Source organism: Phoenix dactylifera, chromosome 17 (assembly GCF_009389715.1).
Source record: "Phoenix dactylifera cultivar Barhee BC4 chromosome 17, palm_55x_up_171113_PBpolish2nd_filt_p, whole genome shotgun sequence".
Taxonomy (NCBI): domain Eukaryota; kingdom Viridiplantae; phylum Streptophyta; class Magnoliopsida; order Arecales; family Arecaceae; genus Phoenix; species Phoenix dactylifera.
The window spans coordinates 3838936-3983114 of record NC_052408.1 but is presented as its reverse complement, the minus strand read 5'-3'; the positions used below and the strand labels follow the sequence as shown (position 1 = coordinate 3983114).

At 38.0% G+C, this 144179-nt stretch overlaps 7 protein-coding genes across 16 annotated transcripts; 2 read left to right on the top strand and 5 right to left on the bottom strand.

Moving 5' to 3' along the window:
- Window positions 1-1853: 1853 nt before the first annotated feature.
- On the bottom strand, window positions 1854-17816 carry LOC103707360 (casein kinase II subunit beta-1-like). Of its 3 annotated transcripts, none has more exons than XM_026804768.2 (6): window positions 17540-17816; window positions 17145-17434; window positions 16013-16228; window positions 5753-5862; window positions 5481-5646; window positions 1854-2277 (listed from the first exon to the last, which is right to left on the bottom strand). In XM_026804768.2, the coding sequence occupies exons 2-6, from the start codon at window positions 17362-17364 to the stop codon at window positions 2147-2149; spliced, it is 843 nt and encodes a 280-aa protein (XP_026660569.2). In that variant the 5' UTR covers window positions 17365-17434; window positions 17540-17816; the 3' UTR covers window positions 1854-2146. The 3 variants fall into 3 exon arrangements, with proteins under 3 accessions (XP_026660569.2, XP_008790035.2, XP_008790034.2); XM_008791813.4 differs by having other exon boundaries at window positions 16013-16231; window positions 17545-17804; XM_008791812.4 differs by having other exon boundaries at window positions 16013-16231; window positions 17540-17802.
- Window positions 17817-38851: 21035 nt separating this feature from the next.
- On the bottom strand, window positions 38852-53059 carry LOC103723542 (casein kinase II subunit beta-1-like). Of its 6 annotated transcripts, none has more exons than XM_008814488.4 (6): window positions 52943-53059; window positions 52421-52722; window positions 51093-51311; window positions 41825-41934; window positions 41553-41718; window positions 38852-39250 (listed from the first exon to the last, which is right to left on the bottom strand). In XM_008814488.4, the coding sequence occupies exons 2-6, from the start codon at window positions 52653-52655 to the stop codon at window positions 39120-39122; spliced, it is 861 nt and encodes a 286-aa protein (XP_008812710.1). In that variant the 5' UTR covers window positions 52656-52722; window positions 52943-53059; the 3' UTR covers window positions 38852-39119. The 6 variants fall into 6 exon arrangements, with proteins under 6 accessions (XP_008812710.1, XP_008812709.1, XP_008812713.1 ...); XM_008814487.4 differs by having other exon boundaries at window positions 52859-52984; XM_008814491.4 differs by having other exon boundaries at window positions 52841-52960.
- A 16654-nt stretch (window positions 53060-69713) lies between these two features.
- LOC103723540 (cytochrome c oxidase-assembly factor COX23, mitochondrial) lies at window positions 69714-81290 on the top strand. Its single transcript, XM_008814484.4, has 3 exons — window positions 69714-69959; window positions 77477-77550; window positions 80783-81290. The coding sequence occupies exons 1-3, from the start codon at window positions 69848-69850 to the stop codon at window positions 80828-80830; spliced, it is 234 nt and encodes a 77-aa protein (XP_008812706.1). The 5' UTR covers window positions 69714-69847; the 3' UTR covers window positions 80831-81290.
- A 10463-nt stretch (window positions 81291-91753) lies between these two features.
- LOC103723539 (polyadenylate-binding protein 1-like) lies at window positions 91754-114789 on the top strand. 3 transcript variants are annotated; one of them, XM_039114765.1, is made up of 6 exons: window positions 91754-91900; window positions 91992-92094; window positions 105524-105597; window positions 106984-107175; window positions 107310-107371; window positions 111272-114789. In XM_039114765.1, the coding sequence occupies exons 1-6, from the start codon at window positions 91769-91771 to the stop codon at window positions 111318-111320; spliced, it is 612 nt and encodes a 203-aa protein (XP_038970693.1). In that variant the 5' UTR covers window positions 91754-91768; the 3' UTR covers window positions 111321-114789. The 3 variants fall into 3 exon arrangements, with proteins under 3 accessions (XP_038970693.1, XP_026655940.1, XP_026655939.1); XM_026800139.2 differs by lacking the exons at window positions 91754-91900; window positions 91992-92094 and adding exons at window positions 95607-95952; window positions 96910-96965 and having other exon boundaries at window positions 105527-105597; XM_026800138.2 differs by lacking the exons at window positions 91754-91900; window positions 91992-92094 and adding exons at window positions 95607-95952; window positions 96910-96965.
- Window positions 114790-116268: 1479 nt separating this feature from the next.
- LOC103722783 (pentatricopeptide repeat-containing protein At4g14190, chloroplastic) lies at window positions 116269-119886 on the bottom strand. The gene is made up of 2 exons (XM_008813463.4): window positions 119419-119886; window positions 116269-118609 (listed from the first exon to the last, which is right to left on the bottom strand). Exons 1-2 carry the CDS (start codon window positions 119839-119841, stop codon window positions 117449-117451), a joined length of 1584 nt encoding a protein of 527 aa, XP_008811685.2. The 5' UTR covers window positions 119842-119886; the 3' UTR covers window positions 116269-117448.
- A 5266-nt stretch (window positions 119887-125152) lies between these two features.
- On the bottom strand, window positions 125153-130297 carry LOC103698204 (light-harvesting complex-like protein 3 isotype 1, chloroplastic). The gene is made up of 3 exons (XM_026801529.2): window positions 129748-130297; window positions 125704-125841; window positions 125153-125616 (listed from the first exon to the last, which is right to left on the bottom strand). Exons 1-3 carry the CDS (start codon window positions 130130-130132, stop codon window positions 125369-125371), a joined length of 771 nt encoding a protein of 256 aa, XP_026657330.2. The 5' UTR covers window positions 130133-130297; the 3' UTR covers window positions 125153-125368.
- Window positions 130298-132736: 2439 nt separating this feature from the next.
- On the bottom strand, window positions 132737-136931 carry LOC103698203 (bax inhibitor 1-like). The gene is made up of 6 exons (XM_008780191.4): window positions 136732-136931; window positions 135729-135872; window positions 135538-135629; window positions 133317-133503; window positions 133063-133218; window positions 132737-132941 (listed from the first exon to the last, which is right to left on the bottom strand). The coding sequence occupies exons 1-6, from the start codon at window positions 136837-136839 to the stop codon at window positions 132888-132890; spliced, it is 741 nt and encodes a 246-aa protein (XP_008778413.2). The 5' UTR covers window positions 136840-136931; the 3' UTR covers window positions 132737-132887.
- Window positions 136932-144179: the final 7248 nt, after the last annotated feature.

Sequence of the window (144179 nt, the reverse complement as noted above, 5' to 3'; positions counted from 1 at the left end):
AGACTTAAGTCTCCTTTTCTTTTATTAATGATTAAAAAAATAAGGTACACAACCTCTATTTATAATATGAGGTCCGTCCTAATACAATTTGAGTCGAATTTCTTTTTCTAACCCTAATAAGACTCCTTTTTCCAAAATAGATATTTCTAGTAGAATTTTTTTACAAAAAGTTAAAAATCTCAAGGAGGTAGATCTCGACTTTTACATCAACTTTTTCTTCTGTTTCTCCACCTGATTCTTCTTATATAGAGAGCTATGCACGGTTAAAGTCTTATCAAAAAGAAAACTTTCAGTTTGCCAGCTTATTTCAAAGCCTAAACGATGAAATTTTGGTATGATTCAATTAGCTCAAAGTTGCAGATCTCGAAAAGATACTCAATTTCAAAAAAGATCTCAATCGAGCATCATATGACCAAATTATGGCCTCTTAAAGTTTAGTTTGCGACTCGGCTTCTTGATATGGCGGACGGCGCTTCTGAATCCTATCTAACCCGCTCATAGTGGTTAAAGCGGTGCACATCGAGTCTAAGGATCCTTCGGGATCACCTAGGCATCAAACGGTCCTATGTAAGATTGTATCATTCTACATGGTACAGGTGAAGAATTAGATTGGTGTGGCAAGATGGTGTGCAAGCTTCTACTGAATTTGTTCGAAGCACAATATTTCAGAGAAAAGCTCTGTAGTTCAGCATGGTTCTAGAGCTTCCAATATCTCACTGTGTCAATGTGTAAATATATAGACTCTATTTGTGTTTAAGTATGTAAGAGGAATGCACTTTTATTATGTCGCAATATGTCAAGCTACGATTGAAGATAAAAGCTATCTCCTATTTCAGTATCATCTCTAAACTCACTACATTCACCTGAAGGAAAAAGAGGGATTGGGCCAGTTCATGAGCAGACTGTGAATGCTATTCAGATCGTTGAATCTACCAATCATTTGTCATTCAAATTAACATTCCGCCTCTTATTCCAAGATAAAGGAGTTGAAAAGATTCACAGTAGGAAGTGTTGAGACGGCCAAGAATAAACATTTTGCTGGAGATACGATAGCCATTTGTCTCTAATATCTTCTGCCTCATTAGCAGCCCCCAGCTAATTTGAAACATGCACATAAATAAGGGCATTTATGTTAGCGAATGCTCTTGTTGAACCCGTTAGCGGCCATGGCCGTGGAAGCAGAAGCTTCACCAACAATCAACTCCCGGGTTTATACTGTATAGATATGATTATACTGCAAGTCTCTTGGCACCCCAAGAAGCCATCATGCATTCAGCTTTCTGGTGCAACTCCCAGGAAATCTGAACTAGGATATAGAATTAGTGCTCGATGGACTAAGGTTCAATTAACACTGAAATGGGCCGACGACCAGGTATGCAATATATCAGCCTCTGGGGATCTTTCATCCGAGGGATGGAGCACTAGGAGGGGCCAAAAAAATAAAAAAACAGTAGGGGAAAGAGGAGACAGACAAATGCAGCTTTAGTCAAGCAAAAAATTAGATAAGAATAGCATTGGAAAAGATATACTATCAAATCTCGTTGCAGCTCTTCCTGAATAGCATAGCTTTCAATAGCAAACTGAAACGGGGAAAAAAGTCCCTCACTTCACAGGCATTAATTTAAAAACTAAAAAAGCTTGCCTCTCCGCATTCACCAAAAAAAAAAAAAAAGACCTACAAAATGCATGTGAATGGCTGTGACTTGATGGAGAGCATAAACTAATTAAACCAATAAGATCAATATCCATAGCCTTTATCGACGGCCAGCATATAAAAAACACTAATTGACATATCATCTTTTATTTTCTTTGGGGGGGGGGGGGGGATAGAGATAGATAGCGAGAGAGAGAGATTACGTATGCAAACATGCATCCAATCAATTAAGGGCAATACGGGCAGTTACAAAAATGAGGCATGAAAATAATTCTCAAACCGTGAAAATTTAAGAAGGCACTTTAGTTACAGCTAATATCAAATAAAGCAATAGCTTCATTAGTTTCAGATGTTTCTTCAATATATAAAACTGGTAATTAGTTTGATCTTGCACTCTAATCACCTTGCAGGGTTGCGCAGAGTATCTCCTCTAATAAAAGTAGAATGATGAAGCTTATGAGCTGTTTCATTATAAATATTCCACCTCCAACATCATGGTTTGTGAATTTTAAAGCCAAATACTCTTGGAACATAACGCTGTGATGGCTTTTGCGGCTTCAGGTGTGCATATGTCATCAGGAACAGGTGAGGGAAGGTGGTGCCAAAGTAAGCTCCATCAACATCTATACAATGTCAAGAAAAAGAATCCCATAAAAGAAAGATGAGACTAAAAAAGCAGCCTGATTATAACTGTTTAGAAAAAAAATAAGACCGTCCAAGATGCAGTTATCTGTTGCAGAAAGTTCCCACATGAATGACATGGTTTAAAATGTCAAAACAAGGACAAATGTTGTATCCATGGCTTCCTTAAGCAGATAGGGCTCGCATCCATGCATTTAGGCAGCCCCTTGATGCCAACCACTACATCTAACTTGGATCCTTGAGAATATCCAATATGTGTCTGTCAGTGTGTGTGTGGAGGGCAGGGGGTGGGGAAGGGGCGCAGGGGAAGAGGGAAGGGGGAGAGACCTATTGAAATGATAAAAGTCTTGATTCCACCGGTGCAAAACCAACAATTTACAATCAAACGAGAGAATTTATACCACTAGTCAGAATCTAAAACATTTAAATAGAAGCACATACTTTGTGTAAGAATCAGGCCAAAAAGGCTTGGACTGGACCAAAGTCGGCAGGCCCAACCGGCTTTGATTCAAATTCAAAAAAAAAGAGAACAGAAGAAGGGATCGAAACAAACAATGCCCGCGATCCTCTGCTTCCCCTCTTTCGTTGAGATAAGCCACGGCAAACCGTGGCTGTTGAGGCTCCGCGGGGCTATTGAACTGCCGCCGGCTCCTCCCCCCCCCCCCCCGGTTGCCGGCCTCATCCTCTCGTCAAGATCCACTGGAAATCGCCACCGCCGGCCGAAGTACACCACCTTCATCTCTCGCCGGTAAGTTCCCCATCCCCTGTCAAAGCCTCCTTGGGCCGAGAAGGTTGCCCCAAGGTAGCTAGGGGCACTGCCCGTCTACCTTGTTTTTTCTATGTTTTTCCTAAGCATGGCCATCCCCATCAGCCGTTGCCAGTCACTCCCCACCACTCGTCACCGCCTCCAGCTGCCACCGCCGGACCTTAACCACGACAACCATTGATCCACCCACTTCCTTCTCCTGATTACCAAGAAAAGAAGAAGGATGAGAGAGAAGAAGAGGAGAGAGAAAAACTCATCCCTCTCTTCCTCTCTATATCTCGTTCCTTCTCTCTTCTCTCTCTAATCTCCCTATTTCTCTCTCTAAAAGATCGGAACCAGTAAGAGAGGTCCGATCCTAGGTTCAACCTTTCTCTCTCTACTTGATCTGTAGATCCTAAACCGATTTATCTAGTCGGGACTTGAAACCTGCTCAAGTCTATTTTGGGTTGCTTAGAGCTTTTTAATTTATACTTAGATCTTTAAATAATGAATAGCAAATAATTTATTCTTCTTAAACGGTTTTGATAGGTCCAGCAGATTTACCCAGCTGAACCTAGTGATCTTTGGGCGAACAGAAATAAGTGACCTTGACACAAACCTTATTAATTTCAAATTATAGATCAGTTTTTAGTATGAAATTATAAAATTATATTTAACATGATTGATCGTGCATTTTCTTAAAAAAATTTAGTATAATTGAAAATGATCCATATTCTTGGCAAAATAGCATTCTTATTGAATACTTCATTATAAATGATTTACATATGAATTATGATTATGAAAAATTGCATGTTATTATGAAAATGATATATATGGCATGATTATGCATTTTAACTTTTGCGATGCCATTTAGCATTTCCAATCTATTTATAAAGGTATGATTTATGAAAAATATAAAATATTTTACAAGTTTTCAGATAGCTATAACCGCCATTAGAAATGAAAGCCAATCGACACCCTGGAGCTAGCATCCAACGAAAACGGCCCTGTCACAGATTATAGTGACCGTAGCGCGAAAATCTGTGAGCACTATTTTGATTAAAAGTATAAATAAATGGTAAACATTTAATGATTGTGGATATTTTAAATTGCACCTTCAGCTTTACGAACTTGCATAATTTGTGCATACGTAATTGATTTGTTATAAGAGTTTGTTATTATGTTTATGAAGTATTTTATTTTACAGTATAACTTCACTTTCCAAATAATGCATTAAATCATGTAAAAATTTATGCTTGATCTGGTAAGGTGGTGCATCGTTACTCACTGAGCCACAGCTCATTTATCTCTTCATGTTTTTCTTTCAGATACTTAAGGTTGCTGGAAGCAGAAAAGAATAAATGAATGGAGAATGAAAGTATAAAGCTTGAAGTATAGTTGCAAGCTATCAATAAATATAGTTATGACCATAAAGTTTGGGTTATGTAGTCCTGAATGTTCAAATGTTCGATTTAGACGCTCTGTACCTACTTCTCTTTGTTTAGCGAATGGAATTGGACTGAATTTATTATTCTATAAATTTTTATGAAGAACTTTTTATTATGGGCTTCGTGTAATTGTGGGCAATACCCTACGGTAGCACGACCATGTCATGCTCCGAATTTGGGACACAACATTTTGTGTCTCCTACTTGTGCCTCAATAGAAACAAAATGTAGTTAGAATGGCCTGTAAAAATGTTTTGATTTGACTTACAGCTTACAAGCATCAATATAAAAATTACAACCATGTGATTTAACATAGTGATCCATGGTCAACAGAAAGGAATGCTAATTAAAATGGGAAAACAAGCACACACTTTACTGGTACCATCCGAGTGGTATCCAAAGTCACAAATTCAGAATTTGAAAACAATTAGGCTAGGGTCAAAGATTCAGATTTTTTTTCAAAAAAAAAAGAGGCAAACTTGTCAAATGAAATGAGTTCAGATAGACATTCAAAAAGAATTAAAGGGAGAAAACAAACAGAAATTTTTACAATATAGCAAGAGTGAGGCAAGAACAATAAGGATAGCAAAAATACCAGCACCAACAACAATACATAGTAACTTAGGAATAATTGAATAATGCTTGAATAGTTCGATTAAGAAAAATAATTTAGAGACTCATTCAGTTAAGAGAAAATCAAGAATAATTTGATAATTTTCCAACAAATTAGAGAATATGGTTACTCTTTTTATCCATATGATGCATAGGTACGAGACAACAAGGGAGATATTTTTTTTTCTAAAAGCATTTTAAGCAATTTCAATCATAAGAGATGATGTGGGTCCTCCATTTACATGGCTTATCTTTGATTTTACGCTGATAGGTTCCAACAAATTTGGATTCTAAGTGCATGTGTGTGTGAAGACTGGTTTATTTATTTCCTAATGCAGAAGTTAAAGGTTTGAAAAAATAGTGATAAATTGAAAGGATACTGCCTTGGTACTTAGATCTAGGGTAGTATATGTCTTCACACTTTGGACAGTAGATCTTAACAGTACTAGATCGAGGAATGTCTGATTGCCCAACTGGAAGGCAGGGCTGACCACAGCAATAAACTCTTGGGCATCTTCCAAAACCATAATTCTTGTACTTCTCTAACTGTAAAAATATCCAGTTGAAGTAGTCATTTTCAAGCCAAATAGGACTATCGAATGCAACGAGTAGACAAAGCCAAACAGCACATCAAAGCCAAGAGAGAGCCTACCATTGCAGCCATTCCTTTGCTGGTCAGTATGTATCTTACATGAATCAGACCATATAACATCTCCGCTGCTGATTCGACCAACTCATTTTGTTCCTCAGTAAACATATCCCCTGCCCATTTGCACGGCCAAAACCAATTGTAATTATTAGAATGCCGAGCTACATAGAAACACACACACATAGAGAGAGAAAGAGAGATAGAGTCCTGCCATTTGCTTATCATTTTAATCAAAGTGTGACATGTACTACATTTTGACAACAAAAAAGGTACAACCAGGTCTGCCCTGTTAGTGGACGTGGCAGGTGTTTTTTTTTATTAGTTAAAAATGTCATAGCTACATACTTGCAAATCTTCAAAGATTGTCTCAATGAGTTCGACAGTTATGATACAGGAAACTGTTCATATAACTGACCCTAAAAAATGTTAAACAGCCATGAATGTAAAAATTTGAACACAGCCCTGTGTTGGGAAATCAAATAAAAGACCTAGAACTAATTATTGATGTACGAACAGCAATTCTAGAAATACATGCAAGACCAGTTAATTGATAGATATCATTTAATAACAAATAGCAACAACAATGATGATCATGATGATGATGACAATGATGATTGAACTCTAGTATTTGTAAGTTCCAAGAGACACTGCATTAAACAAAATTTATTTGGTCACTGGTATGTGTAAGAATTTCAAGAGAGAGACTAAAATGAAGAAATATGATTATTTGCCTGAGGTACTTGTAAAAGAGAAAAGAATTGCCGAAACAGGGTATAATTCTACAAGATACCAACTTAAAAATTGCTTTGTTAGGAAAAGCCACAAGAAATGGAATCAAAACCTGAAATATAGTGTCTGCAATGCAAGTGTATGGTAAGATATAGATCAAGTTGCAATGCTTTAAATAGCAAAATTATCTAATGGCACGTGGATGTTATGAAAGATACATGCAGTCCATGCGATCACACAAAACAACTATAGCTTAAGGAGTGGATAAAAAGTCAAGTATGAATGCTTTGACATAAGTGGGGTAGACCACTACAACAAATGCCACAAAGAAAAGAATATGTACAACATAATTACAATCATCAAACCTTGTCCCAGATATTTGCATTAGATTTACGGATCCTCATTCGCCAAGCATTCTTGTTTGCCACTACCCAAAATGCAATTTCATGCTTTCCATATGTTTTTCACAACTTCCATTTCTATTACCTTAGTTCTTTCCCTCATTTTCATACATCCTTCAACACATCGTTAAGTACCCTTGCTTGCTAGAACCCCCTCATATCTTTGTTGTACATGCCCATTATCAGCTCAATAGACCGGTTCTCCCTTACGTTATCCTTAATTTCTGCATCTCCTGTGGCTACTTCAATTCTTACTTTTCACTCCATACATCATAAATTCACCACACATCCATCTCAATATTACAATACTACTACATTTAACTTGCTTTCCTATACCATATTAGCCAACATACTAAGCGATGTACCATCACCGAACTTACTGCCGTTGCATAATTATTTTCTACACACCTAAGGCAAACTAGGAAATAATCAACTAACACTAACTAGGAACTAATCTAGGAAGTAATTAGCTCACATTTTCCTAGCTAGGAAAATGCTGCTTGGAATTCTCAAGATCAATGCCTATATCCAGGCCTCATAGGCTTCAAGATCAAACTTTCACCAACGATGGCAGCACCACTCAACAATAGGTTAGTTAAGCCAGGCTGTTATCCTTCTTTGCCGATGGTCCGAGGATCATCTTAAGATGGTCATAGCAATACAAGCAACAAGATCTCAAAATCCTATCATTTTGTCCAATTTTAGTTCGAATTCGCTAGTTGTAATATGAAATCCTAGTGAGTCAACATGTCCTCGATCTTGTTGATGTTGATAGAAGAATTTACCACTTGGTCCTATCCTAAGAAGTATATAAGCACAGGATTTTGGTCTCAAATTTTCTGAACGTCCTGAATCATGGATGTGCCACATATGCTCCAAGGCATGGTATGCCAAATCGGGCCGAATTGCTCGGTTCACCCATACCGAACCGAACCAACGCGGAATTGAAATTGTTTCGCACGTCTTTCCAAGAAAGGCAATAAACAGCTTCGCACCAAGAGGTTTAGAGTGGAACTGATGCGAACCACTCTATGTAATGTAATCTACAAGATGAAGCCTGATCCAGAAGTCGTGGCCCTATGTCTACAAGAGATAAGTTAACTTAAGTGGCATGTGTAAGTTAACTCGTGTCTTCAATCATTAACATATTATAATATGTATCTTTTTCACGGATAAAAATATTTAGGAAGGGCATTAACAACTTTAGAGTCTCGGTAGCTGTCATAAAAAAAAAATATAACGTTTTATAGTTATTAATATGATACTATTTTATATGTAATTTCTTCAATACTTTTGCAGCTGAATGATAGATTCATTTTGGTTTATCGGCAAGAAATCTTAAGCGGTTAGCTATTCAAATCCTCTCTTAGATGGTCTCCTCAGGTGGCTATGAGCGCAACTAATCCACCTTCATTGTCATCCACAGCAAGCAAAGAAATCGTGTGATATAGAGACGCCTCAGCGATCTCATAAATGTCCACTACAATCTGAGGTTGAGGCTAAAGTGCATTCAAAAGATAGTAGAGCCGAAGTACACATATCCGACCCACAATGCTTCTGTTCAGAATGAGAATGATCCTATGATCGGATGGCTTGTAGGCCAGCAGTAGGAGTCAGAGCTTGATGAACCAGGATCGCCTCCACGATTGTCTAGTTTTGTATCCAACGAGGATAGGATGGATGAAAAGCAATGGGCAGATCACAATATTCTATGCATGCTTCCAGCTGAAGATCCACAACCATAGGGATCACTGGAGAGCCGATCATCATATGACTCCATGTTTGAGACATCCTTCTTGAAATATGAGCAAAAGTTTCTTAGACGATGCCACCATACCCGGTTGACTTAGTCAGAAGGGCGACATTCATTCTCCCAGCATAGTCAGGCAGAGGAGCATGAAGGAAAAGCAAGCAGCTTCTCGACGCAGCCTGATAGAAAAAGAAAAGGAGTTGCAGCCCAATGGAGAGTGCGGAGGAGTCAATTCACTCAGATTCAAAGACCAAAGGGAGAAGCGATGATAGTTCTGGTGATCATAGATCTAGTGGCCAGGGAGACTGAAGAATATGAGACCATTTATGAGATAGCCGTAGGATGATCTTTGATTCCCCAATGAGTTCCAGTTTATGCTTAAGCACAAGTTGAAGGAGATCTTGAAGGTCAATAGGGTTGTGTGTTACATATGTGGCTTAATCTACTCTCAAATGGGCACTTCACCCTCTCTTTGTAGCATGTGCAACTGATTTACCGCCACCTCCAAAACAAGAAGATGCCTCTAGCTCATTTGTATAGGGCCCTTATTAATACAACAAAGGACAAAGATTTTTTAGTAGTCCACAACTTCTAGCAACTCGAGTACTACATCTCCATAGCTCATCTTTTTGTGACTCTAGATGCCTTTAATCAATTTTCTTGTGACCAAATCGTATGGCAAAAATTCTTTGACCACATAAGTGAGTACATGGTTGAAGGGGCTCCACCGTTGAGGGATACGTACATCCCCATTTTAGACAACTCTAAGTGCACTGACTAGTGCAAAATACTTGTTGATGTGACTCCAGTGTTGAGGGATATCTACATCCCCATTTTAGACAACTCTGAGTGCATACTGATTGGTGAAAAATCCTTTCTAACATACATGACATACTACTGTTTCAAGACATTCAGAATTTTTGAGATCAAACACCCTAAGCTCAGATGCTTACCTAGAACCCCAATATGGTAGATTCTTCTTTCGATGTTTGCAGGTTCCAGGACATGTTCACTGACTTGGAATTTCACATGGTAGATCCGCAGATCCCAACTAATATTGAACTCAATTACAAGCTATCAAGATCTTATTACTTACAGCTGCATAGTCGTGACCATCTAAAGGTCATCCTCGAGCCATTAGCATAGGAGAAACACAACAACCTAGACTTCATGTATCTAACTTCCACAAGTGTCATCACTATGAAGATTCAATATTGAGGACTAGGTGTCGACACAAGTCTCGACCTTAAAACTTCCAAGCAATGTGTTTTCTTGTCTAGAAAATGTCAGTCAACAAATTCCTAGATCACTTCCTAGAAAGTCTAGTTGATCAGCGTTAGTTGATTGTTTCCTAGTTTGCCTTAGTTAAGCATTAAAAAAATGGATTTTGATACAAGTTACTAGACAATATGTGGTTATGCAGGGTTTAAAAGTTCTCCTCAACAATTCAGTTGGCTTCCTAACTTCCATTCAAATCTGATGGCTAATGTGCCCCCATGATGATGTCACCTAGGTTCCTAGAGGTTTTGAATTTAGACAGCAATAGCCCTATTGTCCAAAGATTTTGGCACTGGGCTTCTCCCCATCTAAATTGGGATGGTTTAAACCACTGTGCCCCTCCTCTTCTTCCTCATTTTCTTCCTCCATTTTCCCCTCTCTTCTTCCTTTTTTTTTCTTCTTCCATTTTCCTCGTTCTCTCCTTTTTCTTCTTCCTTTCTTCTCTTCTCACCAAAGACCTCTTCCCCTTTCTTCTTTCTTTCCATCTAATGCTAGATGGCAACAGCTCCCTTACAATTCCTGCATTTGAAGAGGCTATGCCATTCTTTGCATATGGAGGAGCCATTGAAAAGTGATCGTTAAGCCAAGTAGAGGATGTGAAGGCTCAAAGAAGGCCCCACATGCTAGGATCAATTGAAAAATCAATTGCATAGGTTGTCAAGAATGCATGAAGTGCCCATTCAGCAAAAGAAATAGCTAGCATACAGGGAACATGTAACCCTACTTACCTTCAAATTCCCCTTCCACTCATTCCTGAACATCTTTGATGTTAGTGGTCAACATAGATGCTTGAGATTTAGCAATCAGCCACAAATCAATTCTCCATTCTTTCACAATAGGGGAAAATTTTGATAATATGATCTCAAATCAAAAAGATGTCATAAAATAAGCTGTTTGATACTCATCAGATTCAAGTCATTCCTAGATTCAGCGCAGATGTCTAACATTGTTGAAGCATCTTTTATAAGCAAGGTCATCTCCCTGATGCCAAACAAGATGTTTGTCCATGGGTTCCACCTCGTTATTGTAATTGTTATTAATAGCCAGTTCACAACAGCAGTAACACTCTTCCTTGGCTCTACCATGAGTCCCACCATCCGAATAAATTGACTTTTATGCATGTTTCGACCAAAACCAGTCACCTAATCCAAAAGTCTTAAGTGGTTGTCACCATGCATCATAAGAAGAGTCCCAGAAAAAAAAATCTTTAGGAAAAAAGTAATAGCACCTCATCATTGACCATTCAATATCTGGAAATCAATAATATTCTCCTGATCCTGCAGGGTTACAGGGGCTCTTGTCATGGGAACCACCATGCACGAGAGAGAGAGAGAGAGAGCAACTCATCCCTCATCTACCAGGATCTCTCAAAAGGAAGACCTAGGAAAGAAGGATCAAAAGCACTAGAAACAATCGTCGTAGAATCACCCATTGCAATTCCAAGACCGATTTGTGAGGAGAGCCCATAGACCTTAGGCCTATTTTTATAGGCCTTTCAGCCAATTTTACATATGAATAAACTTCATTTACCGGATGAACTAACCTACAAAATAAATTTGCAAAAATAAATTATACGGCAGGTGCTTGGCCATCCAAAATTTCAGGCTGGCTAGGAATAAGAGTTCGACTCTGATGCTGATTATAGGTCCAAGTTTTCAAAAAAGTGCGGCTCTATAGTCTATAGAATGTATCAAGCATACAACAACGCTTTAAGCTTCGGATGATGGCTCAAACAAATCAAGTTTTATAAGGATTTCCAAAAAACACAAAACAAAGAAGAAAAAAGAAATAGGAATAAAGAGAAAACAGTGAAAAAACAGAGAATAAAGAAGACTTTTATTTACAAATTAAACCTATCAAGCCTATAAGTGATAGAAGCAAGGTTCGCTGTACCGGTCGGTACCGGTCGGTACCGAGCGTACCGTACCCGTACCGATGGGTACCGGTATCGGTACACCAATGTCGGTACGGTCGGTACCGAGCGTACGGTACCGTACCGACACTCGGTACGCCTATACTAATGCGGCACCGGTACGGGGTTCGGTACCGGTACGGCGAACCTTGGATAGAAGTTTCCCTTACAAAAGGATCATCTCCTAAAGAATGTCACTTAAAGAGTCTCTAGAGTTGAACGGCCATTTCCAAAACATATGTAATTCTTTGATTTCCATGTTCTTTTTTGATTTTCAAGTTCTTAGTTTAACCCTATATGACATGCATTTTTATTTCCCAATTTTCAACATTCAGCACCAAAGGCATGCCTTCATGACATGGTACCTGAGAACACATCATCCAATTGGATTTAATCCTAGACATATATCTTCATCCATCTCTCCATTAATTTTGGATAGTAGACCCTATATAGCAAAACCAATAGCATTGTAATACTGCATGCTCATTTACTCTACTAGGTCACCTCTTCAATTCTATTTTTCCCAAGGATTTAAGCATCAATGTCATTGTCTGGCATAGCATGCAACTCCATGCCAATCAACAAGTCACAATGCGCCAAAATGAAAAATGGACTTGATGCCCTTTTTAATTAAAATTCTTCAAAAAATAATTTGGAGGTTCCATGCCAAACTATGATGAGATTCAACAGTGATCCGACAAGGTAAATACTAACTGACACAGACCAACACCAGCCAGTACTTGAAATCTTGATCTTCGCTAAAGCTGCAATTCATATATTTCTGCTAGTTTTTTTATCTCTTGCGGTCCAAAGCTTTTTTTCCATAAATCCAATTCAAAATTTAATCTTGTTAAAGAAAAACGTCATTCTTTTCGCATCACATGCAACACAATACATCAAACCACATATTTACAGAAAATTTATCTCTGGTTAATGTAGAAAGACAACAGATTAAATGCTAATCTTTGGTGCAAGTCCACCATGATTGTAAATACACTCAGTGTACCAGGATATCTCCCTATGGTTGTCATTGCTCCAGCAGACATATCTTTAATGCTTTATATGCACCATTTATGCACACTTCTTCAAACCCGTTAATTTACCTTTCTTGATACCCTATATTAAGCTTTCTCAAAGTTAATAAAGACCTTATATAGATCTTTTTCCATTTTATATATTTTTATATCTATTGGCTATGTAGGAAAGTAACCTCCATTATTGACCTCTTTGACATAAAACTGTATTGGTTCTTAGACTATCATGATGTTTTTTAAACTTATTACTCTTTTCAATAACGTCATTTTTTTAATGAATATAATGCCTATAATTGGAATATTGAGGTAGGGACATGATCGTAAAGTCTTTAGAGGCTTGTATCTTGGATAGCATTGCTGCCAAAGCCCTGCCCAGAAGACAGAAACACTTACTTCAAATTAACACTTCTTCTAAATACTGTTTCTAAAACACAATCATAGTAACATGCTTTATGCATAGTAGCTCCTGGATTTGATTTTATAAATTAAAGAAAATAATATGCCAACAAATACCAAATGCCTAAGTCTGCTCATCACTAATATAGAAAGCTCCTATTCTACTTATGTAACCAAATAATCCTATCAAGAAAAAATAATTTCTGATACTTAAGATATTAAAAGACAATTTGAAGGACATTAAAATTGTGTCTCTAAACAAGGCAACATGAGGGAAGAGAGCAGCCCACCAAGAAATCAAGAAGCCTAGATATAGACTTGTAGTATAAGCTCGTGAAACTATGGAGTAGCCCTGTAGAGTACCTCTTGGACTTAGAAATAATCGGAAGGAAAGGTGAACAATGCCTATGTCATGAACTATGTTTGTCTCTAAGGCATAACACTAACACAAACAAAATAGAGATGCCGTTCTTTCTTTTGCAGTTCATAATAGCCTGGATGAGAAAGTGGAGTCAATTTCATTTAAGAGATTTAAATATAGTTATATTTCAAAGCATGTGGATAGCTTGACTTAGTCTAGATTCTACAAAAAATAAGGATATAATATAATGCATCAAGAGAAGTTTAATATCACTTAATAAGCCAAATGCATTGTCAGTAAACTCTTTAACCACATGAAACTAGTAAGAGCCTCTGCTTAGTGAAGTTATTGTCACCAAATACACTAGGATGACCAAACCGCTCTCCAAAGTTTTTTTCCCATTTGTCATGCACTAGTTTTAATGAAATTATCAAACTATTTATGATTTTAATTGGTTGTATAATTTGCTGATTCAATAAACCAGGAAAATACAATAACACTCATAATTAGTTTCAACTAGTTATAGCCCAAATTGGATGAAACTACCAAAAATGCACCAAAATTGTTTCAATGAACTGGCCAAACTTATTTAAATATAGTTTCAGATTTTCAGGGCTACAATATGGAAATGGATTTGTTTTGGCCAAAGCTTCAAACCTCATCCATGAGATTTAGTAGGGAGCTTAGAGAATTGAATCGCTTATACTGGAAGTTGCTACCAAATCTAAGCCATTAATTGCCTATTAATAGCAAAAACAAATTACATGTTTAGATGAAGTGTATATCTGCCTTATTATCCAATGAGAAATTAGTCGCCATTGTTCATGAGCATCTTTTGAAGTTTCAGCTAGAACTCCAAATATGAAACTAGAAAATCTTGGTTTCAACCAAAATTGCTAAAAGATTAAAATGCTATTTTGATATAGTTTAGCATAATACAATTTATTTGTATTGAATTTTATTTCTGTTAAATTTTCTTCTACCTAATTGCCGTTGACACTTTCTGGAGTGTTATAATATCCAATAGAAGATATCAAAACTACAGAACCACTACAACCGTCTAAACTTCCAAAAGCAAAACTCTCATAGTTTTATTACCTGGAAATTTGCATCCAGGTCCTAGAATCCAGGTTGGAGAGTTGTCCAAATTGAATATACAGTGGACCATTGGATGAATATGCATTGGACCATTGAATGCTCATCATTTTTCTTTGGCTGCAACCTCTAGAAATAAGCAAAGAGGTGGAGTCTTCAAAACATGAGTTGAATTGGCTATGATAACGTTAAACATGAGTTATTGTTCTTTTCAGAGATTGGAAAATTAGTTATTACAATAACCTTGCAAAATTTCAATTTTCTAAAATCCTTGAGCTAAATGGGAAGTTCAGATGAGAAACATATATTGGAAGACCTTAACAAATAAATCTTTAAATATCATTTTTTTTACAAAATATTTACTATACATATTAGTTAAATTTATTTTTTCTACACATTCATGCATCTCCTTTATTTCCTCTTGCTGAGTTAGACTCTTGGACACGTCCAAATCCACTTGTCATGTTTGTGTCCATCCAACACTGTTACCTAGACTTCGAAAGGAAAACCCAAAAAAGTTTTCAAACCTTGTATCAAAGTACTCGAGCCATAAGTGCATGATTTGTCTCCAACCTACAAGAAAAAAGGTATTATGGGCTGTAACATATGAATTTATTCTATTTTCCACTCATATAGTTATAAGCAAGGTTGAGAGTTGCTTTTATTTTCTTAAGGTTTCCTCTAGTGGAGGGCTGCCTTGATATATGTATTCATGCACATGCATATTGTTATGAACAAGGTTTGAGACTTTACCCATTTAATTTTTAGGATTCTTTTGGTGGCAGGCTGTGTTGATACACAACGATCCATTTAGTATTTCTGTTGTTTTATGACTTAGGCATAGATTCTCATTTAATGTATTATACTGCTGTTACTTTCTGATAACCTTTTGATGGTTCTAAACAAAATAAAACTCAAAGCAAGCTAGGAAACCAACAACTATATATCCCAAGTTAGTGTCAATAATAGAAGAAATTAGTGTCAATGCCTGAAGAATGCAGTCGAGAAAATGTAGGTAGGATCTACCAGTAACGAAAGACAAGGCAAGAAACAGTTTATCTATTAAAACAATAATAATGATGAAAATGATAACTATGAGCAATTAAAAGTCAACATACATGAAAACAAAAAACGCTTAAAGAAGTTAAAATGCTCTCAAGGAACCAGAGTCTATGAAGTTGCAAGCACTCAAGAATCATTAATTCATGCTGTAAGAGCAATATAACGTGCCATTATCTTGAAATTACATATAGAATCCTTCATAAATTAAAATCCTATGCAAAGACTAAAGACGCATTAATGCATACCGTGAGAGGATTCGACATCCAAAATCAGATCGAGGGCATAGTCATAGTAAGGAACCTGGCCGCTTAGCCCGCAAAGATTGAAGTCATCTTGTATGTACTCGTCATCAACTTCGCAAAAGAATTCATTCCCTCTTAGGTTACAGAACCATGAAATCCAAGATGTGTCCTCACCATCAGAACCACTAACGTCTGATTCTTCACTTTCTGTTTCAGATTCTTCTGATGAAAATGAAACAGAAAATAATAAGCATACATAAATGGATTATAATAAAGCTCAAAAAGACAGCGTAGCCTCATTCTAGGGACCAGAGCTTGAACACATCATGCACATTATCGAGTTGTGACTTGATTTTCTGAACTCTTATTTTGAATTGTCAAAACTCTCAGTAGTCATCAAAGCAGACATCAATTTGTAACATGGTCAAAACAACATTGTCACAGCTTCAAGAGAAATATTTATGTGCTATAAATTTCGCATGTGACTGAAAAATAAGAATACTTGAATTATCACAGACAACAGAAAGAAATGTCTTGGTAAATCATGGGCAACCAAAACTTATAAATTATTTTCAGCTGCACAAATCTTCTATAACAAATAAACCAAACAAGTGTTTTTTTTGTTTATATCATTATTTACATTTTTCCCATAATTAAACTAAAAGCAATTTAAATTTATGCAACAAGTGAAGTTCTGATCCTTGTCTTCAATGAACCTAAATTATGTCCAGAACCTGAAAGAGATTCTTAAAAAACAGAAGGCATTAAAGTTTGTATTCATGAATAAAATATAAACTTTGATGAAGTCCCCGTTTGTGAACTAAAATAAAACTTAGTTTAATTTATGACCTAGACTTCTTCATTGCACTACACAATACAATGTACGTGATGACCAACGGCAGCCAAAGAAATCAGAAATTAGCATGAGAACATATGTTACTCTCACTTGTTTGGAGAAACCATCCAATCAAAGTGAACTGTAAATCGGGAAGAACTACATCTAGAGGCCCCTTTTGGCTGCTACACAAATTATTTTCTTTCAAAGTTCCAATTTTTCGGTCCGAAAAGCCTGGCATGGATAAATATATATTAAAATCACAAGAACTCCACAAGAACAGAAGGAAAAGAAGGCAACCATTGGAAAGAGGGGCAGAGCGTTGGTTCCTGTGGTGGTCCAGCTGCTTTCCGACAGAGGTGGACGGCACGGAGAGTCTCTCCTTCTCCCTCCCATTCAGCCCCCTGGAAGTCGACGGCGACGATTTCTCCAGGTGCTTATCTAGGGCGTCATTGATCCGCTTCCGATCGAGGGTCCCAATCTCCGGCTTCGACCCGCTCGCTCCTCGATCCCTGTACATATCTTCCGCCCCTTTCAGTCCTCTCTACCCTTCAGCGAACCTCAATCTGCTCGCTCCGCCATGCTATAATCTAAACAAAATCAAAAAATTTGGAACCCTAGGCCATTTAAGCAGCCGATTCAAAAGAAAAAAAGCAAAATACGCTCAGTAAGGAGATGAAAACAAAGAAAATCACCGAACCGATGGCAGAAATCCCCTAGATTTGGGGAAAAGGGGAACAATCGAGGTAGAAACCCTAGTTTCTGGTACAGACGGAGGAGGAGGAGGGAAGAAGGATTAGGGTTTTAGAATCGTTAGGCAACGGGACGAGAAGGGGAGGAGAGGGGAAGAGAGAGCCAAGCCTCGGGGTGGAATGGCCGGAATGGCCGCGTGGAGGAGAGAAGAAGAAGAAAGAGGGGAAGACGGGTCAAGGTTTAATATGGAAACTTTGAGGGTTGTTATTGTTTAATATTCTGCCTCGCTGAATAGCTTTGATAGTTGGGCAGTGCATGCACAAAGTTTGATTAGTTTGTAAAGCACAAGATTTTCTTGGAGGAAGACTGGATTGCTTCTCTAAGGAGTAGATAACAACAAAAAGTGACAGGTGATGCTTTCAAAACTCTTTCATGTATAATTTTAGTAGCATTTTACAGTATATTGATTTTGGGGATGTAAAAATCTATGATTGTTTTTGTGAATTAGTATTTTAAACATTTTAGATCAAACTTAAATTTGCATTTTTAACCTCCAATAATCAAATTCAACGAGTAAATATGGACTCACTCTCTCTCTATATATTTTAACATGCACATATGCGTGTGTCTGTGTGTGTGTGTATATATATATATATGTATATATATGTATATACATATATGTGTATATGTATTACATATACATATACATATATACATATATATATATATATATATATATATATGTATGTATGTATGTATGTATGTATGTATGTATGTATGTGTTGGTGGAAAAATGGACCACCCCACAAATGTAATTATAGCACCCAAATCCATCAGCAAGCTCGAGCTCATCCTAAGTGATCGAGCTCTTCCGCTCTCGAGCTCATAGACCAGAGAGCCGAGCACAGAAGGCCGAGGCCAGAAGGCCGAGGCCAGAGAGCCGAGCACAGAAGGCCGAGCACAGAGAGCCGAGGCCAGAGAGCCGAGGCCAGAGGGCCGAGACCAGAAGGCCGAGCACAGCAGGCCGAGCCCATGCCTTAGCCAAATATCCAATTTCCACCTAACCCCCTAAGGGACCTGACAACTCCACTATAACCTGCCACTATCTCCAAGCCATCAAGGCATAAGATCTTCGCAGGTATTTGGCACGACCTGCCATTAATGCACGAGACTCTCTCAAGTCTCCGATGCACTCAGTCATTTAATGAACAAGGCCCAAGACGATCTCCGGATCACTGAACCATCAGAACGTATGGCTCTCCCTGACCGCCGGTTCATTCGGCAATAAATGCACTTACCATCCACGGACCCCAGGCCCACCACAGCCGGCGGTTCAACCACTCCAACAGGTCCGATCGACCGTGACAACTCCCTGATTCCGGTCTGATCCGGTCCCGTTCTCCACTACGCCATTAATGGGCCAAATCGTGCCCAATTATTACAAAACAGGACAAACCTCCTGTCACCTCCCAGGTAACAAAAATCCTCCTATAAAAGGAAACCTGGAGGGAAAAGGGAGGGAGGACCAAAAACGGGAGGAAAAACCCGAAGCTCTCTCTGTCTTCTCCACATACTCTCCTCCCTGCTCTCTCCACATACTTGCCCCCTCTGACTTAGGCATCGGAGGGCCGGCGCCGGGGAGCCCGGCCACCGGCTTTTTTGCAGGACAGGACAGGACTGGACGCACCACCCCTCTTCGGACGCTCCCACGCCCCACGGTGGAGGACGCAGCCGGCCGGCGCACCGCCGTCCGCCCCCTGCAGCAGCGGAGCTCCTCCTTCCCCGGCTTCGCGGCGGCCCCCGGGTCCAATTTCCAGCAACAGTATGTATGTATGTATGTATGTATGTATGTATGTATGTATGTATGTATATACATATATATATATACGTATATACATATATATATACGTATATACGTATATACATATATATATACGTATATACGTATATATATCTATATATATGTATACATATATACATATATGTATATCTATATGTATATGTATACATATATACATATATGTATATATATATATGTATATGTATATATGTATACATATACATATATACATATACATATATATATGTATATGTATATATATATACATATATATATATATATATATATATATATATATATATATATATATATATATATACATATATATATATATATGTATACATATATATATATATAGATATATGTATCTATGTATATATGTATGTACATGTATGTATGCACGTATGTATGTATGCATGCATGCATGTATGTATATATGTATGTATGTATATATGTATATGTATGTATGTGTATGTATATATGTATATGTATGTATGTATATATGTATATGTATGTAAGTATATGTGTATATGTATGTATGTGTATGTGTGTATGTATGTATGTGTATGTGTATGGATGGATGTATGTGTGTGTTTATGTATGCATGTATGTATGTGTGTATGTATGTATGTGTGTATGTATGTGTATATGTGTGTATGTATATGTGTATGTGTGTATGTATGTATGTGTGTCTGTGTGTATATGTGTATGTGTGTATGTGTGTATGTATATTGCTACATTCAAGGATAAACACATGGTGCAAAATAGAATATGTGCAAAGTACTTAAGAATCAAATTTAATCTAGAATATAAAAATTTAGGATTGAAGTTATTATTTACTCAATATAGCTAGTGCTAAACTATATATTGTTTATGGTATTTTGTGAAAATGAAAATATGTTGCCGCTAGAATTCGAGATCTGCTAAAGTCAGTTGACATTCAAGTGGAGGTGAGGTCGGCTATGATCCAAAGTGGAATGCTTCGTGCTGACGGATAATGAAGATGTTAGTGAAGTGGCCAACCGGATTCATAGGATGCTAATTCAACATAAAATCAAAGTCATCTTGCTAGAAATTTTTCGATGGAGGACCCTCCAACACTCAAGTCGGTCGAATTCTAGAGAAATAGTGGAAAGAGAGAGTTCTTAGAGAAAGTGAGGTTGAGAGAATGACTTGCCTAAAGATCCTCCAATTCTCCCTATATAAAGAATGGGTCGGCATCTGTTATCAAGAACAAGGCATGCATTAACTGCACAATAATGGTTCTCCACAATGTGCAATAACTATACAATAGTGGTTTTCTACGTCACCCACACAGAAATAACTGCTTTAATCATACAATTATGGTTGAACTGGCAATTAAGTTGAAGTTGAAATTAATAAAGCTTTTAATTTTTTATTTGGTTCAGATATAGATTATATTTGAGTTGTGCAACTCCTAATCCATCTTGCAGTTGTATTATAGCCTTGGCTATTTCCTTCTTGTCTCTATAAACAGTTTAGATTGCAAGGAATTGTAGGTAGCAACATCTAAATCAATGGAAGGGCTAGAAAGAGTGAACGTGATTTTGCAACCAAGTGTCATTTGAGAAATTGGCGCAATACATAAGGCACCCCAATATTGCTTCAAAATATTGGTACAATTGTAGTAGATTTTACCCATTACTTGGGTATAAACTAGTTTTCTTATTTACATTAACATCAGGGGTTCCACAAGCCTAAGACATGATAAAGATTTTGTTTATTCAAAATTAAAATCATCTTAGGGTAACAATACAATTGGGATACTATCAATAGCAATGCTTTATCACCTAATAGATTACGGCCTAAGATACAAGTGCTTTTATATATTGAAGTCACTGAGAATTCCTAGGGATGGATTAGTTTTCTTTCTTGACTAAATATGATGCTGATCTGTGTTAGTTATGTTGAGTCCTAGGCTCAACAGAAGAAAAGTTGAGTTGGAATAGGTTTCATCTTCTAGCGGAGAGAGAATAATTACAGTAAAGTTAAGGTGATTGAGTTGGTTTGAAATAAAGACAAAATTTTTTGTCTTATAGTCAAGAAGAGAGAGAGTTGTTGGAGAATTTTGGCTGTATGGCTTCTTTGAAATAGGGAGGATATGAGTTGTTTTTATGGACAGAAGGAAGCCTTTAGGGGGGACGCCACATAGAGAGAGAGAGAGAAGTTCTTTTTTTTTCGAAAGCAAGATCTGAATACGACTGTTGGCTTGTATATATTTTTTGAATAAGTTTTTTACTCGCTTCTAAATTTTTCTTCTAGTACCTCTTCTTTGTTATTATTTTTAATATTTGTTCTGAATCTTATGCTAATATATTTGATCTACTCTGAATAGCATGTCATTCTATATTATATTCCATAAATAGTGACTATATTATATAGCACTTTTGTTTTTTAGAAAAAAAATGGATAGAAATGCTCATTCATTTTACTACCATCATATGAAACTATTAAACTTGCTCATGTTATAACATAGTTGCTAAGTAATGACGACTATATATTTTTGAAACCATTAAATAATAGTCCATTTTAATATGATGGTTTTAAAAGTAGGCCATCCTATAATTCTAGTCACATCATTAGAGCTCTGATTAGAATTGACCTTAATTAGTATACAATATGGTTTTCGAGGAAAAATATGCGGCACGATTTTCTCTATGTAAACCTATTCAATTTTTAGTTGATGGAAAGACAAGGTTGAAAAACAAACCCTATATATCCTAATCAATTGAGACTATTGTTAGATATATAAAAAAATTATAGGAATGCAGATAAGTATGATTAGTAGAAAATGTAATTTTAAATTCTTTAGTAAAATATCACATATCAAGATTATGAACATAGACAGTAATTTCTATGTGAATGAAATATGAATATTTGTTCTATAAGGGTATGTTTTTTCCTTTTTTTCTCGGGGTAGGGAATAACATAATATGAACATTCTTTCTTATACCTAGTCCGGAATTAACAAAAAAATTATCTAACATAAGGATCAAAAAAAAAAAAAAGCATTTTGAAAATTTCCTCAACCAAAGAGATTATGAAATTTCTCTACCTTGAAGGACAAGAAGGGCTGAATGATTCCCTCACTGGGTAGTGGTGATGGAAGTAGCAAAGGTGGATGTATAATTGCGGAGGGTCTGGACAGATGTGAAGTGGTTTAGGATTGAAGAAGGTGGCAAAGGCAAATGCAAGCAGGGTTTGGGGACCTGTCATGGGTCAAGACTAGCCAGGGTTCAATATCGATATAATATTTATTACCACATCACTTGCCCCTACTTTCGAGTTCGAGCCATCTTCCTTGGTTCAGGATTAGACTTTGTGCTGCTTTGAAGAGGGCATTAAAATCTAAGTGGGAGTTCTTCGAAGGACAAGTTGCCTCATTCTGCCTTCTTGAAACAATGTTGATCATCTGAAGGAGGGCGGACACGATATGTGTCTACTGATCTAGACAAAGAGATGATCGACCGAGATGATTCAGGTTGTTCGAGGCACCCTAAGCCTTAGCAATTCCACCATAATTGAAGAGCTTTTGAATATCCTTGATGTTCACCTTGCCACACTAAGAACTTCTGAAAGGTCGGCCCGCTAAGTTCTTCTGGTAGGTTCTTTGACAACCATCTAAGTTGTTGTTTGGGCAGTGATTCTATAATTCCTTTCTTCTTCTTTTGTTTTACTGAGGAGTCAGTATTAAACATATATTATAATTAGCATCCATATTTATTCTAAATAGATAAGAATACGAATTGAATATTAAGCATATCTATATTTACTTTAAATAGATACAAATACGAGTATGATATTAGTTTATCCATATTTTTTTATTCAAATATAGATATAAGTCAGATATTATTTGGATATAAGTTAGATTTTTGAGTAAAATTCAATTATGAAAACTAATATAAATGATATAACTATAAATTATAGGAAAGAAAACTGCTATCAAGATTGCACGCAATGCATAATACTTGGGTAAGGACCTAAGGTGTGGTTATTAAACTTGCACAAAGATCGACTTGGCCAAGAGCCTTGATCATTGATCCAATTTTGAGTAAAATTTAATTATGAAAACTAATATAAATGATATAACTATAAACGATAGGAAAGAAATCTACTATCAAGATTGCACGCAATACATAATAATTGGGTAAGGACCTAAGGTGTAGTTATTAAACTTGCACGGAGATTGACTTGGCCAAGAGTCTCGATCATTGATCCAACCATATTTCATATTAACAATTATAATTATTTAATCACATCATAAATAAGAAGAATGATGACTTGTATATTTTAAAGAACTTGTATGAAAGAAAAATATATTCAAATACAAGATAAGTTAAAATTACTATTATTTTTAAAATTACTTGTACGAAAGAGCTTGTCCTTAGCCAACTGAGGGGTCTTTGGAAAAACTGAAAAATAGGATCCAAATTGAATATGGTCGAACAATATCCAATCTATTTTCAGCGGTGTAAAGAAGATAAAGAAGGCATAGAAGCTCACTTGATGCAGAAAACTAAATCATTTTTGGAGTTTGTAATCGTGTTTCAAGATCTCGTCAATCTGGGTGGTTTCTCCTTCACAAAAAGCCCCTTTGAATGGTTATTTTCAGCAAAAATTATCTTTTAGCAGTTGTTTTTTGCGATAGTACGTAGTTTCTTTGCAAGATAAATTGCTTCCAGATATCTTTTTTCTGCATGACGCCACCTGCCTGCCCCTAGAAAAATTCACGTGTGATTTCCAGTTAGTCCAAATAAATGATCAGAACATTAGATAAAAGTTCGTCAGACAATTAACTAACAACTTAAGAAACTTTGAGACAGAAAAATTGATTAACTTTGGCTGGTTAACTTTGGGTTCGGGTTGTATTTTTCGCGCAAAGAATGATTTATCTTTTATGATATCAAACATTGGGTCACACAATGGCCACGTAGTACAGAAAGATGAAAGAAAAACTTAGATTGCTTGGAGATTTGTGCAAGATACGATCCAATGGTTGATGTTATGAAAGAAGATCACTCATTCTTTCTACAACCTGAATCTATTAACTTTAACTAGTTAATCAATTAACAGAACCACGCAGATAGGTGGTCGGCACTTACACAACGATGTAACTTATGCCGGGTAAAAGGAGGTAGGAGTGAATTAACTTGTTTAGTCCAGATTAATTTATCCACAACAAGTATGTAGAGATGATAATTTATAACCTGACCCATCAGCACTACCTGCAACATATCCAACTTAAATAGGTTTGAGTTTGGCATAAACGAGTTTTAGTTGTAAACACGTCTGGCTGACTTAACCAGTTTGTTAAATGGCCCCTTTTCAAGTTTAGATTCCTAATGTGTCTATTCTAATTTGATCCGTTTAAACATTGGGTCAAGATGGCGAGGCTACAACATAACCTGCTTAAGAAATTTTTAACCTATTAAATCTGTTTAAGATTCAATTAACCCATTTAAGTTGATTGAACTGAACCGATTTGTCCATCAATTGGATTATGCAGGTCAGCTTTGGTTATCAATTTAATAAAGAGGGTGTGTTCAGTTTTAGATTTTCTGACTAGGTTAGGTTCAGGTTGATAGATTTTTTATAATACCTATCTCAACCCAAGCTACCCGAACCCAATCAATTGCCACATACAAGCATGACCAACATTTTTTATTAATTGGTTGGATCAGGCCTTATTGATTGCTGAGTCTCGGATGTGTAATGTCCGGGCCCAATACAGACCGGGCCCAATACTGTAAGGGCCAGTCAAAGGGTATTGGGCCAGGGAGGGGTTAGCAGGCCTTGCAGGCCCAGGAAGAGTAGGCTGCCATCTCCTCGAGGGCTGAAGGACAGTACCACCAGGTGGCCAACGGAGAGACCCCCACAGAGCATGCACAACAGAAAACTGCCACATCCTCTTCCCCTCGGCAGCCGAGCTGTGAGCTGGCCTGAAGGGGAGGGGCAGCTGGTGGCTCCCAGGGCTCTGAGGAAGGAGAGGATGCCACCTCTCCTTGGGGTCAAATCCTAAGCCAAGTTTTTATAGCCCTGAAACCTGCTAATCCTGATTTTTGATATACCCTCCTAAACCTCTAACCCCCTGGAATTACTGTGCCAGAGAGCTTGGCCCTGGAGCTGGAGGCAGAAGGTACCCCGCAGCCCTAGGAGAAGAAGAAGGGAGCTTGCCGAGAAGGAGGCACTGCCCGACCCCAGTCCACTGAATCAAGGTAAGGGCCTTGTAAGTAGGGTTTAGGGTAGGAAATGGGGGAGGGGGGGGGGGGAGAAACCCCCTGTGGAGGTGTTCTCTCTGTTTCATCCATGAAACAGAGGGGAGGAGATCAGCACAGGGAGTGAAACCGACGCAAGAAGGAAAGGACCGGCCTTGGGCGAGACAGGAGAAGAGGACCCACGGGCTGCGGGCTGGACCCACAGGCCGCGGGCCGGCCCGAGGGCGGCCAAGCCCAGGCCCAACGTCCACCCGCGCCGAGCTCAACCGGACTCGGCCTGCGAGTGACAGATCTCGGCCGGGGCTGCCCTTGGGCAGAGGGGCAGCCAAGGGGCCGCCGGGTCTGGCCGTGCTGGCGACAGACGCGGCCCCAAGGCTGCCAGCCTCAGCCGATCCCCATCTCTCCGCCGGCCGAGAGGTGGTGGCGCGATTTCCACAAAGGAAAGGGGGAAAAAGGGGGAAGAGGGAAACAGAAGAAGAAGAAAGACAATATATATATATATATATATATATATATATATATATATATAATACTTACCTCGGGCCACGGTCTTACCTAGCCGTAGTCGGATCCGGTGAAGACCCCCGAAGGAGGTCCGGCCTCGATCTCACCTCCCGGCCCTCCCCCTCTTCTCCGGCATCACTTCGGAGAAGAGAAGAAGGGGCCGGCCTCCCGCCGTCGTTGCCTGAGGGAGGAGCACCCTTTCGGCCGGTGGATCGGGGGGCGCTGCATCTCCCCGGTCGTCTGCGAAGGAGAGAAGGCGGCCGGAAAGGGGCTTCGGCCGGAGCGGGAGGGGACCGGAGGCGGAGGAGGCCGGGAAGGGTTTCGGTGGAAAGCGGGGGAGACGAAGAGACCGGAGGGGAGAGAGAGCCACGAGCGGGAAAAGAGGCCGAAGCCTCTGGAACCTCCGAGAAGAGCTCCTAACAGGCTACCTAACGGGTCGGATCCGAAACCCGTTAGGCCCAATAAACCGAAACTGATTTGATTAAGCCCAATTGAAGGACATGAGTCCAATTAAACCCAAATAGCATCAGGCCTAAACTTACCTGAACCTGAGCGAACCCAATTAAGCCAAATGGGTTGAACCCGAACCCAATTAAGCTCAATTCAGCTGGGCCCGAACCTTGTTCATAACATGTTGACTCCAGCAGGCCCAATTAGCCCTAATCAGGCCCCGACCAAGCCCAATTATGTTGGCAGAAGGCCAAATTGGCTAGAAAAAGGGTGAACCTAACCACAAATCCGACCCAACCCTTTCACTAAAGACCCAAATTCACTTTAATTAAACCCAAAGGCTTCAAGTTGGGTGAATGGGACTGGGCTAAAATCCTTGATTGGGATACAAACAAATCCATGGTAAGATGAACGAAATTTGTGATAATTAGAGGATAATGAGGGTCTTGCAATGTGATTTTAGGAATCAAGGATCCGTCGTCCGGACCCAAGAAATTGGAATACTACTTATAGTAAGTAACCTGTTCTAATCCTACTTTGGATCATGTCATGTTATTAATATCTTCCTAAGTGTTATTCAAGTACATACTTCATGATTGTTATGTTTTCATAAGTAAGTAACTTGCCTGATTTACAATTTATGGCCACATATGCATTATGATTATGCTGATATTTTAAATCATGCATGCAAGTTAGTACAGCAAAATTCCTATTTAGCCGAAGGGCACTATAGATGGACTCAAAGATGCTACTGATCGAATGCAACTGAGCTGGCCTTGCTCGTGGCCGAGAATGACTGAGCCTGCCCCGCCAGTGGCTGAATAATAACTGAGCTAGCCCCGCCAGTGGCCGAGACTGACTTCGCAGTAGCATCCGAGAGAATGGACCACGGCATGCCGGGGGCATGGTTTCATATGCATACTTTATGAAAATATTTGTTTGATTCAAAATACTGTTTGTTTACCCAGCATACATATTTTACCATGATAAATTGTTAGATAATATACATGTCAGCTTCTCAAACCCTGATAAACATGTTTAGTCTTTTAGTTGATCCGATAAGATTATGCAGGATTACTTACTGAGCCGTGTAGCTCATACCTATTGTTTTCATTTCTTTTCAGATCCTCACCAGTGATCGCCTTCGGACATATTTTTCTTTTGTAATAGAGCTTCGTATTTTTGGAGAAGCATATACACTTTTGTATACCCGCATAGTATAGAAGTTCTATATTTTGTATCAGCCTTAAAGGTTGAACTGCAAATATTTTTAATATATGAAAGTTTGAAATTTCATTGGCTACCTGTTACCCCTGTATGAGGCTGCATGCTATTGTGGGCGGTAGTCAGAAATTGCACGGCCGTGTCACAGACCCGGGTCCGGGGCATGACATTTCTTGTGGTATCAGAGCCTTAGGTTGAACAAGAGGATAATCATGAAATATTTAGGCCAATGGGTAGTTAAAATTATTGCAGACCACAAGGATCATCATAACATACTAAGTTTATCATGATCTTACTTTAAATTTTGACTGCTAGGCAATCGTTCAGAAGACATGGATGACGACAGGAGACCACCCTCCCCGGAGCCTAGTGAGTAGTCAGTCCCCCCGGATACTCCACGATCTGCAGCAGGCCAGGCAGGCCTTGCCAGAGTATATCAGCTCATGGCACAAGTGCTGCAACAGCAACAGATGATGCAGCTGGCCGCTATGCCTCCGGCAGACTCCTGCTACGAGAGGTTCCACCAACTGAACCCCCCAACCTTTGAGGGTGGGCCTGACCCCATGGCAGCGGAAGCATGGATCCGGGAGATAGAGAAGATGTTTCGAGCTCTCCTTTTTCCTGATGAGGTGAAGGTCCGGCTAGCAACTTCTATGCTGAAAGGGAACGCCGAGTACTGGTGGACGGCCATGGAGACGGCCTATGTCGTCGACGGACTCACATGGAGGGACTTCAAGAGGTTGTTTTACAACCAATATTTTTCGGACTCAGTCAACCAGGCAAAGCAGAATGAATTCTTGGCACTGATCCAGACCGACAAGATGTCCGTTCTGGAGTACGCCAATAAATTCAACGAGCTGGGATGATTTTGCCCCCAGTTCATGGAGGAGGAGAGAAGTAAGGTAAACAGGTTTGAGCAGGGATTGAGGTACGGGATTCGGTCCCGAATATCCTTCCATCTGTTCTCGAGCTACCGGGATGTACTGGACCGAGCCTTGAAGGTTGAGGCTGACCTGATACGGTCCGGGAGAGAGAGGGAGGACTTGAAGAGGACCCGATCGTCGGGAGCACAGAGTAGTGGGTTCGGAGGCAGCAAGGGGTCTGTGCCCAAGAAGAGACAGAGCAGAGGCTGCCCCACCTGTGGCAAAAACCACAGTGGTACCTGCTTGAAGAAGACCGGGGGTTGTTTTTCTTGTGGGCAGACAGGGCACATCGCCCGCAACTGCCCTAGCCGAAAAAGGGATGAGCCCAGGCGTACTGCACCGGAGGACCAGAGATCGAGGGGTAACCCTCGGGTTTTTGCACTGACCCATTAGGATGCCAGTGCTAGCGATCAGGTGGTGACAGGTACACTTCCAATCAACTCGGCCCCTGCCCTCATTCTATTTGATTCTGGTTCTATGCATTCTTTCGTGTCAGTTAACTTTTTCAGACAATTACATAGCATATCTGAGAAATTAGTAGAACCATGGCATGTTGCTACACCCCTTCAGAAAACCGTAATTGTTGACACTAAACACAAAGGCTGCACAATTCAGATAGGGGAAAAAGAATTAGAGACAAATCTTCTACAGCTTGACATGCAAGACTTTGATATTATTTTGGGCATGGACTGGATGTCACAGTACCACGCCCACATTGATTGTTACCATAAAAGAGTGGTATTTCGGATACCTGGAGAGCAAGAATTTTTCTTTCAAGGTGACACACCCCTTCGAAGTACTCCTACACTACACTTCATTTCCGCTTTAAAAGCTGGAAAGGCTCTGAGAAAAGGGTGTACGGCCTATCTGGCCTATGTAACGGATACCCAGAAAGAGATCAAACTGGAAGACTTTTCAGTGGTCAGGGAATACCCGGATGTCTTTCCGGATGAACTACCGGGATTACCCCCAGACCGAGAGATCGAATTCACCATCGACCTCGCACTAGGAGAGGGGCCAGTCTCCAAGGCTCCTTATTGGATGGCCCCTGCTGAGTTAAGAAAATTGAAGACACAACTACAAGAACTCCTGGACAAAAAGTTTATCCAGCCCAGCACGTCGCTGTGGGGAGCTCCTGTCCTGTTTGTGAAAAAGAAAGATGGGAGTATGAGGCTATGCATCGATTACCGGGAATGAACAAGATAACAATAAAGAACAAATATCCTCTACCCCGGATCGATGACCTGTTTGATCAGCTGCAGGGTGCCCAAATCTTCTCCAAGATAGATTTGCGGTCCGGTTACCATCAGTTGAGAATCAAAGCTGATGATGTGCCAAAGACTGCATTTCGAACCAGGTATGGGCACTATGAATTTCTGGTTATGCCTTTTGGACTGACCAATGCTCCGGCTGCATTTATGGACTTGATGAATAAAGTCTTTAGGCAGTATTTGGATCAGTTTGTGATAGTTTTTATCGACGACATTCTAATCTACTCAAGGAGCAGAAAGGAGCATGAAGACCATTTGAGGGTGGTGCTACAAATCCTTCGAGAGAAAAGGCTGTACGCCAAGCTGAACAAATGTGAGTTCTGGCTGGACAGTGTGACGTTTCTCGGTCATGTGGTCTCCAAGAAAGGAGTGTCAGTGGACCCCAAGAAGATAGAAGCGATGGTGGATTGGCCTCGTCCTACCAACGTCAAAGAAATTAGAAGCTTCTTGGGATTAGCCGGGTATTACTGGCGATTTGTAGAAGGATTCTCCAAAATAGCTACACTCTTGACCCATTTGACTAAGAAACGTGCCAAGTTTATCTAGGACGACAAGTGTGAGAAAAGCTTTCAGGAGCTTAAACAAAGGTTAGTTTCTGCCCCAATTTTAACATTGTCGTCCTTCATTGGAGAATTTACTATCTATAGTGATGCTTCCAAGAACGGGCTAGGCTGTGTGCTGATGCAAGACGGCAAGGTAGTAGCCTATGCCTCGAGGCAGCTGAAACCCTATGAACAGAATTACCCGACCCATGACTTAGAGCTAGCCGCAATGGTGTTCGCCTTGAAACTTTGTAGACATTATCTGTACGGCGAACACTGTGAGGTGTACACCGACCACAAGAGCCTAAAGTATATATTCACCCAGAAGGAACTGAATATGAGGCAAAGAAGGTGGTTGGAACTTCTGAAGGATTATGACCTGAGTATTAAGTACCATCCAGGGAAAGCCAACGTGGTGGCTGATGCCCTAAGCAGAAAGTCAGCAGCAGGCTCCGCTGCATTACTCACCACTCAGCCTCGATTCAAAAGGATCTCAACAAACTGCAAGTTGAGGTACTTACCTGAACTACAAGAAGTCTGCTGGCCACTCTGAGTATACAACCAACATTGATCGACAGAATAAAAGTTGCCCAGCAGTCTGATAAGCACACCTGCCAGCTCAAGGATGAAGTGGAGAAAGGGTTGCGACCCAAACTCCAAATCCACCCAGATGGCACCCTGAGGTTTGGCCACCGATTGTGTGTTCCGGCAGATGTTGACCTAAAGAGGAAAATTAATGGAAGAGGCCCACCAATCCCATTTCTCTATTCACCCGGGCAGTACTAAAATGTACCGGGACCTTTGGGAACATTACTGGTGGAAGGGGATGAAGAGAGAGATAGCTAAGTTTGTGGCCCGATGTTTGACCTGCCAGCTAGTAAAAGTAGAGCACCAGAGGCCAGCAGGGTTACTGGAACCGATAGAAATTCCAGAATAGAAGTGGGAGCACATCACGATGGATTTTGTTACAGGACTCCCCAAAACGGTAAGAAAGAATGATGTAATGTGGGTGATTATTGATCACCTCACAAAATTGGCTCACTTCCTACCCTTCAGAATTGGTACCCCTTTGGACAAGCTGGCCCAATTATACATCGACGAGATTGTACGCCTGCACGGAGTACCAGTGAGCATCATTTCTGATTGCGACCTCCAATTCGTATCCAGATTCTGGGAAAGCTTTCAGAAGGCTATGGGTACCAGTCTGAGGCTCAGTACAACATACCACCTCCAGACTGACGGCCAGTCAGAGCGGACAATCCAAACTCTGGAAGACATGTTGAGGGCGTGTACTGTGGATCTAGGCGGAAATTGGGATAGTCATATACCTCTGGTGGAGTTTGCATATAACAATAGTTACCACTCCAGTATTCAAATGGCTCCATATGAAGCTCTCTATGGGAGAAAATGTCGATCCCCCCTACATTGGGATGATGTCGGGGAGCGGAGAATGTTAGGCCCCGAACTGGTCCAGCACACCAGAGACAAAGTACTTCTGATTAAACAAAGGCTTCAGACTGCCCAGGACAAACAGAAAAGATGGGCTGACAGAGAAAGGAGGGCTTTGGAATTTTTGGAGGGGAACTTTATCTTCCTAAAAATTTCTCCATCAAAGGGTATTACCCGATTCGGAAGACACGGCAAGTTAAGTCCTCGCTACATCGGCCCGTTCGAGGTTCTTGCCAGGGTAGGCAAGGTTGCCTACAAGCTGGCCCTACCTCCAAAACTATCAGGTGTGCACAACGTCTTCCATGTCTCTCTGCTACGGAGGTACATCCTGGATCCCAGCCATGTAGTGCCACATGAGCCTCTACAATTAAATAGAAATTTAACATATGAGGAGGCACCCCTGCGCATCATAGACAGAAAAGAGCAAATCCTTCGAAGACGCACCATTCCCTATGTTAAAGTCCAGTGGACCTATCACACCGAAAGGGAAGCTACCTAAAACTGGAGGAGGAGATGCGTCAATGTCACCCTCAGCTCTTCGAGAACCAAGGTATGTTTAATTTCGAGGATGAAATTTATTTAAAAGGGGAAGGATGTAATGTCCGGGCCCAATACTGTAAGGCCCAGTCGAAGGGTATTGGGCCAGGGAGGGGTTAGCAGGCTTTGCAAGCCCAGGAAGAGTAGGCTGCCATCTCCCCGAGGGCTGAAAGGACAGTATCACCAGGTGGCCAATGGAGAGACCCCCACAGAGCATGCACAACAGAAAACCGCCACCTCCTCTTCCCCTCGACAGCCGAGCTGTGAGCTGGCCTGAAGGGAAGGGGCAGCTGGTGTCTCCCAGGGCTCTAAGGAAGGAGAGGATGCCACCTCTCCTTGGGGTCAAATCCTAAGCCAAGTTTTTATAGCCCTGAAACCTGCTAACCTTGATTTTTGATATACCCTCCTAAACCTCTAACCCCGTGGAATTACTGTGCCAGAGAGCTTGGTCCTGGAGCTGGAGGCAGAAGGTACCCCGCAGCCCTAGGAGAAGGAGGGAGCTTGCCGAGAAGGAGGCACCGCCCGACCCCAGTCCACTGAATCAAGGTAAGGGCCTTGTAAGTAGGGTTTAGGGTAGGAGGGGGGGGGGAACCCTTGTGGGGGTGTTCTCCTCTCTGTTTCATAGGAGATCGGCACAGGGAGTGAAACCGGCGCAAGAAGGAAAGGATCGGCCTTGGGCGAGATAGGAGAAGAGGACCCACGGGCTGCGGGCTGGATCCACAGGCCGCGGGCCGGCCCGAGGGTGGCCAAGCCCAGGCCCAACTCCCACCCGGGCCGAGCCCAACCGGACTCGGCCTGCGAGTGACAGACCCCGGCCGGGGCTGCCCTCGGGCGGAGGGGCAGCCAAGGGGCCGCCGGGTCTGGCCGTGCCGGCGACAGACGCGGCCCCAAGGCCGCCAGCCTCAGCCGAGCCCCACCTCTCCGCCGGCCGAGAGGTGGTGGCGCGATTTCCACAAAGAAAAGGGGGAATAAGGGGGAAGAGGGAAACAAAAGAAGAAGAAAGACAATATATATATATATATATAAAGTACTTACCTCGGGCCACGGTCTTACCTAGCCATGGTCGGAGCCGGTGAAGACCCCCGGAGGAGGTTCGGCCTCGATCTCACCTCCCGGACCTCCCCCTCTTCTCCGACATCACTTCGAAGAAGGGAAGAAGGGGCCGACCTCCCGCCGCCGTTGCCCGAGGGAGGAGCACCCTTTCGGCCGGTGGATCGGGGGGCGCTGCATCTCCCCGGTCGTCTGCGAAAGAGAGAAGGCGGCCGAGAAGGGGCTTCGGCCGGAGCGGGAGGGGACTGGAGGCGGAGGAGGCCGGGAAGGGTTTCGGTGGAAAGCGGGGGAGACGAAGAGACCGGAGGGGAGAGAGAGCCACGAGCGGAAAAAGAGGCCGAAGCCTCTGGAACCTCCGAGAAGAGCTCCTAACAGGCTACCTAACGGGTCGGATCCGGGTCCGGATCCGAAACCTGTTAGGCCCAATAAACCGAAACTGATTTGATTAAGCCCAATTGAAGGACATGAGTCCAATTAAACCCAAATAGCATCAGGCCTAAACTTAGTTGAACCTGAGCGAACCTAATTAAGCCAAATGGGTTGAACCCAAACCCAATTAAGCTCAATTCAGCTGGGCCCGAACCCTGTTCATAACATGTTGACTCCAGCAGGCCCAATTAGCCCTAATCAGGCCCCGACCAAGCCCAATTATATGGCAGAAGGCCAAATTGGCTCGAAAAAGGGTGAACCTAACCACAAATCCGACCCAACCCTTTCACTAAAGGCCCAATTAGGCCTTGTAAACCCAAATTCACTTTAATTAAACCCAAAGGCTTCAAGTTGGGTGAATGGAACTGGGCTAAAATCCTTGATTGGGATACAAACAAATCCATGGTAAGATGAACGAAATTTGTGATAATTAGAGGATAATGAGGGTCTTGCAATGTGATTTTAGGAATCAAGGACCCGTCGTCCGGACCCAAGAAATTGGAATACTACTTATAGTAAGTAACCTGTTCTAATCCTACTTTGGATCATGTCATGTTATTAATATCTTCCTAAGTGTTATTCAAGTACATACTTCATGATTGTTATGTTTTGATAAGTAAGTAACTTGCCTGATTTACAATTTATGTCCACATATGCATTACGATTATGCTGATATTTTAAATCATGCATGCAAGTTAGTACAGCAAAATTCCTATTTAGCCGAAGGGCACTATAGATGGACTCAAAGATGCTACTGATCGAATGCAACTAAGCTGGCCTTGCTCGTGGCCGAGAATGACTGAGCCTGCCCCGCCAGTGGCTGAATAATAACTGAGCTGGCCCCGCCAGTGGCCGAAACTGACTTCGCAGTAGCATCCGAGAGAATGGACCACGGCATGCCGGGGGCACGATTTCATATGCATACTTTATGAAAATATTTGTTTGATTCAAAATACTATTTGTTTACCCAGCATACATATTTTGCCATGATAAATTGTTAGATAATATGCATGTCAGCTTCTCAAACCCTGATAAACAAGTTTAGTCTTTTAGTTGATCCGATAAGATTATGCATGATTACTTACTGAGCCGTGTAGCTCATACCTATTGTTTTCATTTCTTTTCAGATCCTCACCAGTGATCGCCTTCGGACATATTTTTCTTTTGTAATAGAGCTTCGTATTTTTGGAGAAGCATATACACTTTTGTATACCCGCATAGTATAGAAGTTCTATATTTTATATCAGCCTTAAAGGTTGAACTGCAATTATTTTTAATATATGAAAGTTTGAAATTTCATTGGCTACCTGTTACCCCTGTAAGAGGCTGCGTGCTATTGTGGGCGGTAGTCGGCAATTGCACGGCCGTGTCACGGACCCGGATCCGGGGCGTGACAGGATGAATCTCAAAAGTCACTTGTCAGCAATAGCTACCAACTGAAACTTGATCCAACCATAAAGGGGAACAATTTAGAAGTAATCCATCCTCATCAGTTACTGGAATATTATTACTGACTGAGTTTCTTACTCTCATTGAAGAGTTCTATCAGTAAGAACCATATCCACAGGCATCTCATTCTACCATCTCAACAAACTAGAGTACCCAGCTGAATCTCAAAAAGTTTTTGTAAAGCCCAGCAAACTGGGCCTGGTCCACTTAACTAGCCCAATCGCTTGGGCCCAAAAGAAAGAAAATGGAGCCCATTGCTGGCCCGGAGTGGCCAGGGGCCAGCCCGATCTTGACCAGCCCTGCCTGTGGGCTTGTGGGCCGGCTCGAATAGGCCAGACCCAAGGTCGACCCATGCTCAAGCATGGGAGGAAACAAGGAAGAAGACTCCCAGCTGGGGTCTTCTTCCTCTTCCGAATCCAGCGGAGTCAAAGACTCCGATAAGGTGATCCGAGTTCGATTCGAACTCTAAGATCACGCCTATATATATACATATATATATATATATATATATATATATATATATATATATATATATATATATATATATATATATATATATATATATATATATATATCTTCCTTAGATTTCCACCACCAGATTCACCGGAAATCACCGCCGATTCTAAGGTTGCTTCCTTGAGCTCCTCCTCGATTCATCACCAAAAAAGGGCCTCTAAAACCTCGCCGGACCAAGGTAATTGCCTTACGCCTCCTCCTTCTTTTTCTAGGTTTATAGGTGTCCTTGTTTGGGTTTGAGCCGGCTAATCGCTGAGATTCAATCCGAAACAGAGGTGCCCTATTTTGGCGTCCCTTCCTCCCATGTTCACAACCACTAGCTGCTAGTTCGAGCCGGACTTCACCACTTACTGGATCGTCGAGGTTGCATGGTCGTCGGTCCAAAAAATCGGCCATGATCCATGTCGAGTTTGATCACCCCTTGCTCTTGTTGATTTCTCTTCCTTCTTCCTCTCTTATTTCTCTCTCTACAAAGTTTTTGTCTCTTGACTCATGCGAGACACGTTAATTGATCCAGGTTGATCTATGCCATTGACGACCAAACCTAGACCCCTGATTGAACCGAATGAGATTCCTTCTCTTCTCCATCTTTTCTCTCTCTAGATTCTCTTTCTATGGGACTTTCTCTCTCTACTCTCTCTAGGATAGTTGGATCCAGTAGAGACTCATCACAGTAATTTTGAATTGACCTAAGTGAAGGATCCTGATTTAGGGTCATCAGACGGCGTGTCAGCCCCACCCTAGGCTCGCCAAATAACGTTAGATTTGATTGCTTCGATCTTTGTTCAACCATTTGTGCCCTAGTCTGAGCATGATACAATGAATTTCACTTTGATCGAACTGACTAAGTTGTTGGGCACTCCTGCCTAGTCAACCTTGTAAGGATATTAGAATTAAGGTTCTATTCTTGAAATAATCACGATAAATTTTGATTAAAATATAATTTTTAAATATCAGGATCTAAGAAGAATTTTCAAGATTTATTGGATCTGTTAGTTGGATTGCGTTCGAGGTAAGTAATGTAATTTTTTTCTAGATTTATCTACAAATTATAAATATTATTTGAATCAAATTATCTTGATTTATGAACTTGAAGCATAATATTTTATTATTATGTATGCCTCTTTTCAGAATATTGTATGATTCTTAATTGAGCGTAATGAATTCGATTTGGATTATGTTTGATTGATTTTGATATTACATCTTTTGATTTAGAATAATGAACATGTTTTGAGAAAAAAAAAGGTTTGGATCAAAATGGATTTGGACTCATTGCCAGACTATGTATCGATACCCTGCCAATGGGGTTATATGCTGGTATATCGATACCTTGCCGGTAGGGGTTATACGCTGGTATGTCGACACCCCGCTTGTAGGGGTTATATGCTAGTACATGGACACCTTGCTAGTGGGGGTTATACATTGACATATCGACATCTTGCCAGTGGAATTATATGTTGGAATATCGACAACCTACTAGTGGGAGTTATACGTTGGCATATCAATACTCTGCTATTGGATGTTATGCGGCGGCACTCTGATGTGATTATAGTTCTGTTCTGTCGAAATAAACTTGATGATTTGAAAGATAATTAATTTATGAAACCAGCTCCAAAATTTTGAAGTGACTGGATACCGTATCGATTGGACTTTAAATCGATGTATTTTGCATGCTTAATTTTAGTATATTATTATTTTATTGCTGGATTTATCTAGCTTTAAGTGTTCATTGCTTACTGAGTTGTTTAGCTCATTATACGATTTCTTTTTTTTCATGAATTCAGAGAACTAACCTACCGGAGTTTCCAACATGGGAGAGTAATTAGAAGAACTGTGGCACAAGTTATCCTAGATCAGAGTTTATTTAAATTATGTATTACCTTGGACTAATGTTAGAATTGTGAGACATTGTAAGTTGAGTTAGTTAACGAAATAAAAATTGCATATATTAGTTAAATTATTTCTGCTGCCCGATTTTGATATCATGATGAGATGCCTTGCATGCTCGTAGAAGAGTTTCCTACGAGTCTGCGGTGGTTGCTGCGATCTCTGGCTTGCGATCTGAGGTCGGGCGTGATAATTTCGATATGCAATATAAAAATATTTAAAAAAAAGAATCCATCACAAGGCACTACCTTTTCTTTTTTTTTTCCTCTTTTGAAGGAAACCGCAGATATTAATCAATGATATTGGCATTCGCAGAGACCTGCAATATCAGTAAAAGCGGCAACCAAGATTACTACGTCACACCATGATAGACATTCTAGGGGATGGAGCATTACCATTTCCATAAGGCTGCTGTTTCAACAAGCTTTGGCATGCGTGCGTGCGTGAGAGAGAGAGAGAGAGAGAGAGAGAGAGAGAGAAACATTCACATGTAGTAGGGGTGGCAATTGTAGCCAACCCACCGGATACCCAAGCCAACCCAACCCGAATGGAGCAAATTTTGCCTAACCTGTTTAAAACACAAAGCGGATATAGGTTCTAGATGCCGCAAATCCGACCCGATATAACCTTAATCTAAATCCCTCCCTTCCAAAACTACAATCATTTTAGAATGTTTATATAATAAGTTCCATACCCAACTCAACCTGCTGTCTGCCTCGACCCGACTCATCTTGTCAACCAAACCCAACCCAGTTTGTCTTGTCTACCGAACCCGACTCGTCTTATCTGCCTAACCCAATCCGACCCACACCATCTAATTTACCCAACCTGACCCACACCATCTATTTTGCCCGATCCGACCAAAGATGAGTATGGAGCTTTCATGGATATAGAGTTTTTAATTACAGGGTGGGCATGAGTATTGGCTAACTCGACCGATACCCGACCTGTTACCATCCCTTGGGACAATGCCGGCAAGCATATATCAGATTACGAAATACAATAACTGAGGCAACATAAATAATTCATAAACCATGAAAAACTTGCTTAGGCTCTTTAGTTACAGCTAAAATAAAATAAAACAATAGCTTCATCATAGCTTGATGCATAGGTCAGCACATTCCAGATGTTCTCTTAATAATATAAAATCAGGAAATATTTCGATGTTGCACTCTCACCACTGCAGCCTCACACTTGCCAAAGCATCACCCTCCAATAAGAACAGCATGACAAAGCCCTTGAGCTGTCACATGATATGCGATGCCACCTAAAACATTATGGCTTGTGAATTTTAAAGCCAAAGACTCTTGGAACATATTTCTGTGATGTCTTTTGCGGCTTCAGGTGTCCATATGTCATCAGGAACAGGTGAGGAAATGTGGTGCCAAAATATGCTCCATCAACATCTACACAATGTCAAGAAAAATCTAGCAAAGGATTAAAACTAGAAGAGTAGCTCTGGTGTATCAAGTAATATTAAGGCTGTTGGTATTCAGAAAAAAAATAAGACTCATCAAAAGCAGTTCAACACACAGGTGCCTTCATCTTACGTCATTGAAAATTAAAAAGCACGACGGGCTTGGCTGCACAAATTGAGGGCTGTTTGTTTGCCAGCAGTTGCAGTTGGCTGCAATTGAATTACAGGCGCCCAAAACAAATGTTTGGATATCTGCAATGGCAACTGGAGGCCGCAGTTCAATTTGCAAAAAAGGGGCCCAAAACTTATATTTAGAACTGCAACCAACATTGGTCGCAGTTCCATTCACAAGAATCCTTTATAATCGAGAAAGCCCTGATGAATGAGTGCCCTCAGTACTCCAAGCTATAATGTGCTTATTATTATTACCATTACTACTACTACTACCACCATTACTATTATATGTAATGATTAATATATATATATATATATATATACTAAAATTTAATTATAATCTATTATTACAATATTGTTGAATATTGTAATATTTAATATTTATGCAAGATTATAATATTACGTTATATTCCTCATTAATATTATAATATCATTAAATATTTTAGATATTTAAAATGTTATATATAATTATATATAAAAATATTGAATATTAAATAATTACATTACAATATTTCATACTATATGTAATATTATAATTGATATATATAAAATAATCATCTAATATGTATAATAATATAGTCTATATACATTATATATATTTAATAATTATTATTATATATAACGATTTTTATTATTATCCAAATAATATTGTAATATTATTATATGTAATGATGAATATATATATATATATAATCTAAAATTTAATTATAATCTATTATTACAATATTGTTGAATATTGTAATATTTAATATTTATGTAAGATTATAATATTATTATATTATATAATATTACGTTACATTAGTCATTAATATTATAATATCATTAAATATTTTAGATATTTAAAATGTTATATATATTAAATAATTACATTATAATATTTCATACTATACATAATATTATAATTGATATATATAAAATAATCATGTAATATGTATAATAATATAGTCTATATACATTATATATATATATATTTAATTATTATTATTATATATAATGATTCTTATTATCATCCAAATAATATTGTAATATTAATTGCAATTATATATAGCAAATAATACATAATAATGATTAGTTAATACAATACACATTACAAAAATATATTTACGATTACAATAATATATCTACCTCTTATTATATTAGATTATTTTGCATTGATTATTATACTAATCCGATGATAATTTAATAGCAATATTATTTTTATTTTAATCATAAAAAATCATATGATAAATATTATATTGTAATAGAACATGTAAATAGTTCGTTGTTTCTCAAAGAGGAAACCTTACAAGCTCAATTACAAGGTAACTATATCTCTTTCACATCAAACAACTAAATATTTGTAATTGTATCTGCAAGTTTTCACTCACAAAACAACCAAGCAAAGCCTGTTTCTACAACTACAATTCCAACTGCAGGTAACTGAACTGCAGGCAAACAAGCATCCCCTTACTGGTTTAAAATTCAAAACATGACACATTTTTTTGTGTATGTTTGTGTATTTGAAAGCGAGCATGCATGCGCCAAAGAGAGAGAAATTGAGCTAGAATACTATTGGTAGGATTAGAGTCTTAGCTCTACTAGTTCAAAATCAATGATGTGCAATTTGACATGAGAACTCATACCATGGTCATCTTCTGAAATTTTTAACATAACAATCATATATTATATATTCCCAATATCTCCTAGTTAGCTATCAAGCAGATGCAAAATGGGCAGTTAATACTTAACGACCCAGTATGTTGATATGTTTTGATTTCGAAGCTCTCAGACTGAAATTTGACTCAATTTAAAATGTCTATGTTATGGTGCATACAAGCATTATAAAGTCTACCAGTAGCCATTTATGTTTTATTCACTTTGATTCAAAGATTAGATACAGAGAAAAAAACATTTCTGTTTTTAAAAAATCAAGAATGTTGTAAATCACAATTAGGGATGTGGATCATCAATCCAGATGGCCCATCATTTAATTTCACATCAATAGGGGTCAATCCACCAGCAAGGATTCAAGCTTTGTGTGCATGGGTGAGTGTATTAGTGTGTGCACGTGTAAAGACACATTCATTTGTTAATGCAGTTTGAAAGCACAAAAAAGAGTTGCTAAACTGAAAGGATATTGCCTTGGTACTTGGATCGTGGGTAGTATATATCTTCACATTTTGGACAATAAATTTTCACAGTGCTGGATCGAGGAATGTCTGATTGCCCAACTGGAAGGCATGGTTGACCACAGCAATACAATCTAGGGCATCTTCCAAAATCATAATTCTTGTACTTATCCAACTGCAAAGAATATCCATTTAAATAGCTATTTTCAAGCCAAAAACTTTCAACTGAAAAAATGAACCATGGTAAACAGCAGGCTCATCAAAGTCAAGCGAGAGCTTACCATTGCCGCCATCCCTTTACTGGTTAAAATGTATCTTACATGAATCAGACCATATAACATCTCTGCTGCGGATTCAATCAACTCATTTTGTTCCTCAGTAAACATATCACCTGTGCATTTCCATGACCACAACCAACCAATGTTACTAGACAGCAAACTAACCCGATAAAAAAAGAACATGCAATCCAGTAATCCTAAAGTGCCTGCTTGATTTTTCATAAGAAATTATCTTAAACACACAGTGAATCACAAAGACAAGGTCAAGGAAACAGCAACATGGTCAAAAAACTATTCGAGAAGAAGCGTTAAAAGACCAGCAATGCACAAATTAAGAAAAATAGATGGATTAGAATGAAAGATACTTATGATTAACTTGCTAAACCATATATCATAAATTAGAGAATATATCCAAGGTTAACAAATTGACAGATCATCATTTTCCAATATTATGGGTCTATGCATGCCTGCATGCATGTGTGCATGCATGCACACATACATACGTGTCTGTGTGTAGATATATGCATACATATGTGTCTATCTCTGCGTGTGTAGATACAATTTGCAAGCTAATTGCAAATAAGTGGGTGTTAGGCAAGAAAAATGCAATTTTCGTATTCACACTCAACAACTGCAACTAAAGGTATGCATGAAAAACCAGTTCTCAGGGCTTCAAAATGAAAGGGAAACACTACATGAACGGCTCATCATGGAGAGAAAAACTTACTGAGATGGGGGCATACCACTAGTGTCTGCAGTGGCTTATAACATGAACAGAGCATTATTAACAGGAAAAACTCCTCACAGAACAGATGTGTATTTCCTATCACTAGTATCATTCTGAACTAAGGTTTGCCGTCTCAGTAGCGGTTTCCGTATAGACACCATCCTATCATAGTGTCGGCACACAGTATGGTATAAAACAGCAAGACGTATCGAGTATCAGTATAGTACGAGATGGCATACCAATACGGTACGTCCGGTGCAGTATGGTGCCGACCGGGACAGCGAACCTTATTCTGAACAGTATTTTCAAAATACTTCTTTCAAAAAAAAAAGGAAAGAAATTGTAAAAGCATTCCAGTAAAATGAATATCTAATTATATGCGCTTGGATCGCACATGTAAAGGATAAATACTTCCTCTTTTCATTCCATAGTGTCAATTTTTTTCAAAAAATGTCACACAAGATATCTTTCTAGAAAATAGGTATGGGTTCATCAATCATGTATCTAGCATGTTTTGCATGTCATAAACAATAAGCACAACATACTGGTTTTCTTATCTTGGACATTATGAACCTCATGTCAAGGCCTAATATATTGAAAATTGTAAGCATGATATGAAAGAGATCCCCTCAAGTAACAATTATTACATAGTTCTAAAGCTAGTACAATAGTTTATCAATTATACCAGAGAGAAACTAGAAATAACGATTACGATAGCACAGCTTAATCATACAATATATGCTAAAGAGTTTCTTCATTAATTAACGTTCTACATGTGATGATACTTCAGTTTGTTGCATATTAAATCTGAGACGGCACAAAGCATGGGGATAACTGAACTGCGCAATATAACAAAGGGGTGACACCTGACACGTTCCGAAACACCTGATAAAAAAAGATTCTCACCAAGTTCATTAAACTGCGCACATCATATCATGAAGAACCTAAATTTTGTATTCTACATTAAAGAAAAACACATAGGGAAGCCAACTTTCAACAGCAAACCATCTAAAATGGAACACAAAAAACTTCGGTGGTGGTGGTCTGCATCCCCCAACCATGCCACATAATGTGGATGTCAGGTGTTGCCAGAAGAACCTGACATGAAGGCATTGTAGCAATAAAATAGCCATGCAAACAGTGGTACAACCAATAGGCAAGGTATGGCAACAAATATGGCTCTAGGTGACCTGAAATATATGCTCCACTATGCACATTACATGATGTGGTACCTCAAAAATAGCATAGTGCAATTATTAAATGACCAACATAAGATGGAGGAAGGTCTATAAACCTTGCTTGTGATAATAGAACAACCTATCCTCACGAACAATCATCTTATATTGAGATGACAAATTATCAAGCCCTATTTCAATAAATACATCTACTGCACAACTCGCAACAAGACCTGCTCCAGATCTTGTTCCCATGTACTACTTACAGATGTTGCTGCAGCTTATGATATTACCCTTAGGAATGAAAATGGGTGATACTATTTTACGCCTCAGCCCATCCCGACACTTAGAACAAGGGATGTCCCTAGACATGCCAATTGGGATGCTACGACAATGTGGGACAGTCCCATCCCGACAATAGGGATGGTACCTCATCCTGACATCCCGTGAAACATCCCACTGGATTCAAAACAATAAGAAAAAGTGAGATGAGAGGCAATTAAAGTGGAGAAGAAAACATGATAAATCTTAAACATGAATCCACCTTATTTTTTTCTTCAATACAATATGTTCTTTTCTTAACCATTAAATGAAAGACCTTAATGACCCAAACCAAGCCTTGACTAGCTTATGGTCCACCACACTATCACCACTATCCTAGGGACCTCGACTACATTTTAAGAGTTTGTCCAACCCATGATGTCCCATAGATCCAGAGGTGACACCCAAAACTGACCAATGTACAATCGAATTGGTCTTAAATAATCCAAACCGAACCCAATTGTCAAAAATCCTCACCCAGATCCATTTATTTCAAGTGGGTCAGTGGGTCCAAGTCAAAAATTGCCACTCTTGATTTTGCTAAATGCTTGCAACAATTATACTATAGCACCTTCCAGCTTCCTACTCCAATTCTATATTTGTCCCTCCTCCATTCTTCAACATTATAGATCCAAGATAACAAGTGATCACCTAATGGTGCCTCTTGGCAATTATATTGTCGATTGTAGCCATATTTCTGTCTCTATTATTATCAAAACAGCATTATACACACCATAAACCCTTAATTGAAAACTTTATATAATAGAATTCCACTTCCTCTTTTGATGACTTGTAATTATGGTCCATGTTATGGTTATCCAGTATTTTAATAATCATTATAAGATAGGCTAACTATAAAGTATAATAATTACCATCTACTATTATTGCCACATTACACATTTTGTAAGCAGTTTACACATGATTTAGGGCAAAATCATTTGTTTTGAACAAAATCAAGGCTGACCAAATATCATACCAGATTTAACACATAAATTCCACTGTATATGCCAAGCATTCACTTCCCTTTCATTTACCTAAGCTAACATTTTTATCTCTTTCTAGATCAAATCATCTGTTATGGAAAAATTGAAGCCACCCTCCCCCCCCCCCCAACCCCAAAAACCAAAACATTCCTCTCCCCCCTGCCTGCATACTACTATACAATTGTTTCTCCTACTGGATTGTACAAGGATGCCTATAAACAACAAAGGAAATGAATGTTAAGCTAAAGTAGTTCTTGCATACTTTGATTTAATAAATTAACCATCCTTTATAATATGTTTGTTACCACCAATGATTTGTATCATACTCACTAAATTTCAAGTACTGCAGGTCTGTAGCCTAGTCTAAATACAACATCAAAAAAAATTTTAAAAAAATGAGGCAAATCAAATCTTTGGCGCTCAGCTTATGCTCATTCCATTACAATTCCATTAATTTCTAATAGTATTATCACTAGGATGCCAGCATGATCGGTTAAGCACAGTGCTTTTCTTAAGTACACACTAAAAGAAAGATCTTTCACTTGAGGGGGTTATGTAAAGTTACAAGATTATAGTGACTTGCTTAGAAAATATCAAAATCCCAGAGGTAAACACGGAAATCAGATCAAGTAATAATGTATAGGAAATAAGCAGTGCAAAATACAGAATTTTGATTGTTATATTATAGTCTAGTCACATAACAATCTAGTATGCATAGTAACTTAATTAAAAGCATCACTGGGGTGATGCCTATCAAGCTTGTAGGATGTCAAAAAATTTATTGTTGTCCATCATATCTCCATATTAACTACTCTCACACACAAAAAAGGTCCAAAATGTGAGCAATCAATGCATATGTAGGTCATAATAAGCTATTCTTGGATATCATTATTCACAAGGTTGGAAATCAATTTTGTAATTAAGCTAAAATATCTGACACGGGAGCCCAAAAGCTTGACAAGTAAATAGCCCAACATTGTTCCTTCTTGCAATAAGCAAGAATGGCTTGCTCATTCTCATCTCATATCAACAAACCAACTCCAACATATTGCTTTTGGAACATACCTATTTACGTATAGTTAAAATTCATTCATGGCATGGAGCTTTTCATTTAGTAGGCTTTGTCATGTCATGTACAGCCAGAATCCGTATTACCAATTTTGACTCTATGCCCATCATATGCTGCAATTTATTGAACAGAAGCATTTCAAAAATTACTACCTTGAGATTACAATACACCATTGTTGAACTAACATCTTATACCAATGGACTTTCATTGTTGGTCACGAAATCATAGAAAGTATGTCTTGCACAAGAGCAAGCATGCCCAAAATTATTTCATCAAAGTTGATCAGAAGAAAGCTGAAGACAATATTATAAAAGGAGGAATAGTATCTCTACATGCACTGAAGAGCTTCTGGTAAGTGTTATGACAAGTAGAACATTTTTATCCCTTTCTCAATCTTTAAATGCATTTTTGCAAACTCTGTTAAAGAGAATAGGGAATTCACCAAGTCAACATTGCCTCACACTACCTAATTACTTCTACTAAGGAATATGGGCAACTTCTCATATGATGAACTTGGAAACTGAGAAAAGTGAATCATCAAATTCCATGGACTCTTGGGAATGTGCTCATGCTATTATTTAAGAAAATAAGTCTTCAACACTCTCAAGGCAAGATTCAAATGACAAACTCGCACCAATAAGGTTGACCGCCTCTTTTGAAGTCCAAGCCTTCTTACCCTAAGATACAGGGTTCAAGACTTGATATTGATACCCACCCTGGTTTGTCCTAAGTCAATAAGGTTCCGAGATGGTAGCATCCCAACTCTTGAAATGTCCTCTTTTCGTTTTCTGTTGACAATTTTTAACTTTTATGGTTTAAAATGAATGTAATGAAATTTTATTTGTTTTCGGGTCCTTAAAGATGGTTTTTGAGTCGATGGAGGGTTGAATGGTGCCAGTAATTGTACCGTCATGCTTCCTCACCTGCCTCTCTTCCTCTAAGTGAGGCCCTACTATGACAAACAAAAAACAAAAAGAGAGTAATTGTGCTCTCTTTTTCAAACCAAGAAGACATAGTTGTGTCCCAGAAAGCACCAGCCTCTTTAGTGGTCTATCTCGACCAGCACCAACCAGGACAGGTGAGATGTCCCGGTTCACGCCTAAACCAGCATCCCGCACCAGACCCAATGTCTCATTTTCCATGTGGCACAACATCATACCATCAAGTTCGATAAGATATCTCACAGACTCGTTGATGTGCCTCTCTCTCATATATGAAGCTAGAGAAAGGATGGAGGTTAGAAATATCAGCAAAATTTGTGTAGACTCCAAGTTTTATGGTCTACTGCATTTTACCTTCCTAGAAGTATTCACAATAATCTTGAAAACATAATAGTGAGATATGCATGGAGTTATCTATATTAAATGTAAAACAAAACAAGAAGGTACCAGTATTAGATTATTATTATTGGAAATCAGCTACCAAATCTTTAACCCCTTGGGACATGTTTAACAAACAGGACATCCTAACGGGATAAATGGATATAGAGCAATGACCTTTTTGCAACATTGTCATAACATTAAAGGGGGCCGATTCATCATCATTAGAGCCCAAAAATCAAACATAAAACATGTAACATTAAAAATCCACATCTTACAATGCCCAAAACAAAGATAGCAAAAGTTATTGAGAATTCCTACTTGTGCATCAAATAGTCCAAAAATAGACCATTCAAATGGCATGATATATTACTCTAATTTGATTTATGGTTTTCAAAGAATTTAAACCAATTTAATTTTGCTTTAATGTTTTTTAAGTTATCTAGATCAAGATTTTTGGTTTCAATTCTGGAGAAACAACCTATAATATATTTGAGCACACAGATTATATTGGTACTATCTATTTTGTTTACTTAATGCATAGGTAACAGACCTCCAAAGCATATGATTTTCTTACTTTTTCGATGTTTTAAATACAATGAATTGTAATTAAAAATATTGATTGTCAATTTAAAATGCACGTCATTCATTTTGCATTGGAAAGATTGAAGCATCAATCAGTCCTCTCTCTACATCCCTTTTCTTTTTCCTACTTCACTTTAAACCGCTCGCCAACACTGGAGCTCCAATAACCACCATGACATCCTGCATGGTCACCACTATTGCTATCCTCTACATGAGAAGGAAATGCAGACACTCTTGCTTATCCTCTCCCCTACTATTACCACTGCCACCTGTTCTTTTGAGACTACCACCGCCACTAATCTTCCTTAGCACAAGTCTTGCTATCACCCAACACCTCTGCCCACTCTAGCTTCAAGGCTTGCAGCTAATCCATTATTGCCTGCATAGTTAGTTGTGGCAATTGTTGATCCCTAGCCACCACTACGATTATGCTCCTAGCCACAGACATGAAACCATCCTACAAATAATGTTTCTACAAGGGGATTAAGACCACAAGATATCGATCCATAATCCTATTTCTGCACCTTAGTTTTTTAATTTCCACGCACACTAGCATGGATTTTATTGTTTTAGTCCAAGCACATTGGGCTCTCATTCATTTCAATGCAAATCACTCAAAAAATACAACCAAAGGTCCTATATAGACAATAATATCATATGTTCTAAAATGATTCCTATTTGTTTTCTTGACCTATGTTCTCTACTTTTGTTGCCTCTTTGTAATTGAGATTATTTCTATATCTTTTTTATCATCTTTAACCAAAATTGGAGCCAAAATGACCAATACTACCAAAACAAAGATCCATTTAGTTTGACCAAATCTCAAATCCAAATCGAGTTTTTGAACTTAGAAAGCCACCATCACATACATGAGTTGCATAAAATGATCAAAAGTAGAATGGAGAAAAACTTGTTCAAACAAAAGGGTAATGGTCCAACAAGCAACATAATGGTGGCATTGTGAATATCCTTTAAGATGATATGCACGTAGTTAGACAAATTAGCATATTGTAGTGAGTACGGCCGCAAGCTCACAGAACCCAATTTCAATTGTTAGAAAAATTCTTCCTTGCATTATATAATGGAAAGCCCAGTGAGAAAGAAACAGAAAAATATTTGCATCAAGGAAGTTACAACATTAGTTCTAGATGCTTTCATTTTGTGGTTTCAATATATTTTTGTTGTTTTCAAGATTAACAGTGGCCCTACAAATGATTTTGATATGCAAGTGCTTGTTGAACTTGGTATCTCTAATCTAAATCCTATGAAATGCACTTTAACTAAATCAACAGAACAAACCACCTCTTTATGCTTTGAAATTGAGTTGTAATGATGCATCCTGAGGTAATCCTAGTTTGTCAAGTGGTATTAGTGTCACAAGGAAAGACAAAGGCATAATTATTTTAGGTTTTACTTCCCTTTATGGGGTTGAATTATGATGTCTTTGCCAAAATGAGTACACTTCTTGATGGATTGAAACTTTGCAAACGAAGAGGCTTCTCTTAGGTAATTGTGGAATATGATTCTTAAAAATTGTTGTCAACACTCATATTCCTTAAAAACTTGGGTATCTTGTTCAGAAAATCAGATTGCTGGCTAATTGCACTTGTGTGGTGGACCTGGTGGTACAGCTTATATTTAGAGAAAACAATTTGCTCGGTGATCAAATGGCAAATCTGGTTATACCTAAAAAGAGTATTGTTTTCTGCCCTTCTAACTTTCCTCCTTCTAGTACAAAAGATACTCTAAGGACTAGATCAATTGGGTTGCCAGCACCTTAGAATCAATTCTTCAAAGATTTCCTACTGATAACTGTCTGTGAATTTCTTTTCTTTTTACATTCATTTTCTTCTTTATATTTCTCTTTTATCTAATAAGCTGTCAAGGATCCATGCCCAAACCCCACCCTAAACAAAGGTGATTTTAAAAAAATGGATGAAGTGATGAATAAATGTGGAGCGCCTATAAAACCAGGGGAAGAACATCCAAAAGTAGTATAAGAGCATGATCAGAATTATTAGAATTACCATATAAAACTGCAAATCCATTTCAAGGTAATTTTTTTCAGAATTGAGCTCCTTGCAATACTTCTATTATTTTTTCATTGCTTAAAATGGAAAGAAGCATTTTCTCTAATAGAACTTAGATAATACAAGTTCTGACTTCTGAGAATGCACGGTAGCAATGCAACATTCCCAAAGCAATTTTGAGAATTTTAATCTCTAAGTTCGGAGCTTTTTCACGAATATATAAATTATAAATATGTTTTGATTGCTTCAAAACATAGTCATTGTACCAATGCAGCCAACACCTATAGATATTATGATAATCTTTAGAATTCTGCCTAATTTATTATTTTGGAATTTCTTATATTTCCCTATTGCTTTGCTCATTCTAATTCCAAATGGACACATTGTATTTTTTCATAACATAATTGAAGCTGCCAAAAATAGAATTGAAGCCACTAAAACTGCCTGCAAGGAAAACCAATACCAAGTTTTCAAACCTTGTGCAAAATTACCCAAGTCATTAGCAGCTAACTTTTCTCCAAGAACGCAAGCAAAGGCATTGTGGGCCATGGTACATGGAAGTTTATCTATTTTTTCCACTTGTACTCTTGCGAGCAAGTTTCAAGACTTGCTTGCTTCTATTCTTTTTTTCTCTCTTTTTCTTTTTTTATAATTGTGGGGTTTGGATGGCGGATCAGGTTTCTGCTAGTGAGAACTGCCTTGATTCAAAGAAAGCTATGAACCAAAAAACCTATATATCCTGAATGGGTTAGAATATTAAAAGGACTAAATATTAAAAATATGAATAGGACTGAGCAGTAGTAAAACATGAAGCAAGAAAGTAAGAACTTCTAAAATTTAGAAATGATGGTGATATAAGCAAAATAAAAAGTCAATAGATAGACAAACCAAACTTTTTCAAGAAGTAGCAAATATTCTCAAGGAATCATAAGCTACTAAGTAACAAGAATACATTAAGCGTTCATGTTTCATGTTATATGAACAATACTATACCGCTGTGTTAAGATTACAATACATAAGAGCAAAACCCTTCATAAAGACTACAGATAAAGTTATGCTTACCATGAGAGGATTCAACATCCAGAATCAGATCGAGAGCATAATCATAATAAGGAACTTGGCCGCTTAACCCACAAAGATTGAAGTCATCTTGTATGTATTCATCATCAACTTCGCAAAAGAACTCATTCCCTCGTAGATTACAGAACCATGAAATCCAAGATGTGTCTTCACCATCAGAACCACTAACATCTGACTCTTCACTGTCTGTTTCAGATTCTTCTGTAGAAAAGAGAATGGAAAAGGTAGAAACATGTTTAAAAAGGAACGCGAGACAGCTAAAGAGTAACAGCATAGACACATTTTAGACAACACAGCTTGAACACATCATGCACATTATCAAGATGCAATTCAAATGCCCCGAACAGTTAATCCTGAATAGCCAAGTCTCTGAACATCTGGAACAGATGCAAACAAACACTTATAAATATATGTGTCCAGGTATAAAGAAGGAAAAGGAAATTACAGAACTTGAGCATGTGAAGGCACACATCAATTAGTACAACATTCCGAAAAAAATCATCACAACTTCAACAGAATACTGATGTTTGTAAATCTTAAGTGTGACATGGATTGATTATTGCAGACAATAGAAAAGAATCCATGGTTAACCAATGGCCTCCAAACTCTTACATAATAGTGCCAAGCTTTTACCTCTTCAAGCAAGCAGCCTTTACGTTCTCCTGTTAAACAAATCAAAAGTCATATAAATCACTGCAATAAATGAAGTTCTCCTCCTCATCTTTGATGGAGCTGGATCATCTTTAGTTTGCACTCCAAAGACAAAAGTTTTGGCAAATATTCTCAGCATATATTATAGTTTGAGTTTACCAGTAACATAGATAAACCTCAATACAAAAATTGCCCATGGATTTCGGCAAAAACTAATTGGATCTATAACTAGACTTCTTCACTGAACTGCCATGTCATCTCCTCACAAGCTAATGATTGCACACGAGATGGTGCTTTTTGACAATTCAAAGCAACCACATATGTCAGAAATTAACACATTCAATACTAAGTACTCCCAACTGCATGGAATAGGCATTTAAGCATACTAAAATGTGAAATAAGAAAAAAATTACATAAAAAAAGATCCAGCACAAGTCAGCAGCTATCCATATGATTGCCTTTCAAAAGTTCCCGTGTTTTGTGTCCCAAAACATTATAATCACATGACAACTTAAAGGGAAGTAGAAAAAATCGTCTGCAGTACAATATCAACCATTACTGCAAAATTAATAACAAAAGTAAAATCAAAAGAATATCCAAAAGACTAGAAGATGGAGATTAAAACCAAATGATTAAGAAAAAGGAAAAAAAATACTTACCATCAGAGCATTTGTTCTTGGAAAGAGGGGCAGACCGCTGGTCCCGGTGGTGGTCCGGCTGCTTCCCGGCAGAGGTGGAGAGCACGGAAAGCCGGTCCTTCTCCCTCCCGTTCAACCCCCTGGAAGTCGAGGGCGAGGACTTCTCCAAGTGCTTGTCTAGGGCATCATTGATCCGCTTCCGATCGAAGGGGCCGATCTCCGACTTTGACCCTCTCGCTCCTCGATCCCTGTACATATCTTCCGCCCCCTCTCTACGCTCTCAACCCCTCTGACGAGCTCAATCGACTCACCGCCCCAACATCCTAAACAAAAACAAAATAACCTGTTAGAGAGCAAACGGAAATCAGGCTTGGAATGAAGAGAAAAACGAGAAAAATCACGGATTTGATGACTGATAACCCTAGATTCAGATAAACGGACGGGAATCGAGGTAGAAACCCGAGATTCTTGGGGAGCCCGACGGGTCGGGGCTTGGGGGAGGGGGGAACGCAGCGGGGAAGAGGGAAGGGGTAATATGGAAACCTTGATGGGCGTTATTGGAGGGGGCGCTACGGACCCACGATATTTTTGTATTTTTGATCTCAGAGTTGCCGAATACTGTTGTTTTTTTCAGATAAGAGCGCCTGCCAAGTACCTTTAATAATGGCAGCCTAAACCATCCACCAGTATTGGTTCTGCCCAAATTTCGGATCAGCCTAGGAAAACCTTGGGTCGTTTATTTTGATGTTCTTAGTTGTACCCAATTAAGGGAGATGCAATTAGAATTAAAATTTTAAGTCCTATAAAAAAAAAGTTAAAATTTTATGATTGATGCTACTTCTTCCTGCGCCCGTGATCTCTAAAATTATGCTAATAAAAAAATTTAGACTGTATTTTTACGATACTTGTAGGCCCACTAGCAATATATTAAAAATATTTTTTTTTTTTTGGGTACCAGAAGAAGGAAGAGGTATAGGCCTCGACAAAGATCAAATGAGCTAACTGGGTTGAGATTTGATCACCCTTTTCCTAAAATATATATATGCTTCCAAGAATGTAAAAGCCAGCCAATCAGCCGCCCGATTGTCCTTCCTATGGATATGGATAGCTTTAAAGGCTCAAATGGCTCCCTTTAATGTCTCTTACTAAAGGATTAGTTAGGTGTTTGTGACTAGGATGACAGAAAAAGAGTCATCTTCCAACCAAATCTGAGCATATTTAAATTTAAAGACAGGCCAAGCACAATCCCTCCCAAGCTGTAGCTAATTCAGCAAAGAGGATTGAATAATTGATAGCCTCTTGTCGCTAGCTTGAATAAGGTGGCTGATTCATGCCAAGAGGATGGGGTAAGTGGGTAACTAGGTCACAATTATTTCAGTCAAGGTAGAGTGGGATTTCTTGTCATGGCTGCTCCAGTACCTTATAAGAGAATTGAAGGGAATTGCTGAATGACCTTGCAAAAGATCTCTTGTTGGAGCAAATAGTATAGATGGCGACACTCCGGTCGATGAAAACTTCTAAAGTTTTTATTTTTTTAATTTTTATGAAAATTCCCCCGATGTTGCATGACTTGGTTATAGGGGTTTAGACAATTTCTTGAGCTAGATGTTCCAATTAAGAGTGGCATGGAGGACCACATTAGATGTAGGTATAACGTGCATACATGTTTTCAATATAAAATTCTAGATGTTTAACAAATGGATGATAGCATTATATACCAATAAATTACACATTAGCTATCAAAGATGTGATATCACAATATAAAAGATAAGATGAGAAATATCCACCTTCGTGGATAATATTCTCTAGAACAACATATAAGAATTGTTCTATTCAAGGTCCATGGTTTCAATATTGGATAATATATCAATACTGTATTGGAATGATACGGTACTGACTCGCATTATGTCGATACTCGATAAGTCAATATGTACCACTACAATACTGATACAGTATTTTTTATTTTTTTATTTTCTTAGTTTGTTGTTTTTGAGAATTAGTTTAAAGTTTATAGATGTGTAAAAGCACTGTAGTTTACTTTTAAAGCACCTAGTTAACCCTCGATTATTCTTCAAAGTACCAAATTAAGGTTTATGGTTGTTCGAAATACTTTAACATGATAACAGTGATTATTTAGTTTTTGCTTGACCTGAAGTCTACAAATAATTATCTAGTCAGAAATATTTATTCATGGATACTTGTTTAGAGTTATGTTGAGAGATTTAAAATATATTATTTATTATTCCTGGAATCATAGAGACATGTGGTTTGGTTTCTTCGTGAATATTTCACTTTTCGTTTACTCATCAACACATCATAGCAAAGTCTCTATCATTACTCATTATTTATCATAATTGAAGTTAGTCCGTCCATGATGTTTCTTTTTGTTATGAGACAGAACTAAACTACCATCTTAGATCCATCATCAACATATTCGAAAAGCTCTCTCTAATTTTTCCCTTGTTTTCCTTTTTGCATCAAGTAGTTCTTATTCTTTAAGAGTGAAGTGGTGCATAATCAATAATATACTTTCTCCATATAAGAAAATAAATTACATATATTCATCTGTCTAAATGTTACTAAGATTTTATAGGTATTGATAGAGGAGAAAGTACAAGTAGATACTATTTGATATAAGAGAGTAAACGGAGGACAATGTAACATGGATTAAGATTGTCACATGTATTGGTTCCGTGTATCATTAATGTTCGATAATACATCCCTTTTGAATAATATTAGGTCATTTTATTCCATGTATAAAACACTTATCCATGCGGGGAAAGAAGAAGAAAAAGTAAACAAAGAATTGAAGGAAAGCAGAAAAAGCGGAAGAAGAAAAAATAAAAGGAAAAAAAAAAGGAAGGGAAGAAGAAGAAGAAAGGCAAGAAGAAAAAAAAGAAAGGAAGAAGAAGAAGAGCGAAAGAAAGAAAGAAATGAAGTAAAGAAAAGAAAAGAATAGGAAGGGAAGAAGAAGGAGGAGGAGGAAAGAAGAATAAAAGAAAATAAAAAAGGAAGGAAAAAAAATAAAAATGAAAGAAAGAAATGAAGGAAAGAAGAAGAAAAGGGAAGAGAGTAATTCACGAAAGAAAGAAAGAAAGGGAGAATAAAATAAACAAAGAAAAGAAGGAAAGAAAGTGAAAAAAGAAGCACAAAACTTCAAAAAAAAAAAGGAAGGAAAGGAAGAATAAAAAAGGAAACAAAAAAGAGAGAGAAAAAATAGAGGAATGAAATAAGAAAGGAAAAGGAGAGAAAAAAGAAAAAATAGAAGGAAAAAAAGATAGGGGCCAGAATCTCACCAAGATGGGTGGAACCAGATGACTCTCTTAGGTCTTGTTCGAGGAAGCTGTTGGCAGTAGAGCTTTTGAAAGTAGAGCTGTTGAAAGTAAAGTTTTCTGAAGTAGAGCTTTTATAAAAAGCTCTTTGTTGTTTGGTAACTATATTTCTAAAATGTTGTGACATTTTAACATGCATGTGGTAAACATACTGAAAAAGTACTTTTGTATAACAAAAATTACTATAAAGGACATTGCATAGTATTATACGATAGAGCATAATAAAATATAACATATATTAATACATAAATATATGATATAGTATAATATTACTATAATGTAATATAATATTATTATTATATAGTAATATTATTATAATATATTATTATTATAATATAGTAATATAACATTGTATACTATAGCATAATAATTTAATATAATATTAAATTATTTAACACAACATATCAATGTATTATGATATAATGTAATAGAATGTTATAGTTATAGTATAATACAATAATAAAGATACAAAATATTATAATTATTAGCGTACATTAATTTTTCATAATATAACATAATATTAAATTATTTAACATAACATATTAACAGGAATATTTTTTCTTGCACGGAAGAGTGTCTGATCCATGACTAGGGTTCTTCGTTAAGACTCTAACAGATTTTTAGGTTTATTAAGGGACAAAGTATGTAATTATTATATTTTATTATGAGTATTTTGATAAAAAAATAGCTTTTCGACAAAGCTCATAATAGCTTTTTTGAAAAGCTCCAAAATGAAGCTTCTCTCAAAAAACTGTTTTTGGTTTTCTGGAAAAGCTAAAACAACTTTTCAAAATTTTTATCAAATACTTCTTTTCATCCAAAAGTATTTTTGGAGACTAGAAAGTGATTTTTGGCCCTCCAAGAGCACCCCAAACGGGGCCTTAGTTTAAGTAGTTTTAACCAGCTTTGGACTTTTTACTAAGCTGAACCCCCGAACTGACCTGATACCATATTGAATATGGTCAATATATATTTCAGGTTGGTTCGGCATACTTTAATTTTATTTGCTTAAAAAAAAAAGTATATTCTAGATTTTGAAGGGAGGTGGTTTCCTTTTCAGTTGCCAACAAATAAGAAAGAAAAGAAACTTGATGTAGTAACCCATGGATTATTCTGCCAAGGTATTAAGTAAAAAAAAGGGCATCCTATGACCAGTACCTTTAAGGCTATCATTAAAATCCATAAGTTCACCTTCTGATCATCATCAAAGCCACTTCCATCTTTTGTTAGATTGATCCAAAGATTCTTTGACATATTTGCTGAAGGATGGCCTATCTTTGCTTGCCATGATGTCCACTTTGCTACTTGCTGTTGCACTGCCATTACAATATTTAATCGATTGATCATCGAGTTTCTCCTACATCACACATGCAACAAGAGATCTTTCAAATAGCACCAGTCAACCAACTTGCACTTCACTAGAGACCTTTGGAGTCCAACTGGTATAATTTCTTCTTGGCGTCCAACTGGTATTACTTTTGCAATGGCCTTCAGATATGTGAAGCTTGTGACCAGTTCAAGATGGAGGATTCACTATATGGGATTATGCATACATGAAATGATAACAAGATTGAACCTTCTCTATTTGTGATGAGGCCTTTTCTTTTAATGACCAAATCCTTTTGGTTTGTGAATTATTAGTTCGCAGATATAATGCACATGATTGATTAAATACAAGTTTATTTAGTGGATGGTTGCGGTGCCTCCATCAATAAATTTTTCAGAATAAACGCTGCTTCACCATCACTTTTTATCAGTTAATGCAAACATGCAATCGACTAGATGGATGGTTGTCATCTCATCAACTAATGAATGTTGGGATTATAACATTTTGCCATCATTTTTCTAAAATATGTTTGTTGAAGTAAATTGGTAAGTATAATCCAGGAAGGGGATAAAATCAGGAGGTTTATATATATTAATTACAAATGGGCAAATCAAGTTTAACATTTGCATCTACAGCCTTTAGACTATTTTAGGCCAAAGCCTCAAGTTTTTCCATCATTTACAGTACAAAATCTAAAGCAGCTGAAAGAAACATGTGCACTATAGGCAGCTCCAATTGTATAAGGACAAGAACCATTGAAATAACTACAAAATTCTGCAACCCTAAATTCTCCAGTGTTGCAGAATTTATACAGCCAAATGCAGAAAAAAAGGTGCTACAAAAGGTTGTCCATAGCTCATCCATACATAAGAGAAAAAGGAAAAGGTGTTACATTTAATACAGAAAATGGTATAAGCTAATCTTCTTCAAAGTATTTCACCTCAGCTTCATAGTTTGCCTCTCTAGGCCAATGATCATCCAGTCTCTCATCATTGTCTATTTTCGAATAGTTCAAATCAAGATTCGCTGTTTCGGTACCGGACTCCGTACCGATTCTACACTAGCAAATATCGGTATGCCATCCATATCGGATACCGGTACTAAATTGGTATGGTACGGTATGCTCCGTACTGTTCAGTTCGAGCGGGTATGGGATACTTTGATCCAAATGCCCAGTACCATCTCCTGCTGGAAACTTTTGTTGCATTATGTGAGTGAACTCTTTCAGCTGATCCTGCATCTCTTCCGGCTATAGTATCTGTCATAAGGTTCCACACTTATATCCCGAGCACTGCAACCAGGCTCACGGTCCACATGCATCTGCACTCAGGAGGAAGTAGTTAAGAATGGCAGGAATTCTCAGATGGATCTAACATCAACTGACAAAAACTATACTTTTACTGATTACAATTTCAAGAACTGAATAAAAGATAACAGAAAGTAATAATATGACAAACATTGATCAGAAACTCTAAACTTCCCCTTCAGAAAGAATCACATGCTGTGATCCCCACCTGTCAAGGCAGGTATGCCGTATGATGCTTCTTTCCGAAAAGGGATAGTTTTATGGGAATTTTTTAAACAAAGTTTGTTGTCATATTGCTGCTCAGAGAAATAATGATGACAGCTATCAGAACAATGATGGAACTGTGAGAACCAGCCTTGATGGATCCAGAAATGATTTATTTTTCGGTCAATATTTTATACTTTTAAGATGTTATATTGCTTACTGGACTAGTATAGCTCATCATTATGTTTTCTTTATTTTTCAGATCGAGATGCATAATTGCTCGAGACTTAGGGAATGCATTAGTTCTTTTGAGGATTCTTCAGCCGTTGGAGTTTTAGTCAACCTAATTAGAATATTTTATTTGATTTATGTTTGTAGTTAGCATATGTTGACTTATATCACTTTGGAATGATTGTAAAAATTATTTGGATAAGTTCTTGATTAACTAAATTTTTTGGAATTATTATTACTTTGATATGATCTGCAGCCTTGCATGCTTGTATGGTCCGCTATACAAGTATGCGGCATCTATTACGCTTTGGGTTTGGTGCGACAAGCACTAAACCTAATGTTGTTATAAAAATAGTGTTACTCATGTAGCAGATGCGATATAAAGAAGATTGCACTCACAATATATTACAACCTGCTGATGTGTGCCAACTTTCAGTAATGGCAGTACCATACTCGGTGCTGACTGGCACTGGTATGGTTAGGAAATCTACAATCCTTGCAAGAACTTGAACCAGGTAAAGCAGATGCAAGTAAACTAGATAATATTTTCAACAACATAACTATACAAAATTTTCAGGAGCAGCTCGATGTGTTTAATAAATTAACTAGTGCTCCTCCCATCATGTGCAACTGAACTCATATTTGGATGGATTGAGAAGTTTTCCACGGTCAGCAGTCCAATATAGCATCAATATTTAAGGGGTTGATGCACAATTCACAATGATGTTTCATTTAACTTTATGCCGATGGCTTTTGGTAGCTCAAGCTGTTTCTTTTTTTTTTTTTTTGATGTACCAGCGTCTCACTACATCAGCCGTGAGTACGCTCAGAATAATCACAAAGCAAAACACGCTTTAGTGCCACCGGTACTCACTCCAAACCCCCTCATAGGACAGCACTAGAGTGGTGTGCTGTGAATGAGATGACCCAGTCCGCTGCACTGTTCGTCTTCTGAAAGACATGCGTGACTCAAAAGAAGTCCAACTCCCCCACAGGATGGCAAATATCATAGACAAGAAGGTGCAGATCTAGCCTAATACACCTGCTTCGAATCCAGTCGACCACTGTAGTCGAGTCTCCCTCAAGTAGGACCAGCCGAGCACCCAGGTGCATTCTGGCCTGAACGAGGCCCTTCCATGTCGCTCGCAACTCTGCCACTGGGACAAACTCATCAAAGGTACACCGACCTCAGCTGTAATTAGCCGGAATCGTAGTCTTTGATCACAAAAACCACACCGCATCTGCTATCGCCCTCTGAGATGCTACAGTCAAAATTCACCTTGAGGAAACTAGGGGGTGGGGGCTCAGCTCAAGCTGTTCACGACCATCTTGCAGCAAGGAAAATCAAGCTTCATCATATAGATGATTCCCAATACACTTCTGTTATTATCTTCAGTCACAAAGGTTCAAAATATTGGGACATGCTACTATGTTTTGATTCAAGGGTTGTGTCAGTAAAAGGAAAGGTCTTTGCCGTTGCATGCATGGCCTGATTGAAGAAGACAAGAATTTTTCAAAAAGGAGGACTCAATTGGCTTCTGAAACACAGGTTCTACCTATGCTAAACATGTCGAGCTGTCAAAACTTGAGAGATCATATTTTGGAGTTCAATGACATGAACTAAGTAACTGATGAAAGATGCAAGAAACGACTTGAAAATATATTGATGGCTAATGGAAAAATTGGCCGCCAAAGGTTGTTGCCAAATGAACGAGGATTCATGGCTAGACATGAAGCCAGATACCATCAAGGCAGACATAACAAGCATCTATAAGAATTTAGAATTTTAGATAGCACCTCAAGCAAAGAGACCCTTAAAATACAGTATAATAAAGGCATATAGTACGTGCATGGCAGCTTTCCCCTCAAACAGCAAGTTTTATAGGTAACATTTTTTTAGGCATAAGTAGATGGCCCAACCTGCAAGCCTAATTTTATTACCTTGTTTTGGGCTAAGGCGGCCAGGTGGACTTGGAACTATTTGATTGACTATGACTTGGATCATAGTTTGCTGTGCCGGTATCGAGCTCTGGACCGGTTGCCGACATCACAGGTTGGTACGGCTTTACGCCGTGCTATACCGGCCCTATACCGATATGGTAGAGGCGGGGGAGAGGGAAAACGGGAGAGAGAAAAAGACAAAGAGAGCAGGGGATGGAGGAAGAGGGAGAGGAAGGAAGAGAGAGGCCGGCCCGGCCTTCGCCTCCTCTGTGTGGAGTTTTTCCGGCCTCCGTCAGCCGACCTCGGCTAGCCTCTCTTTTCCTTTTTCTCCATCTCCTTGCATCCTACGCTCTTTCTCTCTTTTCCTCTTTTTCCTTCTCCTTCTCCTCCTCTGTCGTCGGTTTCGATTTCGTTGCCGGAACCGTCCCGGTCCATCGCTGGGACGCTTCGAACTGGACAATTTAGAACGGTTCCACCAACCATGATCCGAATTGTTAACACCTTAACCACAAGGTACAATAGCAGGTCAAAGGACAAAGATAGAGACTTTCCCCGCCTATCAACAGTGATAGGTGCATCACTTGATTCGCATTAAACCGCACATGATTAAGAGTATTGCCGTCGAACCAACCCATCGGATAATATACTATGGCCAACAATATGTTACATGCTTCGTAACTAATTATTGCATTTCCTTGTTAAGAACTAGAAAGAAAGAATAAGACTGGCATTGAAAGAGAAGCACGGGTACTCTATCATCTCTCATAGTATTTTTTCTAGTATGAACCTTACACTTACACCTCTACTAATTATAAGAGGTATTGCTGACTTCAGCATCTTTCTTAGCTTAAGTTACTTGAGCATTTAACTCCATTACCATATCTTTGTTTCTATATTATTGTGCGAAGGCCATGTTATGGCAAAACATTTCAAGACCACTCTTAATCTTCTTCTTCTTTTTTTTTTTTTTTTTTTTTTTTGGTCAAAACAGCATATTATATAGCTCTAAAATGAGTACATCTTACCAGATTACGGAAAAGTAAAGAGTACAAAGTGGAAGAAATATCTCTTATAGATGTCCAAAAGAACTCCCCGAAATGTCGGGCGACGAAGAAGACGATCCAGTCTGCTGCCCTGTTCGCCTCCTGAAATACATAGACTGCCTGGAAGCCATCTAGCTCCTGTGCCAATTTCCGAGTCTCTCTAATAAGGGAATGGCCATCCCCATATCTATTCGCACCCCGGATCCAACCAACCACCATACAGGAGTCTCCTTCAAGAAGCACCCACTCGGCACCGATGACCCTCCTCGTAAATGACAACTCTTTCCATGCAGCTCGAAGCTCTGCCCCAGTAACCGTAAATCTCCACTCTTAATCTTTCGAAATATTGCCAAAGCTCAAGGCTCGCCTGATGCGCCTAAGCACAACGCGCGAGAAAATCCCAGCTTGGGCACCACACCTGGCCCCAGGCGAGGCCCGTCCCTTTGCTCGGGCTCCAAAAAGGCGCGTTTTGCACCTTGAGTAGTAACTTTTCATTGCTTCTTTTTCCATCCGAAAACAGGGGACATGGATGTACAGTGCAGCTGCTGCTCCTCTTCTTCTTCCCTATCTACCCCTGCTTCTGCTGCCAATTCAGCCCTGCTGCCGGTGCAGCAGCAGCTGCTCCTTCCTAGTCCATCAAAAGCAAAAAATTTGTTTATTATAGCGATATATCTTGTATTAGTAATTAGTTTAATTTATTGCATCACAGCTCGTCTGACATTAGAGTTATTAATTTTTCAAATAGTTTTGAAAGACTTAAGAAAAGATTCAGGTTGGAAGTATGTGTTGGAGTTTTAATTAGAATTTTTTTTTTCTTATTCCCTATCTTTTTTTTTTTGGTGAAAAACGGCAAATCATATAGCTCTAGCATGAGTACATCCTGCCAAGTCAGAAGAAAGTAAAAATTACAAATTTCCTACCCTTTAGTTGTTTTAAATATTTTAAATACTCTTTTGTGAGACGCCTCTGAAAAGATATGGTATTTTCGAAACAATATGTATCTTTAGAACCATTGCATAGAGTCTATAAATAGACTCCTCCGGGTTTAATCCTAATCCAATCCAATCTCTCTATTTCTCATTGGTACTCTGTCTTCTGAGAGTTTCTTCTACAGACAAAGTTCTTCCACTCTTTCTATTTTTTTCTTCTTTTTATATTTTCTTCATTTTTGGACATTTGAAGGAGTCGGTCAGGTCAAGCCTCCCAGCGATTGTGCTCGTTAGAGAAGGATCGAGCTAAGCCAAGTTGTTATACCTTAGGAACGAGATCGTTACAAAACACATAGGGAGCAAATCACGTTCTTAGAACAATGTATATCACACGTCTCAATTCAGACAAGCTCTTTTCAATCTTCTAAATTTATTTTAATGAATTATTCTTTTATAAAACAATAATATAGCACTTTCTAGATAATAATTTTTCTAGTATTATGCACACAGACAAAATTCAAACGATCCAAATGCTCTTGTATGCAATTTCTGCAGAAAGCCTACGAAAGGAGGGATATATTGGGCCAAGCAACATCTTGTTGGAGGACACCACAATGCCAAAGCTTGTCGGAAATGACCCTAACGCGCCAAGAAGGAGGTAAGGGAATACATGGCAAGCAAAGGAGCAAAAATAACAAGCTAATTTATTGGAATATTATGCTGCTGATGATGACGACGACGATGAGGATGAACATGATATTGTGAAGGTGGATCGTCGTGGAAAGGGGCCTTCAAGTTCAAGTGCAGGAAACAACAAGTTAGTCCAATCTAAATTCAAGAAGTCAAAGCCAAACCAAAAGCCAAAGGACCCCATGGATTTCCATCTTACGCCTAACATGCAAGAGGATATGGAGAAAAGAAAAGGAAAGTTCAAGCAAACAACAATCAATAAACACTTCAAGGACGAGTTTTAAGAGAAAAGGCATGCAAGGATATAGCAATGTGATGTATGATGCATGAATATCCTTTAATGCAATCAAGTGTAATAGCTTTAAATTGATGATAGAATCCATAGAGAGATATGGAGCTGATATGGATTCACCATGCTATCATGAGATTAGAGTTCCTTTCTCGAACAAAGCAGTGGAACAAACAGAACAAATCAATGAAGAACCATGAGAATGATCAGGCGAAAAAGTGGCTGTTCTATAATATCGGATGGGTAGAGTGATAAGAAGGAAAGGATTCTTATTAAGTTTTTGGTGAATCATTTTAGAGGAACCATATTTATAGAATCCATTGATGCCTCTTCATATGTGAAGACTGGGGACAGGCTATTGAGCTACTTGATAGTACGGTGGACATATAGGGGAAGAAAAACGTTATTACTGACAATTATTCAAATTATGTGATGGCTAGTAAGCACTTGAATTCCTTTCAGTTTACTTGATTAATTATTAACGATCGGAAAATTTTAAGTTGTTAGGTTATTTGTTGATTTCTTTAATCCTAATGTGTTCTTTATTAATTAGATCTCTTCTATGTTGGTTAAGATTTGCTGAATCGATATCGGGATCCGTATCGGTCGGCAAATGGTTCGATATAGTAGAGCGCGGTAATTCTGTACCGGCACAATCTTTTTTTGGTGGAGTTATTCAAATTGATTTAATCGGTAATCAATTTTTTTAAACTTTTTCAATAGTTTTAAGTCTAATTTGACATTTGTTTATATTTTTTTGATATTTTTTATATTTCTATAATCCCGATTTAACCTAAATGATGCATCTTATTATTTTAAAATGATCCAAAAACATAAAATGAGATGCTGCATGCTACAAGAAGCAACATGAAATATACTCAAATCAAGTAGTAGGGTAAAAAAATATAAAATAATACAGTCAATTACATATATTTAAAATACAACATACATATTGATATCTAAAATTTCGTCGAGTGGTGTGACTCTCGTCAATATCCGAATCATCAGCACAGTCAGGAGGCACACCAGCCCACCCCTCTAACCAAGAGGCATTGTAGTCTTGTATATTCATCCCATAAGGAATGCACTTCGGGTTATAAGCACTCTCATATCTCTCAATGAAGCTCTACCTCTGATAGGTGTCCTCTGGTTGATAAATTAATTAATAAAATAGCTGTGAAGGGGCCCATCCGAGTAAGCCAGCAACAAAATCCGACCTGTAGGATGTCTCAGACTGCGTAGGATAGTAGCCACTAGAAGATGCCTTAGACGTACCATATCCATATCTGCATCCGTATGGATCATAGGCTGCATGTAGCTGTAGATAATAGGATCTAGTATACAACTCGTAATCCGATACATCTATGAATTTTACTCCACATGCAATGTCATCTGCAACTGCATCATGTCCTCCTGAATGAGCTCGAGGAGTCCGTCTCATATATGCAATCGTTTTCTTGCGAGCTCCACTAGATAATGCACCGTAGTCTCTATCCTATGTAACATGCGTAAACTAAAACTTATCAATAAATTGAAGACCACCATGCGATTGTGTCTCTCATGTCCTCTACTCCCTTTCTGACCCATAGATCAATGATCACCAGAATTGCTGCTCTTGGTCTCTAAATCTGAGTGAGCTGACTCTTTCTCGATACTCTCCATTGGGACTACAGGTGCCTTTTGTTTTTCTTTTTTGGTACGCTGGGCAGCTACCTTCTTACCTTTCGTGCCACTCGCTGCTCGCTCATCCACTAGCAACCAATTGTAGCTAGTTACATGCGTGGTTGGTGCGGTAAATATTTCAAACTTTAAGGGTATTTTAGAATAAAAAATGATGGTTGGTATGGTAAATATTTTGAAGTTCGGGCCTTTTTAGAAGTCCCTTCTTTCCTCTTCTCCCCCTTCATCCCTGATGCCCCAACGATGAGCTTTGTTTCCGGTGATGTGAGACATGCACTTGGATTTGAACTCCTAGATGAGGAGGGTGAGGGAGTCGAAGGCGGCAATGTCAGAGCGGTCGAGGTTGGTGGCAACGATTGATGCAATGCCACAAGGTGAAGATGTAGCCAAGGGAGGGGAGAGGTGAGACATGGTGGAGGAGAATGTGGTCATTGCGGACGAGGATGTAGCCAAGGGCATCGATGGTCGTGGGGCGGAAGGATTCGGCATGGGAGTTGAAGAAGGCAATGATCTTGCGGTGGGCATCGTGGACGAGGTTGGCAAGGCAGAGGGCACGACGGAGAGGATAGTGTTGGAGTTTTAATTAAAAAAATATTTAGATTTTCTTATCTTCTAACTTTTAGTTGTTTTAAATACTTTAAAACATCCTTTTGTAAAACACCACTTTTAGAAGAGTTGTGACTCTTCGAAAGAGAACATTGGTTTCTAAGAAGATACAGTGTTTTCGAAATATGATGTATCTTTAAAACTATCGCATCGCTTCGGTCTTTCGGATAGAGTTTATAAATAGACTCCTTCGAGATTAATTCAAAAACAATCTAATCTCTATCTTTCTCACTGGTACTTTGTCTCCTGAGAATGTCTTCTACCGAGAGAGTTTTTCCATCCTTCAATATTTTGCTTTCTATCTTTTTTATTCTCTCGGCATTTGAAAGGGTTGGTTGGATCAAGCCTCCCTAGTGATCGTGCTTGTTAGAGGAGAATCAGGCTAAGTCGAGTTATTGTATATTGGGGATGAGATTGGCACAAACCTGCACATAAGGGGCGAAACACGTTCTTAGGGCAGTGTATATCACATGCTTCGATCTAGAGAAGCTCTTTTCAATCTTCTGATTTTATTCTAATAGATTATTTTTTTATAATACTTCTATAAAATAAAGATATAGCAATTTCTAGACAAAATATTTTCAACACTCTAAGAAAGTGATCTTGATTATACTAGAAATTTCTATTGATCATTTATCAAATTTAGTTCAATTGCGTAGGGCTAAATTTAGTTTTAATTGTATAGAATTAGAAAGTTGTAATTTTTTTAATAAAATCAGTCCTTTTAAAAAGTCATATTGCTCTAAAAATTGTGCAAACAGATTTTTTGCAACTTTAAAAACTATATAAACTTTTTTTGCATATTTAAATATTTATAGCATTTTTCTAAAACTTTAAAGTCCATGCAAAAATTTTTTGGAGATTAAAAATATATGTAGAAAATTACTGCAACTTTAAAATCCATGCAAGTTTTCTACAACTTTAAACTTTGTGTGATCTATTTTCTACAATCTTAAATTTCTATTTAGAATTTTTTGTATCTTTAAAATCTGTGCAGAAAACTCTTGCACTTTTAAAAGCTATGCAGAAATTACTGTTGCTTTAAAAATTATACATATTATTATCTATTCTTAAAATATATATTGCTGCTTTGAATAATGTGCAGAAATTACAAAATTATATTACTTGTTATATTTCTTAGTATGGTTATTTAATTTTATTAATACTATTGCTCTTTATTGTATTTATTTTAAAACTTAGAATCTAACTCAAAATCTTACAAATTAAAAAATAACTAACAAAAAGATGAACCATCATATATATCCGGATTTGTAATAAATTTGTAAGACAACTTAAAAAGAGTAATATTATTTTTTTAGAATTTGTCAAGTCTGAGAAACACTTGGCACATAATATAACTAAGGGTTTGTCTAGGAGTAGAGTCCTAAATTTTTCGAGAGGGATGGGGCTTAAGCTCACTATTTAGTCACCAACAGTAGATACCTAACTTCTAAAATTGAAGATCCCATCAAGAAGGTTCAATGTGGTAGAAACAAAGCTAATTAATTGATCATATCAGAGAACATTTCTCGGAGTATATCTCCTCCCATCCATATGATGAGTGCTCTTATCAGTGACAAAAATATATTGGAAGGATTGAGTTATACACTTAATGAGTTCAAAGCAGAAAATCTACATAATATTAGGTCACAAATATTCTTGGAAGAGTTACCTGTGTAAGAATGATCGTATAGGCCGCGACTAGGGTTTGGGCTAACCCTAATAAAATTTTTATAAAAAATCAAGGTACTAAACACAAGGCCTTTAAATAGCGCCGACCGCATAAAGACTCAATTGATCCATACTGTGTCTGATAAGTAAAAATCTTAGTCAAAGAACTTAGTTAAAGGTCTAATCCACTATGGTTCCCCGAGATAAAAATTATCAACAGTATGTGAGGTTCAAGTCCATGGGACACCTTACCCATTGCACAGTATAAGTTGCTTAGATATTCTACTTTTTGATTTTCAAAAATTTAAATTTTTTTGTGGAGAATTGTTGGAGTTAAATAAAAAAAATTTAAATTTTCTTATCTCCTAACTTTTAGTTTTTGTAAATGCTTTAAAATATTTTTATAATATACCTTTTTTGGACGAGTTGCGACTCTTCGAAAAACAACGTTGGTTTTCAAAAAGATATGATATTTTCGAAATATGACGTATCTTCAGAACCATCGCGTCTCTTCGGTCTTTCGGATAAAGTCTATAATAGGCTCCTCCAAGATTAATTCAAAAACAATCTGATCTCTATCTTTCTCACTGATACTTTATCTTTCGAGAGTTTTTCTACTCTTCAACTTTCTGCTTTCTATCTTTTTTTTATTTTTTGGGTTATCGAAGGAGTCAGTCAGGTCAAGCCTTTCCAACGATCGTGCTTGTTAGGAAAGAATCGGGCTAAGCCGAGTTGTTGTATCTTAGAAATAAGATCGCCGCAAACCTGCATGTAGGGGGATAAACACGTTCTTAGGGTAGTCTATATAACACGTCTCGATCCAGAAAAAGCTCTTTTCAATCTTCTAATTTTATTTTAGTAAATTATTTTTTTTATAATACTTCTATTAAATAAAATATAGCAGTTTCTAAACAAAATATTTTCAAACAGATGGGGAGGGCAGCAGCGGCGACGTTGAGGTCAAGGAAGGCAAGGTTGGAGGGGATGCTGGAGAGGATGATATCTTAGAGGATGAAGTGTGGTGGAGAGGGGAGCGTAGGGCGCGAGTTTCTTGCAAATGACAATGGCCAAGGAGGCGATGATCTCCTCAGACATGGTCTTGGGCACGACGGACATATCTCGCTCGATTGCCCGGCCATTGTTAAGGGCCACCTACAGCCCACTCCCCCTCCCCTAGCGACGTCGATTATCCTCCCCTCTCTTCCTCCTCCTCCACCACACCGTCCCCACCTCGTAGATCCCCCTTCCCCCACCCTGCTCGCGGCATATATGACCACTTTAGCTCCGGCGGCACCTCGCCTTCCTCCACCCCCACCATGCATCGCTTTTGGCATCGTACGCCTTTACCTGCTTATCCCTGCAGCTCACGACCAGGAAGAGGCGGACCCGATGATTGATGCTCGCCCCCATTCACCCCTCCCAGAGCCCCACAATCATCTCCTGCAATGTGTCCCATCTCGATCCGTTGTCGTAGACCCTTGCTGGTGGTGACACGTACGAGGGCCACCACCATCTCTTCATCACATCCATCCGCCACCCCACCACCGTGGCATCATACCGCACCATCTAGCACCGCATCCCTTCTGCTGGTGCCCAACAAAGCACCGCCAGAAAGATGAAGCACAACTAATGACATTTGAGCAATGGTAAGTGGGATATTGCCTTTCAAATTATGTATATATAAAGAGAGCTAATGAGACTGTAGATTGGGTGGCTTCGTTTATTACCGACCATTTTAAAGGGCCATGTGGGTTGAGAAGGAGTTGCTCAAAATATTTCGAGATTTATTGTATTTTGACTTTTTTTTGAATGTATTCATGCTAGACGTGGATGAGTCATCCATTGCATATAAAAAAAAAGCACAGCTGATTAGGATAGAAAATAATAACATATATTTTTTTTAAGAAAAGAGATCGGTAATATGCAGCTATCCTGCTAATAACCTCTTAACAATAAAAAATATTAAATATCTTAACTTATTGAATGGACAAGATATCTCCTAACTTATAAACTAATATAAAAAAAAAGTAGTATAGCAATTGCCGGTGCTCTGGCGCAGGGACAAAGGAAACGGTGGGCCGAGCCACAGATCCGGGTTCGGTCGGACTCACCACGCAGCCGAGGTGCTGACCGGCCGGTATATTAACCCTCCACCCGGTTGTGTTGTTGCCCGTCGACAAAGAGAAAACCAGAGGCACGATGGCGTCGTCGCGCTCCCCCTCGCCTCCCTCTTCTTCTTCTCCACCGTATCCTAGTGCCGAGAGGTTCTCGGACTCCCCTTGCTTCCTCCAGTACACCGCTTCTCTCAAGTGTAACTCCACTCAATCCCTCCTCCTGCCGTTTTTTTTATTCCTTTCTGATTTTAATCCTAGTGCTGATTTTAATCCAGTTTGAATTTATTAGCTTTTTTTTCATATGATTTCATATGGTAGGTTATGATCTTTTTTTGAGGTATATTCAAGTCTTTTTGGGGGGTATTGGATTTGCTATTCATGGCTATTGCTTTCCCAGCATGTTAGATCTCAGTGGGTTTAACATAAACCCAATGTTACTGGTGAATTTTTGGTTCCCTGATTTTCATTATATGGAGTAATTGGAATCGTATTAGCTGCTTTATAGCTCAGATAGATGTTATTGCAGTTTAATGATGGACAATAGGCTAATGATGATGGCAGTGGAAGGAAGGAGCGATGAGTTGAGAAAAGAAGAAAGAAAATGGAAAGAGGTGGGGAATGTGGGGGAAGAAAGAAAGGATGGGTCCGAGGGAGGATGGAGGAAGAGGGGAGGAGAGAGAAATAAAGAGGGAAAGGGAAAATTTACACAACAAGCTGGAGTCTAAGATTGCAGGTACCAACTCATTCTTAATAAAATTTCATGATATAAAGAAAAATCTCATGAGATGATTACCTATTGTGAAAGACCAAAAATACTCATCTAAAGTAAGAACTAGAAGGGAAAAAATTGTGATTGCAAGTTGCCCTTAGGAGAGCTTTAGACTAAATTATGTTCTATTAGTTACACCTAACGATACATTGTGTTTGTTCTATCAGTTATGCCTTGTGGTACATGTGATTTGATTGAGAGGGAATGCTTGATAGGTGGCTGGGAAGAATTCAGAATGTACGGCATACATGCTTGATCAAGACAGGAAACATTTGATGGATGGTTGTGAAGTAAGTTTGAGAGACAAATGGTGCCAGTGTAGATTATAGTTGTACAAAGAACAAATGAATTTCATGCGACATTTGTAACCATTCCACAAAGAGCATTTGTTTTTCATGGACAAGTAAGCTTCAGGATTGCTGGAGTGTCAACAATTTGGATATTGGAAGATGACATGATGTGGCATGACAAGGAGCTTTGAAAATGAAGTGTTTTACTTATGATAGTCCAAAATGTCAAAATAGCATAGAGTTATAGGTTTTCTTATTAAAGAACATTCCAGTGTAAGTAACAAAACCTCTTTTTGGCCATCCCAAGCTTCAAATAAGATTTAATCTAAAGTATATTTGCACATTTATTAAGTTTCAACTTTCCTTCCTTTTGTCTTTGGTAGATTATTATACTATCGATTAGCCAAATTAATATATTATTCAACTCATGAACATATAAAGTTGCGCTACAGTAATACCAATATGACTTGAGCCTAAATTTATTTGTAGAAAATGCATGACGGGCTGTATTAAGCATATGCACTATCAATCATGGCATATAATATATAAAGTGCCTCCACTGTCGTCATCGTCATAGTTGCGGCTGTCATAATAGGTTTTACTGTCATCATCATCATAGCCTTTACACATTCAAATGGGTAGTCAACTATGGAGCAGAACTTGAGTCAACAAGGTTTCATTGAAGGATCTTCAACTTGCTACCAGGGACTGTCAACATAATGTTCATCCTTTGGGAAGCTGTCCTGAATTTCTAGCCATGTCTTAGAACCTAAAAGGATAGCTGCAAGTAGGGACTTCTTTACTATTCTGAACTTGAGCTTATGCATTTTATTGGTGGCTCTCCTTCAGACTTGCAAGAGTCTAGGTAGGTGAAAAGCTAACGAGGCAAGGTTTACTACTAGGAACTATAGTTGTCCCTTAATTCCAAAAATCAGATGGAGCAAATTTCTGTGACATTGTTTACTTTAAAACCACAATAGCTCAAATCATAATAATGACAGAGGTGACAAAAAGGCTATTGTAACAACCTAAGATCTCACCCAAAAAGGCTAGCCAGAAGGGTCCTCATGGATATTAGGAGGGCAAGTTTCTAAAGTAAGTCCGATGAGTTGGTGAAGCGGTTTAAGGACGGAGCAAACCATGAGTAATGGTGCTAGAAATGATTCGGTTGAGTAATGAGGGTTTCTAGGTGCCAACAAGGTCTTTTTGTGCTGCAAAGAGAGCGTAAATGAAAGAGAGGGGGGGGGGGGACTCTAGAGGGTGAGGAAGAGGTTGTGGGCAATGTTTGCTGCAGAGATTTTGATCTTCATGTAAGAATACAGGAAATGTCTACCTGAATTTCACAAAGGAGATTTGAAGAGCCCAAGACCATTCAAAAGTCAAAACCTCCATGTCTGCTGGGATGTAGAAGGCAGAAAGGAAATGAAAAGGGGAGAAAAGTTGTGGGGGCTGTCACTGTCTCACCCCCTTCCTTTCCTTCCTTTGTATCTGGCCAAGCCATACTGTTTACCACTATCTTCCTTGTCTTCTTCAACTGATGTAGTCTATATCTTTAACAAATTGAAGGCCTCAACATCTGTTGCAGCATGTATTTCTTTTTGGATCAGGATAGTCGAGCCATACTTTAAAGATCTCATGTTAACTATTTCGTGCCAGTAACTAAAAATCATGCCATTTTACTTGTGGACATGCCTAATTGGAAACTTGCATCATAAAAGCAACAATAATTCATCGTACGGTAATCAATTTTCTTTGTATATTTACCCATAAATAGACATATCTATATGTATATTTATCTGTCTATGTATGTATTTATGTAATTATTTTGCACAAAAGGAAGTGTGGCATCTAATAAAATTGAGAATCTTGCAATAGAAAGAAGTGCGATTGTTTCATCTAACTAGCTCCATAAATACACTTTGTTCCAGAATTTAATATGACAAACTTGCCGTAAAGTCCTAGTCTAGCTATTTTGTGCCTTTCGAAGGTCATCTGGGAAAAATAATCAGATTCATGCAATAAAGGTTAGCATTTCCCAGACTTTTCGTGGATTATCAATATTTGCAAAATGGCGTAGTCAAAGCCACCAACCCCTGCTTGAGTTTCATTCCCTTTGTGAAACATATAGAAATTTTCTTACTATTCAATCAGTATAAACACAGAAAAATTTTCTTACTATTCTATCAGTATAATAAAAGTTCTATGCATTTGATCTTATTCGTTAGGAAAGAAAACATACTAGTGGGATCGGTACCTCCATGCAACATCTTATGAAGATTTTTTTCTTTCCCCAGAAAACTCTTGGACTAAGTGATGAAAATTTTAAGGTGGAAGTATGGTAGTCAATAGTCATATACTTGTACTGGAGGCATCATAGTGGCAATAATTGAGAACAAACTGGTGGAGACTTATTTAGGATGTGTGAGCATATGTAATAAAAAATTATTTAGGGCCTTGTAAAGCTAGTTAATGTATGTAGTCTACAACTGTGCTAAGTAATAGCACATTTATTATGTTGCCTATATGTGAATGTTATGCTTTCTATGGTTCTAACAAAAAGAATTATACAATATAAAGTGTACATGTGCTTTTGTCCACCATAGCACATTGTGAATCCTTTGTGATAACATACATTCTGGTTCTAGGCCCCAATGAAATACTGTTCAATCCAATTCATGCTCAAGTTTCTTGGTATTGAAGACCAAACCACCATCTTGAAATCTTTAATGATCACTGTAGAAGATTAGTATGCTCTTTCTATAATCTACATTGCAGGATTGAATCTTTGATTCTTCATGACCTCTTCACTACTTTCTCGTCTCTGAATATTTTCATTTGGTCGTTGCTGGATGGCCATGATATTCATCGATGATAATGTTGGAAATTGGTAAATAAAATTTGGACCATTAAGCATTGGTTCATCATCCAAGCCTTTTATTGTGCTGATGGATCGATGAGTTAACTTCAAATTCCCCACCTTTATCTTTTCAAACTCTCTATCAGTGAACAATGTTTTACTATCAATTTTTGGCAGATGGATCATCAAAAGTGATTGCAGATATCAACAACCAAGTTTAGCAATGTTGTATAGACTGCGTAATATTGAAATGGGCATCATACTCATTTTTTTTGTTTTTGGGTGTCATAAAGTTCTTTCACCACCCAACATCTATTCATGTAAATTTAAAATGGTTTGAATTTCACATATTTTGGTCCTAACTATCTCAAAAACAAAGATGGATCATAATTCAAGAATATCAGGTATCAAGTATCCTATCATCTTAGAGTACCAAAGTTACTATGTGGTGTTTGCTATGATTATACCAAAATCGCAGATTGTGTTGCTTTAGTTTGGAGATCATCACTTGCATCGAAGGTTTTTTGTGTCTTTTATCCATTCCCCACCCATCTTGACGTTATTGGTTTTGTTGCCTCAGTTGTTTGGGAGTGCATAATATATTTGAATTTGAAGTTTGTTTACTCAACCTTTTTTCCAATCCTGTTCTTTTTCATAATCTTTGCAGTCAATCCCAGTCCTTGTGCTCATTTGCTTCCAACTTTAGTATCTTTTATTCTTTGTTTTATTAAATTCATAGTTTGACATCTCCTTCCTCTATTCTTGCCTTGCCAAATGATTGAGGCGTTTCTTTTGTTTTGATGATTTATCTGAAGGTTCCTTTATTATGTTCTAGCACTTTGCTTATTTGTCAGATCCCTTTGAGGTATCTAGTTTTTACTAGAAGAATCCTTTCACCTCCTTCAATTTAGAATTTTCACATTTTTTAGACAGCTCTTTCTGCGTGTCGTTGTCATTTTTTCTTTTTCTTTCTTTCTTTGGTACTGGTGGTTTTGGGAGAGGGGAGTTTCTATTTTGTTGTCATCTTGGCAATTCTATACCATCTTGATATTCTCTAGGATTGACGTCCATAATTTGGCTTCTTTGAGTTGGCACATTATTTTCATCCTTGTGATCACAGTCGTTGCCTCTTTTTTTTTTTTTTTTTTTTTTTTTTTTCAGGGTAGCTACTTCTTTTTGTTTCAATACTTAGTCAATTTCTTCTTTTAATGACTTAAACCTCAAGGTTAATAATTAAATCATTTTTTATTTGATTTTACCGTCAACTTATTGTCCTTGACCTTGCCTTTTCTTTTAGGCATGGTCACCCTTTGACATGTTACTTTTGCCTTTGGTTCCAAATCTTAGTCTGACATCTATGTCATCCTTTTATTTTTCCTAATTTCTCTTCCTTTTCATGTGACTACCTAATGAGTTTATAGCTTTCTTATTGGGTGAACTTATGCTAGTTTCTACCTGTTCCTTGTGACTAATGGCTTGGGCCACAAGCACCGCCTCCCATTCTGTCATCAAATTTCACAAGGTGTTCTGCTCTGGCAGTCCTCATCTCGATCTTGGTATCTTGTTGCTTGAAGAGCAGCTACTTCCTCTTGATATGCATGCCCAACTAATCTCTTAAATTGCTTTAAGCTATCTCCCGATATCATTTACTGCAGATTCTTGGCACCATCTGTTTCTGTTTTGCAGTTCCACCAGTTCTAACCATTGCTAGTCAGTAGTCTGCCATGTTGCTACTCCAATGAGCTAGCTTGTTTTGCCTATATGCTTCCAGCTTGTGGGCATCATGCTGACTCCTATCATCTTTGAATTTCAGTTAGTTGGATATGAACTATTAAATATTTTCCCCCAATTGCATTGTATTTAATTCAAATTCATTGCTTTGGAATAATCAGTGCATCATAAGGTTTCTATAATAGGTTACTGTGTATAGAACTTCATTTCGAGTGTAACTTTGCAGTATGGCCTATAGGGTTGTAAATGGGCTCGGACAGGCCTTAGGTCCATCTGGCCAGGCCGGGCTGGCTTTGGGTCGGGCCGCGTGCTATGCTCAAGGCAGTCCGAGTCGGGCTTGGGTCTGAAAATAGGATCCAAAAGAATTTCGGGCCAGGCTCAAGTTGATGCTTCGCCCTACCAATGCCCGGCTTGAAGCCGCTTGAAGCCCGAGCTTGGATCCAGGCCCAAACTTGGCTCGAGGCATGACTCAACTTTATAATTGAGTGGACTAGAAATAATTGGCCTGATCAGCTTAGCTTGAGGACCTAAGAGGCTGAGCCTGAGGTGATGTATGGTTTGACCATTCAGTAAGTTGAGGATTTGAAAGGCTTAAACCCTTGATCCCTAATTCCCTTCAGCAATTTAGATTTTTGGCTATTCCTTAATGCTAGTAGCCGAGCCCTCCTGCTCGGCCTCTTGTCGCTGGTCGCCTCTCATGTCGCCCCCTCCATCATCGCTGATTACTGGTCCAAACAGGGCAAACAAGTCCCTCTTCTTGTCTAGAGTGCTGGTGAGGTATCTTTTCTCTCTTTCTCTCTCTTCCTCTCGACTCCTTACTCTTCTCTCTCCATGATCTCTCTTCCCCCTGTCGGTGGATGAGGCAAGGTTGGGCTTGGCTCGAAGCCATTGGAAAGTATATGAATGGTTATTCTCCAATTAGGGATTAGGGATTGATTGGGGTTGGGGATTTCTTCATGTAGGGTTATTCGCTGCCAGGACTTCTTTGAATGCGGTTGGGATTAGGTATTGCAGATAGGGTTTAAGGATTAGGGTTTGGATATTGAAATTTGACCAGTTATTCTGATAGTTATAGAAAGAAGGTTGTTGGTTGTGACCACCATCAGTTAACTCTAATGTTTGATCTTAAATTTGTTTTGATCCTTAAAATGCGGCATCCAGCATTTCCTAGGCTGCATCAACTTTTATAACAAGTATCTGAAGAATTTAGAATTTAATTGTTCATATAATCATTAATAGGTAATTATTACAGAGTTTTAATTGACTGATTATTTAGTTTATTCTATGAATTTGCTTCCTTTAAACTAAATTGTTGGCACAGGGATTTACAACTTAATATTTGGATATAATTTGATGATATAATTTCTTCTGTTGTTATGGTGCCCTTTTTTGCTAATACCAGGGTTTGCTAATGCCTGTTTTATGACTACTAATCTACGGTCAAATATGATTTTTTATGCTGTCACTAGATACCTGAGTCCATGCTTATATTTTCCTTCCTACCTCGCTGCTTGAACCCACACAAGGCCTAGACTTTTCGGGCCAATGGGGCCAATTCAGTTGGCCCAGCCTTTTGGTCCAAACAGGCTAATTCTGGTCGGGCCTGTTTGGGTTTCAGACTAGGCCTGGGCCAAGGTTCAGTTCGAGCTGGGATTTTGAAAAAGAAAAATTTAAGCCTGGGCCTGGCTTGAAGCCCAAAAAATTTTTGGGCCGGGCTCTGGCAAGGGCATGGTCTGGCTCGATTCCAGCCCTAATAACCTATTGGTTTTCTCATTTTTCACTTTGATATTTGCTGGATTGCAGACAGATTGTTGGTTCTCAACATGAGGTTCATTAAATTGCAAGATGTAGCAAATGGCTACAGTATATTGGTATTTGTGCACCTTGTTTTCTTAAATTGCTTGATGGGCAACATGACCAAACTCATACTATATAAATTTTTCAAAAGAAATTGTACCTGCTCTTAGAACTTACAATTACGGCAAATACGCTTTTTGCTGTATCTTCCTTTACTTTGTCTTTTTCTCCATTGTTTACCTTATTAATTGTTTGTAATGAAATTTTTAGGCCTGGAAGCTAACCAGGACAAGGGCAAATGTCGACAACAATTTGATGATTACAAAGAATGCAAGAAGAAAGAGGTATAACATTCATTGCTTGGAGTTTAGAAGGCTTCTCATTCATGTAGTACGTTTATGTTCCCAAAGTTAAACCACAAACTGATGTAGCTCTTATGACTTTTAATTCTGGAGATATATTTTCTTTATTTTCCTTTATTTATTTATTTCTGGTAGGAGCTTGGTGAGATTTTCAATTAGGTATTATAATCAACTGTGCAATTTCAATTACTATTGGTTTGATGGTTGAATATGTATACGTGCATGTGTAAATACATAAACAATATTATGTATTTGAGAAGATGTATGTACTTATTAAAGCTTTCTCATATAAGGAAGAGTGTGTTTGATGCTTGTGCCTGTTAGATGGTGAGAGCAAGCCAGTTCTTTTGGTTAGGAAGCATAAATTGACCAGTATGATGAGATTGTAAATCCTCTTCATTAGTAGAGTTGTAGTAATGATAAAAGTGGGAGTTCAAGTTGGATACACAATAAGTCAGGCTAATCAGGTTTGAGACTGAATTTTTTTCATTTGCTTTCTACTATAACAAAAATGTGGTAGTGCAATGTTTATATCACGCATATAATTTCAGAACCCAGACAATTTTATGTGAGGAGTTGGAAATTGCAAAGGAGTTTGGAGTCCAGATGGGACATCCAGAACCTGTGCTGTCTGTCTCTGCCATGGTGTTAGGCAGCTAATGTTAAGATCTTGGTTGACAGGAATGTCTATGAGTTTTTGTGGAGTAACAGGGAATAAACCTAAAGCTTTGTGATGGAATGTAGGCTGTAAGCAGATTGGAAGCTATGAGTAGGTTTAGTTTACTTGATAAGGTGGAGATGATAGCAATCAGTTGATTGTGGCAGCAGATGATATGTAAGAGATTGTGTTGAATGTGGCGGTTAATGATGATCTAATGCTTAACCTTGGTATGTCTTAAATTGTCTTAGTAGATTGTGTCTCATAGGGTGTTATAAGCAGCTATTGGGATTCAAATTTCAGACTGAGGATTGTAACTACTTTCCAACTAATAATATGATTAAACATAACCATAAAACAGAGATCAGACCAGGGAAGATATAAAATATAACAAGTATGCTAATTAGGATCATGTTTTCAAAAATCAGGTTAGTTAGAGAAGCCATGACCTTAAACCCTTGATATAGCTGCTGCTGTTTCCTCATTGGTTAAGAAACCAATAATTGAAAATGGATAATTATTGTAGCAATCTGGTATAATTTGAAATCGCGAGACCCTTCATGCTCGTACTTTTTCCCAGCATTGAGATAAATTTGATGATAATCATTTATACCTTGATAAGATGTCTGATTTCTCTGTATCTATACAGTGGATTCCTTCCTTCTCCAGATCTCTAAAGCAGTACTGTAAAACATAAAAAATGAAGAAAATTGGGTGTCAACAGGTTTCAATCCCTTGAACAGGTTTCAATCTTCAGCCTCACCATAAAAGCAGGGAAATGAAGGAAAACAGATAAACACAGCAAATTAATATCAGACTGGAGAAATAGGAGACTCCATAATACTCTTTCTCTATCTGAGCTTCTAATTGGACCTCAATCCTAGCTAGAGCAGGATTATCCCCATAAAAGGAGGGGGGCTGGCTCCCTCCCCTTGAACACAACTCTGGAGGGAGAAATAGAGAGGAGAGTCTCATTTTGCTAAAGCTATAATCTCTTACCCAAGGATAGCAGTTTCTCCCTAGTTTATTTCTTCAAAGATAAAGTTCCTGTTTTGCTACAGTACCTTATCATCTCACAATCCTTCATCAGTATCTTTTATTTCAAATATCATTGATGTAGGAATTTCTGCTCATGGTGATAATTTCGTCCACAAACAACTAAAAGAAGGCCTTTTGGTTTACCTTCAAAAAACATGGATGATTTAACCATCTGCATTTGCAAACAATCAGCGAAATTTTGTAATCAACCAATCAAACCATGCCTAAGATGCATTTGGAAAATGACAGATGGCTCTACTATACTTAGAGAAGGGTCGAAGCACCATTTTCAGCAAAGACAAGTGCCTGACCAGAGCATATTCTGGTGTGGAGTGCGGGAAAGAAGGTCTTTTAATTTTGCTTTTTTTTTTTTTTTTTAAATAAAGAAGTTGATGTGAGGACAAGTCTCTAGGGAGATATCGTGGGTGCGGCCCCTAAGCAGAAGATCCATGCTAGTAAGCCTGTTACATGCATCCTATTTATTGAGCCATGAAAAGACATTGCAAAAACCAACTTTAGTACCAAATTGAAGTAAAGCTTCTGAAGTTGTTTTCAGGGTGCAAAGACAGGACACATACTTCTCACTTTGATAACTTCAATGCTCATCCTATATGGTTTTCTTGTAGCCCTTGTTACTAAGGTTTTTACTAACGAATGGATGCTCTGACATTGTAAGTTATTAGCGCTCTCTAATATTGTCATTGTAAATGGGTAAATTCATAATATGAATTTGGTAAAGGGCATTCATATTACAGCAACCCATTGTTAGTCCAGTGGTGATGAATTTGCTAGGTAGTGTAGAAATGAGGATAGACTAAGACTTCATTTATCCTGAAACAATGTTGAGCGACTCAAATCCTTCTGCAGTTGGGCTACTTGCCATCGTTTAGAGTTGGTGCAAGATGTATTTGATTAGTGTCGATGAGAAGTGATGAGATTGATGGCTGCTGTTTTGTTGGCACGTGGGACCGATCATTGTAATGCGGTTTGGTTTCTCAAAGATGTCAGAATGAGATAACAATAAATATTACTATTGGAAATACCCTTGACCTGAATCAGATACTCTAGCTACATAGGATGCAACAAGATCTTCATATTTATTTTTAGTGTGAAATGGAATATGCGCAAAGTAAACCATCCAATGAAGGTTATGTACCTGTAAAGTAAAAAACACTGATTCATGATCACTGATCCATGGAGTATGTAAAGAGACCGGAAATTGACTTTCCTTATCAAAAATATTTTCCTACTAACTTAGTTGGAACTCCTAATCCAAGAAATTTTATACTAGGATTCCGTAATACCTTGTTAAATCCCAGGTCTGAAATATTTTTGAAATTTCATAGAAACAAAACATATTAACGTAAAGATAATTTACATCGTACAGCCTCAGGATGTTTATTTTTCTTGCATTTCTTTTCTTTCTTATTATACTCGCGTACAAAAGGAATATGAATTTGCATTTTTTTTCGCAATTATAATTATTCCTGAATTAACTTTTCTTGTCTTTAATGACAGAGGGAGGCCAGGTTAGAAAGAAATCGGAAAAAATCTTTCTTCTCGTAGATGGAGCAGCAGTAAATATTTTCATGTAGCAAGATCTCATAGTTGTCTTCCACTGTATGAAACCCAAAAACCTGTTTATTACATGCAAGAAAGCAGTGTGTTTCCACAATAATGTCAGATGATTTTCAGCCAGTTACCACAAGTATGCTAGTGGCTGACATCACTGGCAACGAAGACCAAGAACACTATTTCCATCTTTAGTTTTCATTTCATTTACACATGTATGAAGTTTAATGTATACTGATCCTTGGAAACTGCTGTGCTGTAACCGTTTTCACTTGGAGCAACTTATTTTTTTATTTTTTTAGGCAATACCGAGAAACAGAATAATGTGATGTATTGTGTTTCATGGCCTAAGATAGGAGCAAATATTGCTGTGCTGGTTTATAAAAATATAGTACCACAAGTCTCTTACGGGATGGATTTCTAGAATCTCATAGTTGTTAGAGGTTTGTTTTCACCTAAGATTGCCCTTTTCCAGTTGGATGATGCTGCAGGTTGCACATGTGGATAATCAAACAGCCATTTGTGAGGATTTAGTGCTTTGTCAAGTGTTTCTGATATTACACTGATGATAGTGATTTATTGTAACTGCCTTTAGATGTAAGGCATCAATGTGTTGAATGATGATAATGTGATTCATAGGTGTGCGGCGAAACTTATTATAAGTCTCTTTTGCATGATATGGTAAATCATGGGAAAGTTGCATGTGGACTGGGTTTAACTGCAATAAACAATACATGGACTGCTTTAAACTGTGCCTCCTTAATCGTGACCTGGCTGTGATTAAATCGTATTAGAACAATGCTGAAGTAAAGCTGAATTGCTGCACAATTCTATGTTGTCCCTGTAAGTGCTGGCCTGCATGAATCCTGGTGCTCCTCTTTATAGTGTTTACAACATCAGTTAATCTGTCGACAAACCAGTTACCCAGATGAATAATTGCAGTTCGGTTGGGCTGCAGCAGCATTGCTCATTAGAAATAGCAAAGAGAAATGCTTCACCACATAGCCTTTTTCTTTTTTTTTGGTAAACCGGCTTCCCACTACATACGATGATGAGAGAGCCCAGAACTATCGCAAAGTAAAACACGATCTAATGTCTGTGGCACATGATCGGAGGGACTCTAATATATCATAATGGTGGGTTGCATAGGAGGCGACCCAATCCGCAGCCCTGTTCGTCTCTCGAAATACATGCGAAACCTGAAGTAAATCTAACTCCTTCCCCATGCTCCGGAAGTCTCGGAGTAATGGGTGAAGTCCGACCTGGCCTGTCGACAGCGAATCCAGTCCACTACTGTGGTCGAGTCATCCTTTAGAAGAATCAGTCGGGCACCCAGGTGTACTCTAGCATACCCATGCCGCGTGCAACTCCGCCACATGGATGGATTCATCAAATGTGCATCGGCCTCCAGCCACAATCAGTCTGGAGTCGTGGTCTCTGATCACAAAGCCCACGCCACATCTGCTACCGCCCTTCGCTACGCTACCATCCAGGGGATGGGGGCTCCCAAGATACCAGTGGTATCATCGCATACCTATGCGGGGAAGAAGAAGAGCTCCAGGTATCCCTGTCATCTCCAAATGAATAGTCAGCTGCAGCGCTCACTAGCTCAGCTGCATGTGCAAAAGCTATAGTAACCACCGATCTCGGATAGAAACCTCTGCCCTCAAATATTCTCGCGTTTCTATCCAACCAGATGTGATATGCCACGTAAGCCCATACTACTCCCCTGTCTGCCGTATCGAATCTTCAAGCTGAGGCCCTCAATTGACTCAAAAAGGCCTCAGTAGAGATGAAAGACTGCCGGCGGGTTGCTACGAGGCCCCACACCTGATGCGCCCGCGGGCATGTAAACAGAACGTGACCGGTGGTCTCCTCCTCCCCCGAGCATCTCTCGCAGTCAGCTGGTATCGGGACCCCCCTCCTTGCCAAGATCCCTCTGGTAGGTAGAATGCCCCATGCCACCCGCCACAGAAACAGAGCAACACGTGGGTGCACACGTAATCGCCAAATCCAGCGACCCTCCAGCCGACGTGCAGACCCTGTGTCCACTATCGTCTGGAGATCACTGACCGTAACTCTCGCCCTAGCAGACCACCTAGCTTCTTTAACCAGGATGCAAATTACTTAGTCCGAGACCTGTTGGTGTTGTAGTCATCTAATGGGTGTGTTTCTCTCGTGAACTAATCAAAATTTGTTGAACTTCAGCATGTTTGCCTTTTTCATTAGGGTTGGGGCAGTTTGGCTTATTTCGAGTTAGATTTGTGTTGTAAAATATCAGCATGATTTCAAGCCTGTTGTGTTTGGGTTAAAAGCTCCATTACCTGGTCCGACCCAATTTCTATAGTAAGTGCTATGAGCAAAGTAACCATTTTGGCAAAACAGATCTAATAGGATGGGATAAAAAGGGCACGTTTGCTTGTTCGCTGGAAAACGAAATGGTAGAGTAGGTGTTTATTCTCAAGACAAATGTCTTAAAAATAGGACCCTTTATCAAACCGAAAAGAGACCAGGTCATGGATCACGGATTCAACCAAAAATCAACCAGAATCGTACCGTGAGATCCTAATAGCATAATAAATATATTAACTATTAATTATTTATATGTAGAAAAATATATCAAAATTATAACTATGCATAGAAAAATTGTAAAAAAAAAACATTTTTCAATCATATTTTGTTACTTCTCGCTACAATAATATCAAATTATTGTTGCTGCATGCCAGCCATCTGCCAAGCATTGGTGAGCATTGTGAGGATATGCATTATATATATACATAGCTACAAAGCCAACAAGTTGATCCATATAGATCCTCATCTAGTTTCCATTAAGAAAAAGTGTAGTTTTAACATCTATTTGGTACAGATTAAAATCCATATTGCGATAATGGCTAGACTAAGATAAATCGAAGCACGTAACAACCAGAGTGATGCTTTCTATATAATCGAGTTCCTTTTTTTTAGATATAACCTTTGACAATACAGTGAGCTTTATCGGTTTCAATGGATCCATCCATCTCGCAGAAGGTCAACCAGATCCCTTACATAGTTGGCCTTCATTAATTCCATTTCTTCGTGCATCACTTTAATCCATTTTTTGGCAACGAGGTCTAAGATAGGCTTAAAATATTTTGGACTCCACATCATCTTTTGCTATATTCTCTCTCCTTTTCTTGATTATGTTTAGCTTGTTATAATCCTTGATTCGGAGGGGGCAATTGTTGGATAGAATGCTGTGACTTTGAAAATTAAGTTACAAAAGGTGATGGTTTTAGCCGAATATTCATCATAGTTGAATCTTGAAAAGGTCAATGGCATTTACAAATAGGATGTGGATCAAAAACTGCTGCCTCTAGAATCAATGACTTTGTAGTATTAAATATGGGCCACTAAGTCTTCTTATGGATTATCTTGGCCAGTTCTATAATTCATAACTAATATCTTCCACCATATATCTATTTTTATTATTTTATTACTACTAATCAGAAAAGGGAGATAATTATAGAGAGAGAGAGAGACATGATAAATCTTATACACTATTTTGTGTATCTTTTATTCTCTCTTACCCTCTTTGAATCATGCATAGAATCTTTCTAATTGCTCAAATCAATCCTTGAGTAGTTTTTTGGTCCACCTCATTACTTCAACCATCCTAAGAACTAGAAAAGTTAGTTTTGAGTTTTAGTGGTTCATCTAGCTTATTGCAATCAGTCAAGTCCAGCACCAAATTCGAATGTGAACCTTTATAATTAGAATGGTATTGGATAATTCAAACCTGAGCTAGTTTTCAAATAGATTAATGGGTGATAGGTTTGGACAAAGAATGACCACCTCAAATTTCAACTCTATTTAATATAGGCTCCACCTTGCAATGTTCGAAGTCTTTAATTGACTAGCTCAAGATATGAGCTACTTGGTTGGCTCATGGGCTGCTCTGACCGAGTTTGTAGTTTATAAATAATATCTTTCAACATCTTTTTGATGAGATTTACTAATTTATTACTAGTAATTAGAAAAAGGAGGTGGAGAGAGAAGGAAATATGATAAATCTTGTACACAATGTCTACTCTATTTTTTGTGATAATACCGCTTGTTCCTTTTCTTAGCCTTTTTGACTTCATAGAACCCTTTTAAATCAAAACTTATGCATCTTAAAGTACCCCTCATTATTATCAACATCCTAAAAATTAAGAATTTATTATCGAAACCTATCAAATCCAAAGCCAAGCATGAATCGATTCATTTATATGATGGTCTTGGATAACCCAAACAAGTGTGGAGTATACTAGAAGAAAGCCCCACTCAAAATTGTTATTTTGGACAACTTCGATAAGTTGTGCATTCTTGAACAAAAATTGCCAATTGTAGAATCATTCTTTCTCTAATATAAAATGTGGATCACTAGATCCACCTATGGGCTACCCTAGTGTTATGGCTTGAGCCTTTCATGCAACAATTGATGCACCAACTCCCTACCAAAAGGAGTCTAATGAGATAGAAGTTTGTGGGATTCTCCATAAGCCTACTGATTTGGTAGGAAAGCAAGCTATTTTTCTAGGCTCTTATAAAAAGAGTTAGAGTGATCATAACCCTTGAAATTCTGATGCTTGTACATATCCTAAGCATTCCTTATACTCAGTAGAGCTTGTAAAATTGGGAAAAGCCTTATTAGCCAAACCATCCAAGCAGAGAGTTGTAAGAGTTCTCTAGTAGAATACTATTTTTTAGTCTCCCAAATTCTTCTCTATCTCCTGCGTGTGCTTCTCTCCTTCCTCTCTAAGAGTTCTAGCTTGAGAGGCTAGAGTGATGAGCTGACTTAGAGGTGATTGTGGGTAAACAATTATTCTAAGTGCTACATGGGTGCTTGAAAAAATTTCAAGCCTATGATAGTTGGAATCAGAGCCTACATAATGGAAGAAACATCATGGTTTCAAAAGCTACCAATGATTATTTGAAAGTGGCCGAGCAAAATCTCCAAATGGGGAAAAAGGGCAAAGAAAGCCGAGACAAATCTTATGACTCAAAGAGCTCCATGGAGGCAAAAGTCACTAACGTGGAGGTGGTCATGGCCGATATGAGGGATTAGTTTGACACGCTGGAGCAAGTCATGGAAGAACTTTATGACAACTTCGAGAGGCAATTAAGGAACTCCATAAGGACATGCCGAGCATCGTCAACGCCATAGAAGAATTTCAATATCAAGACAATCTCACATTCCAAGCTTGAGTTTGGAGGTCCTGACCAACCTTTAAGCTCAATTCGAGGAGATGAAGAAGACTATGGAGGAGACTATGGCTGATTGAGCCGTGTGCAAAAAGGCTATGGCTAGCAAAGTTGTTGCTGCTCCTATTACAAGTTTCATGCCAAGAATTGAAGCTCCCAAATCCAAGAAGTATGATGGCAAGAGGTATGCTAAAGAGATTGACAACTTCTTATGGCACATGGAGAGATATTTTGAGGCACTCAACATCAAAGATAAAAAGCTCAAGGTGAGAATGACTACCCTCTTCATTGTTGATCTTGCTGTTGTAGGTATAGAAAACATACTGAGATAGATAAGGAGCTTGCTCGGTGACACCTGGGATGACCAAAAAAGAGAACCAAGAAGCAATTCTATCCCAAGAATGTCACCCATGAGGCATAAAATAAAATTGGGGAGCTGAAGCATACAGGGTTGATTAGAGACTCTATGAAGAAATTTTCTTCTCTCTTACTTCAAATTTCTAATATGGGCGAGGAGGATCAACTTTTCAACTTCATGGATGGTCTCAGGCCATGGATTGCCATCGAGCTATATAGGTATGGCATGAAGGACATCTCAATTGCCCTTGCAATAGTGGAGACCTTGATGGAGTTCGAAAGGCCCAAGTCTTTTGGACAAACGAGTCCAAAGGATAATCATGCCAAAGGTAGGGGAGCAAAGTAGTCCAAACCATCTCATAGCAAAGAGGAAGACCATTATATGGGTAGGCATCACAAAGGTGGAGGAAACCCCCAAAGCAAAGAAGGTGGATAGAGAGAAAAGGCCCTAAAGTAACTATTTCCTATGTGATGGTCTATATTGGATAAGGGACTATCCTAAGAGCATTGCTCTCAATGCTATGATAGAAGAGTGAGAGAGCCAGGATACTGCTCAAATTAGTTGTCTTTGACTTTTGAATGCCTTAAAGGCTAGCTCAGTACCCAAATCTTCAAAGATAGAGCCTTGATGTATATTAAGGCCCAGATAAATAGGATGTCCATTCAAAGTTGGTTGATATGGGTGCTGCAGACATCTTCATTAAGTTGGATGAGGCAACTTAGCTTGGGCTCAAGATGAGCAAGCAGAAAGGCTATATGAAGACAGTGAATGCTAAAGGCTAGCCCTTTGATAGTGTAGCTCGTGGATTGGAACTGCACCTAGCTAGATGATTAAAGTTGTAAGGTTCGCTTCATGGTGGTGCCCCTCGATGACTTCGATGTGATGGTAGGATTGGAGTTTTTGAGGCAATTCAATGTGATGCTATTATTTCAATACAACTCAGCATGTATCCTTGAAGGAGGAGCTATCATAGGCCCAATAATTACCAAACCTAGTCCTTGTACCAAGATTCTCTCCAGCATGCGAGGGGGCAGAAGTTATCTACTCTACTACATTTAGGGGACTGACTATGGGTGGAGCTAAGGAGGACTCTATGGAAACTCCTAAGAGGACTGGAGTTCTTGAAGAGATCAAGGATGTGATGCTGCTTGAGTTGCCAAAGAAGCTTCCACTAGGAGGATGGTGGATTATAGGACTATGATTAGCTATACAAGGCCTTGTCCAACATTCAAGGGGCATAATATGTGGCATGATTAGAGAGTTGTCATATAATTCTACCTTGACAAAGCTTCCAAGAAAAAAATGGATGAATCAGAAGAGGTGGCAATTTGAGCATTCATGAAAATATGATGAGGGCGTTGCTGACTTGGGTGGGGGAGAATAGCATGGCTCGAGCCTTCCATGCACCAATTGTTGCATTGATTCCTTATTGAAAGGAGTCTAATGAGATAGAAGTTTGTAGAATTCTCCAGAAGCCTAAAGATTTGGCAGGAAGGGAAGATACATTTTCAGGCTATTTTAAAAAGAGCTAGAGCGAACCTAACCTTTGAAATTGTGACACTTTTTATATATCCTAACTGTTTGTTGTACTTGATAGAGCCTATAAAAGTAGGGAAGGTCTCATGAGCCAAACTACCCAAGAAGAGAATTGTAAAAGTTTTCTAGTAGAATACAACTCTCTATTCTTCCAAACAGACACTCTCTCTCATGTGCCTGCTTCTTCTCTAAGAGTTCTAACTTGAGAGGTTAGAGTAATAGGCTGACTTAGAGGTGATCGTTGGTAAGCAAAGCTTCTAAGTTCTGCACTACTACTTGAATAAATATTAAGCTTGTGACACTAGCTAGGCTTATGGTGCATGTCCACTTTTATTAATCTAATACTAGTAGCTAGAAAAGATACATAATTTAAGACAAAGAAGAAATTAAAATAGAGAAAGAAATGTAACAAATCTTACACACTATCTGCTCCATTTTCTTTCAATATTTTTGTTATTTTTTTTTGAAATTTTGACTCATGCATTAGAGACTTCTTAATCACTCAATTTAATTCTTTAGCCTATGGCCCACCTCATTACTACAACATCTTCAAAAGGGACAAGTAGTAAGTTTTTGGTTTTAAAGGTTTGCGCTACTTGCAACTTGTCAACTCCAAATCCTAACTGAAATTAGACTCATTTACAATTAAGATGGTCTTGTTGGATAATCCTAACTTTCGATTTTTTTTTTAAATAACCTCACTAAAATACTTTTATTTTCAATAGATTTAGATGGATTGATGGTAATGAGTGTGGATAAAAATAGCCAGGCCATGAGTTTGATGATTGGGCTAAACGAATAATGTTTAAAGTTTTTAACCAAACAACCTAAAATTTAGGCTACTCAATCAATTAATGTGCCACCCTTCTAAGTTTGTAGTATGTAAATAATATCTTCCAACTTATCTGTAGTGAGACTTATGATGAACAACTACAAAGAGAGAGACACACACAGAAAGAGAAATTAAAATAGAGAAAGATATACGATAAGTATTCCTATCTACTCCAATTTTTGTATAGATATTTTTTATTCTTATACTTAAACCTTTTTGAGTGCATAGAACCTTTCTTATAACTCAAATTAATCCTTGTGTAGCCCATGATCCATCTCATCACTGTTGGACCAACCTTAAAGGTAAAAGTTAGTTTATGTTTTAATGATTTGTTAGCATAAAACACATTGTCAGGTTCATAGACAAAGTTAAATCAAACACATTTATTATTGGGATGGTCAGCCAAACCCTAATGGGTTATAAAAATAGATCCACTCAAATATATCTGTTTTCAACAAATAGATTAATTGATTGCTTGGAACATAAATTACCATCCCCAAGCTCAACCATGTTCAACAACTCTAAAATATGGGCTACTGGGTCGACATAAGATTGCCTTGATTAGGTCTGTTGTTCTTAATTGATTTCTTTTGGTATATCTCTGGTGAGATTTACTAATGGTTACTAATATAATTAGAAAAAAAACAAGATAATGAGGATTAAAATAGAGAAGGAAACTTGATAAATCTTATGCATATAATCTTTCATTTTCTTGCCAATGCTTTTTGATTTTGTTTTTAAACCTCTTTGATAACATAGAGCCTTTCCAATCAATCGAAACCTTGGATTAGCCCATGGTCCACCTCAATAATGTCAAGTCTAAATGGCAAAAAAGTTATTTTTAGGTTTAAATGTTCTATCTACCATATGGCAACCTATTATTTCTAGAGCCAAACTTGAACACAAACACAATTGCAATCAAGATGCATGGTCTTGGATATTCAAACCCAAATAGATTTTCTAAAAAATACCCTCACTCAAATCCATTCATTTCAAATTTAGATAAATTGACAATTTGGATCAAAAAAAGCCACCCCTAAGCTTAACTATAAAAGTAGTCTAAAATGTTGCCACTAGATTAGCCCATGTTAGCTAAGCTAGGCTTGTAATTCTTAACAAATATCTTATAGCATATCTTTGGTGATATTTACCAATATATTATATATTGGTCTTTGAAAAAGAGAGGCAAGATATGCCTCTGTGTGTGTGTAAAGAGAGAGAAATTAAAATAGAGAAGAAAACATGCCAATCTTATACACACTATCTACTCCATTTTGTATGCTAGTATTTTCTTTTTATTAACCTCTTAATTACATATAACCTTTCTAATCACTTAAAACTAAACTTTGATTAGCCCACGGTGCATTACACAACAAAGTTTCAAGTTAAAAGGGATTGTCCAACATATGCACCCTACTTGCATACTTATTTTTATTAGTATTTTTTTCTTAATCTCCTTGATCACATAGAATATTTCTAATTAAATAAACTAAATCTTGATTAGATTAGGTCCGCCACATTATTACTACTATTTTAAAAAGCTTTGATTTTAAATATTTTGTTCAACTTATGACAACTTGTCTTCATACTTATCTTCTTTTATGTCAGTAATTTTTTTTCTTCTTTTTCTTAACCTTTTTGATCATATCAAACCTTTTTGAATTTTAAATGGTGGTCCATCTCATTACTATCACTATCCTAAAATGTGAAAATAGTTTGGGCTTAAAAGGTCTATCTAACTTATGACCACCTATCTACATGCACATTTTTTGTGTCAGTATTTTTTGTTCTTATCCTTAACCTATTTGACTACGTAGAGTCATTTTAAAAATTTAAAACGAACCTTGATTCGCATATGGCCCACCTCATTACTACCACTATCCTAAAAGGTAACAAAAAAATAAAAAGTTTGTTTCAAGTTTAATGGGTTTGTCTAACTTATGACAACCTATGCACACTCTTATTTTCTATGTCAGTATTTTTTGTTTTTTCTCTTAACCTATTTGACTGTATAGAACCATTCTAATGACCTAAATTGTAGTATATCTCATTACTACTTCTATTCTAAAATGTAAAAAGTTAGTTTTAGGTTTAAATAGTTTGTCCATGACAACTTGCTTAGATATCCGTGTCATTTTTTTTGTTCTTTTTCTTAACCCCTTTGACTACATAGAATATTTCTAATTACTTAAATCTCTTTAACTACATAGAACCTTTCTAAATTAGCTAAATTGAACCATGATTATCCCATGGCCACCTCATTATTATTACTATCTTTAAAAGTAAAAAAAAGAGAGAGTTAGTTTCGAGTTTAATGGTCTAACTTATGGTACCCTGTCAAGTTCAGATAGAGCCAAACTTGAACCGCATGCATTTATATTCATGATAGTCATAGAAAAACTTTTTTTTTTTGTGGAAAACATCCTCAATCAAATCCATTTATTTTGGTTCGAACAAGTTGATTAGGTTTGGTCAAAGATTGCCACCCTGAACTCAATCATGTTTTGGTTGGTCTGCACCCGATCATGTTCAAAGTCTCTATTTGAGCAGCCTAAATAGTGGGTTGCCTTGGGTAGGCTTGCAATGGGTACTGGGCAATCAATATCATTTAGATATGCTTGGTGTGTTTTTCTGATGAATACTACTTGATACCTCTTAGTGCACTCTAAATGAGTGTCAAATTTGGTTTTTCTGCACCATATACTGGATAGGTGGTTTATGAAGGGCTTTATTCACATTTTACCCATGGAGTTCAAAAAAAATCCAATCGAGTTGTATTAAAGGGGTATGGCAAGGGGTTCTGTTTCTAATTATTACTGGTAGTCAGAAAAGTATGGTAATAAATGAGGAGCATAACCTCTCTTAGCCTATTCTTGAAATACCCTACTTGTTTAGATGTGTCTCTCTCTATATAGTTTGCGCTTCTTATAGGCTTACGGAGAGAGAGAGAGAGGCGAAGATAGTTGGAGAGCAGAGAGAAGAGATGGATCCTCCGCAGCAGCAAGAAAAAGAGTATGAAGTTTACGGCATAGATATCCCGGAAGAGGCCATCATGGAAGCTGATGAAGATATGATCCCCGTTAAAAATGAGTCTGAGCCAACTAGTTCCAAAAAGGTTAGGCTAGTTGGCTATTTTCTTTCTTTCTTCCTTTCTAGTTTGCTTTCCTTTCCTTTTTGATAGACTAGATTGGTGCAATATATTGCAGATCTTAGAGAATGTTCAGAAGAGGCTTAGCGACCTCAACAAGGAGGCTCGCATCCTCCAAGAGAAGAAGGCCAAGGTCGAGAAGGAAATGGGCATCGCCGGAGGTATCTTATCTTTACCACCTCTTTTCATTTTTTTCAGTTATTCTATGACTGCATTTTGTTTTAGACAAACTTCTAGTAGATAGAGATATAGATATAGATATATCTTTTACTGGCACTTCTTAAGAAAGATAAAAAAAAATCTGTATGGTAGTGCTCAATAAAAAGCCTTTATCACACAAGGGAAAGGTAAAGAACTACCTTTGGAAGAAGCTAGAACAACAACTAGCTTTTGGGGTATCCCTATAACTAGCACCTACTCTATTTCTGAAACATTAATTTCTTGTTGGAGGTGCAAATGGAATAGTGCATTTAGATTTAGATAACTCATTAAAAACCTAGACTAAATCTGAAATATGATTTTGTGGTTCATTCTGAAGCTTCCAATGTGAATCACAAACTCCAGAAAGCCGGATTTAATTAGAGTTAAATACATCCTTGTTAAAACCAGGTACATTTAAAAGTGCCTTCCATGCTTTTCCTTTTTTTTTCTTTCAAAAATCAAACAAGTGAAATGCATCTCCTCAAAGAGCTTTTTTGTTGAAGCGCTTCTCAAAATACCTCTATGAAAAACCAGAAGAAATATGAAAGATAGACATTTGTGGCTTTATAAGAAAGCAAAAACTCTTTTCCAAACCAATTTTGTTTGGTAGCGCCCAACTGACATGGCTGCTTACGCAGGTAAAAGTTAAAAATCCGCCCTTGATATAAGTTGGAAAGCAAGCTATTTAATGATGTTTCTATGGAGCACCTATTTTGTTTCCCCAAATAGAGTTTGCCTTGCAAATAAGACATGGGAGTTACAAATGAATTATGTGAACTTGCATCCATTTATCGTGTCATGAACCTAGCCCAAACTGCTCGCCTCTTTCGCTGAAGACAAAGATTGATTGCTAGCTTTAGTTAGGCAGTAAGCGAAAAGGTGGACTCTCGGTCATCCGAATCCTCTATCTAAACTCAAAATGCTAGCAAATCTGAAATCAAGTCCACTTGAGTTGAGTTGGATCCAGATCCTGGAACTAAATCAACATAAAAAATACTTTTGGGTTTTGTTTTTAAATAATGCAAAATGGTCGGAAAGACCACCATATATTTTATTAGAAATGAAATGGATAAAAAAGATAAAGAAAACTAGGAAGGGGTAAGAGAAAATGCAAGGAAAAAACTAGGAAAAAAGAAAAGTGAACAGCAGTGGAGGATTTATTTTCATATCTGAATCTATTTGAATATGGATAGAAATTTAAGCATCCGACTAATATCCATATTTGTATCCATATCCATCAATAAAAAAGGATATGAATATGGATAGACAATTATCCGATCTGTATCCAAATATTCGATTCTATTATAACCCTATTTAATTTTATATAGCACTCAAGAACTTTAAAGAAAAATAAATGATCATATTAATATGCTATTAATTTGATTTATCATCCACTTAGTAATATCTTTGATTCTGTGGTTCTAAATTTAATTTTTATATCCATACTTTCATTATTCAATTTGTATCCGTATTCATTTGAAACAAATATGGTTATAAATTTTTGCATCTGACCAACATCCATATCTATATCTATATTCGTTGAATAAAATAAATAATAATATAGATATGCTAGTATCCGTTCCATATCGGATTCGATTTCAGCCCTACTAACTAAACCACCCAACAACACAAAATTCCAAGCCCAACCAGTCCAACAGTCCAATAACAAGCATAGCCCACAACAGAAATATCTCAGCCCAGACATTGCAAATATTAATTGCCTAAGTCTACCCAATCAGACATTTTTCTAGCATCTACTCAATAAAATACAATAGTTGAAACAATGTGATAAACCATCAGAATAACAAATCAACTGTTCTAATAAATATGCTCAAATGGAAACGTCTTCCTGAAACCAGTAGAGCTTCACATTCAAAATGCTTACATTAAGATCCTTTTGGAGTCTGATGCATACCAACATAATAAGATTCAAAATGCCATCCTTTCAGCACAGTCATTATCTTCATATAAATGTTCTTTGTTGAGTTTGTTACTCTGAGAGCAAGGTACAGACTGCAAGAACTTATCTGAGTGGGGATAAGGGGCCAATTGCAGCCAAATGCCCCTTATCTTGATCTGGACTAGACTCGGTCTCCTACACTGTGATGAATTAGTTAATCAAAGAGAAATGGGGAATTTGTGGCACCAATTAACTACTAATTCTATCTTACTAAACTAAATTCAGACACATTTGACAAATAAGAAAGATTACGAAGGGAAAGGAATAACTATCCCAAGTTTCACAATTCTACAACCAAATGGTGTCTAACAGCATATCCATCTGTTCCAAAATGATCAGTAGTTCAAAATGATCAGATATGATTTCCCTCAGAAGAGGGGAAAAAAGATCATACATCATACATAGGTGATAATTCTCAGTTCTCGAGTATGTTACCTTGAGCTCTTATACTAGAATGTGGTATGGAAAGTGACATCTTGAAAATATTACAATAAACTGGAAAGACATGATCTAGTAATGTTACTGAAGAGTTATTGACATTGTTAAATGAAACGAAGATACACCATATGTTTACTATAATTGTTTTTTAATGGTGAGATACCAGCAATGTTTAACTTGATCTCTATTCTTCAAACCTAAGTAAGGCGTAAACTTTCAGTACCATTTCTTATATTAGTTGGGTTGGTACAGTATGGTACTAGTCATATGTCGTATTATAGCATATGTGACACCAACAAACATGTGTTGGTATAGTCGGTATGATATAGTATTGAGATGTGTATCAAATATTGGTCGATCACCAATATAAAATATTGTAGTTGGTATGAACTATTACAAAATGGTGTTCATAAGAATATAGTTTTGGAACATTTTTTAGCTAGCTTTTTCGACTAAGTTTCTAATACCGAAATTAGCAGGAGCTAAGGGAAATTTTAAGAATACAATGAGGAAAATTCTTTTAGCATATTATTTGTTTATCTTATATGCTTTTCAAGTGTTCAACATTGGTAATTCTTATTTTGGCAAAATAATTATGATATGGTCATGCATCATCTTCCTATACCGGACATATCTTTGAAGCCAAAGTGTAGGAAATTAGAAAAAAAGGCAGCAGAGAAGTGGTTACACTTGGACCCTTTTTGCTTTAAAAAAATTCTTAGATTGAACCATGACGTTATTATCTTTAATTTGGAGTGCCCTTCCAATTTCCATGCATCTCTAGAGCCCGTATGTTTGTAAAAGTCACGTGACTGTTGCGTGAGTATCTAAATCTTGAAAATTTCTAAAATGCCTTTACAAAATAGGATTTACGGCCACAATGGATGATGGGATCGTCATCCGAAAAATTTCAGCATGCGAAAAAACCTAAGCTTTCTCCTTTTAGCTTGATTACAAGAATCCACTCGACGAAGAGCTGCAAGATTCGATCTTTCGGAAGAAAGTTCGCATCTTTAGCAGATGGCTTTTTAGTTTTTCGCGAGGGCGGTCTCCAGGGCATCGAAGAGCTTCCGGGTGGGAGGAGTCGAAGCTGGCGGTGGCGGTGGCGGTGGCGATAGCCTCTTTGAGGCGGTCGAGGGCCCTGACATGCTCACCGTCCCTTCTCCACCACCAGCCCAGCAGGTGGGTGGGGCTCGTGCTCCTGGGTGGGCCTGGTCTTCTTCTTCTTCTTCTTGCGGTTGGAGAGGTCGAGGGAGCGGTAGATGTCGTCGACAGTGAGGACGGAGGTGGAGACGAGGAGGCGGTGGAGGTGAGGTTTAGAGGGGACCGCTGTGAGCTCGATGGAGGTCATAGACATCAAACTCGAAGAGGTTGGCGATGACCCCCGTCCTCTCTCCCATCGCCGACGCCCCTACACAAGGTCAGCCGCTCAATCCCCGATTACATCAAGTTCATGCCCATCTCATTTTGTCTTGCCCAAGAGAAGAATAGAGTATCCCCTGTCGTGGTGGTGATAAGTATATTTGCTTTGTTATTCTCAAGTTAGATTTTTACGACAGAGATATTTAAATCCCCCATCCATTTTTGGTTTTTAACATTCCTTTTCACTCTCTTAAACAACCAATAGAGAAAGATACTAATAACAAAGTTGGATGAGATGATGAAATCCTCCATGATTTCCAAGCGTTACAGTAAATACATCCAGGGGTGTTCGATTGATATTTGGGCTGGAGTCAGAGGAGGTGGCGACTGGCGAGGAGAGGTGGGGAGGGTCGAGTGGTCAGCATTGGTAATGGTGGGGCAGAGGCTGAGAGGGGTAGGGGCACCAGTGGCAAGGATGGGGACTTGGAGAGTGAGAATTGGGAGCACCTGTGTCTCCTCGAAGCATGGGTCCTCTAGGAAGCAGAGCCATGGGCGAGGGCAAGGACAATAATTTGGGAGGAAGAAGCGGATAATATTGGTAGGGGGATTTTGGTCATTTGAATATTTCTGTCAACGGTGTTAGTGAGAAGATGGATAGAAGAGCCAATTTTGGTCTGATATCTGACTTGGTGGATTTATCTGGCGCTTTTTGAACCAAAAGGGGTCCAAGTGTGACTTGGTCAAAGTACAAGGGTTGCTACTGGATTTTTCTTTCTCTCTATATCTAATGGCATTCATAGCCGTGGTGATTTCCTTGTGCTTCAGGTGAAATACAAGTGGTTTATCCAAAATCATGTCAAAACAATCTGGTTTCCTTTAAAATAGGCTGAAATAGATTAAAGAAATTTACCTAATTTTGTCTGCTTTTAGCTTGGCAAGCCACAAAACTGATTTTCTTTTCTTTTCTTTTTTTGAAACAAACGGGAGGGGTTTACCCTATATTGTTTGAATCCAGGTCATTGGGCATCACCACCAATGACTTCACCAACTCGACTTGGCAACAAAATGAAGGTTTTTGTCTCAACCGAGTTCTTGTTTGTATTGGTATCAAGCAACTCCTGAATGACATATACAAATGTTGGTCCTATTATATTGGTCGATATAATACGATGAAACCTAAGATATTGGCCTACATTTATATTGGCCGATATCTTTCAGTCACTTTTTTTGCCCTCCGTAAATAGACTTTTACTTAATAAATCTTGAAATCAATGCTTAAAAATATAGTTCTTGATCCTGGATTTTTCATATTGGCTGAGATTCCAATATCTTTGTTTGTAAATATCTGTCGAGGTCTTAAAACTTTTGATTCTCACCAAATTTTTTCACTTACCTTATTGGCCAAGATAAATTAAGCTCTTGATTTATCTTGGTCTCGGCTATTCGCTGAGGTTTTGGAAACCTTGAAAAACTATCAGTGAAGTATGCCTTGGTATTACTTTTATAGTACTTTTTTTGCATCTGAGGAGGATATAGCAGATGGTAAGTAATTTCACTTACTAAGTAATCTATGCTCTTCTTTTCTATAAATATGTGTTTGTAAAAGAAAAGGAAAGTTATTATCCTTTATTTTCTCTAGCGAAATAAGGTCATTGATGGAGCACCTATAAGCATCAATAATAATAAATGTAAGATAATTTCTTTTGTCATTGTTAGTTTGATTCTTTTTTTTTTTTGTAGAGTAATCAATTTGACAAAATTATAGCATAGTAGTTAATCTAACCCTATTTGGTTGTTTCAAAAGAAATTGTAAGTGTTTGAAATAAGGATTGCTGCATTAGTCGGCTCTATACCGTACCGAGCGTACTGTAACGAATGCACCGTACTATATCAATACCAAACTGGTACGTAGACTCGTACTGCACCGATACTCGGTACACCTCGCTGTCTCGTACTGTACTGCGTACTGACACTACAAGATGGTACCGGTACCGAGACGACGAATCTTGGTTTGAAATTAGAAGAACCTATTGATTTCACAAGAGTGAGAAAAATCCGTTAAATGAGAATACTGGCATGAAAGCCTCGTTGCATCGAGTTATAGTTCCAATTTAGTTGGACAACGATAAAACCTAAACTAACAACATTCCCACTCCGCAGGAGATCTATGCAGGAGGTGAGGCATGACAATCAATCAAATAACGAAGCGAATGATGTGGATGATTTCCTAGGTGTACAGATGGAAGATCCTCCATTAATGCTGGCTTGGTAAACTAAACATGCCTATCTGGTTCTTGAAATAGGGAGATTAGCTCACAATGATGGCATCACCAACAACTTGACAAGGGGTGAAGTGAAATAATCTTGGGGCTATGGTTGATCAAGGAAGGTACCATAGAATGACCTAAGGCCATATTTAATCTAAGAGATATTTTGATATGCCTTAGAAAGCCAGCAAGAGCACAACACCAGAGGATCACTGTTCAACACAACTTCATCCAATATATCAACAGGTCCAATGCCTTCTTCGAGATGTTGGAGAGTGGAGGTCCGAATTGTTCCTCACTCCATGTGAAGAATTGCTCGATTATGTTCCCAAGAGTGGTGGTCCAACTTGTTAGCATGCTATTATTGTGTATTGAAAGCAACCCCTTATAGTGGAGGTTGGACATGCTAAGAAGTTCATGTTTTGATTCGTGTCTCCCTCTGAAGTGTTCCTCGTGATGAAGGTTAATCCTTGCATCTTTTGGGTGTGTTATGTCCTTTTATTTCTTCTCTTTATCAATAATACCAAAAAATTATATTTCTCTTTTGGTTGTCTTGTGTATTCTTATTTCTTCTCACTTAACAATGGAAATTGTAAAACCCTTTTCATGGAGGAAATAAAATTGTATTGCTTGGTTATTAAGCAAACCAGTCAGCGACTAGCACCACCATTTGCAAGAGAATTGACCTGGCATGCCGCATATGCATAAATCGATCGCGTGCTAAGGCATCCTTGTGGATGGAATAATTTTACTAGTATTTGGCATGTGGACTATAAATGCTTTATCCAAAGATTTAGAAGTTGGTGCACAAACAAGAACCGATCATTGGTTGGTTGGTTGGTTAGGTATCATGGTATGTAAAGCATGATGTAGGGCATAAATCAACACCTATTCACTTAAATTGGAAAGAAAAGAAAAAGGTGTACCAAGTTAAACTTTGGGGGGGGGGGGGTGCTAGGATCAATGTCAGGTGGTATCGAGTGTTGGTTCTTGGTCAGTACTAGCCATTATGCTCGACTCCTACAGCCTTGGTTTTATTCAGGAGAAGGGAACATTTGATGGATGGCTATGATACTAGTGATCAACATATCTGGAGTAAATTTTCTCTCTATTTAATATGCTTTTCCTCTTTGTTATATAGAGGGGTGCACCTATCAAAGAGGATGGCATAAGTATATGATATATGGGCCCTAGAGATATTAATGATAAGAATATGTTTTGTGAGCTTAGGAGGGATTAATCATTGCCTTCTACCCTATAGGATTACTTTTTCAAAATGAATTAACCAACATATCTAATGCCTTGTACCTAGATCTATCCAGACCCTAAAGAGTGGAGGTTGAAGTTGTTCCTTTGTCCACATGAAGAATTTCTCGATTTCGTTCCTAAGAGTTGTGGTCCATCCCGCCCTCATTACTGCCACTGTGTATTGAATAGAACCCGTCCTAGTGGAGATTAGACTTGTTGAGAAGTTTACATCCCGATTTTTCTCTTCCTCTAAACTATTCATCATGAGGAAGGTTTATCCTTGTATCCTAATTATATTTCTCTTTTAGTGTGTTATTTTATTCTTGATTCTTCTTTATTAACTATGTCACTTTTATGGAAATTGTGAAATCCTCTTCCTTAAGGCAATAAAACCTGTATTGCTTGGTTGATAAACAAACCAATTGGCGACTAGCATGGCATGCCATGGATGCTCAAACAATCACGTGCTAAGGCATCCTCGTGGGCAGTTGGTAGGCAAGGTATCATGTAAGTAAAACATAACGTAGGGCACAGATCAACACTAATTGACTTAAACGGGAAAGAAAAGAAAAAGGTGTACCAAGTAAAACTTTGTTGGGGGGGAGGGGGAGGGGTGCCTAGTATCAATGTTGGGTGGGTCAAATGTTGGTTACTAGTCAATACTAGCCATTATGCTTGACCCCTGAAGTCTTGGTTTTACTCTAAACAAGGGAACATTTGATGGATGGGTGTGACACTAGTGATCAGCATATTTGGAGTAAATTTTATCTCTCTCCCTCTCTTTCTATTTAATATGCTTCTTCCTCTCTTTGTTATATGGAGGGGTGTATTGACTAAAAAGAAAGGTGTAAACATGGTTTGCTGTATCGTGCTAAACCGGCCAGTTCAAGGCATACCGAATTAGACCAGTCGGTTACAGGCATGATTCCTTATGTCGGTACGAAATGGAGGGAGAAAGAGAAGGAGAGAGAGGAAGAGAGAGAGAGGATGAGAAAGAGAGAGCTCAGAAAGAGGGAGAAAGGGCTCGTTAGTCCCCCTTATTTTATTTTGAAATAAGGATTCTCTGTTTTGAAATGAAATAGGGCATCCATCCTTTTTTTTTTTTGCCGATTTTGAACTAAAGTCGGCAAACGGCAAGGATTGCTGAACCGGGCCGACCCGATCCCTGACCGGATTGGTTTGCTTATAGAAAACGGTTCCGGCCCCGTACTAGACAGAACTAGACAAAATCGGATAGTTCCGTCCGGTTCGAACCAGTACCAAACCGGACCAGGCGCTAATCGGTATGGTACTCGGTACCGGTTCAACAATCTTTGGCAAACGGTTTGCCAACTTTGTTGGGGAGAGGAAAGGAGGGAGGAAGGGAGAGGGAGGCCGAGAGAGAGGATGAGAGAAAGTGTTCGAAAAGAGGGAAAGAGGGCTTGGGAAGCCCCTCTTATTTCATTTTGAAATAGGGATCCCACTATTTCGAAATGAAACAGGGGATCCATCCTGTTTATTTTTTGCTGATTTTGAACTGAAGTTAGCAAACAATTTGTTGACTTTGCTATAATGAAGTTGGCAAACCATTCGCCGACTTTAGTTCAAAAAATTCAAAAAAATTATTAGTTTGCTTCAACATGGTATAGTATGGGACTGAGTTCCGGTTCAGCAAACTTTGGGTGTAAATATATGATATATGGGTCCTACCGTTAAAAATTTACTCTATATAGAGATATTGATGATAAGAAACCTTTTTTTTAAAAGTTTAGGAGGGGCTAATCCTACATTCTACCTATATGTGCCCCACCCTTTCAAGGCTGACTCTAAAGGGAACTAAACTCCCGGCCTCTTGCTTAAGTGGCAAGAGATGATCCCATCTGAGCAAATGTTGGGTGATGATGGTAAGAACCTTAATGCGAATCATTTAAATTGATGCAATAGGCACCTTAATTTATAAATATGAAAAGAGCCAAGGTCATTGTTGACATAACAATATAAGAATATTTGGTGGCTCATATTCAAGGGTGTAATCTACTGAGCTTGATCGAGCTTGGGTGGGATCGAGGTTGATTTGTTTACCCTTTATTTCAAGATTAATTGAGCTTAATTTTGAATTGAGCTGAATGCAAGCCTATTTGATTAGCTTGACGATCCTAAATTGAGCTGAAATTAGTTCAAGATTATATGAAACATGGTTCAAGCTTGACTGAAAGCTCAATTCTTGGCTTAGCCCTAAATTAACATTTAATTGATCCAAAGAATAAAATGAATGCACCAACTAGAACCTTAACCGATGATCTATTATATATAAATCAAATATATGCGAGCCTTTTTGAGCCAAACTTGATCAAACTGGTTGATCTTTGGCTTGGCTTGAATTTGAGCCTGTTTTGCCGATTCAATCTTGGTTTGTTTAGCTTCATTCCAAGCGTGATTCAAGCTTTTCTCAAGCCATGTCCGAGCTGTGCTCAAGTTGCTCTGCTCCTCTGACTACCGTACTCATATAAGAGAAGTAATGACAATGCTTGAAAGTTACCACAATAATGTGATTTTGTTCAAGTTGGATGATATTATGAGAATTTATAAGAAATGTAATTTACTATTTCTCTAGAGCTTTATAATATCAAAACTTTTACAAATTGAATTCATGTGAAAGGCCCCAAGAAAGCTTGTAGCACAATCATGTACCACTAGATTATACTATCTTGCAAAATTGCAATGTACATAGCAAAAGTCATTAAATAAAGAAGTATGAAATATATAGCAAATATACTAAGAAGGCAGGTTTGGTTCCATAGTATGTGGTCTTTGCCCTAAGCGATATCCCCTTCTTATGCATGATTTCCAGCTAAGGTTGCTCTCAATTTGCAAGGCATCCCAACAAGTGCAATCATGAGTATGAATGGACCAAAAGACTATTTATCGCATGAAGAAAAAAAATAGTAGGTTAAAACTTAAGGGAAGAAGCTTACAAAGTAATGGCCATGATTCTTTGAAACATTTTAAATTCTGTTACATGAAGTGTTAATATTTTTGGCCAATGAATTAGAGAGGATCTTCATGACACTTTATATTGAAGTTGATGAGTTTCAGCATGGATAAGAACTTTCCTTTTTTAATATAAGGAATTGAAGGCCAAAAGCTCCTAAATATACTAATAGAATAAAATAACTAGAATAGGAAAGAAAAGAGAGCAAAAACCACCTTGGAAAGCCCCATGTAGAAGAACGCACTACAGCTATCCCAACTTGTAGATGAGTAGACAAATCATTATTTATTGCTGTTACTTAAAATGGACTGATCTTTGGAGAGATTGAAAGCCATAAGAAGGTTCCGTTAGATCTTTCAATACATTGGCAGCTCTCCATGAGGTCCATAATGATTGAAAGTTGGCTGGCAGGCTAGGTATGTTTAAGTTGTGTAGAAGTTTGGACCAAAGCTGATTAATGAAGGTACCATTAACAAAAAGATGGTCCAAATTTTCTTTGATATCATTGCAAAATGGACAACCTTAGTGTTTTTTTTCCGATTTTCTTTTTGAGATTGGCTCTTGTGTTGATCTTTTTTTTCATAACGTAGCTAGAGGAAGATCCTTGAGAGGTACCAGAGATTTCTGGAGTGTTTTTTGTAGAAGGGCAATTGAGGCCTCCCAATCCACAAACTTATGCATGAACTTCCAAGGAAAGTTGGATGCATCTTACTTTCCATAAGTGCATCGTGCATAGTCAAACTGGGTAGGGATTGCGCTACCTTGATATTCCATTTTGAGTTGCATCTACTCCATTGAGATGCCTTCGTTACAAGTTTCTTCCTGCAATGGCCATAAAGATTAGGGAAGAGCATGCTCAATACAGTATCCACCAACCATGTGTCTTCCCATAAATGTATATCACAACCATTCCCAAGCTTAGATGCCAGTCTATTCCAATTGAGAGGCAAACTAGAGAGAATAATTGTTCATAAGGGAGAAATTCTCTTTTAAGGCGTCCAATGAGATGCCATTTTAATTTTTTTGTGATATGCACAGAAAATTTAAGATCTCCAAACACCTCTGTCTCACTTCAAATATATTCATGCCCACTTAGGCAAGAGAGACATATTAACTTGTTCCAAGTTTTGACACCCAAGTTCGTTCATTGTCTATTTTCTAGTTAACTAGACATGCTAGACCAGATAGGGTTGAAAGTGGATTGGGTGATATCCGTCTCAATCTATTTTCATATCTAAATCTATCCGGATATGGATACAAATTTGCCATCTGACTAATATCCATATCTATATCCATATCCGTTAAAGAAAAAAGATATGGATATGGATAGACAATTATCCAATCCATGTCTAAATATCTAGTTCTTTTTGTAATCCTATTTAATCTTGAATATCATTCATGAACTTTGAGGGAAATAAATGACCATATTAGCATGTTATTGACTTAGTTTACCTTCTATTTAATGATATCATTGACTTTATGGTCATAAAGTTTAACTATCTGACTTATATCCTTATTTATTTTCATACTTTAATATCTGATATGTATCCATATTTGTTTTAAACAAATATGGATAAGAATTTGCATCCGCTTAATATCTGTATCCACATCCATATTCACCAAATATAAATGGATAGGTGTATGAATATACCGATCTCCAATATTTGATCCTTTTTCGGCCCTAAGACTAGAGGCAATTGTGGAGCCTTTCCAAAGGAAGGAATGTCCTTACCTATCTACACTTTAAGTGACAAATAATGGAAGCTTGTTAATCGACATGTATTGCAGAAGAGTTGATAGAATCACATCAATCAATGTTAATCATCTCCTAATGGAGAGGAATTTCATTTTCCATGAATCAAGTTGTCTATCAACCCTAGAAATAAAAGGTGTCCAAGTCGATTTTGGTAGTTTGCCGGCTGTTAGCGACAATCCAAGGTAGGATAAAGGAAGATTCTTGATATTACGATTCATCCAAGAAGCAAAACCTTTTTTGTTCGATTGTGCACCCTAATAGGTAATGGAAGATTTCTGATAGTTAATAGCCAAACAAAAAATAAGTTCAAGCAGTACAAGATCAATATAAGGTTGCTAACAGTCTTTTTACTTACCTTGGTGAAAACTAATATGGCATCCACCATTGAAATATTTTGACTTTGCCTTGTATCCAAGGATTGCCAAGCCCTTTAACCAAATTTTTTATTTCATCATGATGAAGTATCTTGCCTAGTGGGTTTACTTTCTACAACAAAGAGGAATAACGATGAAGTGTGATCTTGCCTTACTCCTAGAGCAAGAAGTCCAGTTGCCAAATTCTCCATTAACATTTATCGCAATTTTGCTAGAGCATACTATGTCTTGTACCCATTGAATCCATGTACCAGGAAACCCTTCATATTTCAAAATGTTGATCAAGAACTTCAAATTTAGTTTATTGAAAGCTTTCTCAAAGTCTATTTTGCATATCAATCCTTCAACATTCAACTTTTTAACGTTGAAGATGTTTGGGGCACATAGTATGTTGTCCATAATTGATCTTTACTTTGATGAAGATTGTTCAATGAATGTATGCACGGTATCAACTTATTAGCTAACACTTTTGAGGCAATCTTAATGCAGCTGTGAATATGGTTGATTGGTCAAAAGTCCGACCGTGAGGAGGCAACTTCCTTTTTAGGTATAAGGGCCAGAATAGCATAATTTATTCTAACCAGATCTAAGTTATGAGAATGAAGTTGGGAAAATATAGTGAAGAAATCCTTTTTAACCACGCCTCAGAAGAGACAATAGAAACATATAGCAGAACCATCCAGCCCTGGGCTTTTGTCACCATCTAATTGGAACTTGACATATAAATATAACCCATTTGATATATTCTGACAAGCATGAATGTTGCATTAAGTGTCAAAAAAAGATTGGTTGTGCTGCACTTTCTGTTAGTTGCATGTTTTACCTCTATACTTTTTAGTTTTTACATTCATGGATTTGCAATCCCCACTATGATACTATGTTTCATGCATTTTCTATGATATGCGATATTCTCTTCTCTTTTACTGATTTAAGTTCTTTGCTGGATGATTGATGAGGTCCTATTTTAATTTTTATGTTTTCATGTATTCTTTGTTGTGGTTGAAACATGTTAGAAGATTCATCTGGTGCTTCTATCGGCCTTCCTGAAAAAGAGGAAATCGATTCCCGTTCCATCTTTGTTGGCAATGTAAGGCTTTCTAATATTTTTTCTTCATCACAGAGCTTTCCATTATGTAGTTTAGTCCTTGAGATTGATTTATTCTCAAATTCAAAATTGCATAAAGAGAATTGTCTTAAAAGTAGGGGTAAAATATATAGGTTATGCACAAGAACTACCTTTCCATAAATGAGTCTGAACTGACAAAAGCATATATAAAGCTCACAAGCTTTATGCAAAAGGAGAGTGGAAATGGGAGAGGGAGGGAGAGCTGTAACTTGTTTGCACGCGCGCTGAGCATATTCTTGCCCTTTTTAGCTTCTTTAAACTCACTCTTTTCGAGTTGGTCTCAATATTTATAGTGCTTAATTTAATTTGAAGATGTTGAAGTTGTCCATTAATTGGAGGATCCATTTAGCAGGCCATATTATTATACAACACTTCCTGTTATGTGACTCACTGGTTCTGAAATGCATGATGCAAATAACCTGAGCTTTTACTCACTCTCAAATGGTAATTTTTGATTTACTGATCATATTACATGTAGCATGCTTTTAATTAAAATTGCTCGCTTTAAATTCAAGTTGGTGGTAACTAATATCAATGAGAAAGCATTTGTGGAGATCTAATTAGGTTATCAATTTGTTCAGATGAGTGGACCATGTGATAGATAATAGTCGAGTGAGATTAATAACAATATAGAAATGATTTGAGAAATGGATCTGCAAGTCGCATTAATATTAAGATACCAGTGGAAGACAACTGTAAAAATGTGATAGGTGATCAGTTTGAGTTTTGATACTCTTAGGATTATGTACATCTTTACGCATGTAATTACTGATGACAGCTCTCAATGTACAAGGAAAGGTCATCAGGACAAGTTTTTCTATGAAAACACCAAGAAATGCCGTCATCTTATCATTGAATTGTTTTCCTTTTGGTCAGGTGCCATAAATTATGAAATACAAACAGTGCAATGTAAAATGTAGCTTCAGATAAGTTGGTGGCCCAGTATTGATTTTTGGTAGTTCACTCTGTTTTCAGACATAGCAATGAAATTTATACTCATTTGAGGAAGTAACTTTCAGCTTGTTCAAGATATTTATGCTATCTTTTGTTCCCCATGTTGACTAGGAAGGGTGATACTAAGTGGTATACTAGGGCATAATAAGTTGGAAGCGGCAGTTTCTAAAACAAGGATTAATTTTTAGCAGAGAAGTTATAAGGAACAATTTTTGATGTATGATATAAATATTGTAATGGTTAATGTATCGTGCAAGAGCATTAATTCGTTGTACTTTCGTAGCTATTATTAAGACAAATATCTCAAAGTCTATCAGATTATACATTTGTAAACAAATCAAAATTACAGTATTATTATTAGTCATCCAATAGTTGAGCAACACATTTTGCCAGGTTGATTATGCTTGCAATCCCGAGGAGATTCAACAACACTTCCAGTCTTGTGGCACAGTAAACAGAGTAACAATTTTGTCTGACATCTTCGGCCAGCCCAAGGGATATGCATATGTGGAGTTTGCAGAAGTAGATGCTGTTCAGAATGCTCTCTTATTGAATGAAACAGAGTTGCATGGTCGTCCATTGAGGGTTTGTCGTAATTCCTTAACAGAATAGCTTTATTATATGACTTTTTTAAAAACTTGCTTGGATGCGGTGAAGGTGCCACCTAAAAGAGAACAGGTTTGCTATATAACCTTTATAAAAATTGTTTGGACTAGCAGGTGTTGCCTAAAAGAACCAACATTCCAGGAATGAAACAGAACTGGGGTCCTTTTGGTTATGGGTAAGCCTTTTTTCTCATGCTTTCGTGGCTTTATATGCTTTTGCATGCTCAGAAGAAGACTGCTTTCATGTATTTTTATTTTTTTTAAAAATCAAATTTTGAGTTCACAGGGCACCTGTGCAATGCTCTCATGCACACAAATCGTCATTACCATTTCTCTTGGCCTCAAGCCTAAAAAATACTTGTTCATGTTAAACTCTAAGACTAACATCATAGGATTACAGCTCACACGTATGGATGCCAGAGTAGCACAGAGTTGAGAATCCCAGGCTGACTCTGCTACTTAAATGCTTTCAGTTTCCTTCTTTTGAAATGACTTCCTTTAATATTTTGCACTGATGTGGAATACAGCATTGAAGTTTTGATCAGAGCTTACAGTCCAATAGAGCTGATTATGTATGATTCTAAGGTTGGACACTAAGATTGAATGCCGGATAAAACTATATAAAGAGTTAAGGTTCAACTATAAATCATAGGTTTGTTCTGGATTGCTGGATGTGATGATAAAAAATTCATTTGAAGAAATTTAAAAGGTAAAACAAGATAAGATATGATTTTGGGCTTATGAACTCTACAAAGTTTAGTGGAAATACTTGAAAGGAGAACTTTGTGATGATTTTAAGTTTTAATCACTAGGAACAAAACATACTCTGATGCTTTATTCTACTTTTACTATAAAGTTGGTTGCAACTTGCAACTAGTTTGCCATTCCCACAATTTCAATTTCATCTGGATACTCACAGGAATCCATTATGTGATCTTTAAGCTAGCAGAATTTCATTCCTAAAAGCGATTTGTAAGACTGTGTGAGACTGTGTAGGCAAATGCAGCCTCTTGCCTACCCTGCATAAAGCCAAGGTAGCCTTAATATATTTTCACACCAAATAGTGGTTTCTGAAGTGCCATGGTATAAAGTCAGGTAGCTCTAATCATAACATTTTTATTTGATACGCAAGTTCTTGTAGTTTATGTTCAAAAAAGTAAACATGCTCGTATTTTATAGATGGTATAATGTTGTGCATTTTATTTTATAGATGTATAATATGTAACATAGACGGATGGTAAATATGGAGATAATGTATGGGATATTTTGCTTTTGTTATAACATGCTTAATTAATGCATGAGAGATATTGTATTAATATAAGAAGTGGACTATTGTTAGATGTTAGTGTTTGGGATACTTTTACCAGCTGAAGACAATAATGAAACATGAAACTTAGAAAGCAAAAAAAAAGTTTGCTTACATATTCGGAAGGGGCTGTCAACTTGCAATCAGAATAAGGAATGACATAACACCTTAGTAGATGGAAACTTAGGGTGACAATCTTTTCAACCACTCGCCCCCTATAGTCACCTCCTAGGCACTTTATTATTCTAAACATTTTTGAGAGATTTGAATCAAGCAGATATTGGGAGCTTTTATGGTATAAAATCAATGTTTCTAATTATTTAATTTGTTTTTGTTGGTGTAAGGAATACAAATTTTTGTTAGTAATGGAATGGCTTATTACATAAAATTGATTCTATTCCATAATCTGACAACAATGAAACAATGGAGTGGATTTTCCTGTTCCTTTGGCAATGGCATTTCAAGAAGATCAACATAAGGTTGATTCTAAATCTTAATATAACTGGCTTAACCAAACCATTCTTTCAAAGGCATTTCTTTCTGTTGTGCCTGTATGGTGGGTTGGACATGATGATTCCACTTGTGATCTATTACCTTTCCATTTTGAATTCCATTTTGTCTCATTTTTATTCCTAGGAACCAGATGTAGCCTTATTCTGCTAAAATTTCTGATAATAAATGCCATTTGGTTGCTTGTTGCACATAGCAAATGTTGGAACCTGCAGAGGTTAGATTACAACATTCCAGTACCCACTTTTTGAACCAAACTTGGCCATAAGAGTTTACAGGACCTGAATGGAGCTTCTCTAGGTAATTTGTTAATATACAAAATGAGGAGTGGTTTTGGAAATTTATCAAAATGAATACATCTAATGGCTTGCATGGAGAAGCATATAGATTTTCTGGGTATATAGAGAAACTGAAGTTGGAAAGAGTAATGAATTCTCTTTTAGAGGGAGAGATGGTAGTAGAATTATATCCAGAGATGTTGTTCCCTAGGTTTGTTGTCAGCTCTAGAAAACAATGTTCTAAGTGATTGTTTATTTAACGTTTTGAATTCTTTTCTAGAGGGAGAGATGGTAGTAGAATTATATCCTGAGATGTTGTTCCCTAGGTTTGTTGCGAGCTCTAGGAACAATGTTCTAAGTGATTGTTTATTTAACATTTTGAGAAATTCTGTTTTCAGAAGAAATCTGCACAAAAGAAAGATTGATGAAATGGTAAAGCGTTTTGGTTTTACTCCTGGTAGTACATTTAAATAGGTAGCCAGCTGCAAATCATGGAGGTGAGAAGCCAACTGATATTTTGCTGTGTAAATCTTCTTACAATTTCTGATCCTTTGGGAGCTGGCATCATAATTGATGTTAGTTTGAAACCAAAAGATTCTTTTAAAATTCAAGGCTTTTGATGGAATTCCACATGTCAAAAATCCTCATGGTATCCACACCTACTGAGATCAGGATTCATCAAGAAGACAATGCTATCTAGGCTGTTTGGAAGTTCTAGGCAGATCTTGGAAACAAGTTCTTTCTAACTAGGTTTTGTGTAGTTGCTGAGAAAGTGAGATAAAAGTTAGAAGAAAATCTTCTTTCCACCATGTCAATGCAAAGAAAATTTAATAAGAGAAAGTAAGGAAAGAATAAACTGCCATTTTTTTGTGGCCTAAAATATTCTTCTCAAATAGGTAGTAATTTTGAGAGAAAAAAGCAATAGGCAAGTGGATAACAATAACTTGTATGTAGCACTACTTCCTTTACAACTTTCCCTATAACACTCTCAACCCGACCAAAGAAGATAACTATTAATTTTCTTCTCTTCTCCTGTTATTCTGCTTTTCTTTTCTTTCTCCTGTTATTCTGCTTTTCTTTTCTTTCATTTGTTAGGTAACAGTAAATATTCTTAAAGCTATTGCCAAAATCTTCCCTAATAGTCTCTCATGAACCTGCTCTCCTGAGTCTGCATGACCTGCAACCCACCTTACAGACTTTGGATGGTGCTACTATCTAATGTTGAAAATAATATGATTTTTTTTTTCAAATATATGCTTCTGATCATTCATGTATACAACATATTAAAAGAATTGCCCAAAATGTTGTAAAGATTCTAGGATTCTTTATAATTCTCCTGACATCTCACAGATCATAGAAATATTTTGGAACCTCTCGAGTTCATTTTTGGTCTTCCAAAAATTCTCCCTCAGTCTCCCATCAACTGGTTACATAAATCCATGCCATACGGAAGTTTATGTCAACTTATACCTGCATGCCTTCTACTCCTTTCGAATTTATGCTCTTTGGCATTCTCCCCCACCAAGTCATGACATACATTTGTTGTTTCTGCTAGTGCCTTCTCCATCTAGCATTGGTGGAACTTCTTGCCATTCCTTTTCACCTTGGGCCCTCTTTGTGCTAACTCTTCTTCTGCATGACATTTGCATCAATTCTTGGATTCTCCTGCGTCTTATCCTTTTTAAGGTCCAGATCAACTCTTTTGAAACTGTGCTCACCTTACACTTGTCCCCACCTCTGTAAGGCTAGTGATCCTCTGGATACTGGTCATACGGGATTTCCATCCCCCCCTCTTTGATGAAAAAATACCACATATAGAAGCTTATCGGTGCAAAGCAAATATATGAATGTCATTTTAGTATAAGCTCATTTACTCTGGCATTTGCTTTATTATTTCCTTTTTGGTTAAACATTTGGTATGCTATTCCACAATGTTATACAATATCTTATATGACATTTTCAATTTTCGCCTACATATACAGAAAAATTCCAAGGTTTAGGCGAGCAATGCGCTACAGACCATACTACTGAAGGGTGTATGCATCACTGCATGGCAAACTCTACTGTGGCATTCGCCAGGTTGCTGTGCATGACATGTGGAAGACCCAGAATCTTTAAAAGTGATGGCTCCAGTGTCAAGAACATTATGGGACTCATGACTTTTCTTTGCCCTATTAAGCCAGATTTCTAGATTAGTATGAACTAATATGTTTTAACATAAGTTATGTTATATGTTTCTCTTTTTTATTAACTAGATGTCAGAAGTTGCTCAAACCCAGCTGGAGTGTTTCACCTTTGATGCATCAAGAAAGCGCAACTTGGCCCTCTTTTATGTGGTTCATAACCTGCCTTGTTTCAGTCATGATGGATGTTACAAGAAAGGATAGTGGAAAAAGCTAGAAAACACTTGCTACCGATCACTGGTCAGTTCATTGAGGGATGTGGGAGTCGGTGATTGCCTAGGCAGAGGTGGAGCCTGAGAGATACCGGACGAACTGAGCGGTGATCACCGGATGAAGTCGGTGATCACCGCAGCCGACGCCTCTATGTTTGGCAGCAATCCCTACTGCCACATCCTGGATGAGCTGGTGGTGATCATTAGCAGCTAATCGATAGCAGTACTCAAGGACAGTTCAACTTGCTGACACAAGATCCTCTTGGCTTGGTCATATCACTATACATGATAATTACTTGGCCACCCTTGTATTATATTGGTCCTTGTTGCACAATGTGATGATGCATATGATACATGCACACAACACGCACACACATATTGTGTCAGCTAATTATCTTCATAAATGTGATGATGTATATGATCCATGCACACAACAAATACACACACACACACACATTGTGTCAGCTATTTTTCTTTATTGAGAATTAGGATATGTAGAAGCCCCAGCTAAAATCAGACTTGAGTGCAGGATCCAATCCATGTCTCTAGAATCAAGATAAATGACTTTACCAACTCTTCCAATTCGTACCCTCTAGTTGATGTGAAAGTTAAATTGCATTTCATAAGGCTTGGCTCACTTGGATATGATTTAACCCATTTAGCAAGCAAAACAAACTCAATAGAACACATTAAAGTTCAACATATTGTAGACTCATAAAAATAATCATGTACGATAAAGTCTTAAAATCCATTGTCCTTGCTATAAGAAACATATTCTGTACCACTAGCTGTAAAAATCAATGTGATCAGAATGTGAAAGAAAGTGGAACTAGATTATTTTTAATATCCTTTCTGATTTGAAACTACTTGGATATTTACTCTTTCTCCCCCATCTTCCTCCTACTTTTTTTTTGGATTTTTCGAAGAAGAAGATATAGAGCTACACCACCTTGTATTGGGTAAAACTAGAGATCGAAATCTGGTCTCTAGTATCACAAGATGGAGTCTTATAAACTCCATCATCGACACCTTAATAGATATTGGAAGGATAATGTTTGATTTCTTTTATCTTTTAATTTTTGTGAGAAATCATGAACAGTTTCACCCAAGGATGTGATGCTTCTTTTTTCTTTTTGAGAAGAAGAGGGGTGTATCCTTTATTTATTTCATGAGATATAGAAACAAGTAGGAAATGAAGAAGAGAAAGGAGTCAACTTGAGCTTGAGAACAAACTAGCAAGGAATTTGAAATCAGCAGCTGCTTTAGAATTTACCACATAGCTCCAATCTTTTCAGCACCTCCAGATGTCAAATAGCAGGACTCCTTGACGGTCTTGCTTTTGCCATTGAAAACCCTGTCATTTCTTTGAAGTCATAATCTCCACAAAATAGGTATGATTAGAAGCCACCATCCAGTTCTCAACTACTTAGAAACCTTGAGTTTTTGACTTTGTATGTCTCTATAAGCATGTAGCAACCATGTGCTTGGAAGTTGAAGCATGAGCACAGAGAGATGATTTGAGTGCAATGGAGTTGCTTGGAAATGGCCGGTTGCAGGCCAAAACCAACAAACGAAAGAGAGTACTTACTTTTGGTCTGATGGAAAACACAAGGTGACCTGTTGAATAACCAAAAGTTTGAAACCTCACTGACAAAATATAGGAAACAAAATGAAAATCTTAAAGTACTAATAACATGTTCATGTACAATGTCTGTTGCTTTTGGCACCTAATGTTTGGATTATTTTTCTCTTGCATCAGTTGAAAGCATTCTATGAGATAGATTTTTACCTATGCTTGCTTATTTTAATATATTAACCAGTCTGGCCGTGCCTGTGCCTGGACCTCTTTTTCTATATTCCTCATGAAACAAGTTACCAAAGTCCAGAATAAGCTAGCACTGGAGCCATGCCTTGAAACACCTGCCTTCCTAACACCCTTTTTTGCACTGTAGTTCGGTAGAAAGATGTTTGATTTCAGAGTTAGCAGAGTGACATGCATCTAGATGGACTACGACAAGGTGTGATTAGAAATTCAAATCGATCCATTTAATAGCTAAAGAATATTAAACAAAAGAGAGTAATACTAGAGAATATGTTATTGTATTAAATTCTAATAATTTTTATCGAACATGTCACAAACATGAAAATTAAGATTCATAGGAAGGTGAAGGGTGTCTGCTAGCTGAATTGGTAAAGCCTTATTTTGATATAAGGGACTTGGAACCTGTGAGGATCTGTGCGGGCGTATGTTTAATCCCACATCGATTATTCGCTGGATAGATCTTGAATACTTATACATGATTAAATGGTATCAGAGCGGATGAGGTCATGAGTTATAGAACTTGGGATCTGTGAGGACCTATGCGGGCGTATGTTTAGTCCCACATCGGTTATTCGCTGGTTATTCGTTGGGTATGCTTGGTCCCACATCAGTTGTTCCCCCACTTATTTTGTTTCACTCTCTTTCATTTTTATGCATTTGATAAAAGGATAAACCAGGATCCTGATTTGAAGATGATCATTCTTGTAGAAAATCAAAAGTGTGTAGTTAACGCATCCAATAAAATAGCTCTATGCATCCAACAATATGCACTTGCGATGTTATGCAGAGAGATTATTTCAGATGAAGCAATATGAAAATCTTTGGAACCAGAAGCAGAGTACAGAAGTTGCGAGAGAACTACTTCAATGTTCATGCAGAGAGAATATTTCAGATGAAGCATTATGAAAATCTTTGGAACTAGAAGCAGAGTACAGAAGTTGCAAGAGAACTACTTTTGCCAGACTCAGGATTTTATTGGGTGTGGACATAACAGACTTCAGCGACAAGCAGAAATTGAAAGATACCCATTAAATGCACGCTTTGATAATAAGCTTGAGGTTGCTAGAATGGGTTTCTTTTGGAAAGACCAACAGAGATACATCGCTGATGCAGTCGCAACAAATTTCAGACATTGTGATGCTAGGCTTATGTGCCCCCTGGAATGTAATAAGGTGGGATTAAAGAAATTATTTATAACAGAACTCAGGCAGAATCAGATAGATAAAACATTGAAGTCGGATTTTTTAATCGTTAGTATAATCAATCAGGTTAATTTGACCCGACGATGACAGGTATACTCTCTCTCCTTTGCATACTTCAAGTGGACAGGTTTCTGATGCATTAGATGTACATGTTGCTATGCTCGGTTACTAGCAAATACAATATCACTGGACAGCTTGGTAAGATATAGCTCAAAGAGGCCTAGTTGGAGAGTAAAGGAGTAGTTAGGCACAGCTAACAAGTAAGGTTATACTATCAACAACCAACCAAACAAACAAAAGCACAGGTAAACAGGAATAATTTGAGAAGGCAATTTCCATCCCTAAAGATATAAATTCAAGTGCTCAAAGCATAAAATAACAATAGGATGACTAGATAGTGCTGCTGGCATATTAAATGTTTTCAACAGTCCTCAACAAAATAACAACAGGATGACTAGATACTGCTTTCAAATTAGGGACTGCTTGATACTACTATTTATTAATGTTCACTTTGTAACGTTTAATTAATTCATTCAATTATACAAAATCCATTTAGATGGTATGACTAGTTTCCTTTCAACCTCATTAACCAGATAAAGTCCAAAAAAAAAAACTGTATAAATGAAGCAAAGTGAAAGAACATAGTCTGTTCTAAACCCCAACTGATGAGTCCTGGAGGCTTGAAAAGATGGCATCTCACAATCACAATTTCTTGAGACATTGCAGATCACCCATCCAGAAGGATTTTACATTTTGGAAAACAAAGGACACAGAGCAACAAACTCTGCTAAATTTCTCACGTTTGTGTTTTCCTATTCCCTACCTAGCAGGCTCACCTCTGTAGGCAAATATCAAAAGAATAGGTGATGGGGCATCTAAATAGGCCCTAAAACTTTTTTCAGTGTGCATTGAGACTTCTTTTGCATGGCTTAAGTAGACTGAAATGCAGAACACCAACAAGAACAACAACAACAACAATGATTAGATGGATTTTGATAGTATAAGAAAGCTATGTGCACATATTGATACCAAAAAGTGTCCCAACACTCTGAAGTGATGGAGAAACTCGAGACTAGGAGAAACAGTCAATTTCTGATACTTTGATCTTCCTACTCTCTATCTGACAACCTTCCACCCATGTGACTAATATCCAAAAAAAAGGGGTTTCTGGTGCATCTAAGCTGTCCTTAAAAAAATAGTACACGTTGGGACTCTTCATGGTTGGCTTAAGTAGATTAAAATCTGAGCCAGATGTCTGTAGAAAGAACAAGAAAGCTATGCCCATAGATTGGTAATATTGTACAAAAAAGAGTCGACACCCACACTCAGATATTTACAGAAATTGCACCTTACAAAGAAATATTCTTGTTACACCAAGAAACTCAGAAACTTCAGATTGCAGTTCATTAATCTTCATATCAAGGAAAAAATAAAAAAATAACATGCACTACATGAAATCAGAAAATGATGTATGTCATTTTTTTGCAGCATCTGACATTGTTATATGTTTGGTACAAAATACCATGCATTCTATGTCACATTAATGATAGAAAAGTATGCACCAAAGAAATGTAATGTGCATATTAATATATTCGTGAGAAGTCTGAAACATCCAGCTTTCTTTTTTCTTTGAAATAATATAGCATGTACTTTGATTCAAAGATGATATACCATGAGGCCATGCAAGCTAAAGAACAAGAAATTTGCCTTGTCAGTAATCACAATGTCATAGAAGCACGGAGGACGAACAGCTATTTTAAAGATTCAAAAACTTCGAATAGTAAGCTCTGCAACTCGATCACCTCCACAATATATATTGGTTCTTTTGATGAATTAACAGTGAGAAATAATAGCTCTGGATTCCCAAGTGGTCTCAACATTTCAAGTGCCCTAGCAGCTGGACTAGTCATTTTCAGTGTAATTTCCATTGTCTTACTGAATTTACTTGCTGACTGATATGCTTATACTGTTGCTAATGAATCTCATGTTGTAGACTTACTTTATATCCTGATGGTCTCAGATTACCCTCCAAATCAATAGCAAGGGCCTGAAATAGTTTTATCAGAATTTTAGTTCACATCAGTTGTCTGAGTTATATTAATTTCTTTTGATTGAGAATTATGTCACAATAGCCTAGAATCTTTGAAAGCAGCAGGACTGTCCTCACAAGAAAGGACTGTGTGTATGTGTATATATATATATGATTTTCTGCAGCATGCAGCTCTCATGCAGAGATTCATCTAGAAATAGCTTTATTTCATTTCAGTCCACATGTTCCAACACAAGAGCCCATGATAATCTTTGCGAAATTTATGATTTGTTTCTATCACTGAATTTTTGCCTGCAATCATTCACCTCCTCACTGGCACATTGCATAGTATACAGAAGACAGCATGATTCTTCAGACCTTCCAAGTATAGGCAATTCTAAGGACAGCTGGAGCAAATAAGTTACATCCTTGCATGATTGTAGCGGGGATCTGAAGAGTTAAAGGCAGGTTAAGAAGCAAACCCCAAGCATTTCAGCCAAAAGTTGCAGAATCAATTTTGTGAAAGCAATACAAAGCTGCCAGTATTTTAGAATAATTTGGTTTATCTCAGAAATCATTAGCTTTTGTGCACACGATTGACCAGCTTCAACTTGGCTCCATTCCATCATTTTGTCCATCAGAGAAAAGAACCCCCTCAACTATATGCAAAGGAGCGAGTTAAGAAAAACCATCTACCTAATTCATTCTTGTTCAACTTGCACTAGCCAACTCTTTCTGGCTTTTTCCAAAAACTAAACTGATCAGATCACTGTATCTCCAAACTTTCTTCTGTTCTGCTTCAGATTCAAGAGAAGAGTATAGCTTCTCACAATGCTTAATAAAAGATCCTCTTCCAAAGGCAATCAAGACTAAATTATCCGTTTTAATTTCCACCACTTCTTCTAAAGAGCCATTTTTTATCCATTCTTCAATAACATGGGTTCCATTATACCCAATCTTGCATGCATCAAAGAGTACTCCAACAGTGAAAATATCAGGTTTTACATTCTGTTTTCCAGCTTGGGAGAACACGGCATCCAAACTCCTAAAGTCTTTCATCTTCAAATAAAACATTGCAAGAATGTTTGTGAATGTTGTATTGAACCTTACTTTTGCTACTTTCATTTCCTGAATAATAGACTCCATACCCCTTCGGCTCAAAAGACAAGCACTACAAAGGAGGAGGATACACCAGACAAGGTCAGTTCTACCACTTCTAGCACTGATATCATTTCCCAACTCCTCTAGATATGAAAATCTATAGTTCTTGATATAAACGGTGGCCAATTTCCTTATCAGGCACTCCTTCATATAGGCTTTCGAATTCATAACTCTGCGGTAAACCTTTTCAATCTTCTCCAAGATCCCCAGGTCTGCATAAGCCTCAAGCATTGCGATTAAAGTGGAGGATTGCAAATTCATTCGCTTAGAACGGAGAGTCTTGTATATTCTTTCCATTCTTTCAATAAGTCCACCTCGGGCAAGCTCGGTGATCAATATGTTATAAGTAACTTTATTAGGAAAACACCCATCTGATTCCATTCTCTTCACACACTTACTCATCTCATCATACAATCCATAACTTCCATATGCTTGAATCAGTCCGTTGTATGTTTCAGGTGTAGGCAACAGACCAGCCTCCAACATCTTCTTGAAAGCAGTACTTGAGTTATCAAAATCCTTATCTCTAGCAAATCCATGAATTATGGCATTGTAGATTGCCAAAGAAGGGACAAGACCATACTTTTCCATATCTTGTAAGGTAGACACTGCTTCTTCCATTAAGCACCCTTCACACAACAACTGAATGATTCTTGAGTAATTAGCATCATTGATTCGAGTCATTTCTTTGCTCTTCCAGAAATCAAACACCTGGTTATCATACAATAAAGGTTTTGATTCTCAATTCAAACATAACAAGTAGAAAACTTAGTAGAATTAAAACTTCATGGAATTGACAGAATTTAATTAAAGAAAAGATCTGATGCACCCATATATACTTTAAAAAAGACCAACAACATCTCTACTTTAACCACTGCTTCTAAGAAGAACTATGAATTCTTTAAGACAACCAAAAAGGAACCTCGTTCATCTGTAGAAAATACAGGTTCTAATGCAAAATATTAATTGGACAGTAGCACCAAACTTGAAGGAATCTGACTTGACACGTCTCGATAAATTGAGTATGCACCAGACACTTCAGATACACACATATTAGATACTTTAGTTGCAGTTTCTAAATACCAGTAGAGACTTGAACTGCACCAAAAATGAGTCTAGAACAGCTCTCAAATGAATTCTACCATACATCACAAGTGATCTTCTTGTTGTTTTTTAACCTTATTTCAGAATGGAGTTATTAAGAGACTTGATAAAATGTCATCTATCTTATATCCTTTTCCTGGTCAATACAAATCTTTCCCTTCGTCCCGTTGTCAGGACGCCGGCAAATTTTTCAAAGACAGAGAGTATTCAAGGATTTAATAACACTAAAAGCAGGACGAATCTAATGTTTTGTGCTAGCAAGATATCTACAAGGATATCAAATTCCCAACAGCATAATGAAGCATACCTTGTTCGTTGAAAAGTTACTTTCGATCAAAACATCGCTTTTGAGAGTTCCAAAACATAGATTAGGGAACCAAAGAATGAACAAATAAAGGATTAAAAAAAAAAAAAACCTGGAGGGCCTCTTGGGCTCGGCCGGCTTCCACGAGGAAAGTAACGGCGGCCCAGAGCTGGTCGTGGGTCCAATCTCCATCTCTTCCGAGGAGACGAACAGGGTTCGAGCCCTTTCTGGAGAGCGCGCCGAGAAGGGCTTTGAGGCAGTTGTTTCGATGGAAGGTCTCGACGAGGATGGTCTTGTGCTGTTGCTGTCGTGGATCTTCGGCAGCCGGCTCCTTCGGCAGTGGATTGTAGTTGTGTGGGAGTCGGCTGGCCGAAGAGCGCAGCGGAGGAGGGGAGGAGATAGCTTTCGATATGGGGAAGAAAGAGGAGGAGGAGAAGGAGGAGGAGGTGGTGGGGGTGGGAGTATTGGGAGCCGATGGGGTGGAGAGGATTGGGCCTCCGGCGAACGATTTGAGTACTAGCTTTGCAGCTGCCATGGCGCTAAGGCTTGATGCCGGCCGATCTTTTCTACCGCCGGATTTTTCTTATATGGGTTAACTCAAGGAGAAATCATGGGAGACGGATTTTCCTTTTTTTTCTCTTTTTTTTTTATTTTTTTTATCTCTTCCTCCTTAAAATTGAAAATTTTAAATTTCCATCCTCTCCCGGCCCAAAATCTAAAAATTAGATTCATCATTTCAAAGATGTTAAAAGAAAAAAAAATTGCCTACTCAATCCACAAAAAATGGAGGAAAAAGAAAAATGCAGGTCCGGCGGCCATGCATATCTATAGAGAAACTAATATGACATGCTGACTAGGTTGCTTTTTATATGGTTATCATTCAAGCAAAATTTTATGGATTAATTTATCATCTATTTTACTTTTAGTTTAAAATATTTTATTTTTTGATTTTATAAAATTATATATGTATCACCTGTCCATTCTATCAAAAAATAAATAACTAATAAATTTATTTTATCTCAAGTCTATAATGAGCCTAATGCATCTAATAATTTCTCTAAAAATTAATTTAATTTTATAATCTTATATAGAAATTAGATTCAGACTAATTGAAACCCACCAAGTGATCAGTTGAATCCAGGTTTAAATCTTAAAAATTTAACATAAGTTCAAGTTAAATGTGGACCTTACCTAGACTTGGTCACATGTAGCTCTAAATAAAGTAATTGCCAAACTAAAATGTTTGTCATGCTCAATGTCTGCTAATTCATAGACATGAAAAGCTATCTATACCTCACTAGCTATAGCACAGTATATTGTATTAATAAAAATACTAAACCCCATGCTCCTCCAGCCTAACTCCCCAAACCCAAACACCTCAGAATGACAGAACATAGAAAAGAAATCTTTACACTCGAATGTATGCATCCCATTTCTAGATGTCTTCATCTTTATGGTCACTTTTATCTTTAATGAATACGTCTTTCTTGTTTTTACCTAAAATAAGTGGCCTGTGCCAAAAGTGATAGTATGTTAATCCAGCTAGATAAATAATAAATATATTTCTACAAATCAAGAATGGAAGAATAAAAGAGTGATGCAACTTTTACTCAATTGGAATGATTGCCACTCATGCTTCCCCTTACATCATCGGGATGCTCATACTATCAGATCTCCACCGTAGCCCTTTTGATATTGAAACCTAGAAGATATGGATGCATGCGTCATAGATTCAGCATCGAAAGCATGGGGGATTGGAGCCTATTGGTGCAGTCCCTCCTGAAGAGGCGAGAGACGCTCATTGCCCGTCATGAGGTGAGGTTTATCCTTGAGCTACAGGATTTTTGGAGTCAGATTATAACGGCTAGGTATAGCCGAGTGCGGACTAATGGGGTGATCCCAAGCAGATGGACATGCTCCTACATGTGGAAGGAGATCTGTAGGTATGTGCCATTACTTTGGCGAATACTAAATGGCTGATCAGTGATAGACAGAGTGTGGATGTGGTGGATCCTTGGGTAGACTCTCTTTCTTTGAAACTTTGGCCAACTATGGTCAGCATTGAGGCTGCCGACGGACTTCGGGTTTGTGATCTACTTGGTCTGGAGGGGCCGGAGTGGGATGCTGGCAGGATTGGTTAGTTATTTGGAGAGCACCTTGCAGAGGGGGTCCGATCACTTTCGGTTATGGGGTGTGCTGGCCTGGATATGAGGATTTGGAGCACATTCTGCAAAGCCAATGTCAAGGTGGGAGACATCTACCGCGCCCTCCAGCGGGAGCATAGGCCAGAGCTGGATTGTGCTTTGATCTAAAGATTTGGTCTTCACCCGCAGGTAGCATTATTTTTATGGAAGGTAGCCTAGGAGCGCTTGCCGACATGATCTGTGCTGAGTAGAAGAGGACTGGGTATCCAACCCCAGTGCTCGGATTGCTGAGTGGACGACACCGTGGATCATGTCTTGTTCCACTAGATGCGAGCTAGGAGGGTTTGGAGGCTTGTTCAGATCCTGCAGGATACCTAGAGTCGGCTGGGTCCTTTCCTACAGGCAGTTCCTTGGTGGTCTGACGCCCCCCAGATGTGTCGGGTGGCCGTTGGGGCAACCTGCATGGTTTACCAGGTCTGGCTGATGAGGAATGCTCGGACATTTGGTGAGAATAGTCCATCTCTGAGGTTCGTCAGAGATACTGGGTAGGTCATAATTACTTCTACAGGGCCAAGGAATTCAAATAATACCTTCCAGATAGCCTTTCTAGGTGCGATCCTTGGTTGTTACAAATGATATCAGAGCAAATCCGAGTTATAGCTTATGTGGACTAGAGGACATGCAGCATGGGTCTGTTGGAATTGTCCACAGGCTAATTACGGTGCTTGTGATTACATTTGAAATGATTTGGATTCTTAGCCTGACGAGAATTCTAGAGCTTAAATAGAGGGAGTATACGAGGCCCCGTGTGAACGTGTGTTTAGCCCCACATCGACTATTCACTGGACAGATCTTGAGTACTTATACAGAGCCAAGAAATCCAAATAATATATTCAAGTTAGCCTTTCTAAATGAAGTCCTAAGCTGTTACATATAATACTAATTGAACTCCAAGTGTAATAGTTCACATATCTTCGATATCTTCAAAGAAAAGTTTGGATCACAAAACACATCAGCTCTCACTGCCACATTATAAGAAGCGGTGACAGAGTGAAAATGTCTGAAGTATGAAGAAACTTGTTCTAGAAAATTTGATTACTACTTGCATGATCCTGCCAAGTTGTTTGCCATTGTTTGTCATAGAATGTTGTCTCTGCAAGAATCTACTTCATGGTTTTAATATCCTCGTTCTCCAATTAGCAATACCAAAACTACTGCTATAAAGAACAGAGTTTTGCAGAGAAATTTCTCCATTTCATCAACAAGATCTAAGCCTGCAAAGAATGGACCAAATAAGCCATGAAAACCCAGACAATTGCAGCCCAGCCTGCATGGATACAGATGTTGGAATGTGTCAATATGAAAATGTTAATTATAAAACTACACAGGGCTCCAATATATAATTATATAGTCATGTCTAGAAACTTACACATTAATTTTTTATTTGTTACAACGTTTAACACTTTCTGGAAGTACTACGTTAACTTTATATCATGCATGGCCACTTAGTCTCGTTTCCCTATTGTTTGTATTTAGGCTACAGTATGTGTCACAATAGGCAGGTTTGTCCGACATAACCTCACAAATAATAGGGATTACCATACAATTGGAACCCGTTAAATATCATTTGCATGGCCTGAACGAAGTTCTCAGGTTTGAGTGGCCGATGCGCTTGAGGATTTTCCAAAGCTCAAAGCTGTCTTAAGACATCATAAAATCACCCTTCCCTTGCTTGCTGACAAAAGCCATGTTGATCAAAGGATTGTGATCTACAATTCTTCTCACAAAGTTTTCTTGACACTAGTGCTTTACGGTAGAGCTAAGACGGTTTTGTTTGTCACATTGCTCTTATAGTGTGCTCTGAGAGATAATCTACATGACAAGTTACCACAGGAGATATGATGTAATCCTGCAATCTTTGAACGAAACAATAGGTCAAGAGGCATAGACTCCCTAGAGCTGGATGTTACCATTACCTGCATGCTTTGAGACTGGTTTCATTCATTGTGATGCTGTTTTATAATTGTTGGACAAATATTAGCGAAAGAGCTTAGTGTTCTCTTTTCGCAGGGACAATTCCCAACATGGGAGTTCCCTAGTAGTTTCCGTTCATATATCTTCTTGTTCTTCACTTTCCATCAACAGTTGCGGGTAAAATTAAATGGATTTTTTTCTCATTTCCTTCGGAATTTGGGTTCTGTTTTACTGGTGGTGGCTTCTTCTGCTTCTTTTTTTTTTCAGGGGGAGGCTTTCTTTTTTGTTGTTGTTGTTTGGTGTTTAGTTGGGGAGGGGAGGGGCACATTTTGATCAATTGGAGGGAAATGTCACATTTTGATCATGCCCTGAGGGCAAGGATGCATTGTGGAAGCTGATAATATTGGCAGGTATAGACAGTATATAAATGTCAATTACAATCTCTGTTTCTTTTAGGGAATTATCTTAAGAAAGGTTTGCATAAAAATTTGAAGGAAATCAAGTAACATGAAAGATAAGAATAAAGTCGAGCTAAAAGGAAAAAAGGAAAAGCTTCTTTCGATTGTGCGTGGATGTCTAAAAACTGAGACATAAATTTCAGCTCCTCTCTTGGATTCTTGAATGACACGGGCATAAATGTATCACTTTTATAAACATTTCCCAAGTTAATAAACATTCCAGTTAATAATAATTTCACCCATGACAACTGAAGTAAGAGGATGCTACATAATTCATCAGGTAAATGTACTGTTTTCAATTACTAGTTGTTTTCAAACTCCTACTTGCTTTTAATAATCTTTCTTTCAAAATCACTTTCTAATTACAAAAATTAGTTATTTACTTTCTGCTTGAGTGAGTTGTGAGAGCACTAAAGATACCCTTGCTCATCCAGGATGGTTTGAGAGCTTGTTTGAATCTTACCCGGTTTACCTAGCGGTTTGTACCCCAGCTTGTCAACAACTCAATATATATGCATGTATGCATGTTGTATGCGCTTATCAGTATAAAATCTAGTCTACGACACAAGGTAGACTAATATTTAGTGTTCAATCTTTCATCTCCTGAAGTAACTAGTAATTTCAATTGCTTAAACATGGACCTCTTGTATCCATATCCTCATGCATCATTTTTTTCCCTCGACCGGCGGCAAGAAGTAATTCTCTTATTGACAATCTGAGCTGCAACAAAAACTAGCGTGGGATGGGACCTTATGAATATCTGAAATGATAATACAAATAACAAAAATTATATCCCAATTTTGGCTAACAAATAAATTTTAACTAGAAAGATTCCAGTCATAATAGTTGCATTATCTCTATTTTCCATGGAAATATACCATGCCTTCAGCATTCTTCTCAAGAATATGGGCCAGTTATCAACTAATAGTTTGATTAATGGCGAAGTCCTAGACACATCTGCAATGACAATAAAAACAAGTTGGCCCTGGGTGAGAAAAATTACTGTTGCAGAAATATAAAGATTACAGAAGAATATGAAACCAGATGAGAGGTATTCAAGCACCATGTTAAATACATTCAATATTTCAATAGAACGAACTATACATAGAAGGGGTTTTGCATTCGCTGATCCACCAAAATCTAAAATCACATATTTGATGCTCATATCAATTGCAAAGTAGCCAGAAGGTCTTGCAGTATATCACAAACAAAGCATCAGATTTTAGCATTTACCTGAAAAGAATCATAATAATGAAAAAACAGTAGGATCTGGATGCCAAAATTCATTGGGTAAGTAGTTAAAGAGAAATTGATCTTTGAAAGAAACAAAACTTATAGCACTAACTGAACTCCGAGCATAATAGTACACTTGTCTTGGAAAAAGAAAAAAGTTGGATCGCAAGGGACATCGGCTATAACTGCCACAAGAGAAGTTAGAAAGTGAAAATGCACAATGTATGAAGAAACTACTTCTGGAAAATTCAGATTACTTCTTTGAATCACCAGACAAATCATCCTGCCAAGTTGCTTGCCATTGCTTGTCATATAATGTTGTCTCGTCAAGAATCTTCTTCAGTTTTTCAATATCTTCATTTTCCCTAATTAGCAGCACCCAAACTACTGCTATAAACAATAGAGTTTTGCAGAAGAAGTTCCCCATTTGATCAACAAGACCTAAGCCCGTTAAACTATCAACCAAGTAAGCCATGAAAAACCCGATCATTGCAGCACGGCCTGCATAATTGCAGATGTTTGAGTGTATCGAGATGGAAATGTTAAAACCAATGATATAAAAATTTCAGAAGAGACACAACAACCAACCATTAAGTCTTTCAGCTTCAGGAAGGTGAAACCTTTGGATCCATGCCCACCATGGTATAATTGAAGTATCAAAGATTATGGACTCCTCATTGCTTGATGCTTCAGGATAATCTTCAAGCCATTTCCTCCTCCTGGCCTCTAAAAGTATAGAACATGATGTCAAATGTGAGATGTACTTCAAAAACAAAAGTCCATTAGCGAGAACATGTGACACTAAGAATTTTTAGAATTGGCTTATAATAAAATATTCGTGTGTCATTTAACAATTAATCAATCCAGTGTATGCTCAAGTCATGGGGCGGTGTTCATGTGACAAATATCTTCATGAATCAAGCTATATGCACAAGCCCTGCTGCTCCCACTAGTAATACTTTATTTCATAGAGCAATTAATTTATACTTCCCGAACTACATCAAACTATGGTGTATAATTAAACATTTATGTTAAGAAACTCACAATTTTAATTTTAATTCAACTTCCTGGAATTACTCCACAAAAGGCTTTTTGCCAAACAGGATTGGTTATGCTCATTTCCATATTTATATTTATGTTATAGCATGTGCCACAATATACAGGCTTCCCAAAATGATGCTACAAAGATAGGATCTTCAATAGAATGGAGCCTGTTAAATCTGGTTAGAACGTAGTTCTCAGTTTTAAGTTACGGATATGCTTGGGGCTTTTCCAAAGTTCAAAGATGTCTCAGACAAGTATACAATCACCCTTCCTTCCTTGATGAAGGCAGAAATGCTGCTAAAAGGATTTTAATCTATAATTCTTCTCATCAAGTTTGTTTGGCAAAAGTAATTATTAATAAAGCCAGGAAGGATTTCTTTGTCACATATTTCTTATAGTATGCTTTGAGAGGAAATCTACATGATAAATTACCATAGGGATATGATGCAGTCCAACATTTGATAAAACAATAAGTCAGGAGGCCAGGGACTCCCTAGAACTGAATGTTACCATAACCTGCAGATTTGACAATGGTTGATTGTGATACTACTTATAATATTTGACAAAGATTAGCAAAAGATTGTTATATTTTGTATAAGGTTTGAAGGAAATTAAGAAACATGAAAGATGAGGAGAAAGCAGATCTAAGATAGATAATAGAATAGGCATGAAGATGGTGAAAAAACTGACACATAAAGTTCAGCTTCTGTCGAAGATTCTTGAATGACAGGATATTAATGCATTACTTGCATAAACATCTGTAATCTTAAAGCCTTGATCAAGACACTTCAGTTAATAATAATCTCACTCATGAAAACTGAATCAAGAGGATACTAGATAGCTGAATCATATAGCATGTTTTAAAGTGATGAAGAAACAAAGGCCAAACCATCTGGAACATAAGACTAGGAGCTAAGGCATATTATCATTCTTATCAGCAATACATAACCAGAACCATCAAGCCCTTCGCCCCAAGTATTTGGTACCAGATTTATGAGTCCCCCATTCATTAATTATTCCTGAGGTGAAAGGTCAGACTTTGATGTTGCTGCAAAATTTTGAAAATCATTTTAAATATATAGCATCACCGATGCTGTTATCAAGCTTGGATGAAAGAGGTGGATGGTTGATGTTTAGGTCTAGAAGCAATCAGCAAAAACATATCAAATAATAAAATAAATTAGCAAAAGCACATGCAATCCACTAAGCATGTAATAATTTTACAAATCTTAACACTAAATCTTGCGGTTGGCTTCTCCTTTAGACACCCCACTCTTGGATGCTCTATAGGGCCACCCATGTGTCCTTAAGCACATGATGTAGTTTTTGGCCCTTTTGCTTCATTGTCCATTTCAAGCTCCAAAAACTACTTTGAGATGCTTAGTTTTTGTCCATTTCTCCAATAAACATTTAAAAGAAAAAAAGCCTCCTTTCTAAACTAACATATAGTATGTATCACTTAAACTGACATAGCTAGTATATGTCAGATCAAAATTTCCTTTTCTGGCTCATGCTCAACCCTTCTTACTGATGCATGGTTAGTATACGTCAGCTTAAACCACTGCATAACTTACAGTTGAAATCGGATGGGATACTAGCATATTCATATCCATATTTGTTTGATTTGACGAATACAAATACGGATACGAATGTTAGTCGGATACAAAAATTCATATTCATATTTATTTCAAACGAATACAAATATAAATCGGATACTAAAAGTATGGATATAAATACGGATATAAATAGGATAATTAAACTTTATGACCACAGAATCAAATATATATTACTAAGTAGATGAAAAATCAAGTTAATAGCATGTTAATGTGGTCATTTATTTTTCTTAAAAGTTCATAAATTCTATATAAAATTAAATAGTGTTACAAATGGAACCGGATATTCGGATACAGATTGGATAGTTGTCTATCCATATCCATATCCATATCCTTTTTTTACGGATATGGATATTAGTCGGATGCTAAACCTTTTATTTATCCGGATAGATTCGAATACGAAAATGGATGCGGACGGATATTATCCGATCCACTTTCGCCCTTAGCATAACTAGTACCAGTCAGTAATTTTTTCTTTTTTGGGCCAAAACTTGAGAATTAAAATTCCTCCTCATGAACGTCTGTTTAATGTGTCTACTGAAATGATCCATGGATAGCATGCATGATTTCGAAACTTTCATTTAACTTTGAAATTTAAATAAAAAATCCATAATTGTTTTATGGTATATATGCATCAGCTTAAATTGAAGCATCAAGTTTTTTGCGCGGTTCAGAATTCTCCTTTATTTGTAACTAATGCATATTATCTCTGCTTGGTTCTAAACTAACGTGTTTGTTTTGTGTTAACTTGAATATTTTAATTTTCTTTGGTTTAATTACAAAATAAAAACTTAAAATTTTATTTCAGACCCCCTTTACATACCGTTTCCTTGTTTTCTTCCATTTTCTAATGCCTCTATGTACCTTATCTTGTCCTCTCCCTTTCAATCCTGTACATAAATGAACCCTCTTGCAAGGTCACTCTACAAGGAGGATTGCAACTATTGGCTTTAGTGTGAAGGATGGTGGCCTGCTTCAAAAACCACCAGGAAATTCCTACTGGCTTGGGGATTCCTAATCCTTCACACTCTTTCTTTTTTATTCCAAGATCTTGCATTACTGCATACGGCTTTTAAATTTCTGGATGGAGATGTGAGATTTTCAGCCATGTGCTTCCCTGAATACTCATCAAGTATCTGGTGCCTCTCACTACCTAGTTTTTATTCATTATTAATCATTGAGCAGATATTGCCCTTTAATATCGCTTTAACCATTTTCCTCTCTTTTTGCTCCTTTTGTTTGTTATCTCAGGGAGATAGATAATCAGAGAACACATCCAGCACCAATGGGACTTCCTCATCTTAGTTGAATTAGAAGAGAAAATCCATATGTGGCAATCTTTCATCAATTGTGAAGGATGTCATCGGCACATGCTTGTTATGCATATCTCTAGCTATGAAAATATTAGACATCATAAGATTATAAGCCTTTCATCTAATTAAAATTTTCTAAGCTATTTCAACTATCGAATGATGAAACATGTAATCCAGTTATGGCGAGAGATTTTGTTATCTACTTTGTGAAAATCCCAGTCCAATCAAAGGATTATTCAACATCTAATACAACTGTAGAATTGTATATACCTCTTAATCTCTCAATATATTTCAGAAATTTTTGTGGATCGTTGGCAATAACTAAGAACAATTACAAGGTTATCACGACTTCCCTTTTTCTTTTCCCAGAACTGGTGTCCAGTGTCAATTAAGAAAAACTCATCAACAAAATCTTCAGTCAAATTAAGTTCTTACAGCAAACAATCAAAATAAAGAAGAAAAGAAAAGGTACCACGATGAAGAATAAGTAAAAATAAACCAAAAATTCGAAACCAAACCCAAGAATTCATGGATAGATCAAACGTTTGCTTGAAGGAAAGATCCCACACATGCTAAGACATAAAAAGAAAAAAAAACAAATGCTATATTTAGATCTAATCTAATTATAAAAGACGCAATTTTAATTATAACTAGAGTGTCACCAGCATCTATGACGGCAGCCCAATCGATCTTGCCAACCTTCTCGAACTGCTTCAAATCCCAGGTTCCTCCCACCCATCTCGGGTCCTTGAACTTGGGTATTTCCACCTTCATCGCAGCAACAATAGAATCCCGAGGAGACTTCTCCTTCCTCCCCTCCTCCAACTTCTTCTCCTCCAAATCAGGAGGAGGGGAATCTTTCTTCTCCTCCACCTGCTCTTCTACAGCAGCAGGCCCCACCATCCCTTCCCCTTTGTCTGGAGAAGACCTCGTGACAAACAAGGAGAGATTTCTCCTGGTTGGAAGAGTGAAGTGGGGTTTGGCGGAGAGATAAGGTTTTGAGGATAAGGTGGAGAGGGCGGTGGGAAATGGGGAGAACAAGGCCATGGAATTGGAAATGCTGGTACGTATTGGGAAGAGCGAAGGAGATAAGGGAGCGAACTCTACGCGCTCGTCTCCTATGCTATATGGGTTTGTGGGAGGATTGAGATTTCTGCGCCCATGAGAGGCGGGCGAGGGAATGGTGAAAGGCCCAAAGAGACAGTAGGGCGATGAAGTACGAGGGTGACGAGACGGGAGAGCACTCATATACCACCCCCATGAGTTCCCCAAACATCTGCAAACCGAAAGGAATTTTATTTATTTATTATTATTATTATTGTTTTAACCTCGACAAATATCTGCAAATATTTGTGCTATTTATTTGCTTATGACCAGTTTGATGCTATCATTGAGCCTTCATGAATGAATTTGAGCTAATGTTTGAGTCGAGCTAAATTAAACTTCAGTATTATTTTTATTTATCAAGTGGAGTTCAAATTTGAATATTAAAATTTAATTAATTTTAAATTAAGTTGAACTAAAGCCTCTGACTTCTTAATTTGGATCAGTTCAATTGTACCCCTATCCTGAAAAAAATATTCAATGGACTAGATGTTGTTAGGTACCCTACTGGAAAATACGGTGCAAATGGGAGTAACTTTCAACCGGTGCTGAAGCTTTGTGAACTGCGCGGGGGCGGCAAACAAATTAGTTCGATGTTGTAAGGTAGCAAAGAGATGTCCCATCCAAAATTTAATATGCTACAGGCTTCGGTTGGGTAGCGACTAGTGGGTAGTGGCACCAGGGGAAGAGATATTGGAGTGGCTCAGTCTTGGTTGCAAAGCACGCGAGAGCTCGGCCTAGCCCAGTCTCGTCGTCGGTGGATATATATATATATATATATATATATATATATATATATATATATATATATATATATATAACTTAGACGGGCACCTCATAATACATTGCATAATGCGTACGAACACATCCAATAAAATTTAAAAATAAAATATTAAAAAAAATTTTAAGCAGCTCTCCTCCTCTGCATCTATAGGCCAGACTGGCCAGTCTCGTTTAGCAGTTGGAATCTTGCCTTGAATGGCCAACAAAGAGAAGAGGCTTACTTTTGGTTAGGGGAGGCTGTAAAAAAATCACTCACTAGCTCTGATATAAAAAAATTATGAACTATCTGATAATATGTAGAACAATACAATCCCTTGTAAATAAGTAATAACTACTTCAAGAGCACCTCATGAAATCTCCAAACCTCACTCACATGTTATAAGGACCTTTTAGATAAAAGCTAAAGATACCGCTTCAAACTCAAACAGAGACACTATTGATTGCTTGATTAGTTCAAATAATTTTTTTTAAAGTCTATCAAAACTCACAAGCCATCTTTTGCTTCAACTATCCTAGCTAGGCTACCATGGAGATAACTAACTAAGATAATAATGAAATAAATAACCACTAAGAATGCAATCCTAGCTGAACCACAATGAACAGCTAGGATTCCCCCTTAAGTGAAGTCTACGCTGAAGACTCCAGGCAAATAACTCCTCACCAGTCCATCTTCCTCTAATGTCACATCATGCACAGCATCTTCCGACCCCTCAGGAGCGGCTCCAAATTAGACAAACTCCCCCACCTTGTCTGATACATCCAAAAATCCTTTGTTTCTGAGTCGAAGAACGATCATGCAAGATTAGTGCCAAAGGACTTTGGTTTACAAGGACAGCGCTAGCCATGCGTCTTCCCGCTTATGCTCTTTCTCGCATGTCTTTATTAGCTTCTGTTAATGTACTATTTTCCACGTAGTTTTGCCACTGAAAATGGCCGGAGAGAGAATGAAATTCTTTCCCTGGCCGATTGCTCTTTCATTATTGTATCACTTCAAAAAGGGTCGGAAGTTTTCGAAGCTGAATCAATTGTTAGCAGGCTTCTTATCTAAATGTGAACTAATTTTAATTGTGAACCACGAATGGCTCATTAAATCACATCTATTTAAACGTCAACTCAGAGGATTCAATCAAATGATGGAACGGTAATAGCATCTTCGCTTTTTGTCTTAGCTCATTCAGAACAAGCTCTTAATAGTTGATAACTTAAAAGAAGAAAAATCGTAACAACTGTGTATTTTGTTGAAGAGCAGACGAAACGCCTGATCACTTACAGATCCTAGTAATTTTGCCATATCAATTTGGGAACACTTCAGACTTGGTGCTGGAATTGCCGCCTTCCATCCTTAAAGCCTCGGAAGATTTGAAAAGCACTGAACTTACAAAGGCAAACGCCCAAAGGGGTAGTATACTTGTAATGTGTATTTTCTACAGAAATCATTCTAAAACAATATCTATTGCTGGTTAAAACTAAATAGCTGGGCACTAATAAAGAAGACTTTCTGGCAGCTTAGGGTAGCTGCAAAACTGTACTACCATCAATCCCTCAAAGAAACTTCGTACTTTGCGATGTTATGTATCTTTGATATGAAGTATCTCCAATTCACCATAACCCCTGGAATAGTTTGAACAATTCCAGGGTAGCAGCCACCCTTTGATCTACCCACAAAACCTGCTCAATTTTTTTTGTTTTGGGTGGGGAGGGGAAGGAGATGGAGAGATGACCGGACAAGTAACCATGCATGATTTACGCAAATGCTAAAGAGCGTAGGTTTTAAAATGGCGTGCCACTCCATGTAAGATAAAAAATATATCAGTCATGTAACAAGTACAAACATCACAAAGCGAAGGCAATGATGTGCATTCACGATGCCATAGCAGCTAGGTTTATGATCTCTGCTTTCCTTCTGTAGCAACCTTTAAGATCTCTTCTTCCTTTTCTTATCTTCAGACTTCTCAGATGCATTCTTCAGCTGCAGGGATAGAAATTTAGAGTTGGGTTGATATGCAAAAGAAGCCATAATTAATGCTCAAAGCACAAAACTAACAATTTCTTTTGAGAAAATAAAAGCAAACAAATTTTTGAAAACTTACCATGATGATGAGAATACGAACAAGAACTGCAACAAAGTCTGTGAAGAGTGTCAGGGCATGTTTGATATAATCCAGGTCTCCAAGGTGTGCTCTCTCAATGATCTCCTGGGTGTCAAAGACTACATATCCCAGAAACAGCAACAGTCCAAAGTAAAGCTGCCAAGAAAACATCATCAGCATTCTAGTAGGCAGGAAGAAGCTAAAATTCATAATCAATATATTATCAACAATTATCTATGCTGCCAACAGCTTACCTCGACCTTGAATGTAGCAGTAGAGTGGCCAAAGATGGATGCTGCCAACTGCAACCAGAAGAGGATTGAAAGGCCAGAAGCAAGCAGGCCACCCAAGTAAAGGAACTCACGCCGTTTGGCTACAATGGCTGCTCCAGAGAAACATCCGAAGGCCAGAGCAGTCCCCACAAATGCAGTTAGAAGTATGCTGAAAATTCAGATATTAATACACACAGTTACTACCCCACTACATCCTTTATGCCTATGATGAATAGATAATTATCATAGAACTTATTTAAACAACTTGCCCCAAGCCTCAAGCCAAGACTCGCTGCAAAAGGCCTTGGGCTCATTGCTAAGTCTATATGATGAATAACCAAATGTACCGCATTCAAAAGATCATGTGAGCAATAGCTGCATAAAGCACTATTAGATTTCCATATTTCAACCATCAATAAAATGGAAGAAGTAACCTGTATCCATATTTTACATGATGCGTGGAAACTGAGGAAACATCATCCTAACTTTCACACCAGATACGCCTTGAGGCCTAGGCCTCACCTCTTGAGAGCTTAAATGGCTCATATTTCAGTTCCATCTTTTCAAACATCAACATTAACAAGGACAAGGACAATAGCACATCCAGATAAGTTTCAAATATGAATGACAAATCAATGATAAGGCAATGAAAAAGATATTCAAACAAGAATCTTAAGTTTTATTTTTCCAAAAATACCATAAGCACAATAATTGCAAGTGAAAAAGCATGTCCATGATGTGGTGTGGTAACATCAAGGATGTAAGATGTGAATGATTTGTTAAATCATCTACGGATTTCTCAATTAAATAGCACACATTGAGAATATTGTTAAAGAATTTAAAAAAAAACATTTTTTAATAAAATTATCCACAAAAAATGGAGGGTTTTCAAAATTAATGAGTTCCAAAAAATGAAATACTAAATAGTTGACCATCAAGTTCAGATTTCACCCGAAAGATAGGGAAGCGAAATGCTGTTCTATTGTCAGTCAGACAACCAAAGAAAGTTTAACACTATATTTAGAAGTTAAAATTAAACATACTAAATAATATTGTGTAACTTTCACAAAATGATTTTTTTTTTATATACTGTACAGACAAGGCACAAAAAACATTATGGAGAAGAGTTAGATTTAAAGACACTCTTATGACTGAACCTCATCAACATTATTTGCAGCAAGACTATTTGAAATAGCAAATATATCAGTCTACTTGATGATGCAGTGAAGTGAGATGTGTAAGTCCTGGTAATTGTTAATGAAGTCAACTGTCTCTTTTTCTACTTGAAAAGGGGCTTATAAAGTGTCAGTTCATATCAAATTGTAACTAGTGTCTCATCGGCATCATATACATCCCTCACATATTGTGGGGCATGCATCAAAACAACATCACCTAATAGCGCAGTGAATCAGCTTTACTCCACTAAAATAGACAAAAAATAATATGAATACATACCAACACAACTAACAGATAGAAGGCCAATCTTCTTTTATTTTTTAGTAGATTTCAGATCCCTATATAATGTTTTTATAATTTAAGATTCACATAAGATTTACACAGTAGCAAGTTGCTAGTGATGCTCACAAGTGACAATGCATGTTATGATGTTATTGGATCAAAAACTATTATAGAGTTTGGAGGAAAGAAAAATTTATGCATCGTAATAACACATTGAATCAATCACTGCTAGGGGCAAATTTTAATTTGTGCATATCTTTGATGAATTGGCTCATAAGTAACAGAGCCATCATGCCTTTGCAACTATTGGGGGTCAAGTCAAAGATTCTCTTCATTAATAATTCATATCAAGGGATGCATCCAGTGTAGAAAATACTTCAAAGGTTTGCAAAGTTAGTTTGAAGATGTATATTTTATGTTTCACACATCTGACAAATTAGCTTACAAAATGTCATGCGATCTTGCTAAGGAGTACCCTATTTTTAGAAAAATAACATCCCATCATTCCTCATTTCCCAAATAAAATCTAAAACTTGCAGATATCACATCGTTTGCCAACCATTCTCAGAGTAACTTTCAGAAGAGATCACATTCACATTGATTTATCAGTTAGTATGCTATGGAATCTGAAAAGCCAAGGAAGAACCAATAACACACTCAAGCTTCTAACAGTATCTGCTCATACTTGACAAATCAGAAATCTATGATGCTAACTTATAGAACCTAACATTCTCAAGTAACGTACCTAGAATCAAAGTTAATGGCCAGCTCAATGAGAGGACCCACAGAAGCTCCTTCAAAGAAGGAAGCAGCCATCAGAAGACCAAATCTCTTTCTCTGTTCCAGAAAAGAATAAATAGTGATTGTTAAAGTTACACCTAGAAATTGTGAATAGAATAAATTAAAAAATGGCCAAAGAGGGCCAGATATTCATACTTCCTCATATGGGGGTGAAGAAAATAACCACGCGATGCTTATGAAGCATCCAAGGGTAGTCAAGAAGCCACCAATGCCCCACAAAATGTGAAAGAATGCTCCAGCTGCAGAAGCTGCTAGTGCGCAACATAGCGTCAGGTAAACCTGCATATAAACCCCTCAACAATTAAACTTCAAATTGATCAAAAAGAAATAAAATGATATAAAAGACATCCAAAATAATATAAAATGAGAAAACAAAGCTTCGTTCTCAAAAATGTACAAATTAAAGCAAATCAACAGTAAAAACCATCCGCCAATCAATTAATAAAACATAAAATCTTTCCAGAAAAAGAACACCAATCTCTGCACATGCTACCGCAATATCAAAACAACCATAAATAAAAAGAATACAAGATCGACCAGATCAACTAAAAGTAACCATTCCTAAGAAGAATTCCACAACAAAATCCAAAAGATCAGAAGAAATGTCAAGGAAAATCACTAATCTCTGCATAACCTCCTGCATATTCAAGAAACAATGCAAAAATCCATAATAAAAACAAACATGTTCAAGAAGAATTTATCGAAGTTCATCAAAACAAAACACTTAAATAGGATGAAAAATCACAAAGCAAGTACTAATCAGATCAATCAACGCCATATGGGGAACGGAAGAACAGAATCTATCATCAAGATAACACCCAAGGAAATTCTAGCACAAAAAAAAGGGGAAAAGGAAAAATAGCTACAATTGCAAAATCTCGGTGAATTAAAAAGATAAAAAAAAAACAAGTAAACTCCTCAACCATCCCTCCCCAAGCCACAATAAGATCAAGAGACAAGTACATCGATAGAGGGGAACAACACAAAAGCCATCGAAATTATCACCAAAGAATCCAATTTCAATAAAGATTCCCAGGAATCCAACAAGAAAACCTAATAGAGGAGAACGACTCGAGCAAACGTCATTTAGATTGCGAAAATCGGAACAAAATTAGGGTTTCGGGCGGGCAAACAGTACCAGCTTGAGGTGATTCTGGACGGTGGGAGAGATCTGCCTGAAATTCTTCAGCGATTCGTAGCTCCAGTTGGTTCCAGACCCGGCCTGGGATTGAAAGAAGGAATCCATTCTCAAACAAAGCGACAGCTTCGAAGGGATTTGGGGAAAGATGAAGCCGAGAGCGAAAACTACGCAACGGGGAAGAGAAATCCGGAAACTCTTAATACAATGGTCGAAGGCTGGGTGGTTCTATATACACCCCCCCTATTGCTCAGGACACCCCCCAAAAATTAAAAAAAAATTAAATACTCTCTACACCCCCCCCATTTGCTAAGGACACCCCTAAAAAATTAAAAATTCCTAAATTACCCCCCACCCTCCCCACCCCCTCACCTAAATTGCTCTCTACACCCCCCAAACCCCCCCCACCACCCCGCTCTTCCCCTCCAAAACACCTCGCCAACGCCCAAAACCCCCCCGTTCCCCCTTCTCCCTCTCGTCGCCGGCATTCTCCCGATCTCCGACCACCTCGCCGGCTTCTCCCGGAACCACCTCGCCGGCTTCTCCCGAAATTTTTTTTTTTCACGGTTCGTGCTCCGTTCGGCACTGGATCGCCGAACAAAAGGCTTCTGTTCGGCTGAACAGTGCCGGACAGAAGCCTTCTGTTCGGCACTGTGCAGCCGAACAGATCTGTTCGGTTGAGGGTTGCCGAACAGAAGGCTTCTGTTCGGCACTGTTCAGCCGAGCAGAAGCCTTTTGTTCGGCGATCCAGTGCCGAACGGAGCACGAACCGTGAAAAAAAAAAAATTCGGGAGAAGCCGGCGAGGTGGTTCCGGGAGAAGCCGGCGAGGTGGTCGGAGATCGGGAGAATGCCGGCGACGAGAGGGAGAAGGGGGAACGGGGGAGGAGGGGTTTAAGGGGGGTTTGAGGGGTGTTTTTTTTTTCTTTTCAAAACGAAACGGAGGAGGAGGAAGGGGGTGTATGAGAAAATTTCAAGGGCAATATGGTAATTACACTAAAGGTTAGTTTGGGTATTTTTTTTTTGGTTTTTGGGGGGTGTCCTGAGCAATAGGGGGGTAGTTCTATATACACCCCCCTATTGCTCAGGACACCCCCCAAAAATCAAAAAAAAATACCCAAACTAACCTTTAGTGTAATTACCATATTGCCCTTGAAATTTTCTCATACACCCCCTTCCTCCTCCTCCGTTTCGTTTTGAAAAGAAAAAAAAAAAACCCTCAAACCCCCCTTAAACCCCTCCTCCCCCGTTCCCCCTTCTCCCTCTCGTCGCCGGCATTCTCCCGATCTTCGACCACCTCGCCGGCTTCTCCCGGAACCACCTCGCCGGCTTCTTCCGAAATTTTTTTTTTTCACGGTTCGTGCTCCGTTCGGCACTGGATCGCCGAACAAAAGGCTTCTGTTCGGCTGAACAGTGCCGAACAGAAGCCTTCTGTTCGGCAACCCTCAACCGAACAGATCTGTTCGGCTGCACAGTGCCGAACAGAAGGTTTCTGTCCGGCACTGTTCAGCCGAACAGAAGCCTTTTGTTCGGCGATCCAGTGCCGAACGGAGCACGAACCGTGAAAAAAAAAAATTTCGGAAGAAGCCGGCGAGGTGGTTCCGGGAGAAGCCGGCGAGGTGGTCGGAGATCGGGAGAATGCCGGCGACGAGAGGGAGAAGGGGGAACGGGGGGGTTTTGGGCGTTGGCGAGGTGTTTTGGAGGGGAAGAGCGGGGTGGGGGGGGTTTGGGGGGTGTAGAGAGCAATTTAGGTGAGGGGGTGGGGAGGGTGGGGGGTAATTTAGGAATTTTTAATTTTTTAGGGGTGTCCTTAGCAAATGGGGGGGTGTAGAGAGTATTTAATTTTTTTTTAATTTTTGGGGGGTGTCCTGAGCAATAGGGGGGGTGTATATAGAACCACCCGCAATAGGGGGGGTGTATATAGAACTACCCTCGAAGGCTTCCAGTTTCGCGAAAGCTTATAAAAATGTGACCCTGATTTTACGACTTATTTACAGTCGCGCCCCTTAAGGCATCCCCTCGCGCCTCTGCTTGGCGGCGCAGGAAGAGTCGCACGGTATTGGATCGGTGGATGTGATGGGATCTTTACCGTTTGATTTGATAAGGACTTGAGATCGGATTATGATGTCAAATTATCGGATGGGACCAATGGAACAGTGCCACGTGGGAAGGACTGCGGAGAAGATTCTGGAAAGAGCCAGGACGAGCGTGACATTGGCGACGGGATTACGGGAATAAACAAGGTACAGTAGCGACAAAATCCGTTGGCATCCCCCACAGAAACTTGGGTAGTTCTATATACACCCCCCCTATTGCTCAGGACACCCCCAAAAACCAAAAAAAAAATACCCAAACTAACCTTTAGTGTAATTACCATATTGCCCTTGAAATTTTCTCATACACCCCCCCTTTCTCCTCCTCCGTTTCGTTTTGAAAAGAAAAAAAAAAACCCCCCTCAAACCCCCCTTAAACCCCTCGATCCATTTACATCGTTTAGGCGATCTTCGAAGGAGATTTAAGCCCCATTCGAAGCATGGACAAGCAACTAGTGATTTGGGACGAAGAATCGGCCGCAAAGGTACGTGTTCCACCTTGTTTCGAAATTTTTTTTTTTCACGGTTCGTGCTCCGTTCGGCACTGGATCGCCGAACAGAAGCCTTCTGTTCGGCTGAACAGTGCCGAACAGAAGCCTTCTGTTCGGCAACCCTCAACCGAACAGATCTGTTCGGCTGCACAGTGCCGAACAGAAGGCTTCTGTCCGACACTGTTCAGCCGAACAGAAGCCTTTTGTTCGGCGATCCAGTGCCGAACGGAGCACGAACCGTGAAAAAAAAAAATTTCGGGAGAAGCCGGCGAGGTGGTTCCGGGAGAAGCCGGCGAGGTGGTCGGAGATCGGGAGAATGCCGGCGACGAGAGGGAGAAGGGGGAACGGGGGGGTTTTGGGCGTTGGCGAGGTGTTTTGGAGGGGAAGAGCGGGGTGGGGGGGGGGGGGGTTTGGGGGGTGTAGAGAGCAATTTAGGTGAGGGGGTGGGGAGGGTGGGGGGTAATTTAGGAATTTTTAATTTTTTAGGGGTGTCCTTAGCAAATGGGGGGGTGTAGAGAGTATTTAATTTTTTTTTAATTTTTGGGGGGTGTCCTGAGCAATAGGGGGGGTGTATATAGAACCACCCCAGAAACTTGTTTCTAGAATATTTCACTTGAGCTAAAATATAAAGATAACAAATAATGAAAGGCTGCTGCTGCTTCCTCTAATTCGGCTTCTTGTTCTTCTTTTGTTTCTTTTTTTTTTTTTATTAGATACATCTAAAAAAAAAAAGTCAAAATACAATATATCTCATAGCACGCTAGGCAGCTCATTCCTTCCAACGTAAAGGGTGTTCCTGAAGTGGTTGGCCACGTACGAGGCCACCTCGTTTGCAGCCCCGTTGGCCTCTCTGTAGACATGATCTGAAAGGCCACCCCACCATAGACTAAAGCTCGAATGTTTCAGATCAAAGGGTGATACATGTTTTCACCGCCAACCGTCCGTTGAATCCATCTAATGACCGTAGCCGAAGCCTCCTCAAGCAGCACCGCGCTAGACTGCAACACTCGCCAAGCATAATTAAGCCCGGCTAATGGAAGCATTGTCCCTTTAGTTACAAGCTTTAAATGACCATATTTTAGGGTGGATTAGCCTTGAAAAATTTATCCGATTATCATTGTTTGTTAGGTTGACGTTTCCATTTGATTTTTTTTTTCTCTTTATAATTTAGCAATTAAGTTAAAATAATTGTCAACCTATTTTTTTAGAAATAGGTTGTGGCATGAGGACTATATATAAGAAACCTTCTAAATTTTTTTAGAAGATCCAAGTTATAATCTTTTTTGAGAGTTAGGATGGAGGAAGCTTGACCAAAAATAAGATGATGGTAGAATCAAAACTAACTTTTGGTGGAACCCATTCAAACATCTAGAATCATATTGTTTTACTTGTGCATATAATTTGAGCCGTTTCACTCTATTTATTTTATTTAGTTTCTAATTCGGGTTATAGTCACTGTTACAATATATCGAGTGTCTTATTTCATATAATAATATATTATCCAAGTCAATTTCTAAAGATTTTGATATTGCCTTCTAGTATTAGTCTTTTCAACATCAACAAACCCTAGCTTGGAGGTTTTTCTCTTTCTGTGGAGTTTATGTTGGTTTGAACAAGGATGACATTTGGACACTTAGTTGGCCTATGGACTAGCCATGAGAAATCTAAAGGAGGACTTTTGACTGAACTAGAAAGGTTTGGCTAATTTTTTTTGTTAGCGATAACTTTAGATCCTTGAGATCTTTCATCAAGACAAAGTACAAAAAAATATTTTGCTAGGTTTAGTTGGGATAAAAATTCATTGATCTCTAGCAAAAGAGTAGATCTTTTATTTCGTATAGAATTCTCCTCTTTAGCTAAGTTGAATATATTCCTTATTTTTTTTGAAAAAAGAGTTAGAAGATCCTAATCGGATAATATTAGAAAAACAAGAACTCTACAAAGTTTAAATAGTTCCATACAAAAAGATAAGCAGCAGAGGAAGAAGTCCAAGTTTAATATGAATAAGAAATGAGCTTAAGTGGGATAGAAGAGAGAAAAAATAGTGGGAAGTGGTGCAAAAATAAAATTGTTCTCCCAAGTGCAGGAGATTCGCACAAGTAGTATAACTCGGAAGTCCGAGGTCGATTCCTCAGGGAACGATCTATGGATTATTAGCGTAATCTCAGATTAATTAATTCAGTTAATTTGTTGATTAAGATGATGTTTTGCAAATAGAAAACAAATCAGTACACAGAGAATTAAAGTATGGATAGATTAAGATGGAGTAGGGATCTGGAACCCCCCTTGATAATTTTGCATTCAAGAAATAAATTCTTCGATTCTTGATTAAAGATATAAATGTAGGATAGATCAAAGCATGGGATATATTTTAGGAACATATGAACTTTATTTCTAAGCATTTATCGTGCCTATTACATCAACGACAAATCAAATACTAAAGCGGTCCACATGTCGATCAACATAAACCATTAAAGAACTATCTACAAAATAATTATGCAAGAATCCATAATATATTGGAAATATAAATCTATAAGAATTAAAGTGAGGATGATAGTGTTATTTTGATGATTAACAAGTAATTATCTAGAGTATGTTATAAGTTAAATTGATACTTCATTTATAAGTTCATTACTCTCAGTATATTTGTGTGATTGATAATAGATACATGCTTTGTTCATTTGAATGAATCTAACCTTGAGAATGCAGCAAAGTGTGGATTGAGTCGACCCAAAGATTGTTTGAGTCGACCCCGGCACATCAAGAAATCATTTGGCACACTCCTGCAAAAATGGCACAGATGAACAGTTGGTTGGGTCGACCCAAGGTAAGCATGAGTCGACCCAAACTTCAAGAACCTCAAACCATGAAGGAAATATGTTCTCTGGATTTACTGAGAGGGTCGACCCAAACAGTGGTTGAGTCGACCCAAGCTTGAGTCGACCCAAACTCTGAGAGGGTCGACCCAAAGGCAAGACAGAAAGACAGACAGAAAATGGTTCTCTGAAATTACTGAGAGGGTCGACCCAAGAAGAAGTTGAGTCGACCCAAGTGAACTTTGAGTCGACCCAAAGAAAGGATGGGTCGACCCAAGTGAAGGAAGGCTGAAATCAAAGTTTCTGTGTTCTCTGAGAGGGTCGACCCAAGGAATGTTTGAGTCGACCCAAGGCAAAGTTGGGTCGACCCAAGGACAGGTTGAGCCGACCCAAACACGGGCTGAACAGTAACGGCTAGTTCTACAGATGTACTTTTTGTCCTTCCCAAGGTCAGTAACGGCTAGTTTTTGAATTCTAACCATTAGGGCTTGACCAAAGAAGGTGGGAAGCTATTTAAAGGGGCACTATTCATCAGAGAGAACAACTTTTGAAAGGAATATCAAAGAGTACTCAAGAACACAAAAGTGCCCTAATCTTCTTCATCAAGAGCTTCATTCAAGAATCAAAGAAAGGGATTGAGCAGATTCAAAGAGGCATCAAGAGCTCTATCCCCCCTTGAAGAGTGAAGCATCCTTGACAAAGAAGAGCAAAGCCACTTCAAAGCGATAAATACTTTCTAACTCTTCTTTGTAGTTTATATTGTTTCATATGCTCATTTAGGAGTTGGAATCTTTTCTTTTTGTTTGTCAAACACTTTGTAAAGGTTCGTTGGTTAGCCCGCAAAACCAACAAAGGTTTTTGGTGAACCCGAAAAACCAAAGTGTAAAGGTTCGTTGGTGAGCCCGCAAAACCAACAAAGGTTTTTGGTGAACCCGGAAAACCAAAGTGTATAGGTTCGTTGGTGAGCCCGTAAAACCAACAAAGGTTTTTGGATTGTGAGCCCGGAAAACAATCCAACTGTAATCCGCGGGATTATAGTGAATTCCCAAGGGGACGCTTGGGGAGTGGACGTAGGTGCTAAGAAGAGCACCGAACCACTATATATTGTTGTGTTTGTGTTGTGCTTGTGCTTACGTTTATTCTTGCATCATCTTCTATCTTTGCACTAGTTTAAATCATTCAAATAGTTTAAGGAAGCATCCACCGCACTTAATTAAGAAAACGTTTAAAGCACCAAAATTTAGAAGAAACCAATTCACCCCTCCCCCCTCTTGGCTTGTCACCTTGGGCAACAAGTGGTATCAGAGCAAGGTGCTCTAATAGTACTCATTGATCTCACAATCAAGAGTTAAAGATCATGACAACCCAAGTGGGATGTTCTATGAGTGAGGGACAATTAATTGATAGACCTCCACTATTTGATGGTATAAACTACACATATTGGAAAGCACGCATGCGCATTTTCATTCAAGCACATGACTACGATTTATGGAGTATCATAGTCAATGGGCTACATACAAATGCTAATCATGATAAGAAAATGGCTCAGCAAAATGCAAAAGCCATGAATATTCTATATTGTGCATTGGATGATAGTGAACTTAATAGCATATCTTTTTGCATAACTGCTAAGGAAATATGGAATATGCTTGAAGTTAAATATGAATGCACTAACGTTTCTAGTGAATTTGAAACTAGTTCCGAAGAAGAAGAGCATCAAACTGAAACTGAAAATCTATGCTTTGTAGCACATGAAGATGAGGTATGTACTCGAACACAAAGTGATTTCTCATTCAAAAATCAAGTACATACTGAAGCTCAATCTGATTTTACATTTGATGAACTTCATGATGCTTTTTCTGATTTATACTTAGAATATAAGAAGCTTAGTTTAAAGAATAAAAAGCTAAATCAGAAAAATCTATCTCTTGTTGAAAGCTATGATATAACTCAGAAAAATAATAAATTACTTTCAGAAGACAATGAAAGGCTAACTAAAGAAGTTAACAAATTTAAGCCTATAGTTGAAAAATTTACTATCAGCTCTGAA

What these genes read in the sequence shown, in the direction of transcription:
- LOC103723539 (XM_039114765.1), top strand. Translation starts at nt 91,769, where the DNA reads ATGGATCCTCCGCAGCAGCAAGAAAAAGAGTATGAAGTTTACGGCATA. An exon ending in GGAAATGGGCATCGCCGGAG is followed by an intron (nt 92,095 to 105,523) that starts GTATCTTATCTT and finishes GAAACATGTTAG; the next exon opens with AAGATTCATCTGGTGCTTCT. An exon ending in TGCATGGTCGTCCATTGAGG is followed by an intron (nt 107,176 to 107,309) that starts GTTTGTCGTAAT and finishes TTGGACTAGCAG; the next exon opens with GTGTTGCCTAAAAGAACCAA.
- LOC103698204 (XM_026801529.2), bottom strand. Translation starts at nt 130,132, where the DNA reads ATGGCCTTGTTCTCCCCATTTCCCACCGCCCTCTCCACCTTATCCTCA. An exon ending in GGCTGCCGTCATAGATGCTG is followed by an intron (nt 125,842 to 129,747) that starts GTGACACTCTAG and finishes CTATACTTTTAG; the next exon opens with AGGCCAGGAGGAGGAAATGG. An exon ending in TGAAGCTGAAAGACTTAATG is followed by an intron (nt 125,617 to 125,703) that starts GTTGGTTGTTGT and finishes GCAATTATGCAG; the next exon opens with GCCGTGCTGCAATGATCGGG.
- LOC103722783 (XM_008813463.4), bottom strand. Translation starts at nt 119,841, where the DNA reads ATGGCAGCTGCAAAGCTAGTACTCAAATCGTTCGCCGGAGGCCCAATC. An exon ending in GAGCCCAAGAGGCCCTCCAG is followed by an intron (nt 118,610 to 119,418) that starts GTTTTTTTTTTT and finishes TATGATAACCAG; the next exon opens with GTGTTTGATTTCTGGAAGAG.
- LOC103723540 (XM_008814484.4), top strand. Translation starts at nt 69,848, where the DNA reads ATGGCGTCGTCGCGCTCCCCCTCGCCTCCCTCTTCTTCTTCTCCACCG. An exon ending in GTACACCGCTTCTCTCAAGT is followed by an intron (nt 69,960 to 77,476) that starts GTAACTCCACTC and finishes TGAAATTTTTAG; the next exon opens with GCCTGGAAGCTAACCAGGAC. An exon ending in AAGAATGCAAGAAGAAAGAG is followed by an intron (nt 77,551 to 80,782) that starts GTATAACATTCA and finishes CTTTAATGACAG; the next exon opens with AGGGAGGCCAGGTTAGAAAG.
- LOC103723542 (XM_008814488.4), bottom strand. Translation starts at nt 52,655, where the DNA reads ATGTACAGGGATCGAGGAGCGAGAGGGTCAAAGTCGGAGATCGGCCCC. An exon ending in CAAGAACAAATGCTCTGATG is followed by an intron (nt 51,312 to 52,420) that starts GTAAGTATTTTT and finishes TCTTTTCTACAG; the next exon opens with AAGAATCTGAAACAGACAGT. An exon ending in GTAAAGGGATGGCGGCAATG is followed by an intron (nt 41,719 to 41,824) that starts GTAAGCTCTCGC and finishes TATTCTTTGCAG; the next exon opens with TTGGATAAGTACAAGAATTA.
- LOC103698203 (XM_008780191.4), bottom strand. Translation starts at nt 136,839, where the DNA reads ATGGATTCCTTCTTTCAATCCCAGGCCGGGTCTGGAACCAACTGGAGC. An exon ending in GCCATTAACTTTGATTCTAG is followed by an intron (nt 133,504 to 135,537) that starts GTACGTTACTTG and finishes CTGAATTTTCAG; the next exon opens with CATACTTCTAACTGCATTTG. An exon ending in TTCGTATTCTCATCATCATG is followed by an intron (nt 132,942 to 133,062) that starts GTAAGTTTTCAA and finishes CTATCCCTGCAG; the next exon opens with CTGAAGAATGCATCTGAGAA.
- LOC103707360 (XM_008791813.4), bottom strand. Translation starts at nt 17,364, where the DNA reads ATGTACAGGGATCGAGGAGCGAGCGGGTCGAAGCCGGAGATTGGGACC. An exon ending in GGATGTCGAATCCTCTCACG is followed by an intron (nt 5,863 to 16,012) that starts GTATGCATTAAT and finishes GCAAATGGGCAG; the next exon opens with GGGATATGTTTACTGAGGAA. An exon ending in TAGATCTAAGTACCAAGGCA is followed by an intron (nt 2,278 to 5,480) that starts GTATCCTTTCAA and finishes GACATTGTATAG; the next exon opens with ATGTTGATGGAGCTTACTTT.